Source organism: Patagioenas fasciata, chromosome 2 (genome assembly GCF_037038585.1).
Source record: "Patagioenas fasciata isolate bPatFas1 chromosome 2, bPatFas1.hap1, whole genome shotgun sequence".
Lineage (NCBI taxonomy): Eukaryota > Metazoa > Chordata > Aves > Columbiformes > Columbidae > Patagioenas > Patagioenas fasciata.
The window spans coordinates 60,769,557-60,913,735 of NC_092521.1; positions in this window are offsets into that span (position 1 = coordinate 60,769,557).

Below are 144,179 nucleotides of genomic sequence, written 5' to 3' on the forward strand. Positions count from 1 at the left end.
GGGATCAGCTGTTCGGGACCAGCGTACTGCTTCCTGAGACTGGCTGCCCGGTGTGGAGGGAGGTTGTGAGGAATTGCCCGCAGTATCTTTCATTTTGTATTCTATTTTATATATACATTTACAAGTAGTGTATTAGTATTTTATTATTTTGTTAAACTGTGTTTATCTCAATCCAAGTTTCTCCCTTCCCTTTCGATTTCCTTCCCTATTTGGGGAAGGTGGATGGGGGAGATGGGTGGGAAGGGAGGTAAGTGAGCAGCTATCATGGTTGTATTGCTAGCTCAGGTTAAACCACGGCACTGACAAGCAATATTACATTTAGCTGCTGCAGCTGGTAAATCCTTACTTCCATCTGTCTACCTGACTTTTACATCAAAGACAGCAAAACTGGTAGAATGGCCATTATGTCTGGGCTTTTTTTTAGTGCTAAAGCTTCACCTAAATTCCAGGGGCTTGCCTCTTTGTGAACAAAGGTCTAGTGTAATGCAACATAGCTTTGTGTGACTGTGATCTTTTACAGAGAGAACTCCTGATGAAGAGGGAAAAGGTACAGGAACTAAAGCTGAATAAGGTAAGACAAAGAAAAATAAACAGAAGTTTAACAGCTAAGATGAAGATAGGAGCTAAGAGATTCATGCAGGAAAATGCTGACATGAAATGGTGTAAAACCTTCAGAAATAATAAGAAACACTCAGAAGACAATACATTGGCATTGTTCAGGATCAGCTTGCACTACAGAGCACCCAGGGCTGAATCTTGCCCACTGCAAGTGCAACTGTCTAGCTGGAAAATATCCGTTGGATATCTCAAGAGAGTGGTGAGAACCCGTAGCTTGCTGGTCCTAGATCTTCATGTGTGTTGGCCAACAGACAACTGGTTTACTCTCTTGTGTGTATTCCACTTCTAAAGTCTCTTATTTTATTGTAAATGAGTGGGATTAAGGTGGTTTAAGTAAAACAATAATTGTAATACATATGGTAAAAGAAGTTGGACTTTTTTATAGTTATTCTTTATTGTAAGAGGTGGATACAGTTGATAATACAGCTCAAATTAATCTATCATGGCCAAGATTTCTAGCTACTCGGGTCAATAAATTATTCCTAAAATTTGTAAAACTGTCAGCTATGCTCAGTGTCTCTAACACAAAGCTGTGCTCCCATGCAAAGTTCTGTAAAACTTTCTCTGTCATACATGTGTTACACCAAAACAAAGTTACTTACATTAAAATATTATAGAAAATGTGTGACAACTACAGTGACAAGTACAAATTCTACATCTGGTTCTTCTAAAGAAGATGGGAGTATATTTAGTTATATTAAGAAGATAAAAGTTGTTAATACTCTTTAGCTTCAACTTGATAAATTGTATAAATTTTGGCCAAGACACTTCTGTCAGCCTCACTTTGTTCATATACAAAGTCTTGCATATATAATGAAGTATTTAGTGTGTGTAGATACATACTTGTGTGTACACATACACGTATATATATATATATATACATATATGCATGCAATACAAAGTCTACATCATCAACTGGAGTGAGAGAAGGGAGCCTGAAAGGAAAGTATACACCATTACTAGATTTCCATTATACCTGAGCTATTATCATCATCATATTACAAAAGCATAATTTGTAATCTAATTATTCAAGTTAGATTTCACCAACAAAATGTGTGGATAAAAATGTTCTTTAATTACTGAATGCAACTTCAGAATTCAAGCCAAGTTCATGAAGAAGGGTGATGTTCTGATTAAATCCCACAAATACACTAAATAAATTATTTGCTGTGCATTGTGTTGTCCTAGAGGGTGAACAGACCTATGATGGCAGATGCCTTCTGCAGTCCCACAGTCAGGAGAAAAACCTCAGGAACAAAAGAAGCAGCACTGACTAGAACCACTCTTTCCAAATGTGATAACAGTTCTGGTTTGTGGACAGCTAACACTAAGGTCCAAAGAGAAAACCAAAACCATAACATGAAGCAGAAATGAAGGAAGTGCTATAACTGTATTCTTACTCAGATATAATATATATTTATGAAACTAATTTTGCATATGACAGTGAGTAGGAGACTCTTAAAATTATTATGTAAGAAAAATAATTATTTTCAGCCACTTAGGCATGAAACCTCTGTATTCTGCTTAGGTTTTACATAAAGACAAGAGGTGCAATGCACATGGAGGTAAACATGCAAGCCTGTTCCACCTGAGTGTACACTGGTATCTTCTATATGCATATTCTTTTTTTGTTTGTTTCTTTCTTTCTCTCCTCACAGCACTGAAAGAGTTAGGATGGTTACTAAAGCAATCAGTAGGTAGAACCTACATGAATATTTTTTCACCTAAATTTGTAGTATCCCTTCATGTATGAACCTATGCAAAAATGAGGCATCAAGTTCCATAGATCATCTCCAATCTAAACCTAATATCTGTTTCATGTCAATTAAATTAATTCACATATAAACCCCCTATTGATTCCAGTGGGGCAGAAGTTCATCTTTTCATCAAAATAATAGTTTATTCTGTCATTGCAGTCAAAATGAATGGATGATTTTTATTAAACAGAATTCATCTTTCCAGATGATGTCACATAGAACAAAGATTTTTATTTTTTTTTGTTGCAAAATGCCATAGAAGCTTGGGGAAAACAGACAGGTGGGGCAGTTTGTTGCTTGTTTTTGTCAATAAGAAGAACAAGAACTCCTACACAATGACAGAAAATTCTAAAATATTATTATCGGACTGATTAACTATTAATTGTTGGCAGGTTAAGACACTGTAATAAGCCCACATTGTTCTTACTAATTCCGTTTTCCCTTCCAGCAGGTCTGCACTTTGCAATGATGAGGGTATGCAGCTTAGCATTGGATACACATGCAGGAAGAATAACTCTGTTTAGAAAGTATTCTTGGGAATGTGTAGAGCCATGCATTAGGTAACAGAAGCATCTTTAACCACTATTTTCTACAGTCAGGAGTCACAGCAAAATACAGACGAGTCTGTAACTACTGGAGAATAAGGAAAACACTGTGCAAGACCTTTCATATACCAAACCAGGAGAGTAGGTCAGGAAGTTGGGAAAAGCAGGCAGGGAATCTAAGTATAAAGGTATTTTCTGTGACCTTACAGAGGGCACACCACTTGTCTGTGTTGTGACAATTGCTTCTACACTAAAGAGTCTTAGATGACATCTCACAGTTTTGTATGGGTTTTGTGTGGGTTTTGTGTGTGTGTGTGTTGTTTGTGGAATTGTTTTTTTTTGTTTGGTTGTTTGTTTGGTTGTGTGTTTGTTTTTTTTTTTTTTTTTTAATTATATGTTTGCACCTGAAGTGATTTGACTTCAGAAATATTTTAAAAGTTTCATTTCAGGAATATTATTTGTGTTCATGAACACAAATTGGTTGGCATGTATTCCCAAAGTATGTACAATTTTGCAATACAAACTGCAATAGAATATATTTTTAAACTTGAACATTGAAATCTGGAGATATTATTTGATTTTTAATATGTAATCTAACTTCATGCTAAATATTTTTTTCTTCCTTTTTTGTTAGGACCCCAAAGCAGAAATAGGTGTGGCAAAAGCACACACTTGTGTCCAATTGGTAGACACCTGTGTTCAATAAGTACAAACCTGTGTCAGATAAGCAAAAGCATCTGTCAGCTGCATTAATAATATAGTTTGTGTGATCTCTCTGACAAGGTGAGCTATAAATGAAATTAAAAATGTGTAGTGCATACTTCCGAGAAATATTATGGGGAATACATCACCACTTACTTTTTTTTTTTTTTTTTTTTTAATACTCAGGCTGTAACTGATGCTTTGATTAAGGAATAAAGTCAGAAAATTTCAGTGGGGGAAAGAGAAGAGAAAGTGGGAACCAGAAAAAATTAGTCCCAGAAAACAAGAGAAAGGAAAACCAAGTTGCTACAGACATATCTGATGAGAAAGTTGTTTCTCAGATATGAAATCTTTTTACAAAAACAAGACATACATAATGGTAATAAGGGAACGACAGGTGAGAGGCAGGAAGCAGCATTTTGAACAGCAGCAGCATAAGATAACTCAGATAATGTCCCTGTTTGGTCTAGATTTGAAGGAGAGCTGACTTGTCAAAAGAGGAGGTCCATCGTTGTGTATTAAAGTACTGTGTTTTTTTTTTTTTCTTTTAATTGCAGGAATGTTTTTGCTACATATTTAATAATTTATTTTACCAAAGTAAATGATGAGACTGGGATGGTTTATTTGAAATTCACCTGGTTTCAACCCAATTCAAAGCAAAGAACATACCTGAAAGAGTTTTTGTAAAAACAGTAAATCCACATAAGTGATGAAAACAAACTCACTCCAGTCTGTGGCCCAAAGGAAGTTTTGGCAGTCTTTATTAATGATATTTATTTCCTAAACTGCAAAAAGCAAAGACTTGTTAGTTATTCCCTAGAATGTTCTTTCCAAAGCAGAAGAAAACTCATTGGCCATGGGTATTTTCCGTTCTTTTCTGTGAAGAAGAAAGCTATGTACAGACAAGGTGAACATTACAAAATATTGTTAGATCTTCATCATGCTTCAGTGACTTCATTGTACTCCCTAATGCAGGAGTTTTTCCTACCATTTCACATGGTGTAAAAATGTTGTAAGATAAAGGCCTATGGCTTTTTCTCATCAGAAAGGCTAAAGGAATCAGCTTGGCATTGTGGCAGAGATGAAAAATCATTTGCAATATTCACAGACACATGTGCACACACACAAGGAAAAAAGAGGCGTCATTATGCCTGATGGGTTTAGTACTTATGATTCCCCCAGTCATTTTTTGTCTGAATTTCTGTATTTCTGTTAAGTCACACAACTTTCAATTAATTGAAGAGAGAGCTTTTGATCTCATTAATACTAAGGATTTCTATAGACTGAGGTTTATTAATAAATAAAAAAATAACATTTGCAGTGAAATATGTTTTTTTTTTTTTTTTTAAGTAATTTCTTATTACAACAGTAGTTTCCATAAATTAGGCTGCTGGCCAAAGACATTTTGGGTTTAATGTCTCACACACAAAATATAGAACTTTAGACTTATGCAATTCAAAGCATATATTGTACAGAATTGTCAAAACTGAATAATTTTTCTAAATAATCTTGAGTTAAAATATGATTTTTTAAATATTTTTTCAGAAACTCTGCTTCAAATAATTCAAGAAGGCTGAATAAGAACTAGGGCAGTCTGTGACAACTGGCTTGAGAAGCACTTCAAAGACTTTATAGCTAGTAAGTCTTTAATTCTGTTCCTGGTAAAATTGTTTGGTTATTTTAAGCTAGTGTCTGGATATTAATCTTTGCATATATTTAAGAAACCTTTCTTCTTTCCCAAGCATTTTACTCAGACATGGCTAATTTATCAGCACTCTATTGCTTCCCTGCTTCTTCTTCTGCAGAGGCACCACATTTAATAGGGGCTGGTTTTATGCAAAAAACCAGGACGTACACCTTGTAATCACAAATTTTAATCCTTACTGTACTAGATCACTCTAAGTTTCTTTCCTGGTCCAATTTACCACATCTGAGGAGTCATATGTATGACATCTCATTCTGTGTAGATTTGGAGGCTTCAGTGTGCAGTTCTGTCATGTGAAATGAATCAGGATCTTTTTCTTCTGTTCGGGTCTGGCTGACATATTTCTGAGCTTCAAGTTCATTCAAATTCAAATTCAGTGGTACATGTTACTGAATACCATAGAAATGGAAAATAATTCTTCATTTTGATGATGAATTCTGGATAAATTCGCAAGTTCTTTGCAAACAGCATTAGATTTACATACGGACAGAATCCTGACTTACACTTATTGGATTCTGTGGCTGATATTGCCATTAGTTTTAATCACTAGGAAATGCACTTTCATTGTGGTCGTGTGTATTACGATCCATTAATGCAAGTGTTTGTTCCTTGACTAGTTTACAGAATACTTGGATACTTATTCTAGCACTTTACACACAATTACATTTTCTGTTTGAAAATACCAGAATAAAAACTGATAATATTTTAAATAAAGTGAAATATCTAGCATGCTATCTAGGTTACACATTTGCAATGCGTCACAGAAGCTTCTTCATCTCTCAGAAGAAACAAATATTGTTGTACTGTAATTTAATGTTTTTGCTGCCAGACAGAGCAGGGAGCTTTGAAAACCATGTTTTGTTTTTGTTTCAAAGGCTACATTTATTCTCTCAAAGCATTTAACTTCATCAAAACCTTCTGCTGAATTCTTTTTTAATATGCAACAGGAGTTCCACAAGAGTTATGGCCTGTCATATTTTCAGCAATACCCTACATAATGGCTTCAATATGCCTGTCATAAACTTATCTTGTCTTGACAATGTCTACGATAATGCAGAACTCAGCCTTTTTAAATAATTAGATAAATGTGTATTTTTGACAGGAGCTGTTTGTTCCAACTTTCAGAAGTAAATAATATAACACATAGTCTCTAGTGATTATCTTCTACATACATATATCTTGCTCCCCTTTCTATACACTTTCATTATTAATCGTAATATGATATATTTGTTGTAGGTAATATGCTATGCAAAGCTACGTATTTTGTTATGTGGTGTATGCATTGTGTACTTATGAAGAACCCCAGAAGTCTTCCTGCAGGAATTTATGGCATCATTGCTCTTGATTTCAGCAGAAACAGAAGCATCTCAATGTTTAGTAGGCTTCTGTAGATGTATGCTAGGAGATAAAGCAAGATATGGTGCCACTCTGAAAAACCATGTTTAGATACAAGAAAAGTATATCTACATCAATCTCGAATTCTGCTAATGTGCTGTATTGGTTTTCCAGAGTAGATTTTACCTCAGGTAGAACTTGAAATCTGCTGGGTACTAAGGAGCTTCCGGTGTCCAGCTGCCCTTATCCAAAACCAAGTCAGCTGTCACCATGAAGCACAGAGGACATATTTGTTATGAAGTAATCATCCTTGTTAGCACTACCTGGTGCAGTGTACATGTTTCAATCATGCAAGTTAATAACATGGATCTAATTTTATAAGTTTGAGTGTCTCTTCAAGTTAATTTGACTTATAAAAACATGTAGGTATAATGAGTGTAATGATACTGGTATGAAATGGAAGATATTTATCCCTACTATTCTGCTCTAGAACTGGAGGGAGAAAATTTATGAATGCCACTGTGGAGAAAACATCTAGTAGATTTTTTTTTTCCAAGTACTTTGGATAGGTACTAGCTGTCTAAAGAGTGTATCACTGCTTGAATATGTTTGTTAATCTCAGCATTGTAGATGAGTTCCAGCCTTTTATGAATGAGTAGGCCCACACATTTGAATTTGTTTTCTGATGTTCATACTGAGTACCATCTAAATTGTGGAGTGGGATTTATCTCATCAAACTTCAGATGTTAGCATATGAACTAGTCATTTATTTGAAAGATATGAGGTAGACATCCTGAGGCAGTGTCCTGGTTTTGTTAAAAAACAAGTTTCTCTTTTAGTGAATTTTGCCTGTCAGCTAAAGCCTTCATATTAGCTGCATTTTCCTGGAGAACCAGACACGTTTTGGTAAACCTAGCAATGGAGTGCAAACTTATTGATAAGCACAGATGGGCATCTCACGAGAGGGGCAATGAGAAACCGGTGACCAAGAAAACTGACCAGTGGTGTAAAACATTCCATACACGTGAATACTTCATATAAAAGTGGGAGGTCACAAGGATCTCATCCCTTTTTTTTTGCCTTTTTCCTTCCCTTCTGCTTATGGCCGACATTAGGAGAGGACCTTGCTAGTCATCCCTGCGAACTGAGGCCTAGTGAGAGACTGAATCCAGCTCCGGTTGGCTACAGAGTCTAATCCAGGACTTTGGGTGCTGGCTCTGCAGTTGCTGAGACTTACAAGATTGGTTTTGTATATTTTGTATTACTTTCTCTATTCTTATTAGCAGCATTAGTAAAACATCTTTAATTTTTCCAACTCTCTTGTCTCTGTCCTTCTTTCCCTCCCGATCGCCTGTCCTGAGTGGGAAGGGGGGAGAGGGAGGGGCAAAAAGGGGAAGTGGGGGGGAGAGGAGGTTAACAATGCATCTGCCAGGGTTTGATTGTCACCCTGCAATCTTAACCCTCGACAGGCAGACATCTGACACAAGTCAGATGATTAACTTATCTTCATTGATTTTAAAAGGATATCTATGCAACTAAATCAGATATAGATATCACTGTCAGAAACATCAAAAGCTAGGTGATATCTCACTCTAGGAGTCTTTCAGTGTGGATAGCTTGAAAAGACTGAAAGCTTTTGCAGGGTAAAATACCTATTCTTTTCAAAAGCGATACTAGTGCCCCATCTTCTTTAAATAAACATCTAATGACTTAATACTATCTCTTGTAATTTGTCTTTCATTTAGTTATGGATTCTAAATGGCTTTATTTCTTTAACAAAAAAACTACTGCATTATGAATATTTAATCCTTTCTTAAAGTTATGTCCAGTCTTTACAGTCTTCTATGCAGTTAAAGTTCAAGATCTTTATTTTTTTTTTAACTCTTGCATTTCTTATAACATTTTACAGGGTTGTAGTTACAATGTATAATTAAATAATCACTGTGAAACATCTATGTTGTCTTCTAACAATGGTGGACTTCTAACAGTGGAATCTGAGCCTTTGAGAGCAGAGACATTAATGTTATTTATCAGTTACAGATTTTGGAGGAAAATAACATTTCCAAATCCCTTTTCATTGTCTCCAAAAGCAAACAGCAGCAGAATACTTACATTAGAAGCACTGGACTATTTTTTCTGCAGTACAAATCAAGCCTTTCCAATACCACATTAAGTTCCCAAACATAATTTTAAACTATCTATTATTTTTATATTTAAAATACCTGAGTAATTTATTTGTTATGGAGCTATCTTTCCTTATGATTATCAGGAAATTTTTCTCCGTTGTCTTTTTTTTTTTTCCTCTGACATTGAATATGATGATATTAAAAGAAAATTAGCCTGCTGAGATCATATGCTTCCATACTACATCAGCACCTCATTCAGCAGACAACCTAGTGATTTGCCTGTTATTTGCATCAAAAAAACCCTATTTTTTCCTCCAAAAATGTTTGTTGTACCTTTCTGCAAATCCCCAAACTGGTAAATTAAGTATGTTCAGAATCTGTCATGAATATGAGAAGACGTTTGGCTAATAGTGATGACAACTACAGAGAAACTCTGCAGAGATTTGTTTAGTCATGGTGCTTGTGATGAGAAAACAGGGACATGTAAATCACAAGGGCACCAATTTCTTCAGCTTATAACTTACAAATTGATATCAATGTAAAACATGAAAATTTCAATTAAACAAGAATAAGTATAAATCATAACTACCCTGGAGACTTTTCTGAAAATACTCTCATGGTCAAAGGAAAATCATCTGATTTCCTATACTTCCTGAGTCCTTGTCCTGGTTTTGTTAAAAAACAAGTTTTTCTTTTCGTGAATTTGCCTGTCAGCTAAGGCCTTCATATTAGCTGCATTTTCCTGGAGAACCAGATACATGTTTTGGTAAACATGGCAATGGAATGTGAAGTTATTGATAAGCATGGATGGACATTTTGTGACAGGGGCAGCAAGAAAACAGGTGACCAAGAAGTTGACTAACTGTGTATAACATTGCATTCACGTGAATACTTCATATAAAAGTGGGAGATCACAAGGATCTCGTCCCTTTTTCCCTTCTTTTCCCTTTTGCTTATGGCCAACGTTAGGAGAGGACCTTGCTAGTCATCCCTGTGAACTGATGCCTAGTGAGAGACTGAATCCAGCTCTGAGTGGCTGCAGAGTCCAATCCAGGACTTTGGGTGCCAGCTCTGCAGTTGCTGAAACTTTCAAGATTGGTTTTGTATATTTTGTATTATTTTCTCTATTATTATTAGTAGCATTAGTAAAACATTTTTAATTTTTCCAGCTCTCTTCTCTCTGTCCTTCTTTCCCTCCCAATCACCTGTTCTTAGCGGGAAGGGGGGAGAGGGAGGGGCAAAAAGAGGGAAGTGGGAGGGAGAGGAGGTTAACAATATATCTGCCAGGGTTTTATTGTCACCCTGCAATCTAAACCCTCGACAGTCCTCTTTTACATTCCCCTTGTAATAATGTTTTCTGATGAGGCCCAGAAATAAGATATTTTTTTATGTAGTCTTTGAAAATACATGAGTACAATACTTTAATGGATAATGAAGGAAAAGAGAAGACTGTGTGAATATCTCTAGGTGTTGGACTGGCCGAATTTTTGGGTAGTTTGATTTTTTTAAATTTCAGGCTTCAAAGGGAAAAGATTGTGCTAATTTGTACTTGTGAAAAACCAAAACAGATCTACATAGGCACTTTTTGGAACTTATGATCTGAAGGACTGAACACGAGCTTTGTTTGAAAACAGAATACTTAAAAAAAAAAAAAGTTAAAGCTGACTTGAAAATGTGAGACTTTCTCTGTAAGACTGAGAAGATATCACAATTTTAATACCAAAGAAGCAACAACTGTTTGACTAGTCTATTTTTTGTAAATTCAGGGTAAGGGCAGTCTCGTGTATGTGCATTCCCGTGCTTGTGCAGGTTTGAGAAAGAGGCACATACAATTAGAAGTAGAAAATTTTATGGAATATTTCTAGAATTACTAAAAATAGGTAGAAAAAGAGCCAGAAAGCATAATGATGTGACAAAAAACCCAAGGAAGATATGAAGGGAACTAAAGCAGGATAGTATACTGTAGCTACTAGAAGCTTGCAAGTAATAAGGAGAGTAGCAAAAAAAGAATGCAGCAAGACATCATCTTTCTAGAGTCGTCTGTAACGATGAAACTTATGGAAAGGGGAAATAACTGTTAAAGAAACAACATAGTCCTTGTTACCCAACAGATCCTTGAATTTTTTCTAATATCTTTTTCCCATTATCTCAAGGAACACCTGCAGAAGTATAATAAACTTCAGGGCACCTAAAAAGTCCAGCTAGGGCACGTTCGTCCTAGGTATCATTTATCAGGTTCTTCCTAGGCCTTGACTCTCTGTAAAGGATCCTAGGAATTGCAATAGAGATCAGCCATTTCACTGAATTATTGTGTCCAGGGTAGGGATTGGTAGAGATTCTCATTAGGGTTACAGACTATGTTGAAAGCCTGGAAACAGAGATAAAAGATGTGGGGTTTTTTTCTCTGCTCTCATGACCCTTTTGCATCTATGGATGGAGATAAAAAGCCTTTGTTTCCCTCTGAGGAGGGAATATTTGCACAGACTAACATTTTAAAGCAGAAAATATACCTCTTTCTTCAATGTGACATAAAAAATGTGACATTCACAGTTCTAGATGTTACATGTTATTTGGGCTTCAGAAGCACTCATATTTCTTCTGTGGAAACTGCCTAATAACTACAAGTCTCTTTACTTTTTATTGGTAAAGATTTGCTGAGATGTTGTCCTTAGTAGCTCCCACTGGAAGGTGGGAGGGCTGGATACAGGGAGTGTTGTTATTTCTGTTACTAGGGTGTTTATGAGTCTGTATAAATGGTCCAAATGTTTTCCTTTCCTCTTTCTTCTCAAGTTGATTCTGTCTCAGAACCAGCTATGGAAGCTCCCACTAACCATTAGACTCTTGATTAGTAAAGCCAGCGTTTGCACTGTTAGTTGTTAGATGCTGTGTCTTGTTTGTTAATTACATTGTGTGCATAATTGATTGAGACTTTAAAGAATTTCAGCAGACATTAAAAAGCCTCTGAGTGTCAGGAACTAAGATATAAAAAGCATGGCATAAATCTGTAGACACCTTTCTCTTTCTGTACAAAAAACTGATTGCTTTGTTGATGAGGGAGTCGAGTTTCAGATTCTGTAATATTTTTCCAGGTAGATAATATGACATTTTTCAAGATGTTCATTTCTTCTAGTGTACCGCTACATACAGGTTTTAGAAAAGTAATCAAAAGTTTATTGTCTATGCAAAGCTGACCTTTTTTGTAACTGAATGGCTTAATCTCCCAGAACTATTTGTTCCTTGTGGTGGGCTGATACTGGTTGAATGTCCGGGGACCATCAAAGCTGCTCTATCACTCCCCTTCTTCAACTGGACAGGGGAGAGAGAATATGATGAAGGATTCATGGGTCAAGATAAAGACAGGGAAACCACTCACCAATTACCACCACAGGCAAAACAGGAATGACTTGAGGAAAATTAATTTAATTTATTACCAATCAAATCACAACAAGGTAATGAGAAAATAAAAACCTAAATCTTAAAACACCTTCCTCCAAACCCACTTCTTCCTGGGCCCATCTTCACTCCATATTTTATCTGCCTCTTTCTTCACAGTGGCACAGAGGGATGAGGAATGAGGGCTGTGGTCAGTACATCACACACTTCTGCTGCTCCTTCCTCCTCAGGCTGGGGACTCCCCACACTCTTCACCTGCTCCAGCGTAGGGTCCTTCCCACAGAAGACAGCCCTCCATGACCTTCTCCAACATGAGGACTTCCCAGGGGTTACAGTTCTTCAAAAACTTTTCTAGTGTGGGTCCTTTCCACAGGGTGCAGCCCTTCAGGAACAGATTGCTCTAGATTGGGTCCCCCACAGGGTCACAAGTCACAGTATCACAGTATGTTTGGGATTGGAAGGGACCTCAAAAGATCATCTAGTCCAATCCCCCTGCTGGAGCAGGAACGCCTAGGAGAGGTCGCACAGGAATGTGTCCAGGCGGGCTTTGAATGTCTTCAGGGAAGGAGACTCCACAACCTCCCTGGGCAGCCTGTTCCAGTGCTCTGTCACTCTCACTGAGAAGAAGTTCTTTCTCAAATTAAGTGGAACCTCTTGTGTTCCAGCTTGATCCCATTACCCCTTGTCCTATCATTGTTTGCCACTGAGAAGAGCCTGGCTCCATCCTCGTGGCACTCACCCTTTATATGTTTATAAACATTAATAAGGTGACCCCTCAGTCTCCTCTTCTCCAAACTAAAGAGACCCAGGTCCCACAGCCTTTCTTCATAAGGGAGGTACTCCACTCCCTTAATCATCTTTGTTGCCCTACGCTGGACCCTTGTAATACACCCAAGGATGCCATTAGCCTTCCTGACCACAAGGGCACAGTGCTGGCTCATGGTCATCTTGTTGTCCACCAGGACCCCCAGGTCCCTTTCCCCTACACTGCTCTCTAATATGTAATTTCCCAACCTGGGGTTGTTCCTGCCCAGATGCAGGACTCTACACTTTCCCTTGTTAAATTTCATCAGGTTATTTCCCGCCCAACTCTCCAGCCTGTCCAGGTCCCACTGGATGGCAGCACAGCCTTCTGGTGTGTCAGCCACTCCTCCTAGCTTAGTGTCATCAGCAAACTTGCTGATAGTACACTCAATTCCCTCATCTAAATCGTTAATGAATATATTGAATAATATTGGCCCCAGTACTGACCCCTGAGGCACTCCACTAGATACTGGCCTCCAACTGGATTCCGCACCATTGACCACCACTCTCTGGCTTCTCTCTTTAAGCCAGTTTGCAACCCACCTCACTACTCTATTGTCTAGACCACACCTCCTCAATTTAGCTGTGAGGATGCTGTGAGAGACTGTGTCAAAGGCTTTGCTGAAGTCAAGGTAGATCACATCCACCGCTCTGCCATCATCCATCCACCTTGTTACATTCTCATAAAAGGCTATGAGGTTGGTCAAGCATGACTTATCCTTGGTAAAGCCATGCTGACTGCCCCTAATGACCCTCTTATCCCTGACATGCTGCCACGGAGGCACCCCGAGGCTAATTTAAGGGACAACAGGGTCCAAAACAACTTTTATTAAACCGGTGAGAAACAGGGGTTTAGCACTCCGAAAGTGACTTAAATATAGGTTCGGGTATCAGTTGAGGAAAATTATTAAGGGGCAGCAACTAGTACAACAGGCGGTCCACAGAGTGCATGCACGTGGCTTCACCCAAAACAATGCCGGAACCATCTCTGAGTCCCAGAGGAGTACACACTTGTCTGAACACGGTGTGGGATTATTCTTAAAGAGATACAGGTAATTTATTTACATGTGCGAATGTGCACGGAATACTACACGTGCTTATGTGGAAGCACGGGAGGAAAATACACTTGCGATTGTGCGAGGATAAATTTAGAATACACTCGCAATTGTGCGAGGAAATAAAGTTACCCTCGCGATTGTGCGAGGAAATAATTTAAAGTACGCGTACAAATGTGCACGGAATATAAATACACTCGTGATTGTGCGAGGAAATAATTTTATACGTGCTTGTATTAAGCACGGAAAGTTACACGTGCATATGTGCATGGAAAGGATAACTATACTCGCAATCCTGCGAGGGGTTTTACTCACACACGTGGCGGCAAGGCAAGCGGGATCTCCATCCCGGGGAAGGGGGGTCTCGGCGGCAGCATCTTCCTCGTGCTCCGAGAGACCGGCAACAATGGGCTCAGTCTCGACGAGAGAGTCCCGTTTTTATACTGGCTGATCAGACCTGACTGTAGGCATTCTAGAAGCTTCTCTGCACCCCCACACCATGTGTGGTGTGCCCCTGAAGCCTCCAAACATCCTCCACACTGGTCACAGGTGCCCAGCGGCTCACTGGCGCCTCGGCAATCCCTTCTCCTAATGGCCCTGGCCAGGATGCTCTGGGCCAAACAAAAGAAGCTGTTAGCTTCAAGTAGCAGAGAGAGGGAGATGTGCCTACTCCCTCCATACTGAAGGAGGTGGAGGGGAGAGGGGGTTTGCATTCTGCCACACATGCCTTGAGATGTCACCAAGGACAAGCTGTTCCATTACTTTCCCAGGGACAGACGTGAGGCTGACCGGTCTATAATTACCCGGGTCCTCCTTCTTGGCCTTTTTGAAGACTGGAGTGACATTTGCTTTCCTCCAATCCTCGGGCACCTCTCCTGTTTCCCAAGACTTGGCAAAGATGATGGAGAGTGGTCTAGCAATGACTTCAGCCAGCTTCCTCAGCACCCGCGGGTGCATCCCATCTGGACCCATGGATTTATGGATGTCCAGACTATTTAATTACTCCCTAACCCAGTCCTCATCGACTAAAGCAAACTCCTCCATTGACCTGGCTTCATCCGGGGTCTCAGGGGTACAGGGTTCCCCAGGACAGCCTCCAGCAGAGTAGACAGAGACAAAGAAGGCATTCAGCAATTCTGCCTTCTCTGTGTCTTCTGCCACCAGGGCACCCACCTCATTCATCAGTGGGCCTACATTGCCTCTGGTATTAGTTTTATCTGCTATGTATTTGAAAAAGTTCTTCTTGCTGTCCTTGACCCCTCTCGCCAGCTGTAATTCTAAGGAGGCCTTGGCTACCCTAGCTGCCTTCCTACATCCTCTAACAGCAGCCTTATATTCCTCCCAAGTGGCCAGCCCCTGCTTCCATGACCTGTAAACTCTCCTCTTCTGCTTGAGTATACCCAACAGATCCCTATTCAACCACACAGGCCTCCTGGCTCCCTTCCTCGACTTTCTACGTGTGCGGATGCTCTGATCCTGAGCATGGAAGAAACAATCTCTGAATGCGATCCAGCTCTCTTGGGCCCCTTTTCCTTCAAGCAGTCTTGCCCATGGGATTTCCCCCAGCAATTGCTTGAAAAGGCCAGCAAACCTGCTACCATGTACGCTTTTCTCTCCATGGGTCTACGGGTCCTGCTGGAAACCTGTTCCAGTGCAGGCTTCCCACAGAGTCACAGTCTTCTTTGGCACATCTGCTTCTGTGGCACGGAGCCTTCCATGAGCTGCAGGTGGATATCTGCTCTGCCATGGACCTCTGTGGGCTACAGGCAGATAACCTGTCTCACCATGGTCTCCACCACTGGCTGCAAGAGAATCTCTGTTCTAGTACCTAGATTAGCTCCACCCCCTCCTTCTTCATTGACCTTGGTGTCTGCAGAGTTGTTTCTCTCACATATTCTCACTCTTCTCTCTGGCTGCAGTTGCTGTTGAATAGCATCTTTTTCCTCTTCTTAAATAAGTTATCACAGAAGAGCTACCAATATTGCTGGTGGACTTGGCATTGGACTTAGATCCATCTGGCATTTGCTCCATCTGCCATAGAGGAACCTTCTAGCAGCTTCTCACAAAAGGCACTCCTGTAGCCCTCCCACCCCCCACTACCAAAACCTTGCCACACTAAACCCAGTGCATCCCTGTACTTTAATTATTTATCCTTAATATTTTTGGGACTCTAAGGTTGAAATAGAAAAATAAATATCCTTTTGTAAAACTAAAATTCAGAAGTAGTTGGTTCCTGGAGTACTCTAAAAGTTGCATCTAATTTTTTGCCCTACTGTTACTGTCTTGATCTTTCCAGTCTTTCCTAGCAAAAGATTCATTAAAAAGAAGTATCTGGGGAAGCCTAAAGTTGGAACTGGACATTCTTAGAAATTATGTTTCTGTGGGAAATTTCTGATATACAGGATCAAATCAAGCATTTTATCCAACTGTAAAAAAATCCATAATGTTTTACATGAGTATTTTTACAGTTGAAGTTCTTATTTTTTTGCCTAATCAAGATCACACAGGCAGAACAGTACAGCTGCACAACAGTCCTATGCTGTGCATTTACATTCCTACAGAGAATCTTAAACCCATCCAAACATATATTTGACAACAGTTAACAAGTCTCCCTCCAGGATTTTTTCTCCCAGTGGAGCAGCCATGCTTGTTTAATACTTTTTCATTGGTCTACTTTTCTAGACCTTTGTTCCTATAGCATAATCATGCAGTTTGCTTCTTTGCTCCTACAAGAAATTTGCCCTGTCATAACTTCATTAGACAGGTGGCTTGTGTTCACCTTGATTCATTTCAACTACCACATCTTCCTTTAGCTTGATCTAACCAATTAATATCTATTATCTTTTTCTACAGAAGATGTTTCTCATGAAGATAAGCTAGTTTGACTGTTAGAGACCCAAGCATTGACTCTGGGCTTGCCGGATTTAGAGCATAGACATGGAATGATTGTCTCCAGCAGCTCAAAGGAGGCAGACATGGGAGCAGTGAACAAACACTGCATACTTGCTTGCTTTGGCATGTTATGCACCTAATCCTTGCCATGAGATGTAACATGCATCTATTTGTGCAGTAATCCAGTGTGCCATAGGATTTAGAATCAACTACACATATATGGTGATTCAATTAAAAAGGAGAAATAAACCTCAAATTTGTTAATTTTATGACTTTAACTGAAAGGAATTTCTCCTATTCAGTTATGACTTGATGTGTAACCTATCTTTTTATTTCTGCGTTTGATTCTTCTATAAGACTATCGTTCCAAATCAACAGAATAATCTAAAATCTTATTCCAACCTCTAATGTACTTACAAAATCTACCTCTACTCCTCTATCTCACAAATTGTGAAAGGATAATAAGTTGTGTGTTTCATTAGTCCCTATAAGTTTTTGAATAGAAAAGGAAAGAGAAGATATACTATTTTGCATGTTAGTCAGTATTCTTGTACCCCTGAAATTATTATTCCTCTTACTGTGCAAACTGAATGCGAAAAGCAAACTATATTGTCATAACTTTATTGTAATAGTTACTCAAGAGGAATCCATCTTAAAACAATTAATTATGGTGTATCTTCTACATAATTATATGAGACTGATACATAGAGAATTAACATGTTCACAATACACAGTTCACACGTTTTCAATCTGAACATTATGTTCTTTCCTCAGAATTGCCATATTCCATTAGATCAATACATCTTTAATACTTCTTGGAAGGAAAAACAGAGAAATACCAATTGTGGTAATAATGTTAACAGGTATGTGTGTGTGTATATATATATATATATATACACATACAAATATAAAATACATGTATGTGTATACGTGTGTGTATGAATGTATATATATATATATGTATATGTATACAAAGAATAGCTTCTATTTCCGACTGAACGGGTAATGCAAAGTTCTTCTTCATATTTATTTACCACTCTAGCATAAATTCATAAATTCAATCTGTTTTTCAACATTAAATTCTGCTCTTTGGAATTATAAGATTGTCTTATATTTTAGTCCAAGTATTCAGAGTAATTGCAAAGCTCCATTATACATATTTTTATTTGGTATAAGTCAAAAGGTTTTGCTTGCCAAGGTGCTGCAAGGAAGAGAAGGTGCCAGGGATCGCCCGACGCCACACACAGGTGACTCACCACAGGACACAGCTAATCCCATTAGTCAAGTTGATGGCATCTCTGGGAAAATGTATTTAGGAAAGGGTAAACTCCCTTCTGTATAGCAGTTGAGAGATAGGACTGAGGAAAACACGTGAGAGAAACAACCCTGCAGGCACCAAGGTAATAGAAAAAGAAGAGGAAGGAGGTTCCCCAGGTCCCAGAATAGAGACTCTCCTGCAGGCTGCGGGGAAGACCATGTTGGAGCAGATATCCACGTTGCAACCCATGGAGAGGACACCATGGTCGTATGGGTGGATGTTTCCTGAAGGACTGTAGCCCATGGAGGACGCATGCTAGAGTAGGTGAAATATGGGAGGAGCAACAAGTGGCAAAGAACTGCTGTGGACTTATCTGCAACATCTCCATTTACCATCAACCTACTCTGCTTGAGGGTAGGAGGTAGGAGAGTTGGGAATGAAGGAGTTCAGATAGCAATAAGGGATAGTAGGTGGAAGGTCTTTTCAGAATTTGCTTCTTAACATCCTACTCTATTTTTCCTTGGGCATAAATTAATCTGATTTTCCCTAAGTCAAGTCCATTTTACCCATGGTGATAGCTCCAACTGATCTTCCTGTATTTATATCGACCCATGAGCTTTTCCATCTTATTTTCTCCCTTTGTTCTGAGAGCAGCTAGATGCAGCTCACCATGGTCAATCCACAGCAATATTTTCAGCCTCTGATTAACAATTAGAAGCATACTTAATAAACAGTATTCTGAACAAGTAATTTCAGCCAGGCTGAAATCTGTCCTTCTCAAGTTTTTCAACTGAATGTGGTGGGTACAGAATTGTAGGTTATTAATATCTGTGTCTCGTTATCAAAGATTTATACATAATACTGTAGCTCTGATTTATCCAAATCATATTTCTTTAAGGATAATTAATGACATTTTTTCTAAAATTTTAGATGGCTAATACCCAATAGCTGTTTAAATTAGAAGCAGTTGACTGAAAAATTCTAGGTCTGAAAAACAAAATGTTAGTCATGTTTCCTTTTTCCTTAATTCAGTGAACATATTAATTTCAGCCCATAAACATATGGAATTACAATACCATAATTGACCTTCCTCAAAAATAAATGTTAAAAGATAGCAAAATCTAGTATTATTTTGTGCATGATAGTAGAGAATACTTTGTTAGGCCTTTTACAAGCACAGAATAAATTACATTCTCTGCTTCAAAGTGAATATTCAATCTTTTGTTAAAATTGTATTTTCAGGGACTCCACTGATTAAGTTGTCTATTAGGTTTCTGCAGAGTAAATACAACAACAGAAAAGGATCATTCTTCATATTTCTGGCACATTTTCTTGAGAAATACTACAGTATGAAATCTCTCTTGATTCACTAGGACCTGGCTTAGTATAAAAGCCAAAATAATTAATAGATTCAGTTAAAAGAGGAATGGAAATAGTCCACAGTTGATCAAATTGAAGGAAATCAAATCAAATCAAAGGAAATTAAATCTCTTTTCTGAGATGTAAGAGCTAGAGAACTAATCTATCTTCCTCCTATTTATCATTATCTACACAAATTTAGCCAGCAATAACTTATATTCTATGTATTTTTATATAACTTTTGTATTCTTTCGGAATATTGTTATGGCCCCATTCACTTTCAAGATGTAATTTCCTCTGTGTATTAGACTTTGGATGATGATTTTTCTTCTTATTAAGTAGAAATTAGTATGTGTTCAAGCTGCAAGCAGTAATGATACACATTTCCAAAAAAAAAAAAAAAAACAAACCCCAATAACAATCAGTTGTATTATTTAATTATACTGTTTCCCACTAGTTGTTTGTTAATGTGTTTTGTTAAACAGGATAATGTTCTAGCCCTTTTCTCATTTACTTTTAGATTTGCCTCCAACCCGAATATCCAGTATTTTTGGATATGCATGACACATTTTTATGCAATGGTGAGATTGTAATTTAGTATCTGTAATGAAAAGCATGATTCCTGAAGTAATTTTTTTTATCATTAGAATTCACTATCATAACCATATGTCTAAAATGAGAGACAGAAACATACAAAAAAATAGATGAAAAGAGGTTAATAATGGAAGCTACAGAACACTTTATTTATAATGAAAACTTTTACTTGATGCACACAAATTATGTAACCTATGCAGACAGAGTTAAGCAAGAGGGTTAAGCCAGACCAATGCTTCAGAAAGCTCAGTAAGAACAGCTAGGACAGTCATGAGCAGAAAACACTGCTGTCTTTCTCCTCACCATGTCATTTGACCCAGAGCTGCTTAGAATTTTACCACTTGACCTCAAGAAAAAAAAAAAAAAAGAAGAAAAACCCAGCCTGATACAAGAAATGACCAGATAAGACATCTGTGATTTTTCACCAGCTTTTTCTGTTTGAATTTATTTTCTAATGACAGGTGACACCACTTGCTCCCTCCGATCTTCCACCTTCTCTCTCCCTGTCCCTTCATTCTAATTTCTTTCTATACTTTCCCTGCTTACTCTCAGTTTTTCTCTCTCTACCTTTTTTTTTTTTTTTTTTTTTTATTTGGTTGTCTTAGTTTATCATCTCCAAATCCAGAGAAACCATATTAAGAAAACTAATTGTGGAGCTTGTATGAATTTTTCTTCAAACACTGTTTATCATCAATCACCTAATCTATTTGTCTTGCTTTCTCCACCCTTTCTTCAAACCTTATGCTCTTCATTTGGTGAGCAGCAGGTAGCAAAACAAGTCTGTATATCCTTCCATAATAACTGGGTAGTAATAGTTATAACTGTTTAATTTGTTGATAATAACAACTTATAAAATATATTAACATGATAGGTAGACAGCAGAAATGATATAATTTTATCATAACTTGTCCATTGGATCAGCTCAAAGTAAGGAAGGAGGCATAATAACTGCTCATTTTACTGTGTTTTCTGCCATCTCATGTGAAAACTATTTGAGCAGCCCTGTTAACAACAAAGTCTCCACTGATGATCTGTGTAGTTCTACCAAAAAAAAGTCTGAATCTTGAAATCTTTCCAAGTAAAATATATTCCATATTCTGCCAATTAGTTTTTGTGTTGTTAACATACATATTTTTAGAACACTGTTCAAAGAGAAATACAGTATAAATATTATTCCTAAATTGAACATACCTACATCCTTGCTTCAATGAGGTTAGAGTTTGGTCCTCAAAACATCTGGAAAACGATACCAGACCTGAACAGGGGTAATATGTTGTCTTCTATCTAATTGACAGATACTTATTGTAATATGCCCAGATAATTGGGTTTTAAATTGGTTTAATTTTTATTTTCTCCTCTTTCTTTCCTCACACTTATTTTTTTTCCATCAACATTGAGCTCTACTCTGTTGTTTTCATGGACCCACTTATTCTTCAGTGGTCAAGGACAGTTCAAAGATCATTATTGTTGATAGAGAATAAGACAATTTTTCTCCTGTGCATCATGTCTTTGTATCAAATTCCACTTGTTGGAATTAGGCCTGACCATTCACCTTCACGTTCTGTTTTCTTTTAACCAATTACCAATGAGTTTCTATCTTCATTGCAACTTAGTTTCTTCAAGGACTTTTTTGGAAACTTAATTAGATTCTACTGTGTTCCTGTTCTCTTGAGACTTCTTAATTTTTTTTTATTTTTTTTTTTTTTTAAGTCCATTAATTTTCAGAGAAATAATTGTCCTAAGAAAAAATATGTTGACTCTTCCTCAGTAAGGTATATTCATTCACATGTCCAGAAATTTTATTTTCAGCCCAGTTTCTATAGAATGCTATTATGGAGATCAGGCTTTCAGGTCATCAGTTCTGTGGATCTTTCCTAAAACCCTTTGTATAAACAGGTATCAGACTCATAATCTAATCATTATGTTCTGGTACTTGAAAAACAAAACAAAACAAATATCTGTATGCTACAGTTAATAGTTTGACAGCGCCATCACTCTTCTGAATACCATGTCATTCTTGGTTTTGTCATCTTTTTTTTGTGACAAATCAGTATGGGACAGGCCCTTTGATAAGCCTTCCATAAAGCAGTCTTTGGTTGCCAAAACCTCCTGAAAGTCACCCTTAGTGGGTGCAGGGTGCAAAGAATATGTTCAGTGTTGCTGGGTGTTGCTTTACTGACCTTGAATGTTTATTTTTTGTCATTGAACCTCTCACAACCTTACCACTACTGATGCACTCACAGAAAGATTCAGTAGCTGAAAATCTGCAAGTTCTATCTCCGCGTCTTCCAGGTGTTTGCTAAAATCTTGGTTAATCTTACAAAACTCATTTTTCCTTAAACTTGGCTAGAGATGGAAAAAAAAAAAAAAACCCACATCATTAGGAGGCAACTCTGCTTACTGAACCATCTGTTTTGGATGGTTGTAAACCTAAATGTTTCCTTTTTCTTCCTCTTTTTTTATTTTTTTTTTCCTCTCTTTTTTTTTTTTTTTTTTGACCAACATCAGAAATCTTTTCATTGTTTGTATGATACTTTACAAGTATGTGTGGAGGGTTAAGATTGCGGGGTGACAATCAAACCCTGGTAGATGTATTGTTAACCTCCTCTCCCCGCCACTTCCCCCTTTTTGCCCCTCCCTCTCCCCCCTTCCCACTCAGGACAGGCGATTGGGAGGGAAAGAAGGACAGAGAGAAGAGAGTTGGAAAAGTTAAAGATGTTTTACTAATGCTACTAATAAGAATAGAGAAAATAATACAAAATATACAAAACCAATCTTGTAAGTCTCAGCAACTGTAGAGCCAGCACCCAAAGTCCTGGATTAGACTCTGTAGCCAACCGGAGCTGGATTCAGTCTCTCACTAGGCCTCAGTATTGCAGGGACGACCAGCAAGGTCCTCTCCTAATGTTGGCCATAAGGAAAAAGGGAAAAAAGCCGAGATACTCGTGATCTCCCACTTTTATATGAAGTATTCACGTGAATGGAATGTTATACACCATTGGTCAGTCTCTCGGTCATCAGTTTCTCGTTGCCCCTCTCGCGAGATGTCCATCCGTGCTTATCAATAAGTTTGCATTCCATTGCTAGGTTTAACCAAAACATGTGTTGGGTTCTCCAGGAAAATGCAGCTAACATGAAGGCTTTAGCTGACAGGCAAATTCACTAAAAGAGAAACTTGTTTTTAACAAAACCAGGACAGTATGATACTTTCTTTCAGTTTCCTCAGTCTGCTATCTCTCGGACAAATGACTAGATTAACATTACAGACTATTCAATACCCAGGGGTCCATGTCCTGAACCCGTCACAAATGAATCCTCTTAGTCCCCAACTTCTCTTCAAAGTTTGCCATGTACTTGTACATTGAATGGTCTTCTTAATAGCAGTTAGCTGGTTAGTGGAGTTTATTCATGTCTCGTAACTTTCTTCAGTGGATCGACATCGTTTACTGAAAACAGATTTTATCCAAACTCTAACAATGTGAAAAAAAAAAAAAAAGATGCTTTTTCCTGCAGTCAGAAATAGCAATGCTATAAAATATTTGAGTTCTGGTGGATCAGAATTAAATACGGTATAATCCTGAGGTAGGCCAGGTGGCCTAGCAGATGTTCAGAATATTATGGAATGGGAGGCTTGATTTGAAAGCGACCTCATCTGTCTTTCTCTCACCCATTCACTTGGCTGGAAAAGCTCAGCCATGCTGATACTGTGAAGATGATACAGTTATGTGGCCTGACCTTGGTTCGTCTACAGAGGATGACTGATGATGAGAAATATAAGTAGAGGAGCAGGGGAAGTGACAGCTGCTGAAGGTACAGGTACCTCCTGCTGGTCAACTGACAAACTAACATAGAAGCTACTCGCCTGCTGCTCTTCTTGCTGCATTGACTTTTCATAATGGTTACACAATTATTTGCTCCCACTGCAGTCCAATGACACATATATATTAGCGTATGCAGATGCATGGGCACAGCTGCCCATGATATGCTGGCAGTACAAATGAGGGATGGAAGGACTTGAGTTTTTTGCTGTTAGATGCAATACACTTTTGTTATATTTAACTACCTATTTAAAACACCACAGGGTCTACCCTTTACTTTTTCTTCTAAAAGAACCTGTGGAGTCTTATTTTTGTATGTCACCCATTTATGCCTTTAGCTTACAGCCACACAAACAGATCACTTTGGTGTCAAAAACTGACAAGTGCTGATTAATGCTGGAAGTCCATACAAAGAAAGTGTTTCTTAAGTGAGTTTTACAGAAAACTAGGTGTCAGCCTAAGATACAATTGGCTTTCTGGGCTGCAAGCACATGTTGCTGGTGTGTGTCCAGTTTTTTTGTTCACCAGAATGTCCAAGTCCTTCTCCACAGGGCTGCTGTCCATCCATTCACCCCCAATCTGAATAGATACTGGGGACTACCCAGGTGCAGGATCTTGGCCTTGTTGAACTTCATGAGGTTTACACAGGCTCTTCCTCAAGCCTGTCCAGGTACCTCTGGATGATACCCCTTCTCTCCATCATAATCAACTGCACTGCTCAGCTTTACGCCACCCGTAAACTTCCTGAGCATACATTCAGTCCCACTGGCTATGTCGCTGATGAAGATATTAAACAATACTGGTCCTAGTATGAACCTTTGAGGGACACCGATTATTTCTGTTTTCCACTTAGACATGGAACTGTAAGTCTTTGGACATAACCATCCAGCCAATTCCTTTCCATCTAGCAGTCTGTTCATTAAACACAACTTTCTTCAATTTAGTGGCAAGAATGTTGTAGGTGACTGTATTAAAATCCTTACAGAGGTCCCAGTAGATGACATCAGCATATCTGTAGCTCTTCCCTTGTCTACAGATGCAGCCACTCTGTTGTAGAAGGCCACTAGATTAGTCAGGCATGATTTGCCCCTGGTGAAGTCACATTAGCTGTCTGTAATCACCTCCCTGTCTTCCATATGTTTTAACACATCTTTTGGGAGGATCTCTTCCAAGATCTTACCAGACACAGAGGTGAGATTGATAGTTCAGTAGTTCCCAGTGTCAATGAGTATGAATAATGAATATGAATAATAAAATTTCAAACCATACTACCTTGGTATGCTGATGTCTCCTTTATGCAAGGCTTCATGGCTGTCACAAAATGTGGGTGGTACACACAGATACACACTGTAATTACAAATATATGATGCTTAAGCATAATAAGTATTTGTAGGGCAGATTTGCTTCCACAACAGGAAACACTTTCTTCTATAAAAAGAACTAGCACAGTGGGTTCATCATTAACAATGACTTAGTAGTAAGTTGATGCTCTATGTTTCAACAACTGTTCATTAATTCAAAGCTGATGAGTGGAAACCTGTAGAAAATTTTGGGTGAATAGATCAGACAGCCACATATGCCAGGAGAGGCATGAAGATAAGCAGAGGAATATCTCTCTGTAAAGAAGTTTCAGAAAGATTGTTTATTTAAAAGAAATCACCCTCTTACAATCTGTTATTTTTAAATGGAAGAGAAAGGTAATGATAATGTAACAATTGCGAGAATACAGTGTTAGAATTTTTATTCTAGTCTTCCTTTATTCCCCTTTTGGTATCTCAATGCTGCATTGCTTCTAGGGAACTTTTGTTTAAATTTTTTCAGTGTGTTTACAATTATAGTGTATCTATTCATTAGAGATGTCATCATATTTAGTTTTTCTAACCCTTGTAGAACTATGGGAAGACTTTACTAATTTTCAAAGAATTAGCAGAATTAGACAAAGTAAAAATGAAGAGAGAAAAGAATAACAAAGAGAACCCTTGCTGAAGATCTCTTGCTTTAACACTCACTCAGAATCAATCTGATTTCTCAAAAAACTTTATTCCTAGCCCTTCTAAACAGATCTTCATATGTTTCTTGTGGCTGGTGAAAAAAAAAAAAACAAAATTAACTGTTTTATAGAGCTTTAATTTATTTGTCAACTAAATTTTACACAGCTGGTCACTGAGCCAACTAGGAAAGGCACCCCACTGGTACTGTTGTTTGTAAACATAGGACTTGTGTGTGATGTGTTGTTTGGAGGTGGTCTTGGACATAGCAATCATGAAATGACCAAGTTTTCTGTTCTTGCAAAAGTAAGGAGGGTGATCAGAAGAACTGCTGCCTTGGACTTCCAAAGGGCAGACTTTGACCTACTTAGGAGGCTGGTTGGCATAGTCTCTTGGGAGGCAGTCCTGAAGGGCAAAGGAGTCCAGGAAGACTGGTTGCTTTTCAAGAAGGAAATTTTAAAGGCACAGAGCAGACTGTCCCTGTGTACCAAAAGACGAGCTGGCAGGAAAAAAGACTGGTGTGGCTGAATAAAAAGCTTTGGCTGGAATTTAGGAATAAAAGCAGAATTTAAAAACTTTTGAAGAAGGGGCAGGCTACTCAAGAGGACTATAAGGATGCTGTGAAGCTATGCAGCGAAAAAAATTAGAAGGGCCAAAGCCCCACTATAGCTGAGACTGGCTACTGCTGTAAAAAAAAAGAACAAAACACACTTCTATAAATACATCAGCAGCAAAAGGAGGACTAAGGAGAATCTTCATCTTCTGCTCTATGTGGGGCGGAAACATAGTGACAGAGGATGAGGGAAAGGCTTAGGTACTAAATGCCTTCTTTGCCTCAGTCTTTCATAGTAAGACCAGTTGTGGTCAAGGAACACAGTCCCCTGAGCTGGAAGACAGGGAAGGGAAGCAAAATGAAGACCAAATAATCCAAGGGGAAATGGTTAGTGACATGCTACAGCGCTTAGACACACACAAGTCTATGGGGACAGATGGGATATATCCAAGGGTACTGAGGGAGTTGGCAGAGGTGCTCACCAAGACACTTTAAATTATTTACCAGCAGTCCTGGCTAACCAGGCAGGTCCCAGTTGACTGGAAGGTGGCAAATGTGACACGCATTTACAAGAAGGGCCAGAAGGAACATCCAGCGAATTACACGCCTGTCAGTCTGATCTCAGTGCTGGGGAAGGTAATGGAATAGATCATCCTGAGTGCCTTCCCATGGCACATACAAGACAATCAAGTGATCAGGCCCAGTCACCATGGGTTTATGAAAGGTCTGCTTGACCAACGTGACCTCCTTCTATGACAAGGTGACCTGTTTAGTAGATGGAGAGAAGGCTGTGGACGTTGTGTCCTTAGATTTCAGTAAAGCCTTTGACAGTTTCCCACAGCATTCTCCTGGAGAAGCTGGCAACTCATGGCTGGGATGGGCATACTCGTCACTGGGTAAAGAACTGTCTGGGTGGTCATTCCCAAAGAGCTGTGAATGGAGTCAAATCCAGTCGGTGGCCGGTTACAAGTGGTGTTTCCGAGGGCTTGGTATTTGGCCCCGTTCTATTTAATATATTTATCAATTTTCTGGATGAAGGTATCAACTGCACCCTTGAATTTGCAGACAACACCACCACGTCGGGTGGGAGTGATCTGCTTGAGGGTAGGAAGGCCATATAGAGATATCTGGACGAGCTGTATCATTGGGCTGAGCCCAGCTGTATGAGGTTTAAGACCAAGTGCCAGGTCCTGTGCTTGGGTCACAACAACCCCATGCAACATTATAGGCTCAGGAAAGAGTTGCTGGAAAGCTGCCCAGAGGAAAAGGACCTGGGGATGTTGGTTGAGAGCTGGCTGAACATGAGCCAGCAGTGTGTCCAGGTTGCCAAAAAGGCCAACAGCATCCTGGTTTGCATCAGAAATGTGGTCAGCAGGACTAGGGAAGCGATTGTCCCTGTGTTCTCAGTGCTGGTGAAGCTACACCTCAAATACTGTGTTCAGTTTTGTGCCTGTCACTACAAGAAAGACATTGAAGTGCTGAAGGGAGTTCAGAGAAGGGCAACAAAGCTGGTGAGGGGTCTAGAAAACAAGTTTTATGAAGAGTGGCTGAGGGAAGCGGGGCTGTTTAGCCTGGAGAAAAGGAGGCTGAGGGGATACCTTGTCTCTCTCTACAACTATCTGAAAGGAAGTTGTACCATGGAGGGCATTGGTCTCTTCTCCCAGCTAGCAAGTGATAGGATGAGAAGAAATGGCCTCAAGTTGTACCAGGGAAGGTTCAGATTGGATATTAGGAAAAATTTCTTCACAGAAAGGGTTGTGAAGCACTGGCACAGGCTGCCCAGGGAAGTGGTGGAGTCACCATCCCCGGGGATGCTTAAAAGGCATGTAGATGAGTTTCTTAAGGACACGGTTTAGTTCCAGAGTTAGGTTAATGGTTGGACTTGATGATCTTGAGGGTCTCTTCCAATAACAGTGATTCTATGATTCTAGGAAAACATATAGAGATGGTTGCATTTTTGACACCAGATTATCTTCAGTCAACCAAATAAAAATGTCCTAATACTGTACTTAGAACAAAATGAAGCATGGAGAAGATGTCTGCTCTGTTTTGCTCCAACTTAATATAAAGGCCAAAACTTCAATAATATTTAGGAGTTTGTACTGCCTAATAGCGTGAATAGCTGTCGTAATAGTGAAAAAATGAATTGCAGTCTAACATCCCTCTGCAGTCATGTAAGTCAAGTGTAGATCATATAAAAACCATGGCTGTGGAATCCATGCCATGCAATGGGTTGTGAAGTGGATTGTATTAATTAATGTGTAATCTGTCATGTCACAGTCCACAATAATAATAACAATAAACGAAATGAAACCAAACCAAACCAAAAACAAAACAAAACAAAAAACCCACAAAAAAAAAAAAAACCACTTCAGAAAAAGCTTTCAGACACTTCATTATAAAGGATCATAATTTGTCTGCCATTTCATAGGTAATACTTTTTTTCATTTTAGTGTCCCCTTTATTTGAAATGGCTCTGAAGAAAAGGAAAAATAAATCATTAGTAAACACTTTAACATCCTGTGTTTTCTTGTTAGTTTTCAGTCTGATATTTCTGAACTTGAAGCTGTTTTCTGGCTTCAGGTAAAATACTGTAACAGAGCAGAACTGTTTATTGTATTACTGTCAATGTCCAACAGGCCCCAGGGTTTCATTTTGTAAATTGAGTCTGGCTTACTGTAGTAATTCTCAGAAAGCAAATTAAAATTTATTCTTAACACAAGCAAAATAAAATAAAATAAACTTTTATTGTTGTGAAAATAAGGCGTATTAGGTAAATATTTTAATGTGATGCAGCACTGTAGTCAAATTTGATGATAGCAATCTTTCAAAAAGAGAAAGAAGTCATATGTTATTTCTACTTCTGAAAGTTTGCTCTAGACAAATATTTCATCTCAGTATCAAATTGTGAGTTGCACTGATGCCTAGGGTGATATACTTAAAAAAAAATCTGAAAAAATAATAATTCACCTAGGAAGCATTGTATGGAAGAAACTCGGGTATTGAATTTTACTTTTTACATTGAAAATTCTTATATTCTAGAAAAGTGAGTTGATATAATTGAAAAGATAAATGTATGACTTCTTAGATGATCCCAAGAAAAGGATAAATGCATGTGATGATTATAGTGCAATGACTGAAGTTGTGTTTGAAGAATCAGAACAAACTCAGCAAGGCAAATGAGATTCAAAAAGAGAATTGGACATATCTGCCAATGACAGCAATATCAGTATTGTGTTCTCCTAGATTGGTGAAAATGAGACAATATCCATGGGAACTAATATGCACCTTTTTGAACTAAGCAATAAAAACATAGACTGAAACACTATTGTTAATATTAGACACCTTTTGGCAAAGCAGTGATATCTCATTAACGTTTTCAGTTATAGTAAACTATATATTGGAATTGAGACCTAGTTTTAAAGCTTCAATCCACTGTACATTCTATTGATGTAGTTGTAAATCTCTTTTTAGGCTTATCAGGCTTATCTTCACAGTCCCCATTTATAATCCATCTTCATTATAAAGGTGTTAATAGCAACATGATTATGATCTATTTTGACAAAACATTAAATACCGAAACAGGGTGTAAAACTTCCTAGATGTCAGTTTTGAAGTTCATAGGCAAGGTATGGAAAGGTAATACCAGAAAGTTGCACTAAGTACCTGAACTGGATCCTACTACTGTTTCTCTCAGACAGTCCCATGGACCCTCCTGTCTGGAGCAGCTCACACTGTGTTAAGCTGGCTGCTTTAGGGCATGTGAGTCAGAGGAAAGTTCATAGCTCACTCTAACAGTCAGCTAGCCTCTTTTTCCTACATCTGCTCTTTCTAAGTTTGAGACTGTCTGACTCTCACATTAGCAATCTTTTTCACTCCTGCTGAACAAGGTTGCCTTTTTTCCTCCAGTGTAAAAGTCCAGACAGCATAGAAACTTTTCATTTTGTTTTATCCAATACCAGTTCGTACGTTATTAATAAAGTGGATGTAAACTTTGTTTTTTCTTTTCACTGGTATGACTGTGGACTGACCAAGCTATCCAGACAGGTCCATATGCACTCTGATGCCCATGATGAAGGTGGCTCATGTCTTCATTGATCCCTTCAAGCTCAAACAGGAACATCAAAACCACTACAAAGGCCTTTTGTTCCTGTTGGTCTTTCACACACTCCAAGAAGGCATTTCATCTACAGCCCCTTCCTCAACAGGCTTCAAGCATGTCTGTTTCTGTGAAAATTCATCAGAAGTCAAGAGTTTGTCCCTGTTTGATAAGCATCCCTTTAGCAAAGAGCTGTCTTATTGCAGCGTTGACAGCTTCTACTCCTTTGCTGCAGTTACAGAAGTCAGGGTTCCCAGGTAGCAGTGACATCAGTATGCATTATGAAGACATTAAATGGTCAATTGTGACTGATTTTATATGTTGCAGGTAAAATTAGATGCATTTGTTTTGGTAGAAGGATAAGATATTTTGCCTCAGAAGTTTTAGCAGTGACTAAAGCAATACCTTTCAATGTGTCTCATATTTTCAAGATGTTTCCAAATGTATTAATTAACACGACTGACAGTGAGGATGTAATACTATTCTAGTCAGTTCAATGGCTTTTTATTCTGTCATTTTAAACAACTTGTATAGCTCAACTTTCTTGATCTTTACATTGCCTTTTCATTATAATACAGACTGTAGTCCTTGCAACATGTTGCTTGGGAACCACTGAAATATTTTCTCATGATTCTCTTGCTACAGGTAGTACTTGTAGATAGGTCTTAGTCAGGCCTTCTGCTATAATTTGTATGAGAAACTTTTTATTTGCAACATTGCTGACATAATAAAAAGGTCTTAAGATCAGAGTAGTCCTCTTTATTTTCATAAACACAAGGTTCTTTTAAGGAAGACATAAAAAAGAAGTCAGATATTTAAGGTATTTGGGAATCTAACATATAGCTAACCCCTCAAATTCCTTGAATACCATAATAAATTGGGTAAGCAAGTATTTTCAAAACTCTCAGTGTCATTTATACAACTTAATATTTAATCATGTACGGCACATATCATCCCCATATATGAATAAGCACCATTTGCTGTTGATTCCCTCTAGAAATGAAATGTACAAAAATGTATACAATGTATTTTAGAGATGATTTCTGTTTTAAGGTGAACCTGAACTTTCACTGATCACCCAGAGGAAAAATTCACCAATTACTTAGTCATTTAGCCTCATCATGTGACAATCCTACTTGGGTTGATGTAGACCTTTCAGTTTTTCATCAGGAAACTGTTGTTTCATCATTTTTAAGAAAATAAGGTAAATAGAAGACCTCATATGATATAAAAATGAGAGGCACCTGGCTGAAAAAAACCTTTTAAGAAAATTCAGGATTATATAAACTGGTTCATTTGGCTTGTTTGACAGAAGAAACATGAAACTGCAACAGCATGAGCAGAAATACTGGGAACTTCAACAACCAGAGAAATTAACAGCAGGGGATGGGATATGTAGAGAATTGGATAGAAGAGTGACAAAAGTGGATACCTGGGACTGAGATGATAAGTATAATGATAAATATATTTGGGAGTACAGGTCACAACAGTGAAAAGTAAACTAATGTAGAAGCTCGGGCTATAAAGGCTGAAAAGGTCACTGGCTTTGATTGTAAATAAATAGGTTAATCAAAGGGGGGAAAAAGCCATAACAACAACAACAAAAGGTATGCATGAACCTGAAATGAAACCAAGGCTCTTCTGAATTTTGTTTTTCAGAACTGTAAGAAAAATCTATTAAAAGAGATAATGTAATTCGGTAAAATATGACATTGCACTAGATAGAGAGCTGATTTTGACATGACTCATTTTCAATAAGGATATATTCTTGTGTTCCAGTTGCTAGATCTATGTTTTGTCTTTCTTCATTATGTTTCTTACAGTCTTAGTATCAAGTTAGCCTTAAAAAAACCACACTTTCTGATTTTTCACTCCTTGTTGAAATAGAATAGAGCTTTACAAAGTGAAAAACACTAAATTAAATCAGTAAGATAACTTGGAACACAAAAGGTAAACTGAAAGTGAATGAAGTAAGCAGATTCTTTTAACTCTTTGAACTTAATTTGTACACAATTTATTACCAGTTTCATTCTGTTCATCTTCAGGCACTTTGGCTTGAAGAAGTTCGAAAACTTTGAAGTATTGACTTCAAAGTCAATACTTTCAAGTGTGGATATATGGAAAATTATGTTTTATCAATAATTAATACTAGTTGAACAATCTGATCATTATTTTTAGGCATAAGCAGTTTAGACTTGATTAATGTAAAGCTGGAGGTGTTGTGTTTCAAGTGTAGACAGCTACTGTGATGTTCCTTTTATATTTAATATTGTTTTCAATTTAAATATCTTGCAGGGCATCCCAGAAAGTCAGTCAGATGACTGACATACCTACATCTAAAGTGATAACTTGGCTTTTATATTTTAGCCCAAAGTGGGCCTTTATTTTCCTTCACATTATTTTGATTTACTGTACTGATGTTAGCACTCTCTGAACTCTAGCTAGAGGAAGCAATTTCCCAATTTCTTTCATTGTTTCTTATAAACTCAGAAGTCTTACAAAGGGTTAGTTTGTCCTGATCTGGCATTAATTTTAAACTTTTGTGTTTTCTTTTCAATTGTTAGATTATGGAAGTAACCTAAAAACCTACAAATCACTCAGTCCTCGGTTTTATTGCTTTCCTGCAAAAACAGCATCTCCCACAACATTTATTAAGGACCAAAGTGCTTACTGCCTCTGAGATTTGCTTTATCATAGTCCATAGAATGAAAGAAGCATATCTTATGCTAGGTAAGCTGTAAAATATCTTATATCATCAGGTCTTAAGTAATGAAGCAAAAAGCTTTCTTTTATATATATATATATATACAAACAAACAAACAAACAAAAATAAAAACAAAAAAACACAACCAAAACTTCACACACCAGGAATGTGTGAAGTGTGTTTCTGCTTCTGGTGACTGTCACATTGGCAGTCAGGCAGGTGGACTCAAAGGTGTATCATATCAGTATAGGTAACGTCTTTCTGTAAGGACACCCTGCCAGATAGGTCAGATATTCATTGTAGGTTCACTTATTCAGTGAATCACCTCTAAAAATAAACTATTATTACTCATATTCTTACTTTATAGCTCCCTTTAGTATCTCCATGTATGAGGAGTACATATTTACTACTGCATTTTTCACTTAGCATGAGAAATATGGCGTCCTTTCTACTTGTACCAAAACTTCCTTCTTCTTCACTTTATACAGAAAAATAAACCCCAAAAGATAGATATTGCTGGCACATAATACATATACACAACACTGAAATACACTGCAGAGCTACCTACAGTAATTAATATATTTTAGGAGTGATATTCAGGGTTGGCTCAGCAGGGGTAAAATATAAAATAAAAATTTACCTTAGGAAATAATTCACATAAATTAAAAGCATCTGCATACACTAGGTTTTTTCTTCTGTACTGAAGTAATGATAGGTCTTTTCCCTATTTGCCCTGTACAAGTACATATATGTTTCTACAGAAGTGTAGGTATCCTGGCACTAAATCTTTGGGACATGGTACTTGTTGAGAATCTTTAAGAATATCTGTTGTGAACCAGTAGCACTTTTCAGCTAATAAATAGTTAGCTATCTATCTAAATTACTCTGAGAGGTTCTTCAGGCAATTCTTATTTTCAACTATGGCCTTTTATCAACAAAACAGAATGTGACAGTTTGTCTCTGATAGTCTATGTAACAGGAAGAGACTAAAGGGACTTTGAAAAGACATATTTTATTTGTCAATAACATACTTTATTCAAGATGTGCAGCTAAATAGCTGTAATCAGCATTCTATGATTTTAACCAGACTTCTTCTTTCAAATAGATTATTTTATTTTATTTTGTTTTGTTTTGTTTTGTTTTTTACTTGTTTATTTATATTCCCCAAACAGTTGTTTTCCTGGGTTCCAAGGAACCTGATCTATCAAGAAGCTGGTCCTCCCTTTCAGACAGAGAGAAAAAGGAAAGGTGCACAGCACCAGGGTCTCTGAATAACAGCAGGTCCTCTGAAAATGAGACCACATTATCTGTTCTCTGACACACATGGACCATGGACTGATATAATTTGAAGACTATACTGAACTATAAGACCAGACAGCAAGAGAAAAGACTGAGTTAAAGATCATAGATAGTCTTTTATGATCTGGTAAATTCTTGGAAAACAGGTGCATAAGACTAGGGAAAGGCAGACAAATAGTCCAGGGTTCCTTCATGGTTCTGAATCTAGGAATTTTATAAAAGCGATTAGCTCCAGGGTTCTGGAAGAATCCTGTCATCAGAATGCTACAGGGACATCTAAAAGCCCAAGGAGAACAGAGAAGTGGGGAGGTGAGACCCTTGAAACCTTGGAGGTTCAGAAATCTGAATCTCTTGGTGTCTGCGAAAGCAAAGCTTGAGAAGGAAGACTAAAAGCAAAAGACAGGTAACGTGTAAATGTGGACAGTTAAGGTATTTCAGCCATTGAATTCTTCTGAATGTGAAGCACAACAAAACTGATGCAATGGTGAGGTAGTGATTTGGTCTTAAGCTAGACTGGGTATGATATGAACAAGAAATCATCAGTGAATTTTATCTCAGTGTAGGAGGCTGATGCAGAAACCTATTCAACATTAGTTGTCATAAGATTGTAAAAGGAGTGCTTTCTGAATCTGAAAATGAATTTGTAGATAGGTAGTTGAACAGCAGCAGAAGTAGATTTTGGGGTTTGACACTCCAATACAATTTCTCTGTATTTAAAATCTAAGCAGATCAATGACCATGAATCAATGCAAATAAAGTTACAATTTTCTTGAATAAATATGATTAAATCATCATTAGTTCAAGCCTGTTACATTTATACAGTGCCTGGTAAGATAAATACTTGACTTCTGAAAACATTCACTGCAATTAATAAAAACAAACATGCTAAATGCATCATGGGTATTAATCACCTTTTCCATATGTGAAAATCATCTTCTATTTCTGTTAGTGAATTGAAGTGATCGAATTTAATTTTACAGATAAAATAAACTAAGCACAGATTAAAGGAATCCTATATAGTAATTGTAATTTGACTACATGTCTTTTAAATGTATTTATTTTGACTAAAGTACAAATAAAAAGCATGTGATTATTGTAACAAAAAAAAAAAAAATGATACTGTTACAATAACTGAAACAAAATGAAGCTTGCTGTCCTCACTGTTCAATTTTAAATCAGTAATCACTACAGAATGTAAGAAATTTCTCCCTCGAATTGTTATTCACCTGACCTCAGATTAGGTATGGCCCTGTTTCAAGGATCTGTCATGCTGTCCCTGTCAGTGAAGGTGTCTGTTTTTACTCTGACGTTACCTGGCTTTGTTTCTGTTTGTTTTTTAATGTCACAGAGGGTTGAAGGAACTTGTTCTGGTGAGCTAATAGTCCCAGCTCAAGAGTTTTTCTTATGGTAATCTGGTAACTATGGAGAAACAAGTAAGTTAGAAGGATGGCTGAAGCTGCTGAAATAGTCTATGAAGGAACGATAATGAAGCTACCTATGTTGCAGTGAGCATGCTCATAATTTCACAGCTAAACTGAGGAAGTGTGATCTGGATGATCAGGCAGTGAGGTGGACTGGGAACTGGCTGAAGGAAAGAAACCAGAGAGTTGTGGTCAATGGGACAGAGTCTCATTAAAGGCCTGTATCTAGTGGAGGGCCTTTTTAGCTTGAAGAAGAGGAGACTGAGGGGTGACCTCATTAATGTTTATAAATATGTAAAGGCTGAGTGTCACGAGGATGGAGCCAGGCTCTTCTCAGTGACAACCAATGCTCAGACAAGGGGAAATGGGTGCAAACTAGAACATGGGAGGTTCCACTTGAATATGAGAAGAAACTTCCTCACAGTGATGGAACAGGCTGCCCAGGTTGATTGTGGAGTGTCCCTCTCTACAGACATTCAAAACCCATCTGGACACATTCCTGTGTAACCTCATCGAGGTGTTCCTGCTCTGGCAGGTGGATTGGACTTCATGATCATTTAAGGTCCCTTCCATTCCCTACCATTCTATGATTCTGTGATTATCTGAGGCTGTTCATCCTTACAGATGAAGTTGCTGCAATACAGAACTGACTTTATCATACAAGTGAAATCCAGAAAGTCTTCTGAAGATGAAATATCTCTGTCTTAAGTTCCAAATAGTGAGGAATAAATCACAGTACCACAGAGTGGCTGGGGTTGGAAGTGACCTTTGGAGATCGTCTAGTCCAAATGGCCTGCTGAAGCAGGTTCACCTACAGTGAATCACACAGGAATGGGTCTAGGTAGGTTTTGAATGTTTCCAGCGAAGGAAACTCCACAACCTCTCTGGGCAGCATGTTCCAGTGGTCTGTTACTTTCAAAGTAAAGAAGTTTCTCCCCATATTCTGATGGAACCTCTTATGTTTCAGTCTGTGCTTGTTGCTCCTCATCCTGTCATCGGGCACCACTGAAAAGATGTTATAAAGATTATCTGAAATTAACAGAAGAAGGAATATTTTGTAACTTCCATACATGCAACCTGCTCTGACTTCTAGGTAGAAACATGGTTACTCAGTAGAGAGCAAGAGAAAAAAGGTCACAATTGCAGATTGTTATAGTGTATTCAGATAACATTTCTCATTTTGATCAATAGTTGACTTTTCAAACCAAAACTCTCAATTGACTCTTTGCTTTGGTTTACACTGTAGATCTATTTGGATTGCACAAACTGTTTTTTTTTTTTTTTTTTTTTCTGGATGAAACCAGACTAGAAGACATGGTGCAGACCCACAGTCCCAGATACCACTATTAGGCATTCAGCTGACTGATCCACTCTACATCCTGGCTCACATTAAGCCTCCTGCAATGCTCTCACTGGGGATATAGTTACAAAAAGATGTGGGCCTAGAGTTCATCTTTCCTTTGGGTGTTGAGTGGGAACATGACACCATTGTTTAGGTGTTCAGACAGCCAGAGTGCATCTGGGATTATACAGTCACCCACCTTGGTACATAAACAGTTCTAAAAAGAGGAACTATTAAAAGGCCCCAACAGGCGTGTTTTATACAACATAAGGCAAGTTCCTCACTAACAGCATCGTTCAACAGGGACCTGCAAAGCATTTCAAGATTTTTTCAATTTTTCATACTTTTCCCTTACCAAACATCTCAAAAGCCTAGGGTATCTTCTGATCCTTCCCTTGAAGCCCGTGTGGGTCCACACCATTCTTTCTGTTGGGAGTAGTTACATGCCAGCACCTTGCCCACAGGGTATGAGATAGTCTGGGTTTCTAACAGACAGGAGAAATTAGCAGCTTAGAAGTCCATGTACTGACATGTAAAAACCTGGTAATGTCAAGATTTTGTATATGTTAGTGATGGGGAAATTGAAGCACCGAATTATTCTTTTATATTTTAATATGTTCTCAATAAAGAAAAACGTTGCATTGTGATACATGGTACTGTAAAAGGAAATATCAACTTGTCAGGAGAAGAAAATCCTTTTAATATAAAGTAAGAAAAATTATGCTGTATCTAAATCCACTACCTACATAATAGATTAACTTTTACTATAAAACCTTGATAAACTGTAAAGGTAGAAATGTTCCCAGTTAAAAGTTTTATCACAAGCCCTTGGGCTTGTTGTGGAACCAAAACCCCAAATCAATTGCATTAAACTTCTGTCAAAGTATAAAATACAGTATAAATGCATAAATCTCCTTGTTAGTTCAAGCTGAAGTTTTAACTACTGCATGAAACCCCTTCAGGTCTGAATAAATAATACATTTTCTGAAAAATAGTTTTTATTTTTGACATTTCAAAGCTACAGTAAAACAGTTATTTCTAAAGGAAATCTCTTAAGATATGAAGAAAGATACTCTTAATTTAGATGTACAAAAGTGTTTATTATGATATCTTTTCAGTTTTATGTTCCTGCAGATGAACACAAATAAAGATACACAATCTACTTATTTTTATGGTTGTACTGTTAATACACTTAAAAATTGTAACAATATATGCTTGTGAAATAATTATGAGCTTAGTTTTCTCTGAAGTGTATAGGTTTCCTTTCTTTCTCACTGTAATACGAGGCAAATAAATGGTTTTAAAATGGAAGAAAATATGAAATAAAGTATAATTATAAAGTGGAATACAGGTATCTTCAAATTATGATTGAGAAGCTGGTTTACAGGGTCAGTTCCAGAGTCTGGTCCTCTTCCTGCATTATTGACAACCTTACTTTCAGTGGGTAGGGCATATGTGTTCTATAATAGAGTTTGTGAATGCTCTTAACCATTGTCCTGTTTTCAGCTTGGATCGAGTTAATTTTTTTTTCTAGTAGCTGATATAGTGCTGTGTTTTGGATCTGATATGAAGAGAAGGTTGATAATACACTGATGTTTTGTTTTTTGCCAAGCAGTCAAGGACTTTTCAGCTTCCCATGCTTTGCCAGGTGCATGAGAGGTTGGGAGGGAGCAAAGCCAGGACTGTTGCCTCAAGCTGGCCAAAGGGGTATTCCTTACCATATGATGTCATGCTCAGTATATCAGCTGGAGTTTGCCAGAGTACAAATACCGCTGCTTGGGAATGGATGGGCTACTGGTGTCAAGGGTGGTAAGCAATTGCATTGTGCATCACTTCTTCTTCTTCTTCTTCTTCTTCTTCTTCTTCTTCTTCTACTTCTTCTTCTTCTTCTTCTCCTCCTTCTTCTTCTTATTATTATTATCATTATTATTATTATTATTATTATTATTATTGTTATTGTTATATCTTCCTTTGCTGTCATTAAAATATTCTAATCTCAATCCATGAGTATTCTTCCCCTTTCCAGTTTCCTCTTCATCCCATTTGTGGGGGACAGGAAGTGAACAAGTGGCTGTGTGGTCCTAGTGGTCAACTGGGGTTAAACCATGACAATCATAAATTGCAAGCCCAAACACAACCTATGACTGAATTTTGTGCCTCAAACCCATGCCAGTTGCAAAATTTAAATGACATTGTTTCATATGAATATGCACTTATCCTAAGTGTACGCATTTTTTCATCTTCAATTCACTTGTTTTACAGGCTTTAATGCAATCAATGAAATCGTCATACTTAGGTTCTGCACTGATAGAAATAATAGGCTAATAACCCCTCTTAACATTAGTAATTTCTATGAACTAATGATCCCTTTCCTTGGAGGAAATAATCTTTTACAAAGTTCTGTCATGGTCTTGAATGATTGCAACTTCTGATCAGGCTGTTAAACACTAATGGATTTACCAATTGCAACACCGTTTCTTTTTATTTTATTTTTTTTTTTTAATTGCTTCTAAAACCCCTCTGCCTTCCTTTCATCCTGGGTATTCCTAAAAAGCTATTGGAGGAAGTGGGCAATTTTCAAAATTATATCAGTAAACAGTAGAAAAAAATATTTTCTGTTTGCAATATAACCCTTCAGGATGGTTCTGTCTCCAGTCAAGCTGAGCTGGATTAGCCACAGCTTAATTATGGAATAATGGAATAGTGTTCAGTTTCTTTGACAGTGGGGTGTTAGTTTGCTTCATTTCTTTTTGTTTTGTTTTGTGTTATTTTTCCCTCTGAATTTGGTAAAGATTTTCTGAAAAAGGAAAACTAACAATCCCACTTCTCATTTGTGCCAAGGATATGATTCTAAAACATCAAAATTTAGACTTTTCAGAGATAATAATATCCACCATGAATTAAAGAGGAATTTAAGGTAGTTCCATGTCATTCTAATGCTCTCTTACCTAATGTTGTAAATCTGGGACAAGATACCAGCCCTACTCTACTATTGAATTTACAGGTATTTTTCAGGAAAGCATTTATTTTCTCTTTCTGCACGTACATATTTGTCAGTTTGTTTATTTACTTAAGTAGTTTGCATTCTTATGGTTGAACTGGTGGGAGACATGTAAATATAGAAAGAAAAAGAAAGAAGAAGTAAAAAAAAGACTATGGAAGCTTCATGTTAGGATCTTTGCTTTTTATTTTCAAGTCAAAATAGTTACACGAATGCAGGTAGCTGAAACTTAAGCACAACCCCTGGGACATTTTTAGTGCTTTTGATAAAATAGTCAGAACATCTGTCTTACCTATCCTGTGCTGTCTCTTGACCCATCTTGCTAATTAAGTCTTCTAGTGTGCGATTTGTCAGGTGTTTCTCTGTAGAATACAGGGTGCCTTTTTTGGTTCAACTGCTCAGCTTGGTTCTTCTTTGTCTTTACTAGTCTTTCTCTGTTGCATGCCCTTTCCTGCTCTTTTATTTTCACCCTGGTGGAAGGTATGCTCAAATATTACATATGCTTGCTATAATTGAACTGCTTAGCTTTATTGGCATGCTTTAAACCAGGGAATAGAGACACTGAGCAGTGTGCATGTAGAGGGATCATTTTATGGAAGCTTGCACTGTTTGTCATGCAATGCTGCATGTCTTTAGCAATGGTTATAACAAGTTTTCAGGTAAGTCTAAGCGGACCTCTAAAATCTCAGGTTGCCTGAAGTTGTATGCCACAGATCTAATATTAACCTTCTGTTTCCTATGGATTTTGTTTGGCTTCTGATTAAACAAACAAGCACGCAAACAAACAAAAATAACAACAAAACAAACAAACAGACAAAAACCACACCACAAGCCAAGAAACAAAGCACACACACACACACACACACACACACACACACAAAAACAAACAAAAAAGAACAAATAAGCAAATAAATTACCACACAACAAAAAAAGCCAACAATCATACAGTTGAGAGGACTAAGTGCTCTAGGTGAGTCTGCTCTAGCAGATGCGTTGGACTAACTGATCTCCAGAGGTCCTTTCCAATCTCCCCAATCATTCTGTGACTCTGTGATTCCTCGATGTTAAAAAAAACCCAAAAAAACAAAAAAACTGTGGAAGAATACCTGTAGTGGATAATGCACATTGATCAGAATAAACAAAAAATAATACTTCTCTTTTTTCCTTACCATTAGGCAAATGGAATTCTGAACTATCATAAAATCCAAGGGCTGAACATAAACATTCCAGTATGATAGCTTACACCATTTTGTGTGAGATATAGAACTAGTCTTTTGGAGTATTTGCATGCAGAGACAGTGAATCAGTTCTATTATGCTAAAACATCACCTTTTTATTATTTTGCTGCATACAGAACAAAAACCAGTATCTCGTCCTCATCTCACAAAATTTCTGAATACAGTGTCAAGCCAACATGTTAATTATAGGCTTATAAAACTGATATTTTTTTTCTGATATGGATTTTTTTTTTTTTTACTACCACAGTTTGCCATAAATTGCTCAATAAACTTGAAGCACTGCAATGTAACGCTTGCTACCATTTATAGACAATGCTCTCCAAAGTATAATTAAAGGGAATATTACGACACAGAACAATGGAGACAATTATTTCTGAAGTTTATTAATGTTAATTAGCATATGGCATCTAAGACAGCTGCTGATACTTCATTGCTAAATACTGAGGGACTAATTAGTGTTTGATGTTAATTAGCTTCTTCTACATGTGCATTGTCCTTAGACGCATATGCACTGTCACCACTGGGCTATTAAAATCTGGCCTAAACCTTCTTGCAGTGGCAGGATATGGCATTTAGGAGATTTTGCAGGCTGTACAATACAGGCCTCTAATGTGCCCTTAAAAGCCATTATATGAGCTTTAACAAACCAAATTCACAAATTCTCATCACTACATTGATTTTAAAAGTAGCTCAGTAGTGTATAAATTGTATAAAAATGACAGTTTCTTGCATTTTTATTAATATCAGTAGCAGTCCAAGAGATTAAAAACTCATATATAATTAACTCAGGGAAGACAGAAACAACAGAATTTCACAGGTTTACACATTGCTATCTGATATTTAATCTCATGTAGATAATCAGTAGCTGTTGATTGGTTGGTTGTTGGTTGGTTAGTTGGTTTTTTTTACTACAGAGATTCCTGTTATCTGTATATTATCAGACATGTTTGTCTTACAAAAGATTTTTGGAAGTTGGAATGTTATTTAAAAAAAACAAAACAAAACAATAAAGTTGTCTTATTTCTAGCTAACAAGCAGGAAATAGACATATCCTATTTCTTTGTTAACAGATTACTGTTGCTTTACACATGAGGTTATTATTTAAGACCAGATTTTTTCCAGACCATACTAGTATTGCAGTGAGAATTCCTTGTGCCAATCAGAAAACACTTTTTTTATTAGTAGTTAATAAGAACTGGCTTTAGCGGGGCCATATTCCTATATAATAGAATTTCCTTTACCAGTAGTAGAAGAGCTTAAAAGTTTTGATCACAGAAGCAAAAAACAAGCCACAAAAAGCAAAGTTAGCTGGTTAAGTCTTCTGTGTGGCTCAGGATTGCCCTTTATTTTCATTGTGTCAACAAGCATCTTGGTTGAAACCTTAAACAGAGAGGAGAGATGAGGAACAGGAGCTAGGATATGGAGTACCTACCACATAAGACGCTAAAAAAAGAAGTAAAAAGAATAAGGGAAATGAAAAAGAAAATATGATAACACAGGACCTCAGTTAAAATGTGAGGAAGATGTGAGGGAGATTCTAGGTGATGAGCGGTGAAGAGTTTGAAAATGATGAATATTGAAGCTCATGGTCATCTCTGGCTTGATCTTGAGCTAGGTCCCCTTTTCCACCCAGTTTTCTAGCCCTAGATAAAGATGACCTTTGATCTACAAAATCTTTTCAACACTACAGCTGCCTTATCAGAAATAAAATATGTCTTTAAATGGCTTAACTTTGTAGGCAGCAGTTCTGCAGCAGCAGCAAGCTCCTTGGTTATGCAGGGACAGTTAATTATAGCTAATTACACAGAAAGGTTCTCTTTCAAATAGGTTGGGTCTATAGTAGTAGTTAAAAGTTTTGGGATAAGGAAGTCTAGTTAAGAGAGCGTATATTAAATATTGACGAGACCTGTGCTTTGTGTAAAATTCAAAGACTCTGAGGTTTGTTTAACTCACAGGATAAATAAAATTCAAAATTGTAGTTGTTTTCTGATCCATGACTGAAAAATCAGTTTTGCTATTCCAGGTGAAAAGTAAAATATAAATAGCGGCAAAAAGCAACCACTTCCAAAAAGATTAATGAAATTCAAATTGAAAATTTGGCAAAAGTAAGGCAGGGAATAAATATAATGAAATATTTATAGCAAACAAAGATAATGTGAAAGGGAAAGATGCAAGAAATGCAGTAGATCAGCTCAACACCTACATAGTACAGATAAAAAGTACTTAGTAGTATTTGCCTCTTCATGTATTCTCATAGTAGTTTCTCCCAGGAAAAATAGGCAATGTTGTAGTATAAGACAAATTGTCTGTTAGTCCAAAGCAAAAGCAGCTTATTTGCTTTCAGTTGGACTCTGGTGTATACAATAATATGTTGCTATAAACAGTAGTAACTACTCTGAAAACATTAAAGGGATAACATTCAGGGGGCTTTATGAGGTTAAGTATATCTCCATAGAAAAACTGTAACTAGACAGATAAATAGCAAACTGCAAAGGGTAAATTTCATAACAGTCCAAGGGAAAAGAGCCCTGCTTATTAGATATTCATTTTATATCTTAAGACTAACAAAAAGTTGAACATACTGTACAAGGAAAAGACTAGACTATTCCAGAAATACCCTCCATAGAGTGGAGAAGCTCTTAATGGACATTTAAACAGAGCTGCAATCTTCATACTCTTCCAGTTCAAGCTCTTAGGAAACTTTTCTTAAGGTTATTCTTAGCTGCGAAGGCAAGTTGCTCCTTGATTCATTCAACAGATGGATAAAACCATCAGAATACATTAATTGATTACAGAAGTAGGAAGATGGTAATCTTTCCTTATGTATGGTCTGAAGGGAGCTAGAGGGAGTATTTTCTTATGGGTGGTGTGTTGATGTAAGAGTTCTTAACTAGAAAGGTAACCTCTGTTCTTATCACAAGTCTTCATGGGAAAGGAAGAAAGTTGGGCCTACAGTCCTCTAAAGTATCACCTGAGCAATTAGGGTGCACAGGGCTGTCTCCTACTTACACTCTCATTGCCTCACCTCATCTGTTGGTGCCAGCAGCAGGGCACACAGATAGATTTGCCAGTCTGTGACAAAATCTGTCTGGTATCAGGCTGTGAACAAAACCTGTGTAGGGAAGGATTTTGCCTGCTTCTTTTAACTGGTACCTGACACCAGTGACTTCTACCTGCTGTTTGGCTGCTTGTGCCCGCAGATCAGAAGGATGCACAGGGTGGGTGATTTGTCCTGTTGCATGACTCCAATTTTTCTTGGATCATCACAATTCATGGAGGCAGCAAAGAGGGAGAGAGAATTAGAGTGCACCTCTGTCATGAAGTGATAAGGGTGTTCTGAAAGAGAGATATTACTTTCCCTTCCTGCTCCAATGAATATGTTTATATATTTTTATAAAAGATGAAAAGCTTGTAACTTTCATGTTCACTGTGGAAAATTTATCAATGTAATCTCCAAGGGTCCCAAAAGAGTCAGAAAACATAAGGCACACATAAAAAGCCCAACACTTTTCACTCATCTTCCTAAATTTCCAAGTCAGCCTCCCGATTTATTGAGGACCTCAGAGATGTCCTTTAATAGCTTTACTTTCTTTCAGTCTAGAAAAAGGACAACTGAGGAAGGACATGACAGAAATGACATGACAAAGTTGTCAAAACAATGGAAAAAGTGAATAAGGATGAACTGTTCACCATCCTTTTTGACACAAAAATTGTCAAGTGAATAAAGCTGGAAGGAGACTGTGTCCTTTACTCAAAATGTGAATGTTTAAATTAGATGGCATGGAACATTCAAAGTAGTACAAAGGAATTGTTGTCTACTGCTTTCCTCAGAATGATATCCACTGTCTTCTTGTTCTGTGAAGCCGAAGTTCTTGTGAATATGGGATTACAAGTTAAAAATTGGAAGCGATGACTTCAATTGTGAGAATTCTTCTTTTGTTTTATTTTTGCAACTTGATTTATAGCCAAACACATATATTTTTTTATTTATTATAATATTGTTCTTGCTAGTGTTTAGAGTCAAGCTTCACAATATTTGAAGTACTGTCAAGTATTTGAAAAATTTTACCTTTGTTGATCTAATGTAGTTGATCTAATTTGGGGTAAAACAAGCAAACTCAAACATCCCTCAAAACTATTAGAGTCTTTCTCTTTGTGTATATAAGTATTCATTTAACCAATGCCTTGTTCTCAAGTTTGAAACATTTCCTGCGAATTCATCCTAACATCCTAAAATTGCCTGTAAACTGTTGAGTTTATTTCCATACTCTGTAGACAACTTCATATGACAACCAGTGATGGTTTTCCATAATCTGAAGACTACAGTAAATGACTGGTGAACAATTGGGAGACCATAGCTCAGCAAGTTATTTACATGACATTTTTCATCATTTAACTTCCAAAAATAATGTCCATCTATTCTAGAAGAATTATGCTACATCTATATCCATGTTATGTGAAAGGAAATTTTTTACATAAATCTGTTACAGAATGTAAAACTTATTTTTAAGACTCTGAATATCTCTTATTGTAGTCTAACACATTTTTTCAGGCCATTTTTCCCTAAAAAAAGGCTAGTCAGGTTACCACTCAGTTTTTAAATCAGTGCTGACAGAAACTGTCCCACTGACTTATCAAACACTATGAAAACATGACCTAACAAAGGGCTGTCCTTGTGATGATTTAATTTAATTCAGTGTAACCAGCTGTTGAAATCACAGCCCATTCCTAAACTACCCTGATTGCTTCTAGAATCAGTATTTCAGAGACTGCATACCTGATGCATTATTATAATTCTTAGCAGCAACTTTACTGAAGTTCTCTGCAGCACAAATGCAAGTGGAGATAGACAGGCTGATATTCAGTGGGATCTCAACAGATTCACACATTAAAAGGAAAACAATTCTGACTTCAGGATTTTTCCCTTACCCAGTTTCCAGCCACATAGAAGGTCACTTTAAGTAAAGAACTGGAAAATGCATTAGGTAAATTTTAACCTTGAAGTAATTACTGCTCCTTCTGTACACGCAGAGCCCTGTCCAGCCTGGCCTTGAATGTCTTCAGGGATGGGGCATCTACCACCTCTCTGGGCAACCTGTGCCAGTATTTTATAACCTTCATTATTAAAAATTTCTTCCTCATGTCTGGCCTGAATCTCCCCTCCTTGAGTTTAAAATCACTACCTCTCGTCCTATCGCCCTGCTGGAAAGTTTGTCCTCATCTTTCTTATATGACCCTTCATAAAGTAGCTTTACTTAAAAAGAGGGTCCACATTAGTAAGATAAGCACTGGAATTAACCCATTTGCAATTCACAGTGCAAGAAATAAAAATACATACAAAATAACTTGAATATTGTCTGGAGAAGACCACACTCCCTATGTTACTTTTTGAATGCAGATGTATTTGACAGTTGCAAATACAGGAGTTGTAATTAACATTAGTGAAGTTGATCTGGTAGGGGAAGTTTAAATCATTTGTAGCTGCAAATGTTTACTAGTATGAAAGGGTCTAGAGGGGGAGGGGAAAACATCCCTTGGTCTCAAATTCATCTTTCATCAATAATAAGGGAGAGCGAAGAGGTGTTATCTGATTATATTTTTTTACAAAAGAATAGATAAGTTATTCATGTCCTCTCCCAAAAGCTAGAGAAGTAAATATGATTTGTCACTCAAGCACTGAAAGGATTCATTTTTAATCTTATATTTTATAATAGATGAAAATTTCCCATTATAATAATATTTTTTTCTTGTAGCTTTACTCAGATTGTGCCCTACAGCTGTAACTAATGAGTTTCAAATCAGTATCTCAAAACCAAATCTAATTGTAGAAATATGTAAATTTGCCAAGAGTAGTAACTGGTAAAAAACCCATACAACTGAGCTTAAAATGAAATACATTTTTTTCATCAATTTAAAAAGCAACAACAAAAAAGATTTTACAGATACAGTGGTCAACTGAATCAGTAACAGGTTAAAAGACCAAAGGAATATACAAGCATTCAGATCTTCAAAGATTTGTCTTTCTCAGGCAGCCAGCAGTCTGGATTGGTCTGCCTATTAAAGGTTGTTTGTAATTTTGTTTTATAGTCTTCCTTATTAAAGTAGTTTTTGGTTTTGTTGTTTTGTTTTGTTTTGTTTCATTTTTACCTTAGTTTGGAATAATCAATGAGAAAATAATAAAACAAGGGGTGTGCATTCACCACAGAAACTTTTCTTTGTGCAAGAGCTAGTTCTTGTACAATGAAAGTAGGAAACTGTGAGAAGGAGGTTAATTGGTTACTAATCAGAAGTATAAATGAATAATACGGAAAAATAGTTATTTGGGGAGAACATGACATATTTATTCATCTTCCCAGTATACACATTCCACCTCATTCCTGTTTACATTAACTCCATACCACATTTATCTGAGTTTTCTTCCTGAAGGACATTCTTCTGTCATGCTCTTTGATGACCAGTATCTGGTGAGCTAGTGTTCTCAGGCAGGATCATTACTGAATAGTTTCTGACACAAAATTATTAAGATTCCTGCTTCCTAATTGACAGAATGAAGCGTAAAATCTTGCATTTCATTGCTCAGAATTTTTTAGTAACAGAATAAAAACCAGAACAGAGGTATTTTGTTCTACCCAGAAGAAATGGACTTGAGTAAGATGTTTCGGGGCAATAGGAAAACAGCTTGGAACTGCCTACATTCCAGTCTTAGATATCAACTACCTTGTAAAGGATACAGTACGGATTTGTGATTTTTTCCTAAATTGCTTTCATTAATCTGAACTTCTTAAAGTTAAGATTAATTTTTTACATTTCAATTTCATCTTTTGTTAAATTAGCAGAATATTATTGCAAAGTAATATTTTCCCTGTGTGAAGGAGTAATTAATTAGTTTGTACACTTTATTATTCTTTGCAGTATACATAACTGTATAGAATATTTATTATTAATCATTTTGATAGCTAATTTCTGCATCTCAAAGAAATACAAAAAATATAACTAACTTGGAAATGCCTTTTCTCTACTTTGGGAAAAGGCAATTCAGAAACATATATTTGTGCTGGTTTTGGCTGGGCTAGAGTTAATTTTCTTCACAATAGCTAGTATGGGGCTGTGTTTTGGATTTGTGCTGAAAACGGTATTGATAATACAGGGATGTTTCAGTGAAAATATGCTAAGCAGTGCTTGCACGTGGTCAAGGTCTCTTCTGTCTCTCATACAATCCCACCAGTGAGTAGGCTGGGAGTGCACAAAAAGTTGGGAGGGGACACAGTTGGGACAGTTGGCTCCAACGGACCAAAGGGATATTCCATACCATCTGATGTCATGCTCAGCATATGAAGCTGAGGGTAAAGAAAGAAAGGGAGGATGTTCAGTGTGAGGGTATTTCTCTTCCCAAGTAAGTGCTACCTGTGATGGACCCCTGCTTTCCTGGAGATCGATGAACACCTGCCTGCCAACAGGAAGTAGTGAATTAATTCCTTGTTTTGCTTTGCTTGCATGTGCATCTTTTGCTTTTTCTATTCAACTGTCTTTATCTTAACCTATGTGTTTGCCCATTTTTACTCTTCCACTTCCCCACCACACTGACAAGGGGAGTGAGCAAGTGACTGTGGTTCTTAGTTGTCGCCTGGCATTAAACCACAACAATACTAAAAGCAAAACTCATCAAACAAGATGTTCAGCTTTATTTTCATGAAAAATCAATAAAATGTGATGTTTACACAATAGGAATGGTAGTACTGCATTTGTGTGTGAATACTGCTTATTAAAATTTTCCACAAAATCCACCAGGAAGAAAATTATTTTTATCAGTCTAGTAAGAAGATACTTGTTTTAAAGTGGTTAAATATTTTTTGCAAGGCCTTAAAGCAATAAGGGAAAAGCACACAGTAGATAAAAAGTGTGAAGAAAGCACGAGTTATAGCAGCATCTGATTCACACGAAGAATTCAGAGTACTCAGCATTACTAACAGATTGATATAAAACCAGTGAAATTTGTATTTCTTAGAAATAACTCAATGATTTCAAAAAGCATAACTGAGCTGGTAGCATAATATGTTTTATTATGGTAAAGAATGGTCTCCCACATGCAGAATTTAAGTCAGATGTCCGGCCTAGGCTGGAAGTACAAGAGTGTCAGGTGGTGCAAGGAGATACTGGTCCCCAGTGGCCCAGATTCAGGTACTCATGTGGGCGTCAGAGGCTTCCTCTCCTTCTCAGTTGACTCCACACTGAGGGGAATGATGACTCCCCCATCTCACCAGCCTGATGTGCATCCAGGGTCACCTAAGGTAAATGTTGTTGAAAGCAGTGGTGCTCCGAAGTGTGGCTTAGATGCAGATGCTTTTCTCATCTGTAGTTTTTCTCTTCTTTAGCTGTCTTGTGTAAGTGGGAGTTTCTCTTCCTGTGCATTTAAGCCATTGAAAACACATGTTCACTAACTAAAATAAAACAGAATGGACAATTTTGTGCTAGTTTATAAGCAAACAGATTTTTTTAGATGTTTGGTAGTTGCCACCAAAAAAGGGTACAAATTTTGTTGTTCCTTTTGGTACACCCTGTAGTTTGAGGAGAAGCTGTACATAAATGAAGTGGATGAAATGCCACTATGTGAATACCATATTGGAGGAAAGTAAAATAGACATTGCTTGTGACTGAGACAGTTCATCAGGAACTAGGGGTGAAACTATAAGTGTGCATTAGTGATGTTGTGCAAACATCTGTTGTATTCCCAAAGGAACTCATTATTTACATATTCACTTGTAAATATTTCCTTATGCATACAGGGTTTTTTGCAGCTGTAAACACAGGAGGTTTTTGAGTGTGGGGCAATTAAATTGCTATTGGGGGGATTTTTAATTGAACTTCCAGTTCAGTACCTCATAAATAGAATAACTTTTTTCTTTTTTTCTTTTTTAATAATGACACAGGCCTAACACTGCAGTCCTGAGATTCTGAGTAATTTCAAAGCATAAACAAATTATAGGAAAAGGTATTACCTTCTAAGAGTAGGTATAATTTTCTCTAGGGATTTTTCTTAGTAACAGTCCTGCTTTAAATTCAGTTATGTTATGATGCAGATAGAAAGTGGACAAAAGTTTTAAAATGAAAATATAGACATTATTTGCCTTCAGATGCTCTAAAACTGTGTTTTTTGGTGGTGGTGGTGATGGTGGTTTTTTCTTCTCCTGTTAAACAGAACTTTAACTTTTTACAAAACTCTTTCATCCTAGAAATCGTAATTCTTTTTATTATTTTTGCTTCCCCCCCCCGTAAATCTAGTGCAATACACACTTAGAGGCAATCAGTTTGTATGTCCTACTATATTTAATAAGTATTTCTTCCTGAATAAAGTTTGAAAAATAAATACAGATTCTTCTTACCTGATATTCCCTCCAATGGCAAGTTCCTGTGTTGCTGTTTCTGTTCTTGTTCATAGGTGATATTGACCTCATTTCTGGACACCTTTTCTATACACTCTGCTATTTTACGTCCTCCTCCTGTCTATTCACAGGATTATAAAAACCTTTGTCTCATGGAGCATTTTGCCCCCAAACTCAGAGTAGGTTACCAAGTGTCACAAAGGCATACAGTTGCTAAGCCCTGTTAAGCAAGAAAGTTTCTCTGACTATGACGATATGATTCTATTCCTCATAAGAATAACTTGCAAAAAGATAAGAGTTCACCTTATATAAGGCTACGAAACTGTCAGTGCTGACAATCCATTTTAGAATACTTCTTCCTATTGAACTCTTTGGCAGTGCAGACACATAAAATTTGTGAAAGCATCATGTGAAAGTCATGAAAGAGAGGTTCCAGACCAGCCAGTATTCCTTCACATCCAGTATTTCCAGATGGGAGATGTTACGTTTCCATCTGTGTTTTTTTGGGGGTTCGGGGTTTTTTCATTTTGTTTGGTTGCTGATTGGTTTGGTTTGACTTGGTCTGGCCTTTATTTTTTTGGTGTTCATTTTTAGTACATTTAGTATGAACAGTGATGTATATTTGTGACCAGTGCCCAAAGGTGACGAGGCAAAACTGAAAATTGAATAGGAAGAATTACTTTCTAGGTTGGAAAGATATATCTTTTGCTACAAAGAGAAATACAGATCATCAGTAAATGACAAGATTACTTGTTCAATTCTCCTGTGGCCAAGTTGCAAACATTGACAATACAATTTTCCACTTTTATGAACACGTAAGAAATTTTGTATGAATAAGTTGTTCTTAAGTGCCTACATGGTGCCAAAAACATCATTGTTGATGTGGAGATAAGAATAAGCCTTCCTTGAGTCCTCTAGACATCTATTCTTCTACTATTTAGTGTATGTAGATGTTCTGTCTTTACTTAAGATGCCAGAGGTTAATCTATTTTCTAAAAAGAAAACAAAAGAAAAATAAAAGGGCGGAAGGAGAAGTAATGGGTCAACATAAAAATGAAAGCAGAATTATTCAAATGCTGAGATTAGATTCTGCACTATTGAAAGGACAGAATGCTTCTTCAAATTGTGTTAACTAATGACTTTATTATTATAACAATTATAAGACAAACGGGAAAATTATTTTCTTACTAAGCAGTTTCTTTACCTATGCCTTCTTTTATTAATTGATACTGTAGACGTAGTTCATGGTATAAAGCAAATAATCACATCAATTTCCATTTTCTTTTTTTCACAGCATAATTGACATAGAATTATAACATATATTTTTCTTCACTTGATAATAGACAGTTTTGTATACTTGATTTTAAATCTATAAATGTAAATCCTATGCTGCTTATTGGTTTCATGAAACAAGTGTCTACCTGATCAGAGAGGCTAGCTACTAAGCAGATATACAGAAGAGTGAGCATTGACATTCAGTATTTCATGACTTGTTAATAAAAGAGAATGACAAAAGTGAGAGAAGATATTTACATGAAGTGTTGGCTTTGCTGTTAGGGCAGGAAACAAAACAAAACAAAACAAAACAAAACAAAACAAAACAAAAAAACAAAAACAACAAAAAAACTCCACAAATGAAAGCAGAAGCCTACTGTCCTTTCTGGAAGACATGATCAGCTGATTGTGTTTAAGAGTCTGCCAACACTAATGAGAGTGATTTATTTTTGTTGCCATTTGTGGGTATTGGTGAGATTTTTTTGGGTCTGTTGTGTCTTTTTTTTTTTTTTTTTAATGGGAGATTAATTTTTTGGACAGTATTCAACATAATGTTTTTCTTGATGACAAATAACTTGTTATACCAGATAATTTTTACCATGACACTGTTTTCAAAAATCTAAGACTATGTTTTAGGCAAGAATTCTCTCACATTATTTGTACCATCCCTGTTCAGTTGGGAAATTTGCCTACTGCATGTTCTTGTACTTATTCCTGGAAGAGTTCATTGTGAAATATCTTGTATCATTAAATTAACATCTGTTCTTACAATCAAATAGTTTGCTTGGGGCTGAAGTAGCTCTTGTGCTCTATAAAAGGTATTCAAATACCGATTAAAAAAGAAGAGTATTGTAGCCCTGATAAAAAACATGTAGCACTTTTATCTTTCCTTTAAGAAGTTCATACGAATTGTCTTGAACATACTGACTGTATGGGATTTGCATTCTCAGTTACTTAAAGAAAACAAAATGAAACAAAAGGAACAAACAGGGGGAGAAGCCAACAAAAAAAGGAGGCATAAAATCTGCTACATCAGAAGCTTTCAATAATTGCTAAGTCTTCTATAGAGATGGGAAGGCAAGCACATTAGAAGAATGTTGTGTTACTCCCTTAATATGCAAACAGATTCCTTGATTCTAGCTCTGGGGATTCTGGTTGGTTTTCTTTTGCTCTTCATAAAGGACATTTCTTTTTTAAAACTTCCTGTACTGATGTGAGTAATTTTGATTGTCCCTGCAAGAACCACTTTAAACTGATTATGCCCTCCAAAAAATAATTCCTGAGAGGGAACTGAAAACTCAATAGCAGAGCATTTTTAGTTTGCATGTTACATGTAAGTTATTTTATCCTAAGAAACTTGAATATACATTTTTCTTATTACCCTAAACAGCACATACATTTAATTCTGAAATGTTCTAGAGAAACCCTGGATCACAGAGGAAAATTTGTTATCTCTATTTGCACTTAATGAAATACAGAGGAAAACTCTCTTGACAGGTTCGACTTTTTATTTTATTATATTCAATACCCTTTGCTTCTGTGCCATCTACAAATATCTATGGATACTCCAAATAGCATATCTTAAAAACTTTCCTAGAGTGAGAATTTTGGACTCCATTATCAGCGAGACAGTTCAGCCCATCTGGAACTAATACTACTATTCCTTTTCCTCAGTATCTCTCTAAAGAAAGGCTCATGAGAATACACATTACTGAATTTAGCAATGTTGGCTCTGTATGAGGGAACTCTAGTGAAATTTGAAGCCATCCCCAAAAGCAGTGCTAAACTTTGCTGACCTTGCCATTTGACTTGTCATGTACAACTGATCACTGACCTTCATTAGGCTCAGTTGCAAAAAGGACTAAAGAAATTGTGAAATTCATATGAGTGAAAAAATGACAACTTATATACATATCTAAGATTTTACTGTCAGTCAGTCCAGTTAAAGTATTGGTAATCTGATAAAAGAATCACATTATTTCAATTATAAAGATATAAATATTTATAGTCCAAATGATCCAAATATTGCCAGCACTCAATAAAAACACAGCGAAACATGATATTCACAACCTTTCTAATATTTATCATTTCCCTGAGCCTTACATTCATCCTTCCTACAAACTGCATCTGTAAAAACTGTCTTTTTTTCTAATAATTTTTTAAACTAATTTTGGAAAATAAATGTAATTATTTTTGTTTAAGCATTCTCATAAAAAAGATAAAATTGTTTAGTGGTGTTCTTATTATTTTTCTACTTCATTATCTCTTGATTGACTTAGCTTACCATAAATATTTGAATGTTCTATATACAAATTATTGAATAAAACAAGTGTGTCTTCTGAAATAAGGACGAAGATATATGTGGTGGTATATCAGGGCAATTGATGCTCAGATATCAAATGAGACTGCAAAAGTAATTACTGGAATTCACGTCATGGAGAAATGACTGAAACAAATAAAAAAGTTGTGCACAAACTGTTCACTGCTCTTAGGTCCAGAAGTATTTTTCCTTTTGATTATGTAAGTTTAAAAGGTAACTTGCAAGCTGCAGAAGAGTATATTGACTTTTTGGTAGGTTCTGATGTCACAGTCATGGTTGCAAATGTCTAATTGTTTTACTGTTCAAGTTTCTTTTTTGGTCTTTCTTGCTCTAGAAAAATATTGTGTTGTTAGAATATCCTTTGCTGGGCAAGAGCTCTCCAAGAAGGTTTTATAAAAGAGTTTATTTTAAGTATACTTCAAGAATAAGGAAAATTGAATTTTTAATTTCTTTTCCAAAGAACAAATAGTATTTTGGGTATGGGAAACAGTACCTAAATCTGGATAACAATGTCTTGCCATCATTCAAAAATAAAGGAATACAGGGATTATAGTATCCCATTCTTATTACCTGGTAGCACTGACGTTTTGTGAGATGGGATAGATATCTCGTTTGCTCTATATCTACATAGCATAAGACCTACTTTTATCTTCTCCTTTTCTTTGTTGAAGGTGAAAGAACTTGCAGAAATTAAATAGAATTTATGATAACAATATTACAACAGCATTTATTTTCCTAGCATTTTCAGAAAATGGAAGAATAATAAAGGAAATAGTTGATTTAAATGTCTTCTAAATGAATTTCTAATTTGACTTTATGACAGTCCATATGAGTTATTCTTTACATTTACTGTGTAGAAATTATCACCAAACATGTATTATAACCTCTTACATAATTAAGGTTACGTGTGCAGAATAATTTGGTGCTCCACCAAAAATACTAATAATGAAGAAAGACTAACTTGTTTGACTGAAGCTGAATTTAAGAAACTGCATGAAACAGAAATCTGTCAACCAGGAAATGCAACTTCTGAAGAACATTTCTAAAACTCAAATTTGTATTTAATGGAAGAATAGATAACTGGTTTACTCATTTATGACTCTTATGTGTATACATTCTTTATTCTAACTTAATAGGAAAATAAGTAATGGTAGTCTTATGGAACTTTACTGGATATAGGACACTGGCTCCTCTAATTAAAAAAAATAAGGAATAAATTTTCAAGAATTCAGGACAGCACAAGATAGTATCTACATGGAAGAGTGAAGATATTATTTGATCAACTGGAGAGACCCAGGAGCTTAACAAATAATTTTAAAAGCAATGGAAACACAAACTGATAGAAAAGACCATTATGATCATTTTCTCTCATGGCTAAAAGACCTCCCAATCTCAATTATATTTACAATGTCTATCAGTCACCACGTTGTATCTTGATTTTCCCTTGGTTGAATAGGCTGACTGTATTAATCTCAGAAGGCAGGGTTATATTTCCAACAGAATAATTTTAGAGGTTTTTAAATTGTTTGTTTTATTCATGCAAACTTTCTGAAGCTTGAACAGAAGACTCTGATAAAATATTTTAGTATCAGCATGGTCAGTGCTGTGCATAGAAGCAAGGTCACATAATTGTTTTTGTTCATCAACTCTGTTTTGTATATCCAGGGATACTATCAGCCTCACAAGCCACAGGATTGCTCTGTGAGTTTATGTTGAAAATGATTTTCTGACTCATTGCCTTCCAAGACAAAATATTCTCTCTAGTAGATGTGGCCTGTACTCTTTGTTCCCAAGCCCCAATTTGATTAGAATAGATTGCATTAAAACATTTTTTAATATATGTTTTGACATTGACATGTGAATTAATCAGAAGTAGAATGCAGAACAAAACAGCATGAGTAAGCTAAAACACAAAAGATTACAGAAAATGTATCATCCTTGAAGTAATTGTGGCACAAAAATGGTATTTTTCAAAAAAGTTTTATAATCCAAGGTGCATAAGATGCACAGTAAAGATTATGGGTTTTGAGAAAAAGAGAAAGATAAAAGACAGACAATATTACAGCAGTAATATTCTCTATTTTCTTTCTTTGTTTATGTATGTGGAAGAAAGATATAAATCAAGGAGAGGGGAAAATGTTTATTTAACCAACTCACAGATCCAAGGAAACTTTATAATTTTATTTATAGAAACTCCCTGTTCTCAATGTTGGCTTTGTCACACATTTCGGATATCTATCTTGAAAGATACATGCTATAAGTGATACTGAAATGATTCTAGCTGACCCTTGCCTATATTCTTGACCTTATTGAACAATCTTCCTTTCACCTCCCTGTGTTTCATGTGGAAAAGAGTTGTTTACCTTGCATGTTCTCATCCCTCAAGACAGTTTTATTTTTATTTTGATTTTTCTTTTTTTATGAGGAGGGAAATAGTGCTTAAATTGTTGTTCGAAACTGTTCTCATTATGTGTGAAGCTATTTGATTGTCAGTGAGGCTATTTATTTATTGTTTGTTTTATATTTGCAACACTTTCAGTGCTACTCACACAACTAGTTATTCCTAACAACAATGATGTTCCTTGCCCCTTCAATCAATGCAAGAATCTATTCATTGTCTTCAATTTTTTCATGCTCTTACTTGCAATACTCCATAGCCTGTATTCTACAATTTGAATTGAATTCAGTTCTCAAAAGCATTTAAGCAGAGCAGGATAGATCTCAAAATCATGGGAAACAAGTATTTTCACTATGCACTTTTATTATTGTAGGCGTTTTGGCTATTTAAATGTGATGATGTTTCTTCTTCCTTGGTGGACAACCATAACATTTTACAGAGGTAAAATACCACCCGGTTTCACTTGGGATAGAATTAATTTTCTTCCTACTCCATACTATATGACATCATGCTCAGTATATAAACTGGGGGGACATGTCCAGGGTGTGGCAATTGCATCGTAGGGATGGGCTGGACAATCGCATTGTGCACCACTTGTTTTGTATATTCTTTTTTATTACTGTTACATTCCTTTTCTGCCCCATTAAGCTGTCTTTGTCTTAAGCCAAGAGTTTCTCTTCATTGTTTCTTTGGATTTTCTCCCCCATTCCACTGGAAGGGTGGTGAATTAGTGGCTCTGTGGCTTTTGGTTGCCTGCTGGGTTAAACAACAATGATTCTAAATAGAAAAAACAAACAAACAAACAAACACACAAAAAAACCACAACACACACACAAAACCACCACCACCGCCACCACAACCAAAAACCAACCAACCAACCAAACAAACAAAAAAAACACCAAAAAATTTTGTTAAAAATATCTGATTAGAGTTGTTTGTGAAAAATTTTGATGATGCTTTCAGGAATATTTCCATTAAAAAAAACCCTAAATACTCACTTAAATATCTGTAAAACACAAGCTATTAAATTATTGGTATCTAGTGATAACAACTATTTTCATAACTACTTCTATAACAGTGAGAAAAACTTATTTTTTTCTTAAAAAAATAAAAGGTCAGCTTTGTAGTGCTCATTTCACTATAGAAAATATGACAAAAAGAACTATTGTAACGTATTAAGAATAGTGCTTCTCTCTAATTTTAGAGTTTTAATAAATTTTATTTTGGTAATATTGCTAGCAATTATGCAAAAACTATTCCATATAACTTTCTGCCTAACGTATCACCAGCATGTAACTGTCGAGTAATTTCTGGTTGCAAGATTATTGGATAAAAACATGGCTTGTTTTTCAGCTCTTAGGTCAAAAACTGCAGGACTAGCATCATAGAAATCACCTTTTGACTTACATGAAAACAAATGTGTTATGGTAGGCTATGAGCAAAGCATCAATATGGAACTCCGTGTTGTCATTGTCACTGACTGACTTTCCAAAGTATAGCAGTGCAATACTCAGTAATACATGTCCTAAGAGCATGAGGATGCTTATCACTTTGCAATAGACTACACAACTACAATATATTACTTCTGCTATCAGAAACATACTACTCTTATTCTCTGGTAGAAAATATTATCTTTATTATTATTATTGTCAAGTGCAGTATATATTTATCTTAAGTGGCAGGAAATAATAATAACAATTATTAATTTCTGGCAAATCTAAATGCAAATCAAGAAGTGTTATCAAATTAGGGCATCGTTCTCTCTTTTTTTTTGTACATGTATTTCTTTTTTTTTTTCTGTATCATACATCAGTTATTTAGACATGCCTCCACATGTTTTTTGACATGTTTTCTGCACGAAAATAATCCATGAAGTTCTCAAATTCTGACAATCTGAATAATATTTTTACACTGGTGCTATATATAAAAATCTAGAGCCTATCTATTTGTCTTCAAAGTGACATTTTGTTGCTATGTCTAGACAGGGATATATGTTAGAGTTTTATGCCTATTAGTATGTAGTATCCACTTGTTTCATTATCTTAGAATCAACAATGGAAGATTTCTTATTGATACTGGAAGAAAAAACATGCAAGCCTTGAAAAAGATAACATATATAAAAAGGAAAGCAGCAAATCATTTTGATAATCAACTTATTACTTCTTCTGTCAGACCAAGGGTTTCTATTTTCTAAATTGTGTAGCAGGCATTTGCAGAGAAAATGCTTTCAGTTGCCAAAATTTGCTGTAGAGAGGTATCTTGGACACTGCTGTTTTGAACTGTGCTTTCTTGGACATTGACAGACAGATGGTAGATGGGTAAACATCTGCTTATTTTACCTCTTCAGTTAAACAGGCAAACCAGTGCAATTTTTGAAATATATTGATTAAAGCTCAACATTTTGGCCAGTGAAAAGCCCTGAAAATGAATGAAGATACTCCTTATTACCATATCTTTCTTCTACATAGCTTTGATTTTTTTCTTTTTTCTTTTTTTTTTTTTTTGTCCTACTTTCTATGACAATCTCTTTTAAGACTACCATGACCCATTGCATTAAGTAGGGCTTAATATTTTATAAAAACATTTTACAAACACCTCATAATTTTTAGCAAATATGTTTCAGAAATATATTTTAAATCAATTTTACATTTTTTTCTATTTTAATCTTTTGTCTTGAAACCAGAGAAAACTGTAAAAACTTCTGGGGTTTTTGAATCACAATTGGTTTAGAGGTAAAAGCAGACAAAAATCAACATCTCCTGATCACCACTATTCATACAAACTTTTCAATAAATGATGTCAAACTATTCTGGAATGAATGAATGAATGAATGAATGAATGAATGAATGAATGAATGAATGAAAAACAGCTCTTAATTGTTCCTAGCCTTTATTCTGCGTGTCTGTCACTGGTACTGCTTGGAAAAAAAACATTTTTGACTTAAGAATAATAAAAATGTAAATAAAATAATTCTGGAATACTCTGCAGGTTGGTGCTTGGTCATTTTCTGGGGAAATGGAGACACTAATTTAAATGTCTTCAGCTGGTGGAGGAAACTGGACACAGCTTTCTGTCTTGCAGATGGGTTTTCGACTACAAGGTATTCTAGCATAAAAAACTGAAAGAGTTCATCTGATTCACTTAAAATATCTCTGCTTCAGTGTCATGCAGCTCTATTAAGCCATTTGTCTTGCCTACTTTTACTTTCTGTTGTGATTCTTGTAAAACAGAGCAGTATCAAGAACACGAGAATGAATGTGGACATTGAACCTCATGAAGTAGAAGGAAGGAAAACAAAGGTATGAGGACACCAAAATGGAAAAACTGTGAATGTTTGTGTAGAAGAAATAACTGTTTGAATTGAGGTTTGATTTTTGTTCCCTGCTTGAGCAACAGGTGTTTCCACTTTGAAGCAACATATATGTCCTAATCCCAAGTAAAATTTTAACCCAATGATTTTTTGAGACATTATTTCCCAGGAGATCCAGAGAAATGTGAAGCAGACAGCAGAACATCTAAGAAAGAATGAACTTAAAAAATAAAATAATATAAAATAAAACAAAATAAAACAAAATAAAATAAAATAAAATAAAATAAAATAAAATAAAATAAAATAAAATAAAATAAAATAAAATAAAATAAAATAAAATAAAGTAAATTACTGGCCTACAGTGACTGTACTTCCAAGGAGACATGGCCCATGGCCCAGGGGCCCATGGCCCATGAATGTTTAACTTCATAGAATCATAGAATATCTCAAGTTGGAAGGGATGGATAAGGATCATTGAGTCCAACTCCCTGCTCCTCGCAGGACTAACTAAAACTGAGTTATAATTATATGACTAAGAATGTTGTTCAGACGCTCCTTGAACTCTTGACACACTTGGTGCTGTGACTATCCTCTGGGGAATCTGTTCCAGTAACTGAACACCCTTTCAGTGAAGAAATTGCATGATCCCAAATTTGTCTAGTGGTGGCTTTGCTCTAGAAAACAAGTGTCTTGTATCCTCTTTTTGAGCATATCAAACTAGCGTGTTACACATAGGTGACAGAATGAGGTCCAAGAATGATCTGAAACCTTAATACAGCAACTGAAGAGAGCACAATTCAGGGAGAGAAGCTACAAGGGAAGATGAAAAATATTTGAAAGGTAGCTTGTTTGCTTTTTGTGACATCCATCTAGGTCCTCCTGAAAATAAAGGAAGCCCATTTGTTAAGCAGAAGATGACAGCAACATGCACAGAAAAGCTCAGATTACATTGGCTGGAAACACCTGCACATTTGAGCAGTTTGCTGGAAGAGATTTTTAGGAAAATAGAAACAATTAAAAAAAAAGTCATAATGATGTTAGAAGAAAAGAAAGTGTATCTCATGAAAAGAATATATCTCTTGTTGCCACCATAATGCATTTTCTTGATCTCACAGGATGCATTTTTCCCCAAATTTAGCCAAAAGTCTAAGTTTAAATGATCTTAAGCTCTTCATGATTACCAGGCAAGAAATCTGTATTGCTCTGTCTCTGATCTCTAGTTTGAGATTAACAGGAAGTTCTAAGACTGTATCCTTTCTTTTTATTTGTTCTGCAAATGTTTCAGAATTTTTAAGGGTTCTCTAAACACAGTAAATCACTTCTGTTGATCTCATTGATTGTGTAGTTTCTTTCTGAGGCTCTAGTGAAAAGAGATTATCTGAAACTGAATGTTGGTGAACTTCCTTTTTAAAAATAATTTCTGCTTTAATGGAGTATATGGGATTTTGGATACTTCAAGCATACAAATTTCATTTGGGTTTTAGTTTCCCAGGTGCTATTAAAATTTCCCTCATGACTGTAAACCTCAGGGAACTAGTAAATGGTAGTTCTAATAGTGAAGGACTCAAAAGTAACAAAGAAATGGCACCTCAAGTTTAACAGATTTCTAAGTTATTTTTGTTCTTATCTAAATTTTTTGCCTTATTTTTATAGGAGTGCTACCACTAAAACCTATGTTAAATGCCTGAATATTTTAACTGGCCATCTTCATGTTTTTGTTAAATAATTCCACGACCTGTTTTCACTTTTATTACTCTCAGGGAGTTATTTGAGGTTAAGTTGAGGAGCACTTTGAATAATTTAATTGAGCCATAGGGTTTGAAATGATGCTCTAAATGTGTTCTGCTCAGCTAAGGGCTAACCAAAGACTTCAATGTACATTTGTATAGTTTTTAAAAGCAGTGCATTTTTCTCACTCCTGGAAACTTTTCCTGAGGAGCATATAATGGCTGATATCTCATCTCTTCACCTGCTATAAAAAGGATGAAACGGATTTTTGCTATATGCAAACTAGCTCTGTACTTTTTCTTTGCTGATTTTCTTTGTTTAACATAACACGTTGGATAAAATAGATCAAGCAATTCTTAAAATGTACATCTATGTGCCTACGCATGCATATTCCCTATGTGGATGTACAAACAAGCAAAAAGGGTCTGTAATCCAGTAGGCAAGGAATGAATGACACATGGCCAACTACAGGGCTGCGTATCAAAAGGCAGAGATGATTTAAAGTCTTCTTTTCACCAACTGCCATACTCTTAATGGTTTCTCTAGCTTTGTTATGAGTTTGGCTGTTGTTTTGTCATGGTTCCTTTGTTTCTTTTTTCTTGAAACAAGATGTAAACATTTCAACTAGATATTTTCTGTCTATGATCACAGTAATTTATTTTTAGGAGTTTATTTACAGTATCTGGCCTGGACTACTGTATAAATAACTTTGTAATCATGTCTAGAAATACTTGAATTGCTTTTCTCAAGCATAATTCAAGTGTTAGTAGTAAGTAACTCAGATGGTTAGCTACGGCACTGCTTGATAAGGCTATAGAACCTAGACTAAGAAAATATGCAAGACATTTTAAGAAGACAAACATTGATTATTCTATTTAGAAGCCCTTTACTTTGAAACTCTTCAAACTAAACTAGATCACTCTTAGTTACAACTGAATATATAAAGTTGGTAGAAAAAACATAGGGCAGTGTAAACAAGAGATGATGCAATATCAATTGCCAGTAAGCAGTTTTGAAAAACTGAATCTGAATCTTTTCTATTGATGGTCACAGTCCACACAGCTGTGGAAGGAAAGAAATAACCTTAAAAAGTCAAACAATGAACAACTCTATAAGTTGATAATGTGTGCCAGATTTTTTTCTGCTTTGCTGAGATTAATCTTCTATATTAAATTCACCACAGAGAGAAGCAGATCCCGGTAGCTTTAATTTCAGCAGACAGAAAATTGTTGCTATAGATGAGGCAAAGTAATGTAAAGGAATTACATCTTGAAGTGTGAGCTTTTACCACACACACACAAAAGGCAAAAAAAACATAAACATAACCTAAACAGCCCTCCCCCAGCTACCGTGAAGATTATAGTCTCTGAGAAGAAACCAGGGTTTCTACGGTAAATTCATATCTTCTGAAGCATTTTTTCCTATTTTTTTTTTTCCTACTGAAGAGACTTATTTATGTTAAATACCTTTTATAGTATCTTGCCATATTTATGAACATGTATAGAAACTGTATACCTAAACCGTTTTCTAATTTGATTACATGAGCCATCAGCTTTGTCTTCAAGCAAAGCTATTTTAACACACTTCCTAGAAACCTCAACCATCAGTCCAGGTATTTTCTGATTTAGATAATTTTATTTGTTAGTTAAAACATGGCAAGTGCCTGCTCATCTTCCAGTTATCCATGGACAGTTTTACTTCAACTGTTTCAAGATGGCATTTAAAATGTAGTTCATCTTCCATTTGTGAGTCAATTCTTACAAGTGAAAAAGAAAAAAAAAAAAAGTATCCTATATTCTCCCTGCATCTTAGCTCTTACAATTGTTCCTTAATTTTAAAAAAATTAAGAGCACTGGTTATGAATGATCTATCTAATAGCATAGTAACATTATTTTCCAATTAATTATGAGAGACTGTGTTTGGGTTTGTTTGTTTGTTCATTTGTTTGTTTGTTCATTTGTTTTTATGGGAACACTGGAAGATACCATATATAACACATGATGGACTAGATTAAGTGTAAGAAATGCCTGAAGAGAAAGGATGTCCTGACTGAATATAGAAAATACTGTAGACTGGTGCCTTTCAGACATCTTATGTTCTCTAGTACTTACCAGTCGACCAAGAGAGATTCATACACTTCTTTCCTCAGTAAGGAATACTTTTTCATCCTCTCTTCCCAATGAAACAGTCATCTCACACTTGTTTAAGATGAGACAGGTAATTCTCCTGTGGATAGAAGAGTCTTTGCAAGAAGATTCAGGAGATTTTACATCTTCTCCTCATCTCTCCAGTATGCTGCAAGTTTTTGATTTAGCTTTTCAGCACTAACGCCTCAGATAAAATCAAGATTTAATCTGAAGGATGAATGTAATTCTGCAGTGATATTTGCTAATAATTGAAGTTTATTTGCATTTATTGAAGGTAATAGGATGATAAAAGATCTACTGCATTCATAGGACAGCTTGCAAATGTTGACTCTCAAATGCTGATCCCCACAGCCAGAAAACCTGCCTCTGGTTTGGAATCTGTCTGTGCATGACCACAACATCACTAATGTTTCACCAAAAAAGGTGTTCCTGAAGAGAAAAATGGAAAAGTTCCTCACCTAGCTCTGCATGAACAAAGCTACCTTATATTCATATATCTGCCTTGACATGTGTTCTGCCCAGGCCTTCTCTTGGGATGTACAGTCTACCATGTACAAGCCTGCAATGTAAGATGTATTCAAAGTTTATACTCCCAGATACGCTAGTCATATTGCACATACTTTGGCACAGACCAATTTCTAAGTTTATGGTCATAAATTCTTGTTTCTGTCTAGTAAATCTAAGGGGAAAATACAAGAGGTCTGTCTATGAGGCAGTACTGGAAGACATCAATACCTCCTCATCAGTTTACATTCCAAGAGTTCACACAGGAAGTACAAGGCAGATGAGAAAATTGGCAAAAGCTCTGTTTCTCTGAAGTTTTTTTGTGGTGCTTAAGACCTCCTCATCTTGTCCAGAAGCTGAAAGTTCAGGATTTCATATCTTGATTGAAACATAGAAGAGAGGGATAAGCATCATTCAGATTAGAAGAAAAGGTTGAAGTATTAGTAAAAGTAGAATGCCAGACACTTTCATAATGCTTAGGCTGCTTATCACTCTGGCTAATATTTGCACACCAGGAAGAAGAGACTTTTTGTTCTTTCTGAAGTATGTCTTTCATAACAATAGGTGAGGAGTCAGGCAAATTGTCAGCATTCCTTCAGAATCAAATTAATATTCTCATATTGTATTAAACAGAGGGGAGGATATGAAGTTAATTACTAACCAGCAAGTGACCAGTAAAACATTTAAGTTTTTCTTTGACAAATTATACTTTGTAATGTCCTGCAGAGCAGAAAAGTATCTTCCAGATATTCAGTGAAAGGCTTAGAGATCTTCAGCTGAAGTAAGCTGCATGGATTTGCTAACTGTTCCTTTTTCAAAATGAAAGGTCACACAAGTAATAAAACTAATAAACAAGAAAAGCTTACATACTGAATTTTAAAAAGGGCCTTGCTACTCATTCAAATTCCCTTCTGAAACAGTCTTCAGACAGTAAGACTTTTTTTTTTTTAAAAAAAAAAAAGATTCTGCTCTGCCAGAGATTTTTTGTCCGTGTTCTCTTATGCCAGTTACTGGGACATCTGGAGATCCATGTGGGAATCTGGAGCCTGGCTCTACAGTGTTATTTGTAGATTTAGAGTAATGGACTAGGAAACAAACAAACAAACCACCACCACCACGACCACAACTAAAAAGTCTGTGTATTCTGAAGGATTTATAGTTAAAGAAAAAAAAAAAAAAAAAAAGACAACATTTACAAAAGCTGAATATAGTCTCTAGTTCTGCACAGGATATTTTGTCAGAAATTGTCACTTTGGAAAAATAATGTGAAGAGGTTTTTTTTATTTCATACTGTAGAAGCATATGACAATGTGCAGATGACACCACAGGAATTTGTAAAAAATTATAAATTAAGAAAAAAATAAAAAGCAGAAAGGTCAGGAAGAGTGGCAGTATCAAAAGCAATAAGCTTTACTGAGTCATAGCACCTAGTAATAAACTGATTTTTCTCTTTCCCTTAGTCTTTTAAAAGAAAAAAAAAATATTTGTAGCTGTAAAAAAATGAGTGGGAATTTTCTTGGTATTGAAGAGTTGGAACTTCACTGAAATCAATAATTTAATGAGTAGTTTTATGTCTAATCCCAAACTGTGATATTAAACATAACTGATAGGGTAAGTAAACAGTTCTGTGCTATAACTCTGCACAACTTCTTTTTGTCTGGTACATTGTGGCAGAACAATGTCATTAAGACTGGGAAGTTTCTGGGGTGATGATGTAGTGATCTGAATTTGGTGGGTTTTGGAATATAGATTCACTCATTACTTCCTTGCCCTAATCAAGAATCACCAGTTTTCAAAGTTGATTAAACCTGTTAAGTTGTGTGCAGATTAGGAATTCCATGTTCTAATAGGCTCTGTTGTTTCACAACTGCATGAAATCTAAGTAAATCAAGCTTGTTTACCTTTGGAAGGAATATCAAACACCCCATTCAACAAAGGCTAGAAAATTTACACATAATTGCATGGGGGACAGCTACAGAGGAAGGAGTATCTGACCTGCTGACATATTTAAAAGCTCTGTAAGCTATGATGTCCTGTCTCTCTCACTCTAGGGAAGCCTAAGTAGAACCTTCTTCTTGCTAAACCATGATCTCATCTTTACTTTCTCACAAACATGAGGTTTTTCCTTGTGTTTTGAAATGCTGGACTCAGATGGTGATGGAATGCTGAATTATTGATAATAAAACACATAAAATTAAGACACTCATATCCCTTAGTGCAATATGGAAACTTAGAGAAGAAAACATAATGATCTTCACAGTGTGTTGTCACTAGTTGAACCAGGTGTTGTGGCATGAAAGTTTGTGATCATAGGATAACTGGTAGGAAGGGAACTCAGGAGGTCTCTAGTCAACCTCTTGCCCAAACCAGGATCAACTGTGGGATCAGACCCTAAGTTTACCCTAGCAGATCTTGAAAACCTTCAAGAATAGGGACTGCACAGGCCTTCTGGTCAATCCATTATTGTGGAATGGATTCTTGTGAGGAAAAAGTTTGTCTTTATATCCACATGAAACCTGCCCTGGCTCAATTTATGGCAATTGTCCCTTGTCTTCCGACTTTGCACCTTGTATATATCTTGTGAAGACCTTGCCTCCATCTACTCCATGATCTCTCCTTAAGCACTCACAGACTGCAGTTACATGTCTCGTTTTTGTGTTCAGTTGTATCTAAATGAAAACCTAGAGCTACTGGGTAACATGTATGAGGTTGAACAATTTTTGGCATTTTGATAAGCTGCATTTTTACATTTTCTGTGAGTTTTCATTTTCCTGATCTCAACAGCCTTGGAGGGTGAAACTAAATGATGACATAGGCTTACTTGCATTGTCTTCACTCATCATTAAAGAGTTTAACATCCATATTCAGTGCAGGAATTGCTTCTTAGCATATATTCATACAACATCTAACACAACAGGATACTTGATTTTAGTTAAAGCCATTATGGTTGCCACAAAGCTAATAACTTCAAGTTCACACTACCTCATAAAACCTAATACAGAAATGGAACTGGTATTGAAAATTTGAAAAATACTAATGTAAATAACCTCTATATAAATTTCAGATAAGTACTTTAATATTGAAATTAAAATCAGATCAATAGTACTCATTTACTACCTACATAAAACCTTCATTTTGATGTCAAAAGGTCAGGAACTGATTGAATATTGATTTTAATACAATTTATATGCAGTCTTTGCAGAATATGATTTACCATAAATTTGATGACCTAGTGCAAGTGCATAAAGCATCTGCCTGTAAATACTATCATACAGTTAGAAAAATTCTAGAATACTGTATATTCCTTATAAATAACTTATTTGCATTCTTAGAAACATTTTTTCAAAATTATTTTATTCTTATGAAAAAGTCCTATAATATTTTACATGCATGATATCAAACAGGTATTGTTACGAGAAAGTATTTTCATAAACATTTGTAGTATTTTAATAGAGTGCTTCATTTCTACTGAGAACTCCATTGTTATCTTGAACATTTTGCTGAAAATCTAATGTTGCAGTGGAATATTATATATTTTTGTGTTTTTATGTCTGTTAAACTAACATGGTTTATTCTCAGATTGTGTTTGTGCTGTAAGAATCAGTGTGCTGCCCATAGCAGCCAAGTGAATGTGCATAAGACCATTCTGTAGCACCAAGAATTTTTTTACAATAAGGGTAATAGAATGGGTTGTCCACAGAAGCTGGGGATGCCCCACTATTCGAAGTATTCAAAGACAAGTTGCATGGGTCTTTGAGAAACCTGATTTAGTGAAAGATGGCAGAGGTTTTGAGCTAGATGATCTTTGAAGGTCCCTTTCAACCCAAACCATTTTATAATTCTATGATCCTGTGTACATGTCCAGGAAGTTATGCCCCGAAATTCCTTAAATTCTGGCAAAGCTCCCTGCAAATTTGACAAGGGCCATGGTATCCATGAATTCTCTCTGCTACTGCTTTGTAACCATATCAGTTTGCATGCTTTAACTGCAAGAACATTGCATCACAGTTAAATGTTATCATGTAATTATCTGCTTTATGCTGCACCCAATAGATGAATTTCCACAAAAGTAACCTGGTAATGCCCCCCTCTACAGAGTTACATTGCTTTTCAGAAGTCATTTGAAGAGGAAATATTTTCTTACTTTAACATGTAGTTACTTTACAAGAAATCTGAGTGATTTGAATCATCTTTGTTTTTCCCTTTATTCCCATCAACTGTGATTTCAGGTAGGTGTATTGCAAAGCAGCTGAGAGGTGCTTTGAACATTTTTTTAAACAAACTTTAGAAGCAAAATAATGTAGAAATGCCGTTTGCAGTTTTTACACATCATGATGTCTGAGTTTGTTCTGTCTTCTCACCTTGAATTCAATTTCCAAGATGTCTTGAAGGTAAACTTAGAAGCAAATGCAAGAAGGAAAAAATTATAAAAGAAAACTCTTTCCTTTAAAGTTACTGTGTGACCAATTCACTTGGAGATCAAATGGTCAAAAAAAAAACCCCACAAACAAAAAACCCCGTAAAACTGGTAATGACAGGGATGACATTAAATGAAACAATTGTAGTAAAGGCCTGATGAGAGAACTTTGAAGCCAAAAAAAAGTATTTATAGGGGGAATTCTGGAAAGATGGATTGTTAAATAATAGTTTCTGTAAATTAAATACACCAACAGTCCTAGTTATTCCTTTATTCAAGAGAGGAACAACAGAGAAAATAACCATTTCTACTATCCTTTCAGAAACACACAAACAAAAATGCTACAGAGAATTTGTTCCTTCTCTCATTTTCGAGTTACAGGTATTTTTTGCAATAATTGACTAGAAATTACATTGATCAGTTCCATATCTGTTCTCACATAATGACAAAATAAGCTCAAAGAAAACATGTAAGACATGTATTTCATATTTCTTTGCATTAAGAAATGTTCCCTCTATCTCATGAAGATGAAGACAATTATAGCAAATATTTCAAAGGAAGTTATGGAAAGGGCTAGATTTCTCCTCTGCTTGAAATGACTTCAGATGTACAAGATCCAATTTGGTACTTCTGCAATAAAACCATCTGAGAGGGCAAAAACCTTAACAAAGTGGAAAAAGATTTGCTTGACAGTTTAAGAATTATTGTGCAGACACAATTAGAAAAATATATTGCCTCTTTAAAACACTGTGACTAATCAAGACAAATGGGCCTTAATTCTACAACACGTAGATTATGTTATAAGAAAAATGATGTATATTTGTTGATTATAATTAAGGCACCATTTACCAACTGCAAACTGAACAATAAAAATCTAGAATCTAACAATCAGAGGAACACATGCACTTTTATATCAAAGTATTTTTGAGAAGGCTTTGTAAAGTCCACGGTTTAAAAAACAACCACACAAAAAAACCCAAACACAAACACAGGAAATTATTCATTTCAGCTGGCTACTAACTATCATTATTTCTGAGAAAGCACACACAGAGTTTTTTTGCTTAAAAGTGCACTGGAAACAAGCTGCTGCTGTACTCTACAAGGAAGTTTAAATGCAAAACTATGATGCTACTACTTTACTAACGGACACCACTGAATAATTCAACTCCAATAATAATAGTTTGTTTTATTGTTGCTGGAGTTTGTCTTGAATCTCTACATTATATATATGTGAATAGTAATTTACTTCTAGCATCTATGGTAAGTTCTCTTCCTTACTCCTCCTTAAAAAGATAAAGAGAAGAAAAGTGAGTTTGACCACATTCATTATGCCTGAAGAGAAGATCTGATGGAATGTCAGAGAAGGAATTAGGCTAGTATGCTAAAGGTTTGTTGATAGTTCAATATATTCTGTAACACAATATCTGGAGAGATTTCCCAACTTTGAATGACTGAAGTGTACCTTGGCCCAGGACTTTTAACATAGGTGGCTAAGAGTGAAAAAGAGAAGCGAAGGATGTTAACTAGGTAAGCTTTAAGCTTATAAAAAAAAAATAAAAATAGTGCTTTTGATTGTATCTTTCTTTTTTTTTTTTTTTTTCCCCAGCCATCTGATAGCTACTCATTTATGGCTGTGTGAATTAAAAATGCCTCGTGACTTTTGGAATTCATTTTTTTTATTATTTTTTTATTTCTTCCCCCCTAGCTAGCAGTGAGCAACCTGTCATATAAGATTCATTACAAGCTAAGGTTTTCATAGACTGTGCAGGCAAATTATAGTATATATCTAATACTAACATTTTCTATAATATTTGGCATTTTTCTTAGTTGAGTATAAACGTAATACTAAATAGGCAATGCTTAAAAACATGGTCTTTTACTCCTCTATTAGTGACTCTTAATTATTTTAAAACAGCACCTCTGGATCCACAGAGATATAATTATTTTCTGAATTTGAATATAGTGAGTTGTTAAATATCAGTTTTACATAATCTGAGGGGGTTTTTTTGAGGAATGTTTTACTGATGGAGAAATCTCTTACTTTAAAGTAGTATTTTAAATCTACTTTAAAGTAGCATCAAAAAGAGAATTATTGGTCTCATGTATATGTAGGAAAGTATACACCATATATATGTATTCATTCTTTGAAATTAAACAAGATTATGTTTATTCCACCAATAAATGCTGTAATAACAAAATTCTATATAACAAATGTTAGTTTTCTAATTTCATTTTAAATCGATATATGCATGGACAATTTACTGGTCTAATATGAGAAGTTACTAGAACAAAATAGTCCTGAGCCATTGTAAAACTTTTGGATTTAAACATATGTCCTGTTAAATTAAGAAAAACAAAGTACTTGTCACACAAGAAAATAACTTAATTTTTGACCTGACAAAATGAGGGCAATGAATTAAAGACACAACTAGAAACATTGCTGATTAGACCATGGATAATTCTGCAGAAAAGTAAATAATTTCTCATTCTTAGGATAACGGTTTAGCAATGAAAATTGGGGAATTAAAGACAGGGAGAAACCAGAGTAAAAAGCATAGTGAATAACGATGATTCATCCAGCTCACTATTTTTAAACCAATTAACTTGAATGTCTAAACACAGCATGAAATCCTGTAACTGAACTTGTAGGAGAAATACCTGCATCTTCCATGAGTCCAGGCAGCTATATATTTCTCACTGACTCTAGTTTGTTTCAAGGATTCACTGAAGCATAATATGAATTAAGAGGATCAGTGCAAAGCGCAAAGCAGTCTTCTGTCTTCTCCTTTTAGTATCTTTCCCAAAAAATTAATCAGATTAAGACTTCATAAAACATAGCTAATTAAAGGGGAGTGTAATAACAGCCACCTGTTACCAGCACCTCAGTTGCTGCATGTTGTAAGAAACCGCGTGCTCATGAGAACTCTAACTGGACTGGCATTGCCTTTTTGACTGATGTGGGCTGAAGACCTGGAGTTTAAGCATCAGAACAAATTGAGCTACCGAACATTTTAAAAAGTGACAGAGAAGCTCACTTGCTCTTTAGCTGCGACATACTTGAAGGAGACCTAGGAAGACAAAAAAAAAAGAAAAAAACAGATTATATAGAAAACAATATTCCTGCTTCCCAGACCTGGGGGGTGACCCTACAAATCGAGATTTTTATTATTTTCATTAAATTAATAAAAGAAGAATTAGAATTTTGTAAGACCTAGTGTGTTCTGCTGAGTTAGCAGCTTTGGCAATTGATATAAAGATCTGTGGATGATTTACTAGTGATTTAGGAAGTGACTGGGTTGTTTATGAGGTATTAAACTTTGCAACGTAAGAAATTAATAACTTAAGTCAGGTTATTAAAGTTACTTTGACACCTGCTTTTGATAAGATATTTTATAAGGATAAGACATTTTGAATTTAAAATACCTCATGTTTATTTGTAAGGCTATGTTACCTCTAAATCCATTCTGACACTATGATGTAAATACAAATGGAGTTATTCTGATTCAGTAAAATATTGTTCTTTAGATTTGTTTTTCAACAATTATTTTAACTGACATGTTAATGCCCGACATCTGTCATGTTTATCATACAGGAAACACAAACATGACAGAACTTACCTACTCTATTGTTCATCCTTACTTTGAATTTTAGCAGTAAGAATAGTTGAATTAGTTTTTTCTGTTGATTTATATAATTTTTATTTAACCCTTTGCAGGGATGAACTAAAGTATTAATTAAAAACTAGCTCAGTTTACTGAAAATTCAAAGGTAACCTAATTTCTCAGATCTGATTTTATAATAAACCTTTTATAGACAATAAATAACTCTATCAAAGTTAACATGTTTTCATATATTTTCTAGTTCCAAAAGATTCCACTACTTACTAGAGACAACACTCCCTTTTTCGTAAGAAATGTGCGTTAGTCAGGCAGTAGGTTCTGTATTTTTGCGTTATGGTCACGTGCTGAACTTAATGTTTCTTCTGTCCCAACCCATTTTCAGCTGATTAAAGAATTCTATAAATTGATCTGTGACCCACAGGAAAACTAATTTTGGAGAATAGTGGGCTCAGCTTTATGAATGTGATACTAGAGTATATGGGGAAAGGTATAAACCAAGGAAATGAGACATAAGACTTGCTTGTTACTTAGAAAAAATGGACTAAAAAGTATAACAGCATGGGTAAGGATACTAAAACAACAACAACAAAGGAAGTAAACTAGCAAACAGTTTTATTTTCCTTCTAGTTCCATAGTTTTTCTCCAGGTTATTTCTTCTTCCAGCAATTTCCTTCAGAAAGCTGAAAGACATAGGGAGCTGAATTAACTGATAAATTCTGCAAGAAGTCCCTCCATGTTAGTCATACTTTTTCAGCATTTAAACTCAACTGTAAGTGTATATTTCTCTTAACCTGTAAATGCCATATATGTGCTCCCTACCAGTAAATGCCATGTATGTGCTCCCTACTGTTCTTCTGTTACATGCATTTTCAGAACCTAATTAATATTTTTTTACATGTTTTCTAGTCCTAATGCCTTCCCTTTTCTGTTGAAAGAGAATTTGATATATCCTACCATGGCAGAAGACTGAAAGTACATACTGTTAGCACTACTTGGAACAGGGTATTCTTTTTTCTTTCTACACTTTCATTTTTGCAAATCATCTGAAAATAAAGAGGTCTGAGTTGACTGTAAATGCTACACTAGTCCTGGGAGCAGGACTAGTTTCTCCTCTCCATCATCTTCCAGATGCAGAAAAGGTCAAGGGCAATGGGAGATCACAGAATCACAGAATCAGAGAATGTTAGGGATTGGAAGGGACTTCAAAAGATCATCTAGTCCAATCCCCCTACCGGAGCAGGAACACTTAGATGAGGCTACACACGAAGGTGTCCAGGTGGGTTTGGAATGCCTCCAGAGTAGGAGACTCCACAACCTCCCTGGGTAGCCTGTTCCAGTGCTCTGTTACCCTTACTGAGAAGAAGTTTCTTCTCAAATTTAAGTGGAATCTCTTGTGTTCCAATTTGAGCCCACTACCCCTTGTCTTACCGTTGGTTGTCACCGAGAAGAGCCTGGCTCCATCCTCGTGACACTCACCCTTCATGTATTTGTAAACATTAATAAGGTCACCCCTCAGTCTCCTCTTCCCCAAACTAAAGAGTCACAGCTGTCTCAGTCTTTCCTCATAAGGGAGGTGCTCCACTCCCTTCATCATCTTCGTTGCCCTACACTGGACTCTCTCCAGCAGTTCCCTGTCCTTCTTGAACTGAGGAGCCCGAAACTGGACACAATATTCCAGATGCAGTCCCACCAGGGCAGAGTAGAGGGGAAGGAGAACCTCTCTCAACTACTAACCACGCCCCTTCTAATACACCCCAGGATGCCATTGGTTTTCTTGGCCACAAGGTCACAGTGCAGGCTCACGGTCATCCTGTTGTGCACCAGGACCCCCAGGTCCCTTTCCCCTACACTGCTCTCTAATATATAATTTCCCAACTTATACTGGAACCTGGTGTTGTTCCTACCCAGATGCAAGACTCTACACTTGCCCTTGTTATATTTCATCTAGTGGAGTGCCTCAAGGGTCAATACTGGGGCCTATATTATATATTCATCACCGATTTGGACAAGGGACTAGAGTTTACTATCAGCAAGCTTGCTGATGACACCAAGCTGGGAGGAGTGGTTGACACGCCAGAGGGCTGTGCTGCCATCCAGCGTGACCTGGACAGGCTAGAGAGTTGGGCGGGGAAAATTTGACGAAATATAACAAGGGTAAATGTAGAGTCCTGAATCTGGGCAGGAAGAACCCCAGGTTCCAGTATAAGTTGGGGAATGATCCATTAGAGAGCAGTGTAGGGAAGAGGGACCTGGGGATTCTGGTGGACAGCAGGATGACCATGAGCCAGCACTGTGCCCTTGTGACCAAGAGGGCCAATGGCATCCTGGGGTGTATTAGAAGAGGGGTGGTTGGTAGGTTGAGAGAGGTTCTCCTTCCCCTCTACTCTCCCCTGGTGAGACCACACGTGGAATATTGTGTCCAGTTCTGGGCTCCTCAGTTCAAGAAGGACAGGGAACTGCTGGAGAGAGTCCAGCGTAGGGCAACGAAGATGATGAAGGGAGTGGAGTACCTCCCTTATGAGGAAAGACTGAGGCAGCTGGGTCTCTTTAGTTTGGAGGAGACTGAGGGGTGACCTTATTAATGTTTACAAATATACAAAGGGTGAGTGTCACGAGGATGGAGCCAGGCTCTTCTCGGTGACAAACAATGGTAGAACAAGGGGTAATGGGTTTAAACTGGAACATAAGAGGTTCCACTTAAACTTGAGAAGAAACTTCTTCTCAAAGAGGGTAACAGAGTACTGGAACAGGCTGCCCAGGAAGGTTGTGGAGTCTCCTACTCTGGAGGCATTCAAAACCCGCCTGGACACCTTCGTGTGTAGCCTCATCTAGGTGTTCCTGCTCCGGCAGGGGGATTAGACTAGATGATCTTTCAAGGTCCCTTCCAATCCCTAGCGTTCTATGATTCTATGATTCTATGAAAGGTAGATGAGTTATTTAACATACTTGAGACAAAGATGGGATAGCAAGAAAAGTAACAGTGTCAAATATACAGCTTGGATTATAAAAGAGAAAATGGCAACTCTCAACTTCCTATGGTACTGTAAAAAGACTAAAAAATGTTAAGCAGCTCCAGCTTCCTCCAGCTGTTTTTTGTACTCTGATATTTGTACTTTAATGGTTTTACACGGGTGGGAGAAATGATAATTCCATGCTTGCTTTGTGTATTTTTCTTCATTTAACTGATTTTCTGTTTCACTCCTGACACTGTGATAGACAGGGTCTTAGACTTGCCATATTCCTTGTCTCACACAACAAAGTATATTCGTTCTTCTGAGTCAGTCTCCACTTGAAGTTTGCCAGGGAAGCTGGAGATGAATCTTTTGCCCAAAAACTCATTCTACTCTTTCCTTAGGTAGGAGACTGTCTAGCTGTTTATTAATGTAGTGGAAAGGTTATTTCCCTTCCCTAGCTAGATAAATATCTTTATTATACTAAGAATCATTTCCACATATTTGCCTAATAAAGATCTCCTGGCTGTAAAGTGTAAAGCTCCTCTTCGTACAGTTTTGGTGACTACATAGCATTCTTCCACACATGATGCTATCTTCCACTGGGCCTCATGTAGTAGAGGGGGTTGATTGAATTCTCAAGGCTGAGACCAACTATATAACTCCTTTAGGAAGACTAAAAGTCAATTTCTTTCTCATAGTCATGTTGTAAGAGGTTGTCTTTGTTTCATGTGTACAATAGGTTCATGATAGTTGACTAGGGTGATGAAGACATGTTTTAATAATAACTATTTAATATGTTTCAAATGTTCATATGGTAATGTTCTAGTCAGACAGGTGTGGCATATTTATACAAAGAGAAGAAAGGAACAAGAATAGATAATTACATCATCAGGGATATCAGAAATAATTTTTTTGGGAGCTAATATTTTCACATGAGGATTTCAATAACTTCTTAGATCAGCCATGGCATATGCAACTAAAAAGAAAAAAAGGAAAATAAAATACTAACAAGTTGGTAACTAAATGAGTACTAGCCTCATTACTAGGATCATCATAGAATCATAGACAGTTTGAGTTGGAAGGTATGTTTAGTCATCATTTAATCCAATTCCTCTGTCATGGGCAGGGACATCTTTCATTATATTAGTTTCCTCAAAGCCCCACCCAACCTGACTGAACATCTCCAATAATGGGGCACCCACAACTTCTCTGGGCAACAAGTTCCAGTGTCTCACCACCCACATCATAAAAAATGTCTCCCTTATGTCCAGTCTAAATCTATTCTCTTTCACTGCTCCTTGTCTTGTCACTACAGATATTGGTGAAGTCTTTCTCAATCTTTCTCATAAGTTTCCTTTAAGTAGTGAGAAGTTGCAACGAGGTCTTCCAAAAGCTTTCACTTCTCCAGGCTGGAAAAAACCAGCTCTTTCAGCCTTTCTTCATAGCAGAGGTGTTCCAGCTGTCTGACCATTTTTGTGGCCCTTTTCTGCTTTAAGAGTTTCATGTCTATTTTTGTGCTGAGACCCAAAGAGGTGGATACAGTACTCCAGGCAGTGTCTTATGAGACCAGAGCAGAGGGGCAGAATCACTTCCCTTGACCTACTGGCCACACTTCTTAAGCATCCCAGGATATGATTGGCTTTCTGGGCCGCAAGTGTACATTGCCAGCTCATGTCCAGTTTTTCATTCATGAGGATGTCCAAGTCCTTCTCTGCTGAGCTGCTGTGAATTCATTCACCTGCAATCTGTATTGATACTGGGGACTGATTTGACCTAGCTGTAGGACCTTATACTTAGCCTTGTTGAAATTCATGACGTTCAGATGGGTCCAATCTCTCCTCAAGCCTGTCAAGGTCCCTCTGAATGGCATCCTTTCTCTCTAGCATTGTCTGCTGCCCCACTCAGCTTGGGGCCACCCACAACATTGTTGATTGCGCACTTGACCCCACTGTGTGTGTCACTGATGAAGGCATTATGTAGTATTGGTACCTGTATTAGGGCCTCGAGGAACATCACTTCTTTTTGGTTTGCACTTGGACGTTGAGCCATTGACTGTAACACTTTGGAGACGACCATATAGACAATTAATTATCTATCTAACAGTCCATACATCAAGCCCATATCTCTCCAATTTAGTGGCAAGAATGTTATGGGGGACTGTAACAAAGACCTTAGAGAAGTCCAGGTAAATGACAGCTGTTGCTCTTACCTTGTCTACTGATGCAGTAAATCCATTGTAGAAGACCACTAATACCACCATTACCTGGTGGTAATATTTCTAAACTGGAGATGTTCCTAATACTTTATTGAAGAAATTTCTATAATGCAATGTCAGACAGTACTACTGTGATCTCACTGATCTGTTATACACATACTATGAGATTCTTCTGAATGTTTGCATAAGCTTCAATAATTTCAGTCAAACAGATCTTGAAAAATGTCCAGTCTTGATTTTAAAAAATGTCAGCATGGCATAATACCTTTATAACTCCAAAGTAAATTCTAATAAGTTTGTCATATGAATTCTAACCTTTCTGATAATTCCCATGTATTTTTTACTTCAACATTCTGTGCTTTAAGTCTGTGTTTGCCTGTATAATATATGCAAAGTGATTCTAACGTACTTTTATTTGTTATCTAAATCACAATATTGTAGTCTTAAATCTTTATTATTAATTTTGATGTAATCAACCTGCTAATAAAAGTAAAATACTGTGATAATTCTGTGAAATGTATGTGCTAAAAGGATCATAATGAGGTCAGTTAATCAGTTTAAAGATGTGATAATCATTAGTTTTCTTTAATTCACTCATTATATGGTAAATCATGTAGTACCAAGACAGTGTCTGGAAAGCATTGTGTGGGAAAATGGAAAACTAATATTACTGCCTTTTACTAATTTGGTTTTCCTCCCTAATTTCAAATTAAATTAATCTGACAAGTGTAGATTTGGTTAAATGTCATCAACTACATCTTCCTTCAGTTCTCAGCTAAGGATTTGTGTCAGACTGATATCTCCTAACAGTTTACAAATATTATTTACCCCTTCCAAAAGGACAACATTAGGTTACAATTTTTTTTTTTTTCACTCCTCCCCTTTCATACTTCTTCAGAACTCCACAGTTACAGAAAATTGTGATTAATGGTTCATGACAATGATATATGTAGTTAACAATTTGAAGTACCTTGGGAAACTTGGTTAAGATATTACTCTTTCTCCAGATAAGAAGTTGCCTTATATATTGATACTGCTTATCATCAGAAAGTTAAAGAAAGGAAGTGAAGTTAGTAAAGTGTGTAGAACAGAAAATGATTGCAACAATGAGCACCCCAAAAGAGATAATTTCACTGAGTCAATGCAGGAAAGTAATTTTTTTTCAATCAGATTGAATACTAAGCTCATCAGAGGAAGAAATAAAGCCTTCATCAATCTTGATTTAATACCAAAACTTGGTTTTGATTTAATATTAAAGTTGTAAATAGACTGTTCCTGAAATGCTTCACTGTGCACCAGTAAAGTTAATCCATTTTTCCAGTAATGTCTTGTATTTTACTATTGTTAATAGCTCCTGTACTAATCATTAAAATATTTATAATTCATAAAAGTATTGCAATGTATTATATTGTGGCACAAATGGCCTATTTGTGCAGACTTTACTTTCTCAGTTGATCAATTTCAATCTGTCAAAATAGTACTAATTTTTATACACAATGTGTAAAGCAAGGCAGATGTTGTCAGAATTTTGTCAATGAGTCATGCTCTCTCATACCTCCAGGTCCTTAGCAAAAGCACTAGCAATATGGCATATAGCAAGGCAATCTGCAATCATTTAAGATATTGGCTCCATTGCTGATTCTCACAAAGTTCTTTTTGCTTGACTGAAAATGAATACCATTAGATTCAAGATTAGTATCTTTTTCCATGTGGGATGAACAGCTGGTACTTGCATTGATTAAGGATCTTCTGACCTATGGTTAGGACAAGATAGAAGATGTCTTTGGTTACTCCATTATCAGTGAATACCTTGAACCAATACTCCCTTTACTTCAACAGTGCTATCAATCATCCTATTTTATTTAACATATCTACTACTAAACTGAAGTTCCATGTAAGTAACTAAAGATAAAGTCCTTCTGCTGGGAAGCAAAACAATATTTAGTCATCTACTTATTATGTATGGATTAAGTAGGGAGAAAAAAATGAATTTCAGGAAACAGATTGACAATGTAATCAAAACAGAAAGAAGCTAAAAAGAGAGCTATTACTCTTTTTAAGTGTTATGGGTTATTCTTACTGAATAAAGTACGTGGTATAATTGTGATAACTGACACTACTGTAAATTCCAAAAGATCTAAACAGATGTTCTGTAGCAGTTTTAAACATTTAGTCCTGCTGTCTGGTTATATTCATAAGGGAAGAAATTTTTATTTCCAGCATCAGTAACAGTGACTGAAGTCTACAAAAATCATGTGTTGTAGAACTTCTGATAGAACACAAAATCTATCTTGACATATTTGACTTCTCTTACATTTCAACAATATGAAATGATTTTTAACTGTGATGTTACACTTGAGTTGTTTTGCCATTTTAACAGAAGTAAAAACCCAGTTGGAGCCAGTCACATGATGACTGTATTAAACGTATCTAATAACAGTGTCTAAGGTGTGTGTCACTCTATATAAGAAAATGTGTTCAGTTGCTTAGACCTTTGTCAAACTTTATTTACATTTAAATTATCTGTTAGATGTTAGTCTTGTAGAAATCTTTTTATCATAAACAGTATTGGTTCTTTATCAACAGACTTCAACCATATGTGAAAGAAAAACTGAGAAAAGATGTCTTTTGTCAATCTTATAAACTTTAAGAAACTTCGACTGGGTAGTGTTAACATCTATATCCTTTGGGGTATGAAAATATCTTTTGTGACAGATTTGGTTTGTTGACATCTATTGGAAGCATCTGACCATATGGTGCCAGGTTCTTCCTTTTGAACAATTCCAGTCTGCATACTCCAGCAGCAGTTTCTTAGTCCCTTAAGACCGTGTCCACACTTCATATGCTCCATTTTTCAACCTGAGCTGGATCCAGCGACCAGAAGAAATGTTCCTCTCTTTGATACTAAACATTACTGAAAGAGAAAGCTATCCAAGCTAAATTTAAGGGGTGCTGGAACTGGGAATGTTTGTTTCTGACTAATATGGGCCATGAATATTGAAATAAAGAACCTTCACCTACAGACTTTGAAAATTAAATGGAATCTGATTAACTTGTGCCTGCATAGCACAAGGAATTTGACAGAACATTTTGAATTATCCAGGCAAAAGAAGGGCAGATGAGAAAGCATGTTCGGGCCTGCAAAATATGAGAAGAATTATTTACAAAAAATAACAGTGGAAACGGGGAAAACAATGAACACAATTTACCTCTAGTAAGATTTTTGACACTGTCTCTCGCAACATCTTTGCAGAAAAGCTGCCAACTTAAAGTTCAGGTAAGAGGACAGTGAGTTGAAAACTGGCTAAACAGCAGGCCCTAGAGGATTGTAATCAATGGTATAAAGCCTAGTTATAGGCCAGTCATCAGTGGTGTACCCTAGGGGTGATACAGTCACCAATACTGTTTAACCTCTCCATTAATGACCTGTACACTGGGAGAAACTGCATCCTCAGCAAGTTTGCAGATGATACAAAATGGGGACAAGTGGTTGGTGCACCAGAGGATTGTGCTGAAATCCAGAGGGACCTCAAAATTCTGGAGAACTGGTCTGAGACAAATCTTGTAAAATTCAACAAAAGGAAGTGCAAATTCCCGCAGCTGGGAAGGAATCACCCCAGGCACTGGTACATGCTGGAGACCAACCAACTGTACAGCAGTTTTGCAGAAATGGACCTTTTGGTCCTGGTGAGCAACAAGCTGACCATGAGATAGCAAAGCACCCTCAGGGCAAAGTAGCTAACAGCATCCTACATTAGGATGCTGCATGCTACTGCAGTGTGGTGCATTAGGAAGCAAATTGCCAGCAAGTCAAGGGAATGACCCTTCAGTCTACTTAGGATTATTAAAACCAAACCTGAAGAGCTGTGTCCCTGTGTCCAGTTCTGCACTGCCCAGTACAAGAGGTATATGGATTTACTGGAATGAGTTTAGCACAGGGCCACAAAGAGGACTAAAGGGACTGAAACATATCTAACATGAGGAAAGGTTGGGACAGTTGAGACTGTTCAGCATAGAAAAAAAAGGTTCAGAAAGACTTTATCAACATATGAGAAGGAATGAAGAATGGGGCAATCAGACTTTACTCAGTAGTGCCCACTGACAGGATGAAAGGTAAGGGACAGAAATTAAATCACATGAAATTCTGTTTTAGACCAAGAAAGAAGTTCTAGAACTTTTTTAACTTTTTTTTTTTTTTTTTTTTTTTGAGTGGCAGAGAGTTTGCAGATGATCCATCTGTGGACATACTTGAAACCCCACTGGATACTGTCCTGAGCAACCTCAAAGGAGTTGCACTAGATGATCTCAAGATGTTTCTTCTGGATTCAATGATTATGTTACTCTGTGATTCCTCAATCCATCTTTGTACCCTACTTTGCACCAGCTACTACAGCAAAGATTTCTGAACTCAGGAACAGTTGGATTAAGGACATTCCTGCAACAATTCATCTTCTCGTTTATGTTTGTAATCTCTAATCACATTATCACATATAGAATCATGGGATCACATTCAATGGAAAAAATAGACGTATTCTAGATATGAACAAAGCCTATATAATGAAACTGCTCTTTGTGGGAATTTTGTTTTGCTTTTTCAGAAAGCTGTAGACAGAATGAAGAAAGATAGAGATGGAAGAGAGAAAGAACAGTCTTATATATAGCCGTTTAAATGGTGTTATGTGCAAATAGAATGTCCTCTATGCCACTGAATCCTATGGTTCTGAGAAGGTCTGGGTCACCGAACTATCCTTCCTTCACTTTCTGAGAGTCTTAGTATTTGATTTGTCAAAAGTCTGGGCAGCAAGGAACAAACATACTTAGAGCTTTTCCTTGAATAGATAAAATGCCATATAATGTCACATGGTATAAAAATTCATGCCACCATAGGAGCTCTGATTTAATAGGTATATTGACCTTCTCTGCTTTCTGTTTGCATGTATAAAGGAAAATATCATTTTATTTTTCAAAGGTACTATAAAAATCAAGTGATTTGTTTGTGCCACACTGTAATACCAGTGACAAATACTGTAGAAAATCTACAAACATATTAGTTCTGCCTTCAAGGCAAAGCTTGAATAATATTCGGCAAACAAGGCATATGGCCACACACTGAATAATGAAGATAAAGGTGTTGTTTAGGAACAGTACAGAGAATGAAAAGTATCCTGAATGAGGCAAGGATACTCAGAAAGTGCATGAAAGTATCACACAACATAATTACACAATGTATACATACAAAGACGCTAAATTAGGACAAAATCAATATTATTTCTGGTAATTTCCAGAGTTTGAGTGTTTGTTTTTACAATGTAGCATTATAAGCACAAATTTGTGAATGTTACATATCACAGTATCACAATATGTTTGGGATTGGAAGGGACCTCAAAAGATCATCTAGTCCAATCCTCCTGCTGGAGCAGGAACGCCTAGGTGAGGTCGTACAGGAATGTGTCCAGGCGGGCTTTGAATGTCTCCAGGGAAGGAGACTCCACAACCTCCCTGGGTAGCCTGTTCCAGTGCTCTGTTACCCTCACTGAGAAGAAGTTCTTTCTCAAATTTAAGTGGAACCTCTTGTGTTCCAGCTTGATCCCATTGCCCCTTGTCCTATCATTGCTTGCCACTGAGAAGAGCCTGACTCCATCCTTGTGGCACTCACCCTTTATATATTTATAAACATTAATAAGGTGACCCCTCAGTCTCCTCTTCTCCAAACTAAAGAGACCCAGCTCCCTCAGCCTTTCTTCATAAGGGAGGTGCTCCACTCCCTTAATCATCTTTGTTGCCCTACGCTGGACCCTCTCCAGCAGTTCCCTGTCCTTCTTGAACTGAGGGGCCCAGAACTGGACACAATATTCCAGATGGGGTCTCACCAGGGCGGAGTAGAGGGGAAGGAGGACCTCTCTCGATCTACTGACCACCCCCCTTGTAATACACCCAAGGATGCCATTAGCCTTCCTGGCCACAAGGGCACAGTGCTGGCTCATGGTCATCCTGTTGTGCACCAGGACCCCCAGGTCCCTTTCCCCTACACTGCTCTCTAATAGGTCATTCCCCAACCTATACTGGAACCTGGGGTTGTTCCTGCCCAGATGCAGGATTCTACACTTTCCCTTGTTAAATTCCATCAGGTTATTCCCTGCCCAACTCTCCAGCCTGTCCAGGTCCCGCTGGATAGCAGCACAGCCTTCTGGCGTGTCAGCCACTCCTCCCACCTTAGTGTCATCAGTAAACTTGCTGATAGTACACTCAATTCCCTCGTCTAAATCGTTAATGAATATATTGAATAATATTGGCCCCAGTACTGATCCCTGAGGCACTCCACTAGATACTGGCCTCCAACTGGACTCCGCACCATTGACCACCACTCTCTGGCTTCTCTCTTTAAGCCAGTTTGCAACCCACCTCACTACTCTGTTGTCTAGACCACACCTCCTCAATTTAGCTGTGAGGATGCTGTGAGGGACTGTGTCAAAGGCTTTACTGAAGTCAAGGTAGACCACATCCACCGCCCTGCCATCATCCATCCACCTTGTTACATTCTCATAAAAGGCTATGAGGTTGGTCAAGCATGACTTACCCTTGGTAAAGCCATGCTGACTGCCCCTAATGACCCTCTTATCCCTGATATGCCTTGAGATGACACCAAGGATAAGCTGTTCCATTACTTTCCCAGGGACAGAGGTGAGGTTGACCGGTCTATAATTACCCGGGTCCTCCTTCTTGGCCTTTTTGAAGACTGGAGTGACATTTGCTTTCCTCCAATCCTCGGGCACCTCTCCCGTTTCCCAAGACTTGACAGAAATGATGGAGAGCGGTCTAGCAATGACTTCAGCCAGCTCCCTCAGCACCCGCGGATGCATCCCATCTGGACCCATGGATTTATGGATGTCCAGACTATTTAATTGCTCCCTAACCCAGTCCTCATCGACTAAAGCAAACTCCTCCATTAACCTGGCTTCATCCGGGGTCTCAGGGGTACAGGGTTCCCCAGGACAGCCTCCAGCGGAGTAGACAGAGACAAAGAAGGCATTCAGCAATTCTGCCTTCTCTGTGTCTTCTGCCACCAGGGCACCCACCTCATTCATCAGTGGGCCTACATTGCCTCTGGTATTAGTTTTATCTGCTATGTATTTGAAAAAGTTCTTCTTGCTGTCCTTGACCCCTCTCGCCAGCTGTAATTCTAAGGAGGCCTTGGCTACCCCAGCTGCCTTCCTACATCCTCTAACAGCAGCCTTATATTCCTCCCAAGTGGCCAGTCCCTGCTTCCTTGACATGTAAACTCGCCTCTTCTGCTTGAGCATACCCAACAGATCCCTATTCAACCACACAGGCCTCCTGGCTCCCTTCCTCGACTTCCTACGTGTGGGGATGCTCTGATCCTGAGCATGGAAGAAGCAATCTCTGAATGCGATCCAGCTCTCTTGGGCCCCTTTTCCTTCAAGTAGTCTTGCCCATGGGATTTCCCCCAGCAATTGCTTGAAAACGCCGAAATTAGCCCTGCCAAAGTCCAGGGTTGCAATTCTACTTGCTATTCTGTTCCTGCCACACGAGATGCTGAACTCCACCATCTCGTGGTCACTGCAACCCAGGTAGCCCTCAACCTTTACTGCTTCGACCAGACCCTCTTTGTTAGTGAGGATGAGACCCAGCAGTGTACCTCTCCTGGTCGGCTCCTCCACCATCTGCATGAGGAAGTTATCATCAATGCACTGGAGGAACCTCCTGGACTGTGGCTGGCTGGCTGAATGGTCCTTCCAGCAAACATCAGGGAAGTTAAAATCACCCACAACAACCAGGGCCTATGACTGTGAGGCCACTCTCAGCTGCACATAGAAGGCCTCATCAACTTCCTCAGTCTGATCTGGTGGCCTGTAATAGACACCTACAACAGTATCACCCCTGCCAGCCTGTCCCTTGATCCTGACCCATACACTCTCAACTCGTTCCTCATCCGCTCCTGGGCAGAATTTAGTACATTGCAGTTGCTCTCTCACATAGAGAGCAACTCCACCACCACGCCTGGCTGGCCTGTCTTTCCTGAAAAGGGCGTAGCCATCCATGACCACATTCCAGTCATGTGAACTGTCCCACCACGTTTCTGTAATTGCCACCAGATCATAATCTCCCGACCGAACATAGGATTATAACTCCTCCTGCTTATTCCCCATGCTGCGCACATTGGTGTACAGGCATTTCAGGGAGCGAGCAGAGCACACCAATTTCTCCCTAGAGGCATAGGAAGCCACCCGGTCCTCATCTGTTTTAGAATGCTGCCCCACTGGGGCAAGCCCAACTACAACCCCACCCCCCTTCGAGCCTAGTTTAAAGCTCTCCAAATGAGCCCAGCTAATTCCTGCCCCAGCATCCTTTTGCCTCTGCGAGATAAGCCTTTCCCGCATAACACTGTCCGGACTGGAGTCTTATAAAACCAGTCATTATCAAAAAAACCAAAGCCCTGCCTGTAGCACCAGTCTTGGAGCCAACCATTTAGAGATTGAATTTTCCCATTCCACCCCACATCGTCACTTGAAGAGGGAAGGAGTGAAGAGAAGATCACTTGAGCCCCTGAATCTTTCACCATCCTTCCCAAGACCTTGAAGTCATTCTTCATTCCCCTCAGACTACGGGAAGCAACTTCCTCTCCATCTGTCTGGAAGACCAGCAGCGGGTAGTAGTCTGTCGGGTGCACCAGTCTGGGGAGCTCTCTAGCAATATCCTTGATCCGGGCTCCAGGTAGACTACAGACTTCCCTAAGATAAGGGTCAACCCTGCATATTGGGCCCTCTGTTCCTTTCAGAACGGAATTTCCTATTACAATCACCCTTCTATCTTTCTTATCAGAGGTAGTCTTCAGTTGTGTAGTCTACCGCCTCTTCCTATGTGATCTTGTAGGCAGGCTTGGCACCACCTCCTCACCTACCTCTTCTTCAAGATCCAGGGCCTCAAACCTATTACGGAGGGGCACCTGGGGAGGCAAATCAGGCAGGGAGGGGGGCTGCCTGTGATGCCGAACTGGAATAAGTTTCCAACCCTCATCTTCTTTTAGGTCATTTACCTCTGCCCGACAGCGACAAGGGTGGGGCTGTCTCAGGACCTCCGCCTCTGTCCGGGAGGGCAGGAGGTCCATCTCCTTTTTGGGGGTACCTCCCCGGGGCCTTTCTGACCGGCACGTAAGGGTGTTACTCCACCAGTCGATCTCCCTTTCGCACTCCCTGATGGACCTCAGCGTCTCAACCTCCTCCTTAAGCTTCACAACCATGTCGAGCAGATCTTGCACCTGCTCACACCTCACACAAGTAGAGTGCTGGCCTCCCTCCTCCGGCAGCAGCAGGCTCTGGCACTCCTTGCAGCCGGAGACCTGAACAGCCACCGTTCGGGACAGAACCTCAGTCTGCGTTGCCACAGTCTTTTTGAGACATGCTCTCCTTCTGGAGGCGACCATGGTCATCAGCAGTCTGGGACGCTGGCAATAAGTCGGTGGGAATGACAAACAACAAGTGCTCTCTGCACCCCGCTGCGCTAGCTGCCACACCCGCTGCGCTAGCCAGTTGCTCCTCTCTGCACGTGGTGGTCAGCGACTAGTCGCTGCCCTCCCAAAGGTTTTTTCAAGGCAAGGGGAGGAGGTGTGGCCGCCGTCACCGTGGGAACGCCCCCCGCCACGTCAGCCGCTCTCTCGCAATGGCTACCGGGGCTTCGGGGGGATCAGGACCGCTGGGAGTCACGCTGTCGCTGTACGTTTCCCTCTGGGCTTTCTAATCTCGGCTAAACCTCGTAGTCGACTGAACCCCGCCGGCTCTGGCTCTCGCTGCGCTGGCTCCGATCAGCTGACTCAATGCTAGTCTCGAGTTTCAGCCGCTTTTAAACCTCCCGCCGCCACCGTGGGAACGCCCCCCGCCACGTCAGCCGCTCTCTCGCAATGGCTACCGGGGCTTCGGGGGGATCGGGACCGCCGGGAGTCACGCTGTCGCTGTGCGTTTCCCTCTGGGCTTTCTAATCCTGGCTAAACCTCGTAGTCGACTGAACCTCGCCGGCTCTGGCTCTCGCTGCGCTGGCTCCGATCAGCTGACTTAAATGTTGCAGAATTTGAACCCTATCTGCTGTACATGCCCAACATTAAAATTACAGTGTAGCTGACAATATACATTTGCTCCTTGGGCTGCTCACACTGCTGAATGCCTTTAGGCTATTGCTTGTAATGAGGTGACCCTCAGCAGATAGGTATTATCTCGCTCACTCATGTTCCAACTTTGAAGACATAGGTGGGCATAATTGTTACACACATGTATGTTGACCTACTGATCCCTTTTTGAGAAATATTGAGCACCAAAACAAATTAAAATTTAAACTCAGCAGGTACAGGATTGGGTCCGCAGCAGTCTTTATCTACTTGCAAAATGGCAGTTGTCAAATAGTCATAATTTCTCCATTCACAGCCACACTGGGCTAAAATCACTATAAAAGCTAATACCTGTTTAAACTCTGGCAGTAGAGCGACTTCTTTCAATTGCTTACAGCCCTCATATGATATCAAAGAGAACCACATCTAAGCAGTGTACTGGAATGAAAATAGCAGTTCAAATGGCAAAAAAGTGAATCTGCAGTTACAGCCAATTATTTCAGCGTGCTGTCTCAGCGGCAATTAAGACACAGCTCTCATGGGCTTAGTGTCAAAGCTGACAATGGCATCCTGGTTCTCATACACATTCTTTAATCTTTATAATACACCTCTTTCCCATTAGTGCTTTAATAAAGTTTTTTAGTTTTTCATTTGGAAAATATATTGTTCATTTATTTAACAAATCCTCTATTGAATGATACTTTCGCTAATAAATCCCTGACAATATGGAAGAGGCTATACTGAATCAGAAAAAGATCCATACAGCAGGTCTTTTTTCTCCATCGAAACGACATAGCTACGAAATATTAAAAAGTCAAGCACACAGTGGTCCATCTCTGGAAGACTCTTGTACGCATCCCCACTCCCAGAATGGTAGGGAGTCCCCAGAGTAACAGAGAGTTTTGGGATGGGGGAGGAGGAGAAGAAGGGGGTTTGCAGGTGGGTGTAATGCTTCATGATATAATGTCCTTTTATAAATTTCACCTCATCTGGTGAACTAGACTTTGGAGTTGAACCTGGTTTGGGTAGGAGTTTGGACTACAGACCTCCTGAGCTCCCTTCCAGCCTGAACAGTCCTACAAGCCTATGAATCTGAAGCAAGAAATTTCATAGTTTCATAACACTCAGTGAAGACACAAACTTCTTTTATTTTGAACCTGACATCTCCTAGCTTTACTTACTGTATTAGAGAGTGAGTAACCGTTTGCCATTCTGTTTCTGTATGTCCCATTTATTTTATAGATATCTATCATTACCTGTTCAGTCATTTCCTCTTTAGACTGAAGAATCTACTCTGTTTAATCATTCTTCATGTGAAGCTTTTCTACAAGTGCAATTGTCCTTTTCCAATTTTACAACATGCTCTTTTCAGATGGGATGGATCTGGGACAAATCTCCTGATAGTATTCAAAATGTCACTGCACCTTAGATTTATTGAGTGGGAAAATTATGTTTCCTGTGTTGTTCCCTTATTTTTATTCTTTCTAATAATTTTAAAAATTCTATCTTCTCTATCAGGAAGACTGTCTCAAACCTAAGTCTTAAGAACAAATGAGCATACTTGTCTCTCACTGATGACAAGATACTGTCAGGAAAAGAAACTCAAAATTGGTATGGTTATGCCTCTGTTAGCATAGATCAGCAGAAGCATCACATTTAAAATGGCATCAGCTTTGCACAGAACAGCATGACAGTTAGTCAGAGGTAACTAACTCAAGTATCTACCTGTAGGAAGTTATTGTGACAGCAGATTAAAGAAAATATGAATACAGTGTATGAACTGAAACTATTCTAGGTGTAGCCAAGCATGAATGAAGCACATGTACTGGCTGATGGTAACCATGGCAAGCACAGGTCTGCTGGGCACTGTCAGCAGAGGGCTGGGACACAGGCAAATCTAAAATCCATTGCCTGTTTCTTTCTAGCAGGATGGGAACAGATCATCCACTGGTATCTTAAAAGTAACTTATCCATCATCCAGTCTTGTATCATCTCTTTGGGAAACTAAACCAAGGAAAAAGTATATTGCTGCCTATCAGCTTAATATAAAACTAGTCCTGTAAGTGCTATTTGAACTTGTTATTTGGCCTTTTTACTAGAATAGAATAGGATAGGATAGAATAGAATAGAATAGAATAGAATAGAATAGAATAGAATAGAATAGAACAGAACAGAACAGAACAGAATAGAATAGAATAGAATAGAATAGAATAGAATAGAATAGAATAGAATAGAATAGAATAGAATAGAATAGAATAGACAATATTTTGATTGAGGACCTACAATGATCATCTAGTCCAACTCCCTGACCACTTCACAGCTCACCAACAGTTCAAGCATATTGTTAAGGGCATTGCCCAAATGGCTCTTTAACACTGTCAAGCCTTGGACATTGACTACCTCTCTAGGAAGCCTCTTCCATTGTTTAAACAACCTCTCAGAAAATAAATGTTTTCTAATGTCCAATTTATATGTCTCCTGGCACAGCTTTGAAACATTGCCACGTGTCCAATCACTGGATAACAGAGAGAAGAGATCAGCATCTCCCTTTTCACTTCCCCTCCTCACGAAGCTGTAGAGAGCAATGAGGTCAGCCCTCAGTCTCACTAACTCCAAAGTAACAAGCCCAAATCCCTAGCTGTTCCTCAGAGGACATTCATTCCAGCCTTTTTCACCAGCTTTGTTGCCATCCTCTGGACACATTCAAGGACCTTCACATCCTTATATTTTGAGTTCCAGAACTACACACAGTACTCAAGGTGAGGCCACACCAGTGCTGAATACAGGGGGATCATCACCTCTTTTGACCATCTGGCTATGCTGTACTTGTTGCACCTCAGGATGCAATTTGCTGTCCTGGCTGTCAGGGCACACACTGCTGACTCATATTGAGCTACTGTCGACCAGCATCCCCAGACCCCTTTCTGCAAGACTGTTTTCTAGCCACCCCTCTCCCATTTTATACTCTGCCCCACAGTACTCTATCCTAGATGCAAAATCCAACATTTGAAATGTAGTTTCTATTAGTGTAGTCATTCTTGTCTGCTCTTTCCATCAGTATTGTGCATTGTATATATACACCTAGGAACAGTGGATGCATGCACGTTTTCAGGGTGTTATACTCCTGGTAATTGTTTGACCAAGATAAAAATGAGGACATTTAGCTTCATCAAGAGCAGGATGAGATTCTGCTTTATGCACTTGGTCTAACATTTACTCTGTATGAACTACACGCTTACATTTAATCATTCATTTATTCATGAACAACCAGTAGATAAGACCCCGTTCTTCAAGTCTGTGCTTCAATTAAAATAAAAAAGTGACCATATAATGTGTGTCCTAGAAAACTGAAGACAAATTACTGTTCTTCAGAAAGAAACTTTGGAGGGTAATGGTGATTGCAAAGTTGTGCTATTGTGTTTAGAGGATGTGCTTGTACCAGGCCTCAGAAACTCTGCATGCTTTCAGAAATGGATTAATAGAATCTTTCATTGTTCTGATTTATTGGTGGGCTGACACTGGAAAATGCTATCTCCTCTATTATTTGTGTTCAACCTGGCCAGGAGCCCATAGTGCAATTACACAGGGAGAAAAAGCATTCCATTCTTGTTCCCTTCTTAAGTTCTGCCTCCTCCAAGTATTAGATTTTAATGTGTGTGGTTAAAGCAGTCTAGACAGGTATGCAAGTTGACTGTCTGGGTGAATCTAAATTAGAAAGAGAAGATATAAAAATAATAGGGTAAGGTCAGAGAAAGGGACAGAAAGTTATAGTGTATAGAGATAGATATATATGGAAATACCATATGTCTATTAAGTTCTCACTGATGATGACTCAAATGAGCTGCAGTATCCAATCTCACAAAAATGCTTTCTACCTGCAGCACTCTTAGAGAAATGCATTCTTCCTTTCAGACTTTGAAAGATGATATGCAAAGGCAACAATTGCAGCTATAGAAATTGAGGTCAAATTGCAAAACATGAAACCATGTTTTGCTTGGTTTCTATCTCCAGCATATCTTCATACACTAAGAAAGAAAAAAATATTTTGGTTCCACTTTACTGTGGAATTTACTGTTTTCATAAAGATCTATAAAAGGTGTGATTATTCAAGCTGCTTTATTTGGTGAAAAAAGACACCTTAATAAGGATTATTTATCAAAGTCTGCCTCATACTGAGGCACAAAAGGTCCACTGGAATATTTCAGGATGTTTGGAATGCATGGATTGTAGAAATCGCTTCTAGAGAAAGTTCTATGCTACATGACACATATCACTCTCTTTTTTTTTCTATAAGCCCTGTAAAAAATGAACCCATTGTCCCCCTGTTCAGAGAAAGGGCAGCAAAGCAAAAGAGGGGTAGAATTTCCTGTTTTAAGTGTTCTGTCGCAGGAAAAGGCTGCAGCAGAAGGCACATGAAAGTACCTTACCTGGCCACAATAAAAGGGGTCATATGCTGCCTTTGAACAGACAAGTTACAGTATTTGGGACAGCACTGACATAGGTGGTGATGGGCAAGGAAGGTGGTGCAGTGAGAGAGGGAATCATGAATGTTCAGGGTGGGGTTCCCAGCCAACCGGGTCTTTAGACGATCTGGGAGCTGATGTCCCAGCACAGAGCTGCAGTTAGTGTGAGAGGAGAGAGCCTGCCTGAGAGCCAGCCAGAGCTCCAGAGGCTCCCAGGTGGCTTCAGAACAATTAGGACTTCATGAAGGAAACCAAGTGTATTTTTAAATGGAGAAAAGTTTAATTAGGAAAAAGGAATCAATTTGTAAATCATGCCATCCACTGAATCATGCAGCCACCTGAGATATAGTTTCCATTCTCTCAAGTCTCTGTGTATTGAATTTTTTAAATAAAATATTTTCTTTATAGACACTCATAGATACAAAAGATGTTTCTGCGAACAGAGTCTCCACTATTTTTTAAAAGCCTTGCTGCCTTACTACTCTCTTTCAACATTAGAAACTGTAATTTTTTTTTTTTTTTTCTTGAAACCAATGTTGAAATGCGTATCTTAGGATATGGTTTATCTGTATTTATTTCCAAGAAGCAGTAATATTAAAGGTGTTCAGATTTATAGCAAATAGATAGTATTTATGAAGATTACTGAGATCTTGAGTTGAAAGTTCATCTAACAGCTTGGTAAAACTACACAAGTTACAAGTAATATTCTGTCTGTAAAGAGTTCTTTAGAGAAGACAACTTTTACACATCTTATTTTCCTTGTAATTAAGCTTTTTGAAAAAAAAAAAAATCTATGAAAGTTGAATACTTTTCTCCAAATTGAACCATTTAGATCCCTTGATGAGATTATTCAGCTTCTTAAGGACTGGGAAGCATGTAGTATTTAAGCAGAATAAAATGAAGTACACATATGGTTAAGTTAATTTATCTAGCCATAACAGTGTAGTCTTATTTTGTAAAAGTAAATGTGCACATTTAGACGAGAAAAATGTCTTTTTTAGTGAGAGAGAAGTACTCCAAAAGAAATTCTGTTCCCCATTTAAGGCTGCTGCACAGGAGGCAGCCAACACTTTGCAAATCCAGTAATAGTATTGTAACCAGTCACACAGTCCTGGAGAGGGATTCAGAAGGTTTTAACACTTAACACTTACTTAAGTTGATTGTGTTAGTTCCTTTTATCTTCTGTTGGCAATCCACTACTGAAAGCAGAACTCTCTCATAATTATGCCTTTCACATCTGCATTTTTTTTTTTCTTTTGTATCTCAGTCGTGCAAATTCTCCTTCATCAACTGGAATAAAATAACTTTGGGGATTCAGAGAGCAGAAAAAAAATAGATGTATTTTAAGTTTTTTCCAGATGATGCAGTAAGATAATGCAATTTACAAAAGATACAAGTAACAGCTAATCTTTCTGCTCTGTAAATGTAGCAGTTCTCATCAACACTGGATCTCCACTAATCTCCATTTACTGAAAACACAAACTCAACTTTTTTGATATTATTTTATATTTATAATGCATTAACTATTACTTTAGAAGGTTAATTTAAAGTAGGAAACATGTTTTGTCTTTGTAGAGGAAGGGAGAGGGGGGAAAATCATTTTTCCAGTTTTAAACATAGTTTTACAATCAGCAATCAACATGGAGTCTGATTTTCAGTGATAGTATCGAATATCCACATGTTGCCATTGAGAAGCAGAATTTTCTTTTTTTTTTTTTTTTTCTGTTTTTTGTTTGGGTTTTGTTTTGTTTTGGTTGTTTTTTTTTTTTTTCTTTGATTTGTTTGATTGGGGGTGGGGGTCAAATGTGTTTGTGAACATTATTATAATGTAAAGTCTGAAAGATATGAAAGTCTGCAAGTTAATACTGAAAACAATTCTCTTCCAAACAATCCATTCAGAGCTATAGCTAATTTTTAATTGAAAACTGTTATATGTGTTTGAACATGGTGGAAAAATATTAATTCAAAAACTAAAAAAGACTCTGACTCCAAATATGAAGAGTTTGTGTCCTGGAGACTTTGGGATGTATTGGATCGGGCATAAATTGTTTGGGTATAAATGAGGGAGATGAGAGCCATTACAAAAAGCACATGGCAGAAGAGAAGCATTTAATACAGACAGCTTTAAAGGGTCCTGAAAGGAATCAGAGGAGAACACTGTCCAAATGAAAAGTAGGTGGGAGTCTTAGCAATTATTAGTTGATAACATTTGCAAGGTGATGCTGAAGTGTTTCCCATTCCCTTGCTATTCTATTAATATCATACCACTTCTCCCTCTTTCAGTCAGTACCTGCCAGAATAGTTGCATTTCTTTCCATGAGGTTTTACCACCTTTTATATTGTGAATTATTTTTAAGAACAGTAATTCCAATGTATACAAAGGAAGTATAAACTAAAAACTGTTACTTTAAATGTTCAATTTATCTAGTCATACTAGTGTGATCATTGTGCCATAATTACGCTTCCCTTTACAGTGAGTTTCAAAGCAAACCTTGTAATTTATGAAAGCCTTGCTAGAGATACAATTTAGATGTTTATTGTACATTCATGAAATTAATTTCAACTGTCTTATTTATGCTATTCCAGGATTATTAAATAAAGATCTAACACAAGAATTTTTAGCATGTCACTTCCATGTTTCTCATCTTGTTCAGCTCTCATTAACTTTCTGGGGATAAGTAAGTAGATTCAGTACTCATCTTGGTAAACCTTTCGTAAAACTAAATTATATTGCTAGCTTTTTTGTGTGCAAACATGTAACACTGATGTGATTGAAAATGTGGCTCCAAACAGTTATAGAAAGGCATAGGCTTTATTTAATTGTATACAATAAACTAGTCCACAGAAGAGGAGATTTCTTTGTGAAACTGTTCTACAACTATGCTATTTATATTCCTCTTAATTCTCATTTATTTGCAGTGCTGTCAGTGGCCCTTTTTCCATCTATAGTATTCACCTAATTCATGGAGCTACTGCAGAGCTTGTGCTTAAGAGTTGCAAACATGAAATTCTGCATAATGGTACTTCTACTTTATGTCTGTTATAAAACTTTAAACTCACAAATGGATCCAATAAGCTCTACTGGGCAGCTTTTGTGTACATCCAGTGTCTTTTAATGCTATATTAAAAATCTCATGTCAAAGTTCTTCAGTTATTTTTGCCCTACATTTGTCAGCTGGGTTGAATTGCAATAATATATTTTCGTCATATTTTCACATGATCCTGGCTGTATCAGAGCTGAAAGCTAGAATTTTTATTCTTAAACCTTTTGATAACTTTTTCTGAAGATCTTTTAGCAAATATTTATACTTACTACCTTTGAAACACATACCACAGCTGCCAGCTCTTATGTGTGATAAATGGATGTTGCAATGTTAAGCACTAACTTAAAAGCACTACACTGAGGGGCCAATATACTTGTCTTTCATTAAAGGCAGAATTACTAGACTTCCTGGTTTAACCCCAACCAGCTACTAAGTACCACATGGCCACTTGCTCACTCCCCCACAGTGGGATGGGGGAGACAATCGAAAGAATAAAAGTGTGAAAACTCATGGGTTGAGATAAAGACAGTTTAATAAGTAAAGCAAAAGCTTCACACACAAGCAAACCAAACAGAGGATTCATTCACTACTTCCTATCAGCAGGCAGGTGTCCAGCCATCTTCAGGAAAGCGGTGCTCCATCACATGTAACAGTGATGAAGCAAAGACAAACATCATCACTCCAAAAGTCCACGGCCTCTTCCTTCTTCTTCCCTAAAATATATACTGAGCATGGCATCATACGGTATGGAATACCCCTTTGACCAGTCGGGGTCAGCTGTTTCGACTGTGCTGCCTCCCAGCTTCTTGTGCACCTGGCACAGTGTGAGAAGCTTAGAAGGCCTTGACTGCTTAGCAACAACTAAAACATTATTCTCATTCTAAATACAAAACAGACCACCATATCAGCCACCAGAAAGAAAATTTACTCTGTCTCAGCTGAAACCAGAACAAATGTTCACCATATAGTTACTGTGGTTTCACAGGAAAAAAAACCTGAAAGTTTGAATGTGACAAAAAAAAATCCCTGCACAAAACTATTATTGTAAGTGTGTCAATGATTACAGCTACATTGTTATCAGTGGTGAGGATAAATGAGAAGAAGAAAAATGGAGGAGTTGAACAGAAGAAATACTTGGAGAAAAAAAAACAACAGTAATTCAGTTAAATCTTGATGATAAAGCAATTTCTTACTTGGACAGCTGCATGAGAAAAAGGAATTTATTTCAATGATATGTGAATATTAATTGAAAGAGAGGTTAAAACTAACAATCAGCACACATTGGATTTCATTGTTTGAGGTTTGTTTGTTTGTTTGTTTTCGGAAAGCATGACCCCTCTAACTAAACACCAGAGGATAATATTGGCTGCATTAATAATATATGTAAATATATTTCTGATATAGAAAATATTATTAATTTCCTGTGCCTTTTCCCAACAACTCTATATCTGACAGATTCAAACCAGATTTTTTTTTTACTACATTGCCAGTTACTTTGAATAAAAGACAGTAAATACAGTAAAACAAGAAAACTGAATAGTTGTATTTGGATAGGAACTGAGTTTCTTTTTCTTGTCAGTTCTTCCCCACTGTTCAAAGGAATCATTCCTACTTGAATCAAATGAGCAAAGACCATGAGGGCTGACTGTATAGCTGAACAAAGTAGTTTTGACTGTGTCTCTGAACAAAGTATTTTTGGCGATTTGACATACTGGAAAATGATGTGCATAGGTATGTCTCAAGTCCTTTGGAGTTAGATTTCTTTTTCATTATTATTGGATTTTAAGACATAGAATAATTACTTGGATTTTAAGATTTTCACCACAGGATTTTTTTATGTATGTGCAGTACTTTTCACCTAAGAATCCGGTTGTGTTTGGGACTTGTACACACTATTCCAGATCTCACAGTTGTCACAATAAGTTGTTTGGACACAGCAGAATGAGCAATTTCAAGCAATTAGGTCTTTTTCTCCCATTTTAGCTGCAGCCAATGATTTGAAAAAGAAAAATCCAGCTTATGTTCAAGCAGAGAATTGTTAGTGAAAGTATGCTGCAATTGAAAAGCAAAGGTAACATCTAGATGTGTGTATCTTTCCTAAATGAGTCTAAACATATAACTTTACTTTTACAAATCCTTACTAATAGTATACAATTTTTAAAATATGAAATAGATATTTTTATATACGAAATTTTATAAAACACTTTAAAGTTAAAGATACATGGTATTAGATAAATATGTGCTTCTCTAAAAATATTTTCTCAGACCGTGGCCAGACAATAAAAGAGATGTCATCCTTCTCTAAATAAACTCAGTAATTTCCTGACCATAATTGAATGGAAAAGGATTTTTCTAAATTCATAACATTTCAGGATTAAACAGAAAAGAGTGACATTACCCTCTTGATTGAAATAAAAGAAAGAAATCAATTCATACACAAAACTGTAAAGAAGATAGTGATAGGACCACACCATGAATCTAAGTCCCTGACCAATTTATTTTTTTCCCCCAAACCAGCAGCTTAATTAACCAGGCACATGAAGTGTTGACTTAGTCATTTTGGAGAGGTCCATTCTTATTTATGAGGAATTATATATAGAATCATTACATATAAATTAAAGCTTTGTTTATATTTTGAATATTTCTATAGAAAAGTTCCAATGAATAAATCTGTTTTGACAAAAAAATCTGATTGAAAAATTCCTGATTTGTGCCAGTTGATGCTGGTTAGTATCACGCAATGAGAAACAAAGCCCTGAAGCATTGCTTCCGAAAGCAGTAAAAGTTACACAACAGACCCCATAGATCTGGAAGTAAAATAGATTGAAATAGACTGTCACTTTATGAACTCACCAGACTGCTCCCAGACCCAAACCAGTTTGGACTGAATCTGTTCAAAAGTCCTAGTGCTCACGCTTGGTGATGTTAGTTGCTATGGTATCTTAAAGTACCCCATATTAAACCAGTTTATATTAATACAGACAATGGCTAAACTGTCTATATCTAGAAGCCAGAGACCATCCATATGGCATATCTCTTAGATTTCTGGTAGATTTCTGGGAAGTGGAAGGAGCCTTTTGTTTTGTTGTTTTTTTGGTTTTTTTTTTGTGTGTGTGTGTGTGTGAAAAGGGCTGCTAATGTAAAAGAAGTATGTGATCTATAATCAAGTCATGCTGTTATAGCTGATGCAGTTCCTTTGTGCTGATTTGGACTCTACCTAAATATTTAAAAACCCAACTGCCACTTGAGTGTGGATTGTCATTTATCTGACTCCATTAATTTCAGGACTACACACCATATGGAAAGCAAAGATTTTAGAAGTTGGAATGAATTAAAAAATTGCAGCTCAGCTTGGGGATTTGATAAATTCATAGAAGCTGCATAATTGCAAATTTAGAACAGAAAGAGTCAGCACATTTCCCAAACAAAGAAAATAACTGTACAGCTCTAAAAAGTTTTGTTGGGGAAAATAAAAGCAGAAGAAAACAAAGCAAAATGAAACAAAACAAAGCAAAGCAAAGCAAACCAAACCAAACCAAATAATCCAACCAACAAAAACCCAAAACCAATATACTTATTATAATTGTAGTTATCGTTATCATTATAATTCATTTTTAAAGCGAAGTATAAGTCATCTTTAAGCTTTTATTAAGGTTTAGTACAATGTAGTCTTTTTACACAGCAGTACCTCTGCTGGAAATATATTTAGTTTGCATAACTTGAACAATCACCCAGGCCAAACTGCTATATCAATCCTTTGTGACTAAGACATCATCTGGATATACACAGGGACTTTGATTTATTTGCTCACTACAGGTACAATCAAAAACCTTCTGATGTAAATCTCTTTCTGTAAACATGTGATTTCCTTTCTATTAATTAAATTTTTGAAGGTAGTGGAATTGAATACCTCCCATCTTCATTTAGTACATAAAATAAAAGTAAATCTGACATTTTAAAAACAATTAACAAACATTTTAGAACAAATTATTGTTGAATGCACCTTTTTTCTTTTTAAGCCTGCAAGAGATGCATGTTTCAGTTTTGAATTTTTTTCACTGTCAGTCAGTTTTTAAGAAAATATAGGTAACTCTCTTAGAGGGATTTTCCAAATCAAAGTATGTGATAAGAAAAATTTCATTGGACAACAGTAGATTTCCTATTTGTTACTCTTCCTTTTTAACCAAACACTTGCAAGTCTTCAACCCTTATATGCTTTTGGGAATTAACTGTGAATCTTACAGATTTTGTCTCTGAACTTTTGGGAAAAATGACGTGCAAGATTAGCAGTACTGGAAAAAGGAACATCTGTTGGCAAAATGAGCAGCTGTGCAGCTGAAGTCAGTCACAACTAATCTGTTACTAAGCATCTTCCTCACACGTAGATTTCATTGCAATTAATATATTCTACTACTCAGTGTTCTTTAGAGACTTAAGAATTTTAACTAGAATGAAAAGCCTCCCAACCAACCAACAAAAACCAAACAAACAACAGAAAACCCAAACCAACAAAAACACAGGGCTGTCTTTTTCACTGAGTCCTGTATCACAGTCTTTCATTGTAAAAATCAAATGTATCTTTTTGCACTGCTTATTATCAATATTCTGCTTATTTTCAGGAGTTGCATTAATTCTTCATCCCACAGAATCTGACAGCGTGAACGTTTACTTATTTTATGTATGCTTCTCAAACTTCCAGTGCAAGAAAGGAAGTTGTTCTCCTTCAGGCTAACAAAATAATGAATGACATTTGAGTGAGACAAACATTTGTCTTCAGGTGAACTCTGGAGCTATATGTCAACCTCTGAAGTCCCCCAGCAAGAAAAGTTATTATTTCATCATTTTTCTGCAGCCTGTGGTGAAGAGGGCATCTTGCTACGAACAGGAAGAGCTGATATGCTATAAAATTATTATCTATTTTTTAAGTTAAAACAACCTGAAGTTAAGACCAGCACTGAAGATCAAATTCACATGCCGTTTTCAGTTTTTTGTTAAAAAACAACTAGTTACTCCAAAATATCAAGAAAAATTGGCAGCCTATTTCTTGTTGCATCCAGATATTTAGTATGCTTGTAATTGTGAGGGGAGCAAAGGATGGTTAATGACATTTATGTGTACAAAAAACAATTCTGTGCACCCGCATATCATGCCAGAAAGTGGTAACTTGAACTGTAGATTGGACTTGAAATGTTATTTTGAGGAAAGAGAACAAAACTTCTACAAGGAGATATTTTGTTTTCAATACCAGGCTTGATTGCCAGGCAACACAGGGACATCTGGTATTATTTCTCACATTGTAGGAAATCATATTTAGTCTCCAGTCATCAACTCAGACTGTGTCTTCTGTAGAGTGTCTGTCTCACTTGTCAACTACAGAAAGATGGGTTGCACATTGTAGGGCACTTCAAATGTCAGCAAAGGCCTCTGCAGACAACAGACCTTTGTCCATGATAATGAATTCAGCACTTAGAAAGGTGCACTTATGAGACTAGTTTTAATTTTCATTAACATGGTATAAAAGCAAAGATCGTATAAAGTAAATTGGTTATATGCTCTTGACAGAAAATTTGTTGGAAATTTTCTTTTAGACAACAGACTGCACACAGCAACTGCATCACTTTTCAGTGGTTCTAAAGCTGAACATGAGCTTATCCAAGCAGGTAGTTTCCTGCTTTGTTGTTTTGGGATCTATAGCGCTTATTTCACCTTTTATTGTCAACGCTTTTATAAACTGTTATCCAAAGCATAACTTTACATGTTAATTGTAATAGAATATGAATTTCCATATTTTGTAATGGTTCCTTTAAAACAAACAAACAAACAAATCCGATGAAAAAACCCTAAGCCACATCAACAACAAAAGCCCCAAGGTGTTCTTTGCAGAGCATTCAAGCATAACGCATCTTGGTTTTGATTGAGTGATTGAGTATTATTGAGATAAAAGGAGATGTATTTTGACAACGGCATTTTATGAAGTGGAAGTCAAAGGATGTTAGAGTAGCTAAACTGGTTGGATACCTTTACAGTACCACTGCTTGTACCACTCTTTCTTTTCTTCACCTTTTATACTTTCTTTTAATTACATCTCCCTCAGCTATAGTATCACCAGGTTTATATTAATTCCTCTTCTCAATTTCTTTTCAAGATTTCTGTATATTCACTGATTCATTTCTTGTAGGAATGTGTACAGAAAACACTAATTTACTATGTGAATCTGAAAACCCTGTCAGTTTCTCAGACAGACTGATGAAATGTTGATTCTACATTACATATAAAGGATATAGAAGAGTAGACGGGAAACTGAACAGTTCTATTGAGAAGATCCTACTCAGTTAAGGGAATAGTACCATTACCTAAATATACTAAAATATACCATGAATACTAAAGTAAACCAGCAAAACTACAGCACAAAATGTAGAACTGTTTTCACAGACACTTGTAAATGATCCTATTTTAGTGTAAAGGTGGATACTTTCATTTTGCAAGAGAAGGAACTGGCTGTGTCACCTCTAAGTGCCTAGACATATGTATTTTGAAATGTTGTTAGAAGCTCTCAAGATATTCTGGCTTCTCTTATAAATGCAACTGATGACGGTGTTACTGCTATAAAAATCCACAGGAATGAAAAATGAAGCTGAAAGAAGCAAGAAACTTGCCTAAAAATGTGCCAGAAGTTTTAGAGAATTAGACTTCACTATGTAAGTCAGCCTCTCTGTTTCCCTAAAAACTGACCATTAATGTTTATCTAGATTCATGAATTTTCAAGAGGATTGGCTGCTTTAGGAATATTGAGGCAATTGATTCAACATTTCCCCATGCTTGAAGTGAAGTAGATCAAATAGCTTTGAAAAAAAGAGTTAAACAAAATTTTCAGATGCTCTCATAAAAAAAAAAAAAAAAGAAAAAGTGATATTTGTAATACTTACCTGCCTATCTGTCTGAAGGGTGAAAGAGTTCACTTCTTAATCAACAGTGTAAAAGTTCTGAAGCATTAATTTTGTTCTATGCTTCATTTCTATGGATGCTCTTTGTTTGCTTCTTTATGAACTCTTTTGATAAAAATGAGTCAAACATAAGTCCAGGCACAAACAATTATATTGAAAATAAGGCCTTTGTTCCACAATATCAACAAAACAAAACTGGACGCCTTTAGTGAACCTGGGGAACAGATGATTTATGTATTTGTCTCTTTTTTCATCCCCCAGCTGCCGACATCAGCTCTGATTACTTTTTTTTCCACTCTTTGATCAACCTTATTAACTATTAAATGAAGAATTCTTACAATACCCTATTTTGACAAAGGAGAACAAGGTATTTAAACCACGGTTGTTTTTCCATCTTTCTCTTTTATTCAGTGTGTAGCAGAAGATTGTTTCCCTTGTGCTGTGCATGTCATTGCCTAAGATACTTATGTGCTTTCTGACCTAAAGCAGAATTTGTCATTTGCAGCTGTTTTTCATGGAAACTTACACTGCATAATTAACATTTTCACATCCCTCTAATAATCAAGGTGCTAAATTATTAGGAATTGTGTGTTTCAGCTTTGCCCTCTATTTATTGACGTTTGCTAATCTTGGTGTGAATGTACAAAGCTTCATTCTCAAGAAATTATGAACATAGCCTGCTGCAATAATAGTGACCAAAAAAGAGTAAAATCCTTGAAACTGTTTTAATGATTTAATTTGTAAAGCTGAAAATAATCAAGCAATATTTCCTAAGGCAAAGTTTGCCATTTATTTTCATGCTGAAAAAAGTGGGTGCCTTATAAGTGGGATACAAAAATTTATTCAGACCAAAATATGCATGTCAGATGGTAGGGCCCTGAGGCTGTCTAGCAACCTGTGTAACTCTCTGGAAGAATTAACATCTGTTTCAAGTACCATTGCTAAAGCTGAAGAAGGTCAACCAAATCCCAAGGGATTTTGAGACCATCCGGACAGGGAACTGTTGCATTGTTTGTCTATTGCAAATGTTTTAACATCACTATCAGATGAATAGAGTACAACATAATGAAGAAGAATCACAGGTATGCAGGTATTTCTACATACATTTTTTTTTCCTAAAAAATTAATGGAGATTAGTAATGCCTTCTCAAATATTGTTGCAGATTTTAGGACATACTCGAACATTAACAATTAAAATACATTATTTCATTCCATCTTTACTCTCAAAAAGATGAATTCAGATCTTATTTCATCTATTTCTCTACTGCTCTTCGGTTATTGAGAACTTTTGGCAAGATGAGTATTTTTCTGAAGTACTAATATGGTCACTTTTCTCATGATTTACATAGGATATTTTCTGGCTGGGTTTTAAAAAAAGTGAGTTCCTTGTTCTCAGATCTACAGAAATTTACATCTTGTGTGATCAGTTGTACATCTTTAAATATTTTGATAACAAATTAAATCTACTTTCTCATCTATTGTAATGAGAGAAGAAAATACAAGATAATGGAGAATGAGACTCTACGGTTTTCCTTTACCTCATAAGAAGAAATCTCTGCAGAAATTATTTTTATAGATGATAAGCAGTCCATATTGACCTATCGTGAAAAGTTGCAAAGCATATTCAACTAATAGGAACATTACTTTGAAATGAATCCTAAACATCAAGTGACAGTGGCAAATACTAACTTCTTATTAAAACTTGCATACTTTTAAATCACTGCCAGGAAGAGAATAAATGAAGTTGATCAAAAACCAAAACCAAGAAAAACTGATTGTAAATCTCAAAGAACTCAGCAGTTAAAAGTCTTGGCTGAGACTCTTGTTTTGAATTTTTAAAATAGAGTGAAAGTGTTTTACCATTAAAAATTTCCACAGTGGTGAGAAAATATGAAAGAAAAATTAAAGAAACAAACAAACAAAACAAACTTGAAAATAATCTTCATACTCTTCAGATTTTTACAGAAAGTGAATAAAATATTTGAATTAAAATAGTATTAAGGCCTAATAACAAGGTAATTGTGAGATGATGTTGATTCCTATTGAGTAGTGACAATAGAAGCACATCTGTGATTTATCTTTAGTTCCTCAAAAAGACCTGAGTATTTTGGGAAGTAGTAGTCTTCAAAACCTGAGCAGGAGCGTCAGGACAAACAGGATCAGGGTCCAAAAGAATTCATCTTTGTTAACACAGGACAGCAAGCTGAGTCTGACACATTCTTTTGCAAGTCTTGAACTACAATTCAGCATGGTCATTCTTTGAACATTTTGACAGTATAGAAGAACTGTTTCCTTGCATGGCAATTTCTTTATGTAACATAGCCTGGGTGCAAACAACATGTTTGTTTTCTGTTTTTGTCATACTTTGTCTGTGAACAATCCGTAGATAAGTTTGGTGTCTTTCCATCCTAGCTAATACTATTCCTTGCCCTCATTGCCCAGTTTGGAGTTCTCAAAGGAGGAAGAGGCAGCTGGCCAAAAATTCTAGACGAGCCTATTCCTTATGGAGTATACTGCTTGTACTAATTAGAACAGATTTAACAGACATTTTACCTGACAGCTGTGTTTCAATTGAAACATTACCTCTGTGTAATCTTATTATGAGTCAATGAAATTATAACTTCTCTCCTGAAGGAGTTAAAGTTATTACATTTCTTGTGTGTCTGACTTCAGAGATAATGGGAAATTCTTCCTCAGGACAGATGATTTACTTTACATTTTTTTATGCAGCTGAATCAACAATAAATGGAGTCCCAACATTTCACTTATCCATCAGAATGTAGTAAGTGCATTTCTGCTGTTACTAGAGATTCTTTCACCCTCCTATCTTTTTTGTTTTGTTTTGTTTCCTGTTCTTCTGATGGCAGCTTGATATGACACATCTTAAAACACTGACAAAAATGAAATTTAATGAGAACTAAAGAAAAAAGGAATCTAAGCTGAATACAAGGGATCAGTATGGCTGCATCAAACTTGTGTTAATTCACCTGAAGTCTTATTCCTCACACTTCGTAGGGATTTACATACACATAAGTCTTTCAATTTCCAATTTCTTTCTAAGAACACATATCTCACAGAATATTTTCCAATACAGCTACAACAGTTACAGAATTAGTGATAAATTTACAATTAAATAAACTAATCTTGAGTAGGAAGAAAAATGGGGAGAATTATGTGAGGTGTTCTTCCAAACAGAATGTCATCATAGTATTGTAGTGCACCTTACATTTAAAAAAAAATTTGTTTTTTTTTTTTCAATACAGAGTGAAAACTGAAGCAATTTTTTCAATATGTCTATTAAAAACATATATATGTCAAACTATCCATATTAAAAATCTGTTATTTTAAAATGAGCTCATGTTACACAAGAAAAGAATTTTCCAAAGGAATTCAAATAAACTTTTTGGAATAAAACATTTTTTTGTCCCCAAAGTTATTTCCCACTACAAGCTTCATTTGCATTGAAAAGTCGTTCACTCGTACTCAAATAAAATATAGGCTGTGTTGGTTAATATTCTGAACTACTTAAGATATCTTTGAGAGGTTTTCAAATAAGTTTTCACAGTTTCTATAGCAATACTTATTAATCTTGCATTTCTAGGAAAGAAAAATAAATAATTAATTCATGACAATTAATACATTTCTAAATACGTTAAGCATGATCAGTTACATTTTCTAAAAAATGAAGTGGTGGGTGGGGGTTTTATTTCCAGCAGGTCAGTTGCTAAAATAGGGCAAGTGAGAATTCTTTGAATGAATGCATGAATGAAGCATTCTTTGGTAAAGCACCTGGGAGCCATGGTTTCAATTATCAAAGGTACAAGGCTACAGAGAATAAAAATATTAGTCTCCAGAAAAGACATATTAATATTCTACTGACATTTTTTTCTGAAGTTATATCTCTTATTTCTGATTTAGTGCAACTCTGGAGGAAAAGTCCTTTTACCTTTGAGATGACTGCTTTCAGACCGTAGTCTGGTTTGTGTTTGCAACTCTGTCAGCATACTGTGCAGTCCAGGCAAAAAGGAAAAGTTTAATATAAAGAGGTCCTGTAAAAATTCTGAAAGTATATTCAATTTGCAAAACCATTCTTAATCTGTATATGACATTTCTATGTTGCTTCATTATTTGTATATGATCATTAAGTGGCTGGGCAAACTCACTCAGAAGTACGAATTCTTTACATACTGTGGAACATTTATTAACTTGTTTTTCTCTAATATAAGTTTTGTGCTAAGAAATCTGCCAAAAGCACTGTATGCTTCTGCTTCTTTATTCTCAGTACCTCTGATTTATACTTGTATGCCATAACTGGGCATTAGGAGCATTACCAGTTTTCTAATAGGTGCATACTCTACCAGCTTTAGAAATCTATGTAAACTCCTTTGATGGGATCCATAGGTTCTAAAATGTAGAATGTTGAAGGATAAGAAAAAAATAGTGTCACCGTTTATAGCAGGGTAACAATAAACCCTGGCAGGTGTGTTCGTGTTAACCCCTTACCCTCCCCACTAAAGAAAAGAAATGGAAAGAAAAGGAAGAGAACCAAGTTGGAAAGTTAAAAATACTTTACTAATAATACTAAAAATAAGAGAAAAATAATACAAAGTATACAACACCGATGTTGAATTTCCTGGCATAGCACAGTAGCTGCCTGCAGCAGAGCTGGCATTGCTCCAGTGCCTGCAGGACAGGCACCTGGAAGTCCTGGGCTGAACTCAGCAGTAAACCAGAAGTGGATTGATTCAGGGATGCATGGCCAGGAGCCAGGCCTAGGATCACAGACAGAACTGGCAGGGTCCACTTCAGATGCTAGCTATGGATGAAGAATGTGAGACCCTCTTGATGTCCCAGTTTTATATGGTGTGTGATGTGGATGGGCATGGAATACCTAGCTGGTCAATTTTGGCCATCTGTTCTGTCCACCCCTACCTGCAAGTATGCCCCTCTCACTTATGTGATGCACAAAATTTATCAGTGACCTTGGCTGCCATAGCAATAAGTCTAAGCCTGGGCCTCTTCTGCATACAATTGCTATTGTAATCAGCTCCGGAGCTAACAGTGCCCGAAAAACAGGCAATCAACTTCAGAAAAGTACAGTTACTCGGAAGAGCTTAGATGAAAGGAAATTCACTAAAAGAGGATTAGTCTTGTTTTAAACAAAGCAAGGACAAACAGCCTCAGCGAAAGAAGAGTATTTTGAATAGTAGGATATTTTCCTCAGGTGTTTGTGGTTTTTTGCCATGGAGAAAAATGGAGTGAACAGTGAAAAAGATATGAAAATTTTTGGATTTAAAGTATGTGTACACTTGATATCAAGGAACCAAATCTCTTTGGATTGCAGAAGGCAGAGAGCTGTAGCTAACAAACTGAAACACCAAGAGAATATCCAGAACCTTCCTACAGTAAAAGCAAATTCACTCAGCACTTTAAAAATGAATTTTATTAAAGACTTGTGTAAACATTTTTGTTTAAGAATGTGCCATCTTTTTCTCTCTGATATGTCACAGACTTATATGAATAACATCTTTTGCGATAAAGAGCTCTAATTTTTCCCAATATTTGGCAATAAGAACTCATTTGGTTGCCTAACATGGTAATGTATTTCTAGGAATTCCATATCACTCCCAGATTATACTTCAGTGTAAATGAATTCATAAAACAGTTGTTGTTTTTTTAAAATAGGAACTGTCACGTTTGGCTACTTCTTTTGACAGTATCTCAACATCTGCAGTTGGGCCCCTTTGCCTTGTATTTAAAAAACTTAAATGATTACTTATCTGTAATGCAAATTTATAAACAGAAATTAGAGCTCTGAAGCTGTTGGCGCATAGGTGGCTCCATAACAGAAACTTGTGCTAAGCCTGATATGTAACTACAGGGCAGGAAGGTATTTTTTGGAAAAGAGTGTGGAAAATAAGCCAAGTTTTATAGCTTTGGGTTCTGAATGTAGTTACACTGAAACATACTTCAAATCATAAAAATTAGATCTGATTTCAGTATTGCAAAGCTCTGAACAGCTTTGAACAACCATTAATCTATTTAATTTGTTTTTCTTTGTATTTCAGGCAACCCTTAGCTTCCAAGTAAGGAATCATTAACAACTGAAATAAACTTATCTGTGTTTCAGGGTACACTTCTAAACCAATGTAAGAATATGAAACATCAAAAACGACTAACAGAAAAGGCTTATTTTCAAGAGAATGTGCGTTATTCACCTCTAGCAGTAAAATGTTGGAAGACAGTGTGTTTATATTTCAGTATCCACCAAAGACTGCAAATTTTTGTTCACATGTTTTTGTTCTCATATATTTTCCTTTTTTATCCTCATGCAGTGGACATATTTAGAGGTGGAAGGTTAAAAAATAGTTCCCCAAAAACCTCTCTGAACCTGTCTTTAAAAGTAGCTGTTTTCTCTATGGTAAGATAATAAAATCAATGATGGTGATTTGATTTGACATGGAGCATTAGTTAAGATTTCCAAATGAGTTTAAAAGAGTTAGGACCCTATTTCTTTTGAAATTCCTTTAGCAGTTCTACATTTTTATTTGTTGATTTCCCTTTGATGGTCAAACCATTTTTTTTTTCTTAGATTTGTAAATTTTGGTCTCAGAGCAACAAATATGATCATCTAGTCTGACTTCCTGCATAATGTGGGCCATAAAATTTCACTCAGTAATTTCATATCTCTAGATATGTTATTGTCATGACCATTTAAAACTACATATGCTATAGGTAGACTTAACAGCCCTATCAGATGCCTTCATGCCTCTTTTAAGACTAAAACTAATGTGACATTTAGACATATGTTCACTGATTACTGAATGTGTGCAGACTGGATCTATCATACTGTATGTAATTTGCTTGTTAACTTGAATTTCTGTGGATTTTTTTAATAGCTCTCTTTCTCATTCATAGCGCTAGTGTTGCAATAAAGAGGTGTTATCTTGTGGTGATGCTATTTACAGTTTAGTATGAGATCGAACATGTATTTTCTGTAAATAACGGACCTCTTTTTTCAGGCTAGGATAACAGAAATATCTTTGTTTATTTTTACTTTTTTTCCCTACTACATAGCATGGAATAATATAAAAATAGCTATGAGTCATCTGATCATTGCGGAACAATGACATTTTCTAGTTGTCTGTATATGATAGTATTTTTTCTCTAGAGTTAAGTAACCACTAATTAAATAACCTTCTATAAATCTTGAAATAAAATAAAAACTCCATAGAATACATCAGATACAGAAATAAAGTTCACAATCAGAAAAACAAAGCTACAGCAACTGTGGAAATCTACTGAAAAAGCATGGATTAGAATTGTACTAGAAAAAAGGAAAACTTGACAGCCTTGACAATGGAACAGGGTTAGAATAATACATTATGACAGGTAGATAGGGAGGGAATAGATTACAGAGAGAACACCAGTTAATTGTTACAGCAGGTGAAAATCATATTTCTTGTTGCAAATAATAGTATCCCAAGAGTACAGTTCTAAAAACTTGAAATATGAAGATTTTGAAATATGATTTAGTGAGTTTTATGTAAAATGCAATGAAAATTCCAGAATTATGGACTTTATAGACTTTTAATTTTTTTTTCCTGTCTCTGTCTCTCTCTCTTTTTTTTTTTTTTTTCTTGGTGGTCTCGGAGAAAAGAGGAAGAGACTCGGTAAAGTTACTGAGGATGTTTGTATTGTCTTTTATATAAAACATCTCCCACTGGTAGGTAGAAAATGCCAGAGGACCTTTCTCCTTGCTCTCCTTTCCTGATAACAGGGAGAATATTGAAGAAGATTTCTCCTTTGGGTTACATCCACAGACAATGAGCTCTCTTGTGAAAAAAAAATGCGACCAAAGTGTACCTGATGTGTTGATAGCTGTCCTGATAGTACTTATGAATCTGTATTGTACTGTACCTTTCCAATTGAGGAATTACTTTGTAACAAGCTAAGTCTTAGTTATTAATATTTTAGTTTATTTTTCTTTATTGATTGTGCCAACTATTGTACTAATCTATGAAGAATGTGCTTGTTTTAGCAAAACAATTTGTTTTTTACTGAATGGAAAAGTGATATTCACAGAAATCAGGGATTACATCAACAGGAAGCCAAGTGACTTGGAAAAAATGAGCCTAAAATTTCTGTAGCATGACTGTTATACTATTTGAGGAAATAATGCATTTGTAATAAGAGAGCAGGTGCATAAAATGAAGTCCAAGTAATTAACTTCAAGTGGTCAACAAAAGGCTGAACGTTTGCTGAAAATAGTCTTGTTAATGTAAAGAGGCTATTCTTACAGCCATTGGAGACCAGCCAGCGAAGGTAAGTACCTTCACACAGTTGAAGGGGAAGTAGTCTTCACCCTCCAGTACCCTTCTGGCTTCTTCCTCATCTTTCTGCACCATCAGATTTTTTCCAGAGGTAACCTTTACTATGCTGTACACAAGGGACTTAGGAGGGTACCATGAATCTGGAGGAAGAATATGAACATAGGGAGGTTGTGAATGGAAAGAAAAGAGGACTGAGTTGAACTCTTGGTGATTTTGCTTTCAATCTTTTATTTTATCATGGATAAACCTTGAAATATTGTAAAACTCATTCAAGCTCACCTGAGTGGATACCTGAGATCTGTAAGTAGGTGATTGATTTATGGATCTTGGGAAGTTTGAAAAGATTCAAGTTTGAGATAGACAGGGCTATCTGATTAAAAGTGTTTAACATCATTAAAGATCAGATGATCCCCATAGGGCAAACTTAGAATTCTAGTGAGATTTCTCCTTTTGATGTCTGGCTATCAAGAGGTGACTTTTTCATACAGCTTTCCTGGAGCTTTTTATCTTTTAAAAATGTTATTCTTAGTATAATTAAACAGGTTATATGACAATGCCAGGAAGCAGTATATGCATGAACATCCATGTTGTCATTAAAAAAAATGTATTAATTACTTGATTGATAGCCATACAGAAAAACACTTTTTTTTTCACTGTATTGATGGTAGTGTGGATCAATTATGAAGGAAAAAATATGCTGGGTAATAGCAATAAGGATTCCCAAGGTGGGAGCAGTTCCCAAGGGATTTGCAGAAGTTCTTTTATTTGACACATTTAAAACATTAGCTCCCAGCCATCCTAGAGGGGAAGTGATCTTCATATAAAAAGGACTTCTATTGTTCGATCTTTTAATACTGTAATAAAGGACAAAGATAACTGAAGTTAATGACAATATATAGCACTTAAATGCTTTTGTCTCTTCAGAGAACTTACAAGATGATTTATAGAAAACATGTTTACTTTCAGCAGAGTTTATTGATATTTTTATGTCCCAAATGCCTCTGATTTATTCTTTAATTAAAAATATCACTTTACAAGGATGTGGGTAAAAACTGATTTTTGATCTAGCAGTTATATTGGCAGGTTGTTATTTAGAGAAGAATCTGTAAAATTCCATGCCTCAGGTAAGGGGGAACCCAGTTTGATTTTCATTTATTTATTCACTAAAATAAATTTTTTAAAAAGATTAATTTAAACTTTTGTACGAATTTTTTCCAATTTTGTTATTGCAACTCCTTTGTTGAGGGAAAGGGCTTAACCATTCCCTGTTTAATCTTATCTATTGTTACGTTTGTCCTTTTTTAGCAATAATTCTTTTATTCTTTTTAAATTAAAAGGGCAGATTCCTATGTTCAAAACAACAATTTGGAATTTTTACTTTGTATTGGAAGGCATATAGATAAAATATTCTGGGTTTAATACCTTTATCTTGAGATAAGATTATTGAAACATGATCTTTGTTTGAAAGAAAGGGGAAGCTAAAATACCATTTCATCTTTCTATATCTACAAGTAATTTCTGAGAGACTTTGTTTATTGTTTGAAAAGACTCAGTGCTGTTAAGATGTTGTTAAGGTTTAATAAAATGCAGATTGTGATAAATGACAGTAGATGCAGAACAGTGTAGTTCACACAAAATGTTTCAGACATGACCCCTTCTTGTTTGTGGCAGCCCCAAAACTAGATTCACTACAAAGCTAATTCTAGAACTAGTCCTAGATTATAATTAGTAACAAAATAATGGTTGTTAGCTCCAACAGTTAACACAAAGTACTTGATATATTGAAGCAATTCTCTATCCTATACAACAAAGACCTTACACTGCAGTTTCTACTATTCTTTACAAACAACGGTAAGTTGACACACTTTCAGTAGACACTTCTATTGCAGAAAATGCTTGGGTTTGCCATAGCATACTACTACTTTTTTTTCCAGAGTATGCCAAAGTACCTTCTGAATCAAAACATGCTTTGTTTTCCTCTCATTTTCCAGGATTCTAACAACATTATAATGCATAAAAACTGCACTTCAATACAGCACCACTATTCTGGGAAACATTTATTGGAATATTAGAATTTTCTTTCTTCATCTCAGGTACAGTAACATGTAAAGCACCCACATCTATTGCAGATGGATACATCTGGTATTTGCAGTTATCTAGCTTTCTTTTAGAGTACAATCAATACGTATCCAGCTAAAGGAAAGAAAATATACTTTAGCAAAACACTGTGTTCGTGGTCTTGTTCAGTTGTCAGTAACTCAGAAGATGCTTGTGATGCTGTAGGTCACACAGAAATGTTAACGTATTTTGTTAAAATCTTTATTGCATTAGAATGGTGATTTATTTAGAACCATCTGGATTTGGTTTGGTTTGGTTTTCTGTTTTTGTTTTGTTTTGTTGTGTTTTGTTTTGTTTTGTGAAAGAATTCTATTTGTAAATGTCTACCTCAAAACCTGTGAACTTTATTCTGTGTGACAATAGTGATTCTTGCAAACATAAAATGAAAACAGAACATTAATACAGCTTTTCTTAATGATAGCCAAGGTCCAGATGCAAGCTTTCAAACATGTCATGAAAAATCAATACATACACTGTTGTTGATAAATTCTGAAGAATTTATCAACACTGATCACTACTGATCTAAGAAGAGGAATTTTCTCCTTGGGACCAATGATATCCTTGAAGACCATCCCATATCTTTAGGGTGTGAGCTCAGGTTTCGCATCTGGTTTTCTACCTCTACCAAGTTTGTACTTGAGTTCTACTAGTTAACATTTTATGTGACAATGGACACCATGCAGTAAAGAAATAGATCAATCAACCAGCCAACCATTATAATACAGTCTACACTATCAGCTCAGTGTGTCAGATCTGACAGGACACCAATGGACTGAGGACTGCAGGTACCAACATGATCTTTCCAGCAATGCTCTGCTTCTCTTCAAATGCTCCTACTATACCAGAGGTTATGTAGTCAGTTGGAATGCCATGGAACTACTGCAGATAAGGATAAAGAGTAGTTTACCTTACCACCCTAGACATGACAAAACTGAGCTATATGACCATGTTCGTGATCAGGAAAGGTGAGATAATCCTGTTAGCTAGAGATAGAAGGTGCTGCTGACCTCTCTTTGAATGTCTGTGGTCAAAGATGTAGTGTTTGCTCTCTATTATATTATTTGAACAATTGAAAAGAGGATAATTAACCTCAGCACAAATTGAGCACTGCGTGATAAACAGCCTTCTTTGTTTCTTTCTCTTGCTTTGACATCTTTGCACTGTTCAGTTTAGCTAGCTGTACTCCGTAATCAATAGTATCTTCATTTAGAGAAGCATCTGAGGAACATTTATTTGAAATTATTAGACAGCTGTACAGCGATTAGACACAATGGTTATTCTTGATGCAGGACATGAGAACTCAAAATATTGTCAATGGTTGCTCACAATATTGAATAAATTTCAGTTAATTGTTGGTTAATTAACCAAGTAACATCTCTACCAAGTTATGACCACTATTACATAGTTTATTAAATAACTAGCAAATTGTCCTGATCTTGAAATGGAACCTATAATGGCATAACACTATTATTTCAGCACTGTTTTGGCAAGTGACAGCCATAAAAATTACAGGCAGTAGTTTACAATTCCTTTGTCAGGCTTCTTATTCTACTTATTTCCTGTAACCACACAACATAGTGTGGCTGTCCAATCTTTTCAAATGAATATTTTATGATCTAGTGTATATCGTGAGTTGTGCATGATAGGAAAGACTGTAAGCTTCCTCAATTCTTGTGTTGAGAAAGTGAAAGTTATATAATACTTCAATATTATACAGGTAACCCTTCTTTGGGACCTCCTCGTGTGGTGGTGCTAATATACATAGCTTTCTTTATCTAACAGAAGTTCGCTTTTGATTTCCAGGTAGCATTCTTGAGCCATCTCATTCAACAAAACCTCAAGCAAATAAAGCTTTAAGTTTTCCTAGGACAGTCTGTTTATTCACTGGGAGTATTGTAGCAAAGATTCAGGTTTGACCAGGAAGACCTATATAACAATATGTAGTAATACATAAGCAGACAAGTTAAATAGTTTGCTAAATTCTTCTCCTTATTCTTAAAACATGCGGTGCAAGGGTGAAGCAGAACTTCCTTTAATACAATTAGTGTAGAATAGCTTAGTGTTTTCACACGTACCTGTCACTGTTGTCCACTATATTCTGGTAAATATTGGAGATTATATGTGTGTATATATAGATAGTGAAATTCTAATAATCTAAAAATGCATTTACTGAAAAAAAAACCCCATACGATTATTATTGTGGCCTTCTAATCATCACGATAAAAGAAAAACAAATATATTCTTACATAAGAAAATAAATGTTCATCGGGAAAACAAATTGAAATGAGCTTACTCTTCTGGTTTTATGTTTTTCTTAACAAGGACTTATGACAATACAGGAAAACTAAAAATTCTTTAAACTTGTTTAACATTGAAGCTCTTCTGAAAATCATGAATGTGGTTTCCACATATTCAGGAACATTAGGGATTACAGAATTGAGTTGTATGCCCTTGGGGAAGAAAATTAATGGACATAAAAGATTCTCTATCTTAATTCATATATTTATAATATGTACATAGTTCTTGTCACTGCTTTAAGCATTAATGAATATTAAACAGCAGTGAAACTACACTTTGCAGAACCAGCCTTCTGAGACTTTATTAAGCAGTCATGAATAAACCCAAGGCTGCCTTTCTCTGTCAGGAGCCAAAAGGTGCATCTTCAACTGGTGATGCACTGCTATAGGTCATATGCTGGTAGACTTGGGCACTGGATCAGGGTCTGCCCTCGGAAGTCAGTACCTTAAGTCAGTTCTAAACCCCTGTTACAGGATATGAAGCTCACTTTAAAGTATCAGATTCACTCATTGCAGAATGGTACACAGAGATACTACTGCTTAGTCTGTAGTAGTACACAACAGGGGCAGAGGTTTTTCTGTACCCACTGGAGTAAAACTGTGTTTCTCACATATTGCTGTAATTTTCTCACCCCTGCGCCAGAGTGGTAACGTCTGCTGGGTAACTGCTTGCTCAGGTCAGCTCTTTGCCAGTCACATGAAAACACATCCAACAGAAATTAAGCAGGCATGCCTGGGTGACCTACATCAGATCCCAGAAAAGTGGGATCAGACACTTGCATAGCTAGTTTTGAGGGTGAAAATAAGGTTGTGATGGTGGTGGCACTAGATGGAGGGAGGTGGCTCCTTCCTTGTGTCACCTGCCCTCAGTCTCTGAATCCCGACCCCCTGATAACAGCATCACCAGAAACCTCATCACTCTGGTCAGTCTCTTCCACATCTGTTTTGATAAGCTTCATAATTTGGTACTTTTCTGTCTCATTTGAATTCTGCTGTTTCCTTTGCCCTATGACATAAAATGTTAAAACCTTCCAAGTACGAAAAGTTATGGCATCTTCATAGCAAACAGGCATATTTAGCAGGCTGTGTTCCCCGTGGTTTGGACAAATGACTGCTGGAAATCAGAGTAAATTCACTGTTTAAGAGAAAAGATGATATAGTAATTTATTATATTATTTTGTACTCCCACTGAAATATAATACAGATGTCTAGTGGCTATGAATCTGCCAAAATATACAGGACTTAATCCATTCAAGTACCTCAATAGCTCCAGACTTTGAAGAAAATTTAAAAGAGCTTCGACTACCTCTTCCACTACTCCCACTACTCTTACTATTTCCTTTCAGAAATAAGAAATCTACTTGCTCAGTTATACGCCATTTAAACTCATTTTTTTAACCTCAGTTTCACTGAAAATTTAGGCTAAATGATTTATATTCACAAGTCCAGCATGAGCCATGTATCTTCAGTTTTGATGGTGTAGCATGAGCGCTGTTTCTGGAGATGTAGGATCAAAAGAAAACATACGTCTTCGCTTACAAAAACTGTGGTGTATTTTGTTCATAATTGCAGGAAAAATACTTGAAAATTTGCACTCTGGGACTTCAGTGCAAGAAGACAATAAACCCTGAACTGTCAGCTACAAAGTATTAATTCTTTCTTCTATCAATAATTATTTGAAGGTAAAGACATGTTTGCACTAAGTAATGAGTAATCCACATTTTTCAAAATATGCTATTTCTTTATGTGAAATTTTACTCAGAAATGTTTACAGAACTTGATGTATCTAAGTGGTAAAAAGAAGTGACTTACCTGATAAATTAAGTTTTCACTTTAGAAAAACAAATGATCTAACTTAATTACCTTAAAAAAATCAGGGTCACAAAAGACTGATGATACCATCGTGTTATTATGGTCAGTATTCTCTGTCTCCTCTTAAATATTAAATTACATCCAAATGGTAGACAATGAAAGGACTCACCAGAGACTTACGTCATTTGAAATAATTAACTATGTGCATTTATAAATAAATTTCCAGTCATTTCTCTGCATAGTTATTCAGATTTGTTAATGATTTGGATCTGTTCAAATATTTCTAGGTCTATTTTTGTCTATAGATATCCTGTATATCTATATAAGGCTGCAGTATTATCAGATTCAAAACAGAGGACACGTATATTCCTCAGTCAGGATATTCCATTGATATTTGTTGGCTCAAAAATTCAGAAATACTGTTTCAAAGGAAAATTAGATCTTTTGAGGAGAGTGTGAGTCAACATATTTTGAGAGACTGTTCGGTGTTGCTGTATGACATGCTGTAGTTCTGTAGTGAGTTGCGTTCTCAGATTTTCTGGCAACTCTGTGAAGTAAATATATTATTGAAATTTAGTTAGCAATTGCATTTCAACTTAACATATATTATACCACCATCTGACATTATACAAGCATCTTCTGTTTTCTGTAAATGAAGTATAGTGCTCTAATGCTACTAATAGCTCTCGTTTAGTGACTGAAAAGACAAACCCACTACTGAAGGTAGAAAAAATGTGATAAGTGATGTTGTCAGTGCCCCAAAGGTAAATGGGTGCTGCCTGTTCCATGGTTTGACCTTTAGACTGATTGTGGATATGATTATCTTTGCCAGGAGCACACAAGATAGATTAAACCAAACAGCATTTTTAATACTGATTAATCCTGATGGAAGTAGGTTTGTTTAGTCCTAGGGAATGTAGCAAAAAGATTGGCCTTATCATCTGAGCAATATTTAAAGTTATCTTCGATGTGAGCTAGGAGGTGCTTGTGGTCTGTCAGGTCGCAATGTAAGAAATGCCATGCTGTGTTGATGTTTAAAATTGGTTCTTGTTTCATATTTGTACATAATCTATGTGATGCAGGTTTTGAATGATACATCCACAACATCAAAATAAAATTCTGCTGGAAAAGTTAAAAAAAAAAAATAATAAAAGAAAAGTACTAACTGACAGACTTGCTTTGGTTGAAACTCTTCCTTTAATTAAAGACAGTTTGGAAAATGGCTGGCAGTTTCACAAAATACAGTAAAACTGCTTTTCTGCTAAGCAGTCCTGAACAATGCAATTTAAAAGCGCACAGTCCTCATCTTTCCTGTGCCTGTGTCTGAATCTTGGAGTTGCTGGGGTTACAAAATTATTGAACTGGAGGAGATACATTATATCTTAAGCAGATGTAAATAAACATTTAAACATTTTGGGACCCAATCTACAGAAGACGAAATCAGTTTCACATGAATCCTGTGCTCACCAATGTAACAGTCCATAGAGGGGCAAACAGCATGAACAGAATATAGCTAAAGGGAGCAAGTCACAGGAGGACAGGAAGAGGCAACTGGAGCTGCTGGTGAAGCAGCACGAAGTCTAGGGCAGGCCAGCAGAGATCAGCCATCACCAGGAAGAGCAGCATCATAAGTAAAACGAGTAGTGTGGCAGCAGCAGCTGGGAGATTGGGCCAGGGACAAGACAGATTTGAATGGCAGGGGACTAGTGTTGTCAAGTGGATGGACAAGAGGATGCAATCACAAGTTTATCCCATGTAGGTTGATCGAAAGCAATGCTGTGATGAAATGCAAGCCGTATGGTCAAATTGTGTTCTTATTTTGTCAGCAGTCACACACGTACAGTTCTACTGACAGGTGCCATGTGAACGTAAGGTATTACTGGCTCCCCATACATGCCATCAACATGTTTAGTAGTGCTTTTTGGGATTACATACCCATACAAAATTAGGTATTCTGTAGTAAATGCATTCTTATTTCCTAGATTCCTTTTGTATTTCCTCTGTTGAAATTCTGTGGCAATTTTTCTGTTCCTAAGTAGCTGAATCTTGGCTTTCTCTATTCTCTTCTTTCTTCCTCTACACTTTCTCTTTCTGCCCCATACTGTCTTGATATTTTCAATTCTTCATCAGACAATTAACTATTTCTCCTGCTCTGCTTTCACCTCTGATGTCTTCATAAGACATATTTGTAGATTTTTATTTACACACACAATTGCTATATTTCTGTGGGTGTGTGAAGAGGATCAAATACAGCAGTAAGTTTTCTTGTGCGAACTGGTCTCTTCATCTATCTTCATCCAACCCACTATATCTGCAGTATTAAAAAAAAAAAAAATCTTCATTTTGTCTTTTTGTCATCCAAAAATTGACACATGCATGTATCTAAGAAAATAACCCTTTCAGACTAAGTGGGGACTCCTCCAAACACTAGGAGGGATAAGTAAATAGAGAAACTCTGTAGAGCTAATTATCGTTATAGTACATTACTTGCTAAGTTTGAAGAAGATTGATTTAGACTAAATGAAAGAAGGGGCACGTTTTAAAACCTAATAGAAGGCAAAAATCCAATGCTGCCTGTTTCTTTTTCTCTGTGCTAGCTGGAAGTTGTGGACCCTGAGCCAGGAGAAGGAAACTCACTATTTCTGGGACACTGGCTTGAAAGTAAAACAGAAAATATCTGTCTAAATATTGAGTCACCCAACAAAGACCACTACTGTGAATGACAATTACAAGAGAAATGGTGTACAATACTCAGGGAAAATATTTTTTAATTTAAATTCAACAGTATCTGTACTGAAAACCTGATTGTATGAGTCAGATTCATTCATTCAGAATATATAATTCCATTGTGTATGTTCATGCAAAACTGGAGTTTAAAGCACTAGATATTTGCACAAGCTTGAGGCATGGAAAAAGCAGGACCAAGAAGTATTGACAAAGTAGATTGCTGAATAACAAATAAATAGAGAGAAGCTGCAATCTGTTTTACAAATCATTAATAAACAAACAAACAAAAAAATTGGCAACAGTTTTCTACTGTGAATTGCTTCTTAGAATCCAATTAAAATGTCTTATGATGCTTGATGATTATTTCAAAGGCCAATTAGCCGTGCTCTAGAGGTTATGCTTTTCATAAGCACAAAATCTTATGTCCAAAAAGCTCTAGAACTCCCCTTTGTATTTCTTTGCAAACTTCCCATTCAAAATGTGATCCCTTATGCAGCCAAACTATTTCAACAGAGAGAAAGATTTCAGTAAAGTTAATTTTCCTGATAGACTATGCACTTTCTGTTGCTGTATGTGTCAACTCTTTTATGCAGTTTGCATGAAACAGGTTTTAGTGTAGGTGGCTAGATGACTGTTCATACTGGTAAGAACTAGTCTTCTGGTTGTTGGGAATGACAACTTTTCTTAGCCAGATACAGACAAAAGTGAATTATGTTCATGTCAGGTGACACCTAGAAGATAAGAGGAAAGTATAGGAGAAGTTGAAATACTTTACAAGTCTGAGCAGCAAGGAGGAGGCTACCGAAAACATGGCTTCGATCATTCTTCTCCTTTCTTTTAGATGGTGGCAATAATATGAATTAGAAATATGGAGTAGAACAGGTATTCAAGAGTAACTGAAATTTTGCAGGAGAATCTGAAATGGTCCATGTTATGTATAACTGTTTCTTTAAAAAAAATAGGTTGTTTGGCTGGTTGGTTGGTTTTTATTTGTACTGCTCACAGTTGACCCATCCTTGGGCATTCATCTGAGCATCTTGGCTACAGATATGACTTTTTTTCCCCTTTGTTGCATTCCTGTCATTTTCAGCCCCGAAGAAAATAAAAAGATCAGGAAAAACACTAACAGAACTTCAAATTCAGCAAATAAGCAGAAGAATGACAAATGCCTTATGACAACTAAGATCTTTCTCTCTTTAAGAACTCAGTAGCTATACTTCAGGCATGAAGACTTGGCATAAAATTCAATATTTTGAAACCCACTGAAGACAAGCTATTTTTTTGTTTAAAAAAAATAATTTAAGAAAAAAAAGGAAAAAAAAATCATACACACAAAGGTTTTGAAGGCTTGCTTCATTATTTTTGTCATACATAGCATGCAAAAGAAAAAAATATTAATCAATTCTAGGTTAAAACCTGGTAAACATAACTCATTTTTAAACACATAATGAAAAGGTATCTCACTGATGCCTACCGAGTTGTTCATTTGAATCATGTCATTAACAGGGTGTGAAATATAGTGAATATGCAGAGTGTTAAGAGGCGACAATCAGACGTACTCTCAGATGACAAGCAAGCAAAACATTCTCAAGAGTAAAGCTTTCAAAGTGACATCATTATTTCTAGTAGTCAATTTTTTTTTTTTTTTAATTTTTCATGTATGTATATGGTGGGAAATGCATTCACAAGTGGGTTGACTTTGAAGATTCATCATATGAAGAATAATAAAACTGACATTTATTTTGATATGTGTATGTTTGTACATCTGACTTTAAGCTTCAATTTGTAGTGATAATAATACATATGGATGTCACTCATTTCTTCAAAAACATTACCAATTAATTAAAAGTTTTCCTGTAATAGAACATTACCTGAACAACAATGGAATGTAGGAAAAAGATAGCTCCATTTTACTGCTGTCTGTTCTAACTTTCTCAGCATTTCAGTTGTTCATGTTATGAATGTAAAAATCAGCTATTCACACTAATACAACTTTCACGTTTAAAGAATAAAGGTCATTGTCAGATATATGCTGTGTGTGTAGCTGGAAAATGTGAAGAAAACCAAAACCCTACACACTCTCTGGTGGTCTATGAAGAGGTTTTAGGACCTCAAGGGCAATTTTATGTAGACAATTCTTTCAGTACATGAAATTGTTGGTAAATAGAATAAGTGACCAAGTTGTCTTCTCTAGAACTGCTAGGTTGCTTCAAATTAGAGCAGAAGTTGAAAGATTACTGGATCCAGTACCTTAGCATTTCTACAGCTCTCCTTATGATAAAGTTAGACAGGATATGTATACATTAAAAAAAAAAAAATTAAAAAAAAAAGAAAAATAAAAGAAAAATTAAAAGATAAAATAGACAACAATTACAATATTTTTTAAGGTCAAACTCTCAAGCCAATTAAGCACTCTGAAGATGCTGTCTGAAGGAATATCACACATGCTATTTGTAACAACACACTTTTTAACATTATCTTAGTGTATTTTCTACAGCGCTTTATTTCCTCACTGGAAGTGATCAAAGCCTGACTGAAAGTGCAGCCTGTTTGCAACAGAAGTTGCTACTTTCACTCATAATGTAGAAATGGCTCTCATTTTTCTGCTCCACTGTTTAGATGGCAGAACACCAAGAAAAATTTACTGCTGAAAGGCAGCAGAACATTTGTGTATGGTAGCAGTGCTGATGCAACTTTTAACCACAAAAAGGGAAAAGTTAGTGCTAGCAGCTACTCAGAGAATTTCAGTTCTTTTCTGTATGAACCGCTGGATCTAAAAGCAGACACAAAAAGAACCTTCATTCTTTTTACTTATGAAGATAAAGGAATGCCTTCTGTACAAAAAAAAAAAAAAAAAAAAAAAAAAGAAATCCCTGATAATATAACTATTGGACAAGGTCAACTATTGGACCGCTCTCCATCATTTTTGCCAAGTCTTGGGAAACGGGAGAGGTGCCCGAGGACTGGAGGAAAGCAAATGTCACTCCAGTCTTCAAAAAGGGCAAGAAGGAGGACCTGGGTAATTATAGACCGGTCAGCCTCAACTCTGTCCCTGGGAAAGTAATGGAACAGCTTGTCCTTGGTGTCATCTCCAGGCATATCAGGAATAAGAGGGTCATTAGGGGCAGTCAGCATGGCTTTACCAAGGGTAAGTCATGCTTGACCAACCTCATAGCCTTTTACGAGAATGTAACAAGGTGGACAGATGATGGCAGGGCGGTGGATGTGGTCTACCTTGACTTCAGTAAAGCCTTTGACACAGTCTCTCACAGCATCCTCACAGCTAAGTTGAGCAGGTGTGGTCTGGACAATAGAGTAGCGAGGTGGGTTGCAAACTGGCTTAAGGAGAGAAGCCAGAGAGTGGTGGTCAATGGTGTGGAGTCTAGTTGGAGGCCAGTATCTAGTGGAGTGCCTCAGGGGTCAGTACTGGAGTCAATATTATTCAATATATTCATTAACGTTTTAGATGAGGGAATTGAGTGTACCATCAGCAAATTTGCTGATGACATTAAGCTGGGAGGAGTGGCTGACATGCCAGAAGGCTGTGCTGCCATCCAGCGGGACCTGGACAGGCTGGAGAGTTGGGCAGGAAATAACCTGATGAAATTTAACAAGGGAAAGTGTAGAGTCCTGCATCTGGGCAGGAACAACCCCAGGTTCCAGTATAGGTAGGGAAATTACATATTAGAGAGCAGTGTAGGGGAAAGGGACCTGGGGGTCCTGGTGCACAACAGGATGACCATGAGCCAGCACTGTTCCCTTGTGGCCAGGAAGGCTAATGGCATCCTTGGGTGTATTACAAGGGGGGTGGTTAGTAGATCAAGAGAGGTCCTCCTTCCCCTCTACTCTGCCCTGGTGAGACCACACCTGGAATATTGTGTCCAGTTCTGGGCCCCTCAGTTCAAGAAGGACAGGGAACTGCTGGAGAGGGGCCAGCGTAGGGTAACAAAGATGATTAAGGGAGTGGAGCACCTCCCTTATGAAGAAAGGCTGAGGGAGCTGGGTCTCTTTAGTTTGGAGAAGAGGAGACTGAGGGGTCACCTTATTAATGTTTATAAATATATAAAGGGTGAGTGCCATGAGGATGGAGTCAGGCTCTTCTCAGTGGCAAACAATGATAGGGCAAGGGGTAATGGGATCAAGCTGGAACACAAGAGGTTCCACTTAAATTTGAGAAAAAACTTCTTCTCAGTGAGGGTGACAGAGCACTGGAACAGGCTGCCCAGGGAGGTTGTGGAGTCTCCTTCTCTGGAGACATTCAAAACCTGCCTGGACATGTTCCTGTGCGACCTCACCTAGGCGTTCCTGCTCCAGCAGGGGGATTGGACTAGATGACCTTTTGAGGTCCCTTCCAATCCCAAACATACCATGACACTGTATGATACTGTGAACAGGTAAAATGGACAAATATATGAATTGCACATCCATTTTCAATATGAAAATGTAGCAAGTTTATCAAGCAAGTTTCATAACTATTACAAAGGAACGGGAAAGATAAAGCTCATATTCATGTATGCCATGTTACTGACCTCTCTTACATAGTGTGAGTTAACGTAACGTGTGAATGTGTCTGTTTATGTAAGTAGAAGAATTTGTCTGAAAATTTAGTAAACTGCAGAGTAATGTGAGGAGTTAGTAGGGAAGATATTGAAAGTGGAAGAACAGTATTTTGTAGTATTTTAGACTGAATAAAACTAATTTTACCACTTTTAAGATATATGTGTACATGTAAAGAAAACCCCAATATTTTGTGTTATTTATAATAATTTACTTTCATCATATATTTCCTTGTATGCTGGATTTTGTAAAACCTTGAGTGCCCTCAAAGCTGAAAAAGCTAAATATGTGGTCCATGCTATAGACAGGTTACATTCTGAAAAGTGTAGTTTGGACAAAAATGAAAGCAGAAACTATATTTCAAAAATTTTATCAAATTATATGCAAGTATATATTACTATATATAGTTACAGCTTCAAAACAATCTGTATGTTTTAAAGACCGTTCTAAATACATTTTGTCTTAACACTGTGAAGTCTTTTTAAAATACTGTTTTATCAGAACAGACTTTAAAAAAAGAAAAAAAAGAAAAAAAGCCAGGCATACTTCCTAAGAAAAGGCTGGTAGTCAATCAAATGAAGGTTTAGGTTAATTCATGTGAAATGTATCTGATCTGTTTCTAGGAACAATGAGAGACCCCAAAGACAGAAATTTTAGATTAAAAGAAGGAGATTCAGAATGCAGAAAGGGAAAAAGAGAAATAATCCAAAGGAATCTTTCCAAAAGGTCAGGAAACAGAGCTGTGAAGGGAATTTATCAACCATACAAGCTAATTCTGGTGTATTAACCACGGTTACTCTTTTTCTATCCTTAATACAAAGTCACTGAGAAACCTAAGTAAAAGACATTTGTGACTTCCTGAGTTCTTATGGATATTGCAAAAAAGGACAGTGATAATATTTAACATGAAAATAGAAACTACAGGGAATAAATAAAGGTTATTTAAAGCAAATTTATCTTACTAAGTAATGTGAATCAGACAATATATTAAAAATCACATTACTTTATAATTTTAAGTGGTTAATTCTATTTAAAATATACTTACTTAAACTGAAGGATTGATGTAAAACTGAAATTGGGCTAATCCAGTGAGCTGTGAGTAGTAAAAATCATTGCCCTACAGCCACACTTGTTTAGCAGAGAGAGCTCAAAGTTGGCTCACCCAGGCTATCATATTTATGGAATAAAGTGTAATAAAGTCGAATTGCATACAGTGGGAAAAGTATACATGAGACTCCTTGCACTCACAACTTATCTGTGTTCACTGTGTCCTTCTGCTTCCTTGTGAGTTTCCTCAAATGAGTTCTTGGCCCAGCTGCACCTCAGGTCTTTATCTCCTTTGGAGCCTATACCAAACTGCAGTTGGTTTTGTTGCACAGGGGTGAGCACAGCCATCACACATTTGCATCACTTCATAATAATTTAAAAATAATATAATAACTTATGCTTGTACCTACCTATCCAGTTTATTTTCTGCCAGATTCCTTTGTTAATTTTGAAGTCTTAAAAACTTGTATGTTTTTGATCAACATACTTCATGTATTTTGGACCACATATTTCCCTCATTTTATTCATGCAGTCAGCAACTTTGCCCTGATAAGAAAACCTTGGTGGAAGTAAGATGGATTTGTGTGCCATAGATGTCTCAGTACCTTGAAAAGAGAAAATAGAGATTGAGAATCATATTCTTAGGAGTAAATTGGCATCTGCTGCTGCAGAGCTGGTAGATATCTCCCCTTTATTTCTGACACTTGACTAGACCTTGAAATAAAAAATAATGAGCACCTTTTCAGTTAAATGTTTGAAGGAGAATTTAAAGAGGAAGTGAGAACTCTGAATGTGAGACTGACTATAATAACCAAACTGAAAAGGAAAGAAACCCCTCAAACCCAAAACAGGGAGAAAAACAGAATATAGAAGAGATAATAATACTTCTGTGTAAATACTGTGCATACACTTTCCCCACACTCCCTTATAGAAAAAAAAAAAAAAAGTAATATTTCCAATAAAAGAACAAAGGGGTACTGACAGCAGAAGAATAAGAAAGAAGACCATGTAAGGAGACACAAATGTATCCACCCAGACTGGCACACAGCAGTGCAAAAGTGTTTGAGCTCAGCAGACAGTATTAGCAAAACCTGAAAGCTACTTGTGATGTAAGTTCAGACAAAGTAGTTCTCCCTTCTTAGTCTATTTGAGTTCAATATGCAACTGCTAACTAGCTAATCTCATAGAATGTCCTGAGTTGGAAGAGATCCACAAGGATTATCGAGTCCAACTCCTGTCCCTGTATATGACAACCTCACAATTCTCACCATGTGTCTGAGGGCATCCAGTCTCTTCTTGAACACTGTCATGCTTGGGGCTGTGACACCTCCCTGGGGAGCCTGTTCCAGTGCTCCACTACCCTCAGGGCGAAGAACTTTTTCCTAGTGTCCAGCCTAAACCTCCTCTAGCACGTCATTCCTCCTCTCCCTGCCATTCCCTCGGGTTCTATAATTGGTTGCCAGAGAGATCAGCACCTGTCCCTCCTCCTCCCCTTGAAAGGAAATTTTAGCAACTATGAGGTCTCCCCTCAGTTTCCTCTTCTCCAGGCTGAACAGACCTATTGACTTTAGCCACTCCTCATATGACTTCCCCTCCAAATCCTTCACCAACTTTGTAGCCCTCTTCTGGTCACTCTTCCATTAGCTTTGTATCTTTTTTACTGTGTGGTGCCCAAAACTGCACACAGTGGTCCAGGTGAGGCCGCACCAGTGCAGAACAGAGAGGGACAATCACCTCCCTCACCCAGCTGCTATGCTGTGCTTGATGCACCCCAGGACATAGTTGACCCTCTTTGCTGCCAGGGCACACTGCTGGCTCATGTTCAACTTGCCATCAACCAGAGCCACAGATCCCACTCTGCAGAGCTGCTTTCCAGCATCTTGTCCCCCAGTCTATGTGTACAGCCAGGGTTGCCATGTCCCAGGTACAAAATCCGGCACTTGCCATCATTCGATTTCATGTGGTTTGTGATTGCCCAGGCCTCCAATTTGTCCAGATCGCTCTGCAGGGCCTCTCTATCCTTGAGAGTGTCAACAGCTCCTCTCAATTTTGTGTCAATGTCAAACTTACTTAGTATTCCCTCAAGTCCTTTGTCCAAGTCATTTATAAGGCCATTGAAGAGTGCTGACCCTAAGATGGATCCTTGTGGAACCCCACTAGTGACTGGGCACTAGCCCAGCACAATCCCATTTATTAGAACCCTTTGAGTCTGGCCCATCAGCCCATGGCTCACCCACTCCATTATATGTTTATCCAGCTGTATGCTGGTCATCTTCTCAAGTAGAATACTGTGAGAGACAGTATCAAAGACTTTGCTGAAATCCAAAAAGATCACATTGACAAGCTTCCCTTGGTCAACTAGGTGGGTAACCTTGTTATAGAAATAAATTAAGTTGGTCAAGCAAGACCTTCTCCTCGTGAACCCATGCTGGATGGGACCAATGACAGCATTGTCATTCAGGTGTGTTTCAATAACTACCAGAATAATCTTCATAATTTTGCCAGGCACAGAAGTGAGGCTGATAGCCTTGTACTTGCTGGGGTTATCGCTGTCGCCCTTCTTGTACACTAGGACGTTTGCCAGCCTCCCATGAACTAGGACCTCTCCAGATTCCCAGGACCGCTGAAAAATCAGAGAGAAGTCTCACTATGACATCAGCTAACTCTTTAAATACCCTCAGATGAATGCTATCAGGTCCCATTGACTTATAGGGATCTAGCTGGAGTAGCAAATCACGTACAAGTTCTGGATTGATTGGGAGTTTATTGTTCTCACAACCATGGTTCTCTAGGCTCGGGCTATTGGGCTCTCAAGTCCATCATCAGTGGACTAATCTTCATGTCTGTCCTCTTGCAAAACGTGCAAATGCCTGTAACTGTCATGTATTGATGGAACTGTATATTTTACCACCATTATACCATGGATGCCACTAAAAGGGCTTTGGGTCCAAATAACCTTGTGTAAAGTTCAGTGTTTTGTTTCCAAGTAAAGGTTATAACTTTACATAGGCACCTTAAGCATAGGCAGAAAGAGCATTTACAAGTTAGTAACTGTCAATATAATTCAACCAAGTATGCTTGCATGAAGTTTACTGAAGTAGCTCACTGGCAATGGATCAGTAAACTGTGCTCTGTAGCTGTGCATGGATACTGCACACTTGCTAAATAAGATTATTAAAAAGAACTCAGTTGTGAACAGTCCTGAATATACTACCTTTATTGTTTGTTTTCTTTACTCGGTGTTCACTGCTGTCTTTGGCAAAAACTGCTAACTATTCCCAGAGCTGCACTGATGTTCTCAATGATGCTAGCACAAAACACCAACATGGAAATAAAAATAACATGATTTTCCCTGTGTTTTAATTTAGTTAGAAATTGGGAAAATAGTAGTTGGCTGGGAAATCAATGAATGCCAAATGGAATAAGACAATGTGGCTCAGGGGCAAAATATTGTGAAGTTTAATTGTAGGCATTAGGATTAAAGAGATTAAAACTATTAGGTATTGAAGAACTCAAATTGGTGGGAGTTAAGGGCAACCAGCACCTCCCTGAACTACACATCACCTCTTAAAACTGGACCATGAAATAGGGCTGATGCTTTAGGTGGATCTGTCATGCTCCAGAAGTCAGCTTTACCAGTACTCCATCATAAATTGAAGTAGCTGTACTTGCACCCTCAACACTTTCTAAAGCAATTACTTGTTTTACAGAGGCATGCACTAATAATAACTTATACTTCTTAGTATAATAGTATATGCTCATTTTTTCTCTTACTGGTCTCTATGATATTTTTAGTTCTGAAGTGTATTATGTTTGTTATTTAATCCCCCTTGCTGTCAGTAAAATAGATTTATTTACAATTTCCTTTTAACAAAGAGAAAGATAAATATGGATGACAGCCAACCTACAAACCTAAAATATTATTTCATACAAATATTTTGAGAAACCATTTGACTTATTGTTTTTCTAATCAAACAATACACAACACTCAGTACTTTTCTATATTTTTAAGTCCTTCATAATTCAATTTTAGAGTTTTAAATTACAACAAAATTGAGACCAGTGCAGACAGCCTTGAGCTACATTTGGTCTTTCAGTCAAAATTGTGCTTCTACAGTCTCTGTGAAGATTATCTTAAAGTGTATTATGAATAAAGATAATTTGAAGATTAAACCAATTTTCTGGAGGATTTTGTGGTGGTTTGGTGTTTTGGGTTTTGCTTTATTTTTTAACAAGGACTTAAAAATCATCCTAACTTGTTGGAAGACTTATTTGAGCTCACAGTTAGATTTCCCCACATCCTTTCCACCAAATACCATAGACATTTAAATAAATAAATAAAAAAATAAATAAATAAACAAACAGACAAGCATGTTCTGCTCAAGGTTTTACTAAAAAAGAAAGAAGGTATAAAATATTGATGTGTACTGGCTCAAAAGAGTTCACCAGAGGTGGCTGTCGTTATCCCTCCCAGTTTTCTCCAAGGAATGCCTGAGGCACAACTCCTGCTCCTTTTTCTAGGTCCCTGCAGAAATCCCAGATGTGCTTTTGCTCTGTTTGCTCTAAAGTGTTCAAGAATAATGGAGCAGTAGATAGTAACCTTAAAAAAAAAGTGAACATTGCTGATCATTTGAAGTACTTTACTTGGTGGACAGAGACTGATGTTGTACTGGTAACTAAAGGAAATAACAAAAGACGCACTCCCCCCCAAAAGGAACAGCAACAACCAAAAAGAGATCTTTTATAATTTGTTATAGTTGAAAGACAAGGCCTTCTTTGCCGAAAAACAAACAAACAAGCAAAACAAACAAAAAAAACAACCCACAAACCAAAGCAACAAAAAAAAAACCCCAAACAATCACAACAGCAACACTTTTTTTCTATATATTCATTTCTTCAGTAAAATAGATTATTTTAAGATGTAAACCCAAAGTTTCATATGTAAATCCTGATTGCCATTGCAGTAAAATGAGGACTAACAGATCTCTGGTACATATAGTACCAAATATTTATCAATAATGCCTTTAAGTTTTATAAAATCAAAGGGAAGTTGCTCCATCTGATTGGATTTGGTTTATTTCCATTTGCTTTAATACAACTTTCCTAAAAGACTTTCAGCTAGACTTTAGAACACAGAAATTGCAGCACATTCTGCATACTTGCAGTTTTTGAAAAGCTGGACTCATTTTTCAAATTGAAAATTTGATGTCCTTCTTTCTGTGTATTGGATTCCCGTCTTCTTTTTTCTCTTGTCTATTCAGACTTCCACGGGTCTTTGGGTCTCAGAATACCTCATAACATGTAATAATTACTGAACCTTAAATTATAAGAATCCTTTTTTATTTATTTTATTATTTGGTCTTTTTTTTTTTTTTCTTTTTTTTCCTTCCTTGATGCTGAATATGTTAAAAAATTCAAAAGAAATCATAACTAATTTTGAAATTTAGATATATCACACCATATGGCTATTAATGTTTCTTGAAGAATTGTGTTTGTCTTAATAATAAAATGTAGTGTTTCAAATATTTTTTAAGGCATAGATATTAGACTAGTGAGTATTATTTTTAAAGTACAATAATACACTTACAGGAGCATTTTTATTTCAACATGGAAAACAAAGTATCTGTAACACAGAAGGAATATTTCCAAATTACAGGGTGTCTCAAAAAGATGGACCCAATTTGAAATCACTTCACTTTGAGATTGTGTCCATCTTTTTGAAACACCCTGTATATTGTTTTTGCCTCAGCTGTTCTCTTACATGTGCTTTTAGTGTTCTTTCTTTAGTCACAGTACATGTTACCTTCAGGCTGTACAACAATGCATCTAATGGAGGTATCAACCTGCAGAATGAAGATGGACTGACCATATCAGCTTTGCAAGAACACTAAGAGGTTGAGAGACAGAATAATCAAGATGACGGAATACTAGAAGAAGTAAGCAAGTTTTTAATCCTTGAATTTGCCACTGAGTTTCATGGAGCCTTGTCCATATTTCCAGTTCTCTCAAGAAAAGGTGGAAGAAATATTAATTGACCAATTTATTATTACAAAAATATAAGTAATACAGTAGTATTGTGCAATGAATTGGATGATGTACGTTAAAATGTTTGAAAGAAGTTGGAAATGCTGAGATATTCAGATATACAAAGGGTCATTTTGGTCACCAAATTCAGTCAGTGATGACATATAGCTATGTAACACACAGTCTGGAAGTCAGCATTTTTTGTATTCCAGAAATCAGTAAATATTTCTCCAAGTTGTGTGACAGGCAACTATCACATGCATATAAAACAGGGAAAACAAACAAACAAACAAACACAACAAAACAACAAAACAACAAACTATAACACACTTTGGGAAGACAATAGGGATTCTGATATCTGTACAAGGTTAGATCATCCTAGGAATCAACTATGTGCATAATTCCACAGGGACATGCAAAACTCTGACAGTCCAAATGATGGAGACCCTGTTTTCATTTTATTTGTAATCTTAAACTTTGGTATGTGAGAAATTCACACAATTAAGCAGGTAAAAGGTTTCCCATGAATCCATGATAATTCCAACATGAATTATTCTAAGTTAGCCTTGTGGTCAGTCTCCAGGGCCAAACAACAGGGTGTAGTAGTTATTGTCTCATAAACAAATACATACAGATACTGGATCAACTATATCTATGTCACTCCCGAAATTCTGACATTTACTAGGCTATCCAGATTTTAAAACGTTTCAAATGATAGTAATTCTAGTGACCTATTTCAACTTTCTTACTGTTAGTTTAGACCTTTTTCCCCACAGTTTATCAAACTCTGCCTTGTTGTCATTTAATGTCATGATTCCTTATCTTTCACACCACCTTCTATATACTCAAAGACCATCATCATGTTTCTAAACCTAGCAAAACTATTTTCTTCCACCTTACCTAGAGTTGTGTTTCCAGTTGTGTTTTCTGTCTTGTTACTATTTCATGGGCTATGATCACTTGAATCAAACTAAGATGCTTAAAGGTGGAGATAGCATTCCCGCTGAGACATTGCTGGCACTTAGAAGAGAAAATTGTGACTTTGTGTTCTGTTTTTTTTTGTTTGTTTGTTTGTTTGTTTGTTTTTCCAGGTGATAGTCCAGTTCTTATGAAGTTAAATGAGTTTTCATCATTAGTGTGATATTGTTGATTGATGTGTGCTGTAATTGTAACTCTGTTCACCACCCTTTTAGCAACTTTGGAAATGCTGCTGCTGTAACATGTTTTCCACAGCCTGTGGCTGTGCAGCCACTTACATATAATTTTGTGTAAAACTTTGCATTTTTCCCTGATAGATTGCATCTTATTTTTCCACACAGTTTCTCAGATTTGTCAAGATTATTTAGATATACACTTGTGCCTTCCCATATTTTTGTAATTTGTCAGAATTTAGTTTCAATTGTGATTTTAATAATTAGGGTCCTTATTTTTCTACTCCAGTTATCCAGTGTTGTTAGACTTATAGAAGCGTATTCGATATATTCTAGTTTAAGAGAGTGTGACTACCTGGAAAACTCTCTTGTCACTTGGGTGTTCACTTGATAACAGTCTCATTTTCCTAGCTTTCTTATGAGAATCCCATGTAAGAGTGGCAAATCCTGCTGGAATGAAGATACGTGATATCTAGCACTTCCTTTCTATTCACAAAATCTATTAGCCTGTCATAGAGGGAAATTAGTTTGATTTGATATGATCTCTTCTTGACAAATTCATGTTGGTTGTTACTCTTCTTTTATCTACCAGGTAGATAAATTTGCAAGTTATTTTAGACTCTGTATTCAACTATTTCTCTAGGACTGAAGTTAACCTGAAAGGTCTATATTTTTCTGACTCCCTGTCTTTCTTATTTTTAAAGGCAACATGTCTTTATGTTTTTCCAGTCCTCCAGAATTCTTTAGTAGCTAAAGATACTTGCTGACAGTTTTGAGATTTCATTAACAATGTATCTTAGCATAAATCCTAGAGCATTCATCCTAGAGACAAAGTTTCAGGAAGAGCAGCTGAGGGAACTGGGGCTGTTTAGCCTGAAGAAGGCGGAGGGTAGACCTTACGACTCTACAGCTACCTGAAAGGTGGTTTTACCACAGCGGGTGTTGGGTTCATCTCCCAAGTAGCAAGTGTTAGGACAAGACCAAATGGCCTCAAGCTGCACTAGGGAGGTTTAGATTGGATATTAGGAAAAATTTCTTCTTCAAAAAGCTTGTCAAGCACTGGAACAGGCTGCCTGGGGAAGTGATTGCCATCGTTCCTGGAGGTGTTTAAAAGACATCTACATGACATTCTTAGGGACATGATTTGGTGCCAGAGTTAGGTTAATAGTTGCACTCAATGATCTTGACAGTCTCCTCCAAATAAAATGATTCTATGATTCTATCAGATGCCACTAATTTAAAGGGGAAGTAACATGTAAATATGACGCCTAATGTTCCATTCCCTGTTGTAACCTGAGTTCATATTGCTCTATTGAAGATGTCAGTGACTTTTTAAATTAAGACTGAATTGGAAAAGGTATCAAATTACTTCACTTCCCAAAGTAATTTGTTGATACTCTATACTTCCCTTTCTCCTCTTCCCACCAGTGAGACATTTCATTTTTTGGTCTCCCTCTTATAACAGGGTTTAGAAATTATTGCTTTATTTATTTACTTACAAACATTAAAGGTATCACTGGTTAGCAATAACCAATCGTGTTGGATTTGCAAAACCGCAGCACAATTCATTATATGCTTCTGATATAAGAGCAATGCTAGAAGAAAAAGAAACGTGAAGTACCACTTGAAAATCAAGCTGACTTGTCAAGTGATTCCTTTATCTGTAGGTATCAAGGGTGTCAAATATCTATATGACTCTTGAGAGAATGATTATGACAGCAGCAAAGGGGAATGTCATATTCCCCAACACCCTGTGCCTGTAAAGACCTCTCAGAAAACCTGCAGATCACCCATACCTGAATGTCCGCTGACGTACCGGTAAGTTTAATGCTATAGAAATGATGCACTTCCACTGCTTGACACTTGTGGGCAAACATTCTTGAAAGTCATCCCCAGCTGCAGCTTGGACCATTCTTACATATTCACTGTCTATACTGACAGGAAATCCAGTTCTGAAGGCTGCATTGAAACACTCCCGTGCAGAATGTAGTGGTACTCTTGCGAGTGTCCATGTGACAACAAATACAGTGTACATCAACTTAACAAAATAGATTTATTTTACTTTAAAAAGAATTACAGACAGAGGACAGCAGCAAAGATTCTGTGCAGCCTGGCATGAAACTGAAATTAAGTGTTCTTGCTGCAGGAATTATTTGTCTAGTGTGAGGCGACCACCAACAACTGGTATTGCTGTTGCTAGGAGCTATCAAAAGAAATGTCACTCTTCACAGCAAGTGATGAAATTTGACATATGGCATCATAGCATCATTAAAACTACACCTGCTGCAGAGGAGGTTGTGTCTTTCGGGAGACTTTCAAGCAGAAAAGGTTATTCTGAGAATGCAAAAGGGTATGCCTTATTTTTTTTTTTTTTTTTCATTTCTTAGTAGGTAATCAAGAGGAAGTAAAAATAGGAAAAATGGTTAGAAAAAGAACATGAAGGAACATCCAGACTTCTGGTTTCTCAATGTTTTATGGACAAAAAAATAAAAAATGATCAACAGCTTTTCTTTGTAAAGTCTACAGTAATAAATACAGTCATGATAAATCATTAATTCACATAGCTGGAATGGTTCAGTATCTTTTATCAAAGATTCAGTACTGTATTCTCCAGCTATTGCTTCAATGAACTTTTGTCAATAGTTTTCATGGCATTTTAAAGTGTGAGTATTGGGCACAAGTCTAAGATAGTTTGATGCTCAGTTTGTCATACACACATTGACCTATGCATAAGAAAATTACTGTTGATTTCAGTAGAAGTCAGTACTTTGCTTGCTGGGTGGTCACTGTATTCACACTTTAAAAGAACTCTATTTCAAGGTAATGAAAATTTCTGTTGTAATTACATTTTTTATTTTATTGGAATGGAATTTTCATACATTCTTAATCCTGTTTCAGATAAATAAATAAAAGCATGAAGCTTCGTGTGTTGCCTGTGCAGCTTTCTTGGGAATTATTGCTAGAAATTAATATTCAAATATAAATTTAAATCTAAAAATTTGAATTTACTCTAGAAAACATTTTTATAAATTTGTGATTTGCCTTTACTGGGAAGACTGAAAATCAAAACAGGTTAAACAAAATTTAAAAAAAAAAAAAAGTAAAAGGAAAATAAAAACAAATAATGATTCCATGTATTTAGTAGTGACACAGATAAAAAGCTATGAACTATTACTAGGGAGGCTGCTTCACTGAAATGGGTATAATCACAATATCATCTCACTTCTACCTCTTCTCCTCTGCAGTTCTCCATGCATTAGCTGTCTAGGGAATTCCAAAGTGTATTTTATTACTATCTCTGCCATAAGTTCCTAGGTAACTGTGGCCAAATCATTGCTCCTGCTTTTGATTTTGCCAATCTGCAGAATAGTAGTGTTACTAAAAAAGGGCAGGGTATTAGTCTTGGTGTTTCTATTTAATTTCTTTGAGCTAATGTATTTTGAACATTTTCATAGAGAATGTTGCGTATGTTGACTGATGTTAATATATACATGCTATAGTAAATGAGGGTCAATTCATTAGATAACCTCTCAAGTTAATAATGTTGAAGCCCATAAAAAGACAACTGAGTAGTACAATTCTGCTTTCTCACAAAGAAGACAAGTTTTTGTTTTATATGAATCTGTCTTAAATGCTGGATTTCAGATAAGGACATTAAAAAATGGGAAAGGGAGACCTAGATCCTAGGACTGATTCAGAGTCAGAGTTTGAAAAATCAGTCTTTGGCTAGAACAGATGAGTATTTCTACAGTGGTCTTTCTACTATGTAGTCAAAATTTAGTTTTGCACTACAGAGATGCAGAAAAATGACATTCCATACTGTATGCATCCTCCCACCAAAACTCTCTCCCTTATAATATAAAAATAGCCTCTCAATCTTATATTACATTTAGGACTGCTCACTTGTAACTCAAGTATAATGAAAAGTAACCTAACAAGAAATAAAGGACTCTATTAACTTGTTCTGAAGTGGTTACTTTCTTCCACAATGTACTTAATAGGCACACAGAAATTGCTTTTTTGAAGTTTCTAAGCCTTAGCTTCCCACCTTTTAAGATTCTGTCTTAAACAATTCACCTAGTTCTTCAAAAGAAATAATGTTTTGTTCTGTTCTTGAGGAGACTAGAGAATAAGAAACAATGTTTCTTAAACCAGAACAAGCTTATCGAAAAACCAATATGATAGGTATAAATCCAATAGGGACACAGATGATTTTGTTACAGTGATAATAAAGTGAAGATTTAACTTGAGCTTTCTGTTTTGTAACAGGCAAATATATAGGTACAGAAAGTGATTTGTTAATCACATTCTTGACCTAATTTACAATGAAGATGTGAACTTAAAATGACATGCATTTCAATGACATAACTGGAATAGGAATGATACAGCTGGCAAGACCACAAAAACTTTGAAATGGCTTGAGAGAATGTGCTGTCAGGGCTTAAATCCATACATTAGGAGAATATTATGTTAAAAGAATATGCATATATTTCATGGTATCTCCTTCAGACAACATTATTTCAAGGTCAGAATCAGCTACAGCTCAATAAATAAATAATCTTGAGCAATTACGTTACCATTAATAAAGGCTTTGGCAACAACTTTTACTTTCCAGTTTAACTAAATCAGTGACAGACCAGGAAATAAGTGATCAAATTCAGAAGTACACTGCTACGGGTACCATGAAACTCAGGTAAAGGAGGAAGATTTTTAGCTCCTGCTGCCCAGCAGTGCAGAGTTCCACAGCAGTAAGGTCTGTTTGGTTATTCACTGTGATTTAAAGAGAGTCACCCTGAGAAAGTGAGTTGCAAATGTTTGTGCTTAGTTTTTTTTTTCTGAATTTGATGTGAAAAAAAAGGTAAAAGCACGCAGAATGTTGTCTGTCACTGCTCTGCCTTGTTTTCCCTGTAATCACTGTAATTTGTAAGGATTTACTAATGAATGTCCATTCCCTGCTTTGAGTATCAACTGTTTCTTTGAGACTAGCATCCTTATAGATGAACATCTCATACACATATTTTTTTAGAGATGTTCTTTCTGCATTCAAATGAACCCTAGTCTGAGTTAAAATTCTTAAAATTACCTTCTCAGCACCTAATAACTATTAAAATTGAACCATATTTATTGGTGGACTAACTCTATTAGTGTTTTCATCTGATATCTTAATTTGCACATTTTCTGACCTTCTGCCTGCTTTTCTGTCGTAGCGTGGTACTACTGATGAGAACTACTGTTAGTGCTACATATCATGGATTTTCCAGAATTATGAGTCTGAACACCTGAACTTTTTCTGCTTCATTTTATAAACTCAGCTCTCTTAATTCATTCTTAAATATTTCTGAGGCTTTTTCCTGAGACAGTGCTGTGATTTAGAAGTACTTCCTAGATCCTAAATCTAGATCTCATTAATTTCCTGGCACACCCCTAGCTTATGTTGGCATATAATAACTTCTCCTTCACCTACCCTCTGTTCTGTGGGATGAAAATAAAGCTACCCAGAATGAAAGCCAACATTGAAGACAGGGATAAAGCCATCCAGACCCTTTGTAGAAGGGTAACTGATGTGCATCGAATCTAGCATACAAGATAGTTCTCTTAGTGTGGTAAGGAACATACAAAATGTGAAGCTGGGTTAAATAGTTTCATGAATATTTTGTTTTCTTTGGGCCACAGACTCTCTATAGGATTGATTTTCCTTCATTTTTCTGTTTCTATTTGTTGAAATATGATACCTTAGTTTTATCTAGACCATAAGTTTTAGTGAAGGTTTGAGTCTTTTAATGATCTGTTATGATGTTTGTTTGGATGAATCTGATAATGAAATGTTTCAGACTGATAATCCAAGAAAACTGTGTTCTACAAATGTCTCAAATTTAAGTGTTTTTTTTTAACTTCGTTTCACCAATATTCCTGACTGTGATTCAAAAACTAATTGAGGGACTAACAGTGAAACCAAGGTTTATGCATTCGTAAATCTATCTATTAAGCCTGCGAGGAAGAATACTAATTCTGAAGACTATGTGTTTACTGGAAGCCCAGTGAAGTTTATTGGAAGTAAACCCATTTAATCTCTTTGAGGAAGTAATGAAATTATAATAATGTTTTTATTAATAATAATCAGATTCAAGTTTAAAATTACACTAGTTAAGAGCTGGAAAATTCAAAACCTTTATTTGTCTTATGAGCCACCAAGTATCACAAGCTGCTTTTTTGTTCTTTCTTTTATTTCCTTTGAATAGTTAGTTCTTTTTGTTGAATATTTGTAGAAGATTCTTTTTGTTGGCAATCTACGTTTCACTCAACCTCTTGATTATGTTTGTGTGTGTGTGTTTTATGAAAATATTTTCTTTCAACAGGGACCCACCATTTGAAAAGGCTGTGTGTCATTATTCTATGTGCTGAAGGACACAACATATAAGTAACAAGACTATGTATTAGTGGTTTGTCCATAAAAGCAAAATTTCACACAGGTTTAGTTGTGATGTGCAGAAATAAAATACTTAGAAACAGTAACTATTAGTTTCTGTGATTAATGAGTGAAATTTAAATTCTAAAGACCACATTTAAATTTCCATTAAAGGAAGAAAAAATTAGTCTGCATTGTTAAACTCAGCTTTTATTGTGACTAACTACAGAAGAAGGACTTGAATTCAAACCTAAATCACCAATTTCATTTTCTTACCAGTATGGGCATAGATATTCAGTTGTTTTTTGGTTGGGAGGTTATTTTAAACCTGGTTTAGATTGACACAATCATTTTCAATCTGCTAGTTTCTATTGCATCTGGAAGTCATTTGCTGCTGTCCAGGAGGGATAAAAGCAGGAAATGGTGTATAAAATTCTGAAATAGGTAGTAACCTTTTATTTCACACACATAGGTATTAATGTCTGCAATGGAAGTTCTTCAGTAACTTGTCTCCGGCAGTAAATTATGTATACTTCTCTACCATACAATAAATTGCATTTCTTACATTGTGGCTATAATCAGGGCACTGGAGTTCAGTTCTTTTCATCACAAGTTTTGTTTCTCAGTGGCTGATAAGCTGGTGGGTCTAATTAAGCTTAGATTACACACATCTGTATTATAATACCTTTACCTCTTTTTAGCAAATGTCTACACTGAAGTCATAGGAAAAAAGAAATACATCTGTAATACAGACTTTTGTTATTATGAATAGACAGATACATCCACCAAACTGTCAGCTTTAAATGTTTATGTTTGCTTATTCCACAGAGCTCAGAGTCTTTTATGACTAAGCTGCACTAAAAGAGGAAAGGAAAATGGTAGTCAGTGAAGGATAATACTCTGTTGATAGATCTCAGTGTGTTCAGTGTTTAGTGTCCTGAGCCTAGCTTTGAGATGGAAATAATGAAAAAGATGAATCTCCTTTGTGCTGAAGACAAGCCCATTTTGTCTTGATGCAAAGAAAGAAAAAATCCCAGGATCTGAAGACTGGAGACTATATTTTGGTAAATCTCATTTTCTGTTGGTGAATGAACCTACATTTTTCTTTGTGTTTCACCGTGACTTGTTTGCTGTTTGTAGACTAGCATCAGTTGTGTTTTCTGAATGTTCTCTTGAAAAGTGCTCAGAAACTGCATGGAGAAGAATAGTATAAGAGAACTTGCCATCTCATAAGAATACCGTATATAGCAGGAGAAAACTTTATTTTCATTTGCCCATGGCTTCCAAAGACAGTAAATTAACAGTCTAGAAACATACTTTCTGTTCTTTTCCTTTGCAGTGTTTGGTTACAGGTTTATACTAAGATTATGTCTACTCTGAGTGTAGTGTTACTATGGAGTCTTCATAGCAGTACTTGAATCTTCATTATTATATCCCATTACTTACTCATTCTGACAGCAAATAATTGCCAATACAGTCTTTAAAAACATGCAAGAGAAATGAGAAATTCAGGTGTCTAATCGTATGTATATTAGTGATGCATGTGAAACTTAAAGGCAATAAAGTTCCAAATTTATATGACACGAACTGCCAGTAATAGTGTATTACTGGATTACTTATACATAATGGTTTACTTATATATGTATATATATATATATATATATACACTTTTATATATATATATATATATATATATATATATTTTTTTTTTTTTTTTTTTTTTTCCTGATTTCAGGAAATCTTTCAACCTTTCCATCATTTCACTTTGTAGAATGGTCTACATGTTTTTCATCCTGCTCTTTCATATAATCTCTTCAGACTATTAAAAAAAGAAAAATATGGTATTTGTGAGTATTCCTACATCTACTCAACGAACACAGCAAAATTCATTTCATGTAGCTTTTACAACAGAATCCCAAACTATAGTGTTTCATTATGACACTAGTGCATGTTGCAAATATAAACCCTGTCCTTTATTACCAGTTGTAGATGATGGCCTAGAAGTGTGGCTGAAAATTACTGTTGTACCAGACAAATTGATAGATACGTGACAGTGAGGACTGTGGTTTCTATCTTCCAGAATATTTGACATGGTTATTTCAAAAGCATGAAGAAATTATGTTTACAACTTTATCTACTTTAAAGCAGCTTCTCCATCTGGCTACAACTTGATTCCATGTTTCAAATGTAGCAGTAAATTTTAATATGTTAATATGAAACATAAGTGATGCCACAGCTGGCAACAACAAGTTCACATAGTTTGGCTATTTAATTTTCATCATGCTGAATAGCTTGGTGCCTTAAGACAGCCCACTTTAGAAATGAAAAAAAAAAAGTGTTTCAGCTGTAACATGAAACTTTTTCTGTTTTAAGATCATCATTCAAAGATGCATTCAGAGTGAGTGTAGTGACAGTTGCTATTAACTTTATGCTGAAGTCATGATTCAACATTTTCCTAGTTTTCTTATGAAATGTATTCCACCTGAAAATTTTCTCTATATACTGAAATGACAAAATAAGAACAGCAAATTACCTCAGAGTGCGGAATAGTTATTCTTACTTCAGAAGAGTTTATAATCCTGAATTAAACCACTGGCTTAGTTATGTTGCTCTTTATAGCATTCAAAAGAAGCTCTAGCTATTAGATAACAAGTTATTGCACAACACCTTTAAAAACAATTTTGTATACTTTCTAATGCATCGTGTTTTTTTCTGAATATTAATTCCTGTAAAAGAACTTCTGAAATACTGTTGAAATTAAGATGACTATCTGAAAAAAAAAAAAAAAAAGACCACCCCTCCTCAATAGTAGAGTAAAATCATCTAGCTGATCATAGTGCATTCATAGAGAACTGCAAGATTCTTCTATGGGTCTATAAAGAATTATATGTACCACATTTACAGTATTTATGCTTTCCTCTAAGGCACCACAAAGTGGCCATCTGCCCAATATTTTCAATTGTCAAGCATTCCCATGCTTGAATGAATTTTAATTTTATCCAAGTAGTATTATGGTTACTTTGTAATTCTAATGTTATAAGAGAGAGGAGTGTCCATTTCTGCTTTTAGGATATTTTTTCTTTTTCTTTCCGAAAACTGAATTTCATTAAGGCAAAAATACTGTGGAGCAGGCTTTACTAGTTTGCCAATAAAGCTAACTATACTATAGTAAACAAAATACATGGTTTTAAATTTATAAGTACTTTGGCTTTCATGTCTTGTTTGAATGGAAATACTATATTTCTAGAGGCAAACAGGAAATAGTTGAGAGCACAACTGAAGGCAGAGTTGTTTAATCCAGAAATTGCAGCAACCAAAAACATTTTAAAACCGAGTCTTATGAGTTGTGGAAATAAAAAGTCTTTCTAATTCAAAATCAATAGAATGAATTTCCAAATTTAAAAGAAAGTATATAGGGCAGGAAGAAAGCTTCATAATTGGGTATTATAAAAAAAATCTTAGTCTGTCCTCATATAGAGATGTAAAAACATTACAAACAAGCAGTAAGTGAACAAGTAGTTCCGGTAACTACTGTGGGTGACTTTAATTTCAAGGTAGGCTACTTCCCTAATTTTGCTTGCTTTTTGTAAAGTTCAAGCTAGAGCTTTCTGAATAAAGGAAATTTCTTCACACTAAATACTGTATGAAATATTATTAAATCTTGCATGGGGAAAAAAATATAAAACCCTTCAAAATCTGAAACAGAATTCTTTGAGCTGTTATTTGCTTATCTGGAAGGTTTCTTTCAGTTTTTCTTTATCATGTAAAAATAAGTAGGCATCAGGAAGACAAATGCTAAAGTGTTCAGCCATCCACCAACTTTTCCGCTAGCCCTGGCACTGTGTAGTAAATGAAAGAGGTGAATGCCTCAGTTCCTTGCATTCCTTAGGGTTTTGAGTCAGGGTGGGTCTAGGTACTAAAGAATCCAAGTGGCTATTATATGACTTCACCTCTATCTCTTGCCTACATATGTCTTATATGGAAATGAGTTACTAGAAAGCAAACATGAAATGATAATTTAAACTTTCCAGCTAGAAAGCTTCAGTTCTACAAAAGAGCTTTTCTCTACCAGAAACAATTTCACTTGAAATATTCTATACAGCTAGAGCCACCACTTCTTCAAGACTTGGTTTATCTGTCCACAAAGGAAGCAAAATACATTTGTCTTGAATAAGAAGTTCTCAACAAATAAGTCACTTTTTTATTTCTCTGTCAGTTCAACCTCTCCATATTGTCATGAAGTATTTTGCCTGTAGAAGGGAAAGTTTGGAAAGTCTCTTAGTGCAACGTATAAAAACCACCACATAAAGTGAAGATATTATTAAAAGTTCAGTGAGGTCAGAAGTCTATTAGCGTAAAAAAAAACTGAAACAAGGCCTTTCAGGGGGACCGAATCTGAAGCAACCACTTTGCCAAGCTGCAGCCAATTTCTGTTCCTTTTTGTCCAGTAGATTCAACACACATAAACAAACTATGGCTGAACTCAGAACTGAAATAACAAATGGAATATCAGGTATTTGGAGGAAAAACAAAAAACAAAACAAACAAAACCCTTTCCAAAACAAACAAAAACCAACAAACCAACCAACCAAAGACAAAACCAAAACAACAACCAAAAAACACAAAAAACCCCAACCAAAAAAAAAAAAAAAAACCACAAAAAACCACCGCAACAAACACATCACTAGGAAGGATAATATAGTGTTTATTTCTAGAGGCAGGACCTCATCATATTGTTGATTAAAACACAGGACCATTTATAAATAAGGCTGTTTCAAAGTGAAGGTCAGAGATAGCCTAAGCAAAAAATGAATAGCCCAAATTAAAATGTTAATGTTGTATCTCAAATGCAAAATAACAAATGCAATCTCATTTAGTGACATTTCCAGCATTGCAGCAAGGATTACTATACTAATTAATCTGTTACTTGTGCATTTTCATTAATCTGAAATAGAAACAAATCTTTAGGGAACAGTGTTTGAAGATTCTGAACACTTGAATTTCTGAAATATTGACCAAGTTAGACTGGGCTTTTAAAAGAATATGTGTGACTCTTTCAGGTAAACAGATCAAGAAGGAAGAACAGTCAAATATTGGTTATGGTTTCCCAGCATTGCTGAAATCAAAGACTCTATTGAGACTTGTGGAAATTACTTCAGGGAATTTAAAAGCCATATTATGACAGAATAAAACCATGCACCACGTGCCATATATTGATAATAACTCTAAGCTCATCTCAGATTGTGTGCCTACAAATAAGTTCAG